General features: G+C 40.7%; 1 protein-coding gene across 1 annotated transcript; it reads left to right on the forward strand.

Annotated features, from left to right (window-relative positions):
• The first annotated feature begins 13,593 nt into the window (after positions 1–13,593).
• On the forward strand, positions 13,594–106,864 carry MET (MET proto-oncogene, receptor tyrosine kinase). The gene is made up of 21 exons (XM_069976386.1): positions 13,594–13,751; positions 33,027–34,229; positions 49,004–49,195; positions 54,375–54,509; positions 56,352–56,525; positions 61,313–61,470; positions 63,095–63,197; positions 63,291–63,427; positions 63,948–64,109; positions 66,047–66,146; positions 76,186–76,398; positions 77,671–77,817; positions 80,041–80,197; positions 80,290–80,430; positions 90,850–91,080; positions 91,227–91,307; positions 93,919–94,100; positions 95,937–96,046; positions 100,673–100,838; positions 101,802–101,938; positions 105,349–106,864. Exons 2-21 carry the CDS (start codon positions 33,042–33,044, stop codon positions 105,557–105,559), a joined length of 4,125 nt encoding a protein of 1,374 aa, XP_069832487.1. The 5' UTR covers positions 13,594–13,751; positions 33,027–33,041; the 3' UTR covers positions 105,560–106,864.
• Positions 106,865–121,896: the final 15,032 nt, after the last annotated feature.

Here is a 121,896-nt window from a genome sequence, read left to right on the forward strand (position 1 = left end):
ACCTTGAGTTAGACTTTGACAAAAAGGGGCCACCTTGTGTTTTCCCTATTTATGTTCGAATTCTCGAAACTGAGTGGGACTTAAGGGGCTACCTCTCAGGGTGGTGGGTGCTCTCCCCATCTTGGAGGCACCCCGTGGCAACAGGCTAGGGATATCTGACTATTTCCGTGTTTTAAGACTCACAATCAAGGCTCCACGGATTCTTTCACTGATCTCCTTGAGTTCAATGATTACTGTGTTTTGTCAAAGGAGTAGAGACAGAGTGGACAAGGAAGTGAGGATTTTCAGAAGTTTCAGGGTGTGAGTCAGGATGTGCTGCAGACAAACGGTCCAATTCATATAATAGAAACCTATTACAAACAAGCTTAGATTATGGGTGGGGATTGAACAGGGAAAAATCTTTCTTAACCAGAGTTTCCCTTTAATTATTCCCTACTGCCATTTCCACTTTAGCAGGCTGTCACAGGTGCCTGTCCGTACCTAATGTGGCATCACCAGGATCACCTTCCTCCTGCCTGTATAGTCGCTGTCTGATGGGTATAGAAAGCTTATCAGCTGCTGTTTTAGTGAAACAGAAGACATATTAATACATAATTCATCATATATCACCTACAGTACTTGTTTGTTATCTATTATTCTAATAGATTAAATAACTTAGACCTGTGTTTCGGTATATATTCTGCAGTCTACCACAATACAGAGCTGGTCTTCTGGTCACTAAAGAGTTAAGTGTCTGTCTATTGGAGGAAGCTGCAAGTCCACTGTTTTTACCAAGAACAATTCACATAAAATTCACAACCTAAGGCAGATTCTTATACAGAGTCGTTTTTATTCCAGTATCCAGGTTTCTCAGGATTATGGTGAACAGTCTAACCTCTGTTGGAAATCACTGACCAGTGAGCAAGGCTGTAATAATCTATACACCCATCACTTATCTGTCCTATCTCTATTTTTTCAGTAGTTTTTTTATATTTTCAAGAAATTATTACTTCATGTCGTATTCCTTTACCAATTTTTTCTCCACCATACAGTGTTGCCAAAGCTGTGCTACCTTATCATCGATAAACTGCAATTCCTAATATAATTTTTTTCTTAAAGGGAAACTGAAAGCACAGAGTGGCATATATATTTGTGCCAGTTTTTTACTGCCGATAACACAAGCCGTGCATACTTACCTTCAGCGCCTCTCTGTGTACCGGTGTATTCATGAAAAACGATCTTTATCCGTGGGCTGACAGTTTCACAGAAATGTGTCTGTGTGTCTGTGTCTGTCCCACACAGCCTCAGCCCATCCTGCTCTCTGGCCAATTCTCTATCTTCAGGCCACCTAACCCTCCAGAATGATTGACAGCTGGAGGAGGCATAGCAGCAGCCTGAAGAGTTGTGTGGGGCAAGCTGAGGTCGTGTGGGGCACATTTATTTTTCATGAGCACGCCACATCACAGAGCAGCACGGAAGATAAGTATTGTAGGCAACCAGCAGGGAAAATAGTGGAAGGTAGATTTGTGCCAAGCAGGTTATTGTGCTCTGTGTGGAACTTCCAGGGAGTTCAGGATTGCCAGTGCGCTAGTACATCCTGGACTACCTGAATTGCATCAGGAGAACTACAATGTATTTGCTGCAGATGTCCTGGGACTTTGAGGGGGAAAGACAGCAGTTTGTGGTCAGTAACGATAGGTTACTGACATTAGCTATTTAGTATAGCTGCTGTGTGGCTAAATTGGGCTGTCTTTCTTGGAACGGCTGTAGCATGGGAAGGAGGCCGTTCTCAGCTGGAGAGAGAAGCCCTGCAACAGAACTGCTACAGACTTGCTGGTCTGAATGAGGACATAACTACACAGTGGTGTATGTATACTTTCTGTTAATGTTCCTGAAAGTCAACCTCTTTGTGTTTGAAGCTTGAATGGCTGCTGTAAAAGCCTCATGATGGACTATTTTTTCTTGTTTGTTACCAATAAACATTTTTTGTTGCATCCAAAGCCTGCTTGTGCCTACCACCTGTGATGTTTATTCCCCTGGTATGCAATGCTCTTGTGATAGGAGCAACAGGAAACTGGCAGCATAGACATATGCATATTGCGAGAGTACAGCACATCGCTGAGTCTGAAGAGGATGGCGACACAACCTGAAGGAAGAGACGCCCATTGCAGCTGACATCATGGCACAGAATGGTCGCACTGGAACTTAAAGCTTTGTCAGAGTATCCCTGTAACTTTCAGAATAAATAGGTCAATTATAGTCTTGGTCTATGTTCACACACTGTAAATTTAAGGTAAAATATGGCTGTAATTCTGAGGTATATACCACACTGTGAGAAGTATGACAGACACTATAGCACACACCGCAAAGAATAACGTACGTAATTGATTATGACCATCCAAATAATGAACAATATCATTATTTACCTACTGCTTTTGCAAAATACTACCATTTTTTTTTTCATCTGTTCACACATTGTTTTATTTTCTTGTTCAATATTTTTATTGAAATTTTTTTTAAAGATTTAACAATGGTGAATACATGACATGAAATATATAGTGTAGGATATTGTTCAAGTCTTTAAAAAAGAACTATGCAAATGTATACATGTCAGAATCTTTTAAAGTATTTGTTCAAAGTAAACAACGTAAGTCAGAGTGTTAATTACGTGTAAACATAACCAAAACTCAAAATACTGGATGCTGGATACTGGTGTTGAACCAGCCGGTGGGCTCTGGTGTTTTGGGGCTACTTGTCACTGAGGCCAGGAGTGGTAATACCCACCTGGGGACACACCGGCAACCAGACCTTTGGAAGAACTATTGTGAGGTGCAGGGTGCAACAACAGAGATGACCCAGTTCAAACAATGCTGAATTTTACTTGAAGTAAAGTGCAATAGAAAAAGTAACAGTGCTTTGGTAATGTTAGCTGTAGCAGGAGATAGGGGCTGAATAGGAGGCCCTTGCCTAATTAGTGTTAGTACTCTGTCGGGATGTGTGTGTGAAGTAAAATCTTGGAGAACTCCTTGTACTCACGTTTAGATAGCTTTTGCTTATCTGACCATCTTCTACCTCTCAGTTTTGGTGACTGCCCTGATAGGTAGTACAAGTCCCAGGCCTCTGTCCCTGGGTGAAGCCAACTAGTAGAATCCTTCCTACTTATTCCAGCATAGTCAGTAGAGAGTGGCTTACTTACATCTGTGCTATACTGCAGATAAGCCTTTTTCTTTTCCTCTCCTTCTTAAGGGGGTGACTGTCCTAAAATGGGAATCCACAGCATAGGCAAGGGGGTTACTCCTGTAACTCCAGTTACCCCAAGGTTAGGTTCAGCAGTGCATGACTGCTGTAGTCTCTAGCACTAGAAAACAGGAACACAACTTGACTGGCCTATAGCTAAGCTAGAACACCTTCTCACTGGCCTAGGCCATGCTCCAACTAACTAACTACAGGAAGGAAGTGTGTAAGAGAGTGTGTGGCAGACTAAACCTTCCTGCATAACTGCAGCTGTGCACAGGGGGAGTGAGACACCTAGTGGTTGGAGTAGGGCACAGCAGCTATCTGCATTAACTGTGACACCTGACAGAAACACTTTTACCTGGGTGTAGGAAGATAAAGAGATTTGTTTTACTGTGTGTGAACAGAATGTAAAAGAGGCGGAATTTGCGAGCAGAGTCCGTTCAGCAGATTCCGCTCGTCGTTTTGCCTGTCCTATTGCACCTCTGTTCTCCGCTCAAAGAATGAACATGTACATTCTTTGAGTGGAGAGCAGATGTGCAAGAGAAATCCCATTGAAGCAATAGGACAGGCAGAATGACAAGGGAAATCCGCCATGTGGACTCTGTCCTAATAGCTTACACATAAGGATAAATGTTTCCATGATGGGCAAAAACACCTATGTCCACTAATACCAGATCATGTTTCACACTGTATAGCCACAGATTTATGCAAGTATATTTTAGTGCGATGAGCTTTAAAAAAGCTTGTTATGCCTGTCCACTCCTAAGATTCAGGGGTTTTACTATGGGCTGGCTAGCAAGGTTGGGACTTCTACGAAAACATTCCCAGGACACCCAATGTACTTTCTAGCCACATCTGGGGCCAAAGGGAAAACTTATTGAGCTGTCTTATTGTAAGATGCCTATGGAGAAAAGGCTCTGCAAATGCCTGTTATCAAGGATCAGCAGTTTGTGAGTGCTGTGTACATTTAGCAATGTCAGGACCTTGCACACATCCTTTCTCAGGCACCCAATGCAGCTATGTTCCAAAACTTAGGGTCAAACAGTTGAGGTGTTTGGATGCCTGTAAAGGACAGAGAGCAATTCAGTTTTATAGATGTGGACATTTTACTGAAGTTCAGACTAGAACTAGAAATATACAGTCTGTGAAGATCATACCTAATGTTGTTTTATATATTTTATTACAACTTACATTTTAACATATATTTTAGGAGCTGGTAATGGCCTTGACATTATTGTTGTTGAGCTTGATGATAAGGATTATAACATTGTTATTACTTTTAATTCCTTGGATTATTAATCTCTTAACTGCATATTCTTATATAATGGATGAACAGAACTGCCTAAAACAATGATTGTTTACAACATTTTTTCTTTATTAAACAGATGTTATATTTTTCATGGTTCACATATGTTAAGTGAGTAGTTACTGATAGTAGCCCTACAGGAACGTTAAAGCCTAGGGCAGCTCTAGTGGTGACAGCTGCTGCATCGCAGCCAGCAGAGGTTTTTATTAACCTGCTATACCTGTATTTAGGAATACAATACAAAGCGACCAGCAGCATAATGCAAGTTTATTGACCTGTGTAGATAGAGTACAGGATTCATATTATTCAACTCCATATACAGTACATGTTTAAGATCATTCCAGCTAATTTTCAGTTTTCCCTTTAAGATTAGCCAGAGAGAAGAACAGCTACAAGGTGATACTGTTTTGCTGTACATCAATGTAATACATTGACAGGCCATTGGTTTTAAAAAGCAACATGCAATACTAAGTTTCTCCTGCAGCAGTGCTGTGTGACAATAGTATACTTGTTTCTGGGTTGCCCTAAGAACACTATTGATAGTCACAGTTAAAGGGGTTATCCAGCACTACAAAAACATGGCCACTTTCCCCCCTACTGTTGTCTTCAGTTTGGGTGGGGTTTTGAAACTCAGTTCCATTGAAGTAAATGGAGCTTAGTTGCAAACCGCACCTAACCTGGAGACAACAGTAGGGGGAAAAGTGGCCATGTTTTTGTAGCACTGGATAGCCCCTTTAATGGTCTAGCAGTGGGACACCAGAAGGAACGCTCAGCTTACTCTATCCTTGTAACCAAAATAAATAGTACATATTGTTTGTATATGTTGATATTTCAATGAATCGTACCAATAGTTTAATTTTAGCTTTCCAGTAAATATGGATTCCATGCTTTTCGTTTATTTTGTGTGTGTTAATTTTTGTAATTTTGTAAGGGCCGTATGTACCAAGTGGGTTATAAAGTTCCCACCACCTGAGCTGAAGTGATACTATAAAGCAGCCCTACTACTTCCATTAGCAAACATGAAATATCCCCCTCCACAAAAACAGATAAATAGCAACACCGTAAGTGCACTGGGTGATTGTTCTGGGTCACACTGTTTACAACTCATGAGGCCATTGGTTGGCTGCAGTGGTCTTGTGGTTATATATAGGCACATCACAACTGCAGCCAAGTAAACCTGTGGGGAGGCCTGGTATGGGGGAGCTGGAGCTGCATGGGTAATGAATATTTGGTGATTTTTTTTCAATTATTTTATTTCACTGAAAAGCCCTTAAAGTAACACAGGGTTGTAAACTTCTAGAGACCCTAGATAGGTTGCATAATCCTCTACAATACCTTCTAATAGTCTTACGGTCCTTTAGTGTCCACTGTCCTCCCCGGTATGCATGCCCTTGATTGTCCACTGACCTCCCACTGTCCAATGCCTTCCACTGTCCTCTGTGCATGTTCCACCTTATGTTATATTACATCTGGTGACTCACATGTGATGTCTTCTCTCACTGTAGACTCTTTGTTTTCACCTCCATCTGGATCACACGACCAAAGTGACTTCTATTGCAGAATACAGACTTTACTAAAACAGCTGTGGTCCCTCAATTCTTCAGCCACCCCTACCCTCTACAGCAGCACAATCCTATTATCCTATAATACTTTTGTCTCCTGCTACCACCAATACTATGCCTGCTGCCATTAATTTACCTACAGCTCTTCCCAATACCCCCAGTACCAGATATAACAAAGTCTGAGGATAAGGACAGAGATCACATGGGGCCAAACTGGAAAATGATGGTCCCTGAGGAAAAATAAAACCAAAAGACCCCTTCCATACATTGCTTCCCATGGACTTCATATAGACACACTCATGGCCCCCTCTTTTACACATAGCCTCAACATATAGCCCCTGTCTTTTATATAGACTATAGTTTATATAGACTAGAGAGTATATCCCAAACTCTATATTTTAACTGGAAAAGATGGGGGGTCATCTTTTACTCCCAATTTTCTTATACGCTGGAAAATACAGTAGTCTTTTGCCATGATTTGTGTAAAATTACATAAAAAACACCATGTTTTTACAAATCATGGCAAAGTACAAAAACAGTCCAGGCTTCATTGTTAATGAGTAATAGTAATCCCCCCAGTGTATATTGTTGTTTTGCTAATTTTGATGACAGAGCCAGGATGGCAGCTATATATTAGGGAACAGCTAATAACTGGATATCTGACCATATGATTCAAAGCTACTTATCATTTTACCACCTTAACCTTAACACAAGCTTACTGTATATCTGACTTTTTTCCACCCTTTGGGACTCCTGAATGGTGCATGATGAGAACACTTCTCGGGGTGAACACATGCTGAATAAAATGGATAAAAGCACAAGTGACAGATTTATGACTATTAATAACTAAACTGTCTTAAGAAATAACTAATGTGAGCAAAAAACTGTCAGGTGAAAATAAATACATTTCCTTGGAGTCCATCAGTTGTTCTTATCTAATGTGAGGGTAAGTATATACCGCTCAACCTCTTGAGGTCACTTGCCCTCCATATGTAAAGAGGTTAATCTTATCTGTTAATGTGCTGCTGACCTTAACCTGTTATACTACAGATGGTGAATGTAATACACAGAAACTCTTTATAATATTCCCATGTAACTCCTGCAAGTGGCAGATGAGCTCAGTAATGCTTGACCACAGAAATTATGGAAATACAAAGTAATGATATATGTACATTAATGGTGATCAAATGGGGAACATTAAGTGAGTCATTCCTCACTGGCCTCGCTTACAGTATACTGTCTCCTGCACAGTCATTTTATCACTTTGTAATAGTGATATTACTACTACTACTACTACTACTACTACTACTACTACTAATAATAATAATAATAATAATTTAACCAAGGTGCATAGTCTTCATACACATATGTGGCTATATACATATAGTATACACCAACCCAGTCCAAGAATGCAAGTGTATACTATATACATATAGTACACACTTGCATTCTTGGACTGGGTTGGGTTATGTAGTATGCCTATATGGGATTGATTGGAGTGGCATCACTGTGTGTTCCAGGCCATTATTGACACTTAATAGTGACAAAAGATGGTGTCATACTGATACCTTAGGTATTGTGGGCATTTCCAGCATGGCACACAAGTAATGCCCAGTACTAGCTCTTGTAATGTGCACAATTCAAGAGAACCAAGTCTGACCATTTCTGACACAATTGCAGTAGCTGACTCCTGGTTTGTCACCTAATAAAAGAAATTCCATCTGGATAGGTATAAGAAGTCGCAACACTGCAGTCAAAAGTGCGTGGATATCCAAGGGGACTGACTATGTGCAACAACTGTGATAATTCTGTGTTCTATCTCATTATTTTGTGGTCAAAGCCAAGGATTTGTGAACACTCCCTAATATACAAAGACATATTACATGTACTTCATTTCAATGTGGCTGATCCTGCACAAGAGTCCAGTGTTACCTATAGTCACATGTTCTGTTTATAGTTTTGCTAAAGTTTCCCTGTAGAATAAATTCCTACATAGTGGTTCCTGAAGACTGTAAATATTGTAATACATCTTCAGTACACTGACACAATTCTCCTGCCAACCAGTTACATTGGAACTTACTAACTTCCTTTAGAGTTACACTAAAGTTATTCATTAACAAAGTGATGTAAGACATATTAACCTGTAACCTATTAAATCATTACCTTCATGTTAACATACCAGAATACTTCTGACTACTTGCTACGAATAGCAGAACTAGGTAAATTTGAGTAACCTATTTATTAATATTTAGTAGTAGTAGTGTAGAGCAGTGTTCCCCTTCTGCTGTCTGCATGATAGGAATTGTAGTTTTGCAACAACTGTTAAGGCACAGATTGTAGGGAGCTTTCAAAGAAGTTCCTAAATCCCTATAAATATGAGATCTGAGACTGCCTGCTTGCTATCCACATCATCATCTAACCTCTTCAGCCAGGCCCAAAAGTCCAGGGACCAGAGTGTAACACAGAATATACTGGACATGCATGCTACAGCCATAATTCTATGAAGGTAGATCCAGGATGTCACATAACATTCCCATGCCTGCACATAGGGTCAGTGTGATTCCACCAGCACTTCTCCATGCACCTCTGTGTGTGTCACTATCACCCCCCTGGAGGAATGGAGCCTGGCATGTAAAGGGTCAGTGTGATTCCACCACCAGCACTTCTCCATGCACCTCTGTGTGTGTCACTATTACCCCTCTGGAGGAGTGAAGCCTGGCATGCAATGGGTCAGTGTGATTACCCCAGCACTTCTCCATGCACCTCTGTGTGTGACTATCACCCCCCTGGAGGAGCAGAGCCTGGCATGTAATGGGTCAGTGTGATTCCCCCAGCAGCACTTCTCCATGCACCTCTGTGTGTGTCACTATCACCCCCCTGGAGGAGTGAAGCCTGGCATGCAATGGGTCAGTGTGATTACCCCAGCACTTCTCCATGCACCTCTGTGTGTGACTATCACCCCCCTGGAGGAGCAGAGCCTGGCATGTAATGGGTCAGTGTGATTCCCCCAGCAGCACTTCTCCATGCACCTCTGTGTGTGTCACTATCACCCCCCTGGAGGAGTGGAGCCTGGCATGTAATGGGTCAGTGTGATTACCCCAGCACTTCTCCATGCACCTCTGTGTGTGTGATTATCACCCCCTGGAGGAGCAGAGCCTGGAATGGAATGGGTCAGTGTGATTCCACCACCAGTACCAGCACCTCTGTGTGTGACTATCACCCCCCTGCAGGAGCAGAGCCTGGCATGTAATGGGTCAGAGTGATTCCCCCAGCACTTCTCCATGCACCTCTGTGTGTGTGACTATCACCCCCCTGGAGGAGCAGAGCCTGGCATGTAATGGGTCAGTGTGATTCCCCCAGCACTTCTCCATGCACCTCTGTGTGTGTAACTATCACCCCCCTGGAGGAGTGGAGCCTGGCATGTAATGGGTCAGTGTGATTACCCCAGCACTTCTCCATGCACCTCTGTGTGTGACTATCACCCCTCTGGAGGAGTGGAGCCTGGCATGTAATGGGTCACTGCGATTCCACCACCAGCACTTCTCCATGCACCTCTGTATGTGTGACTATCACCCCCCTGGAGGAGCAGAGCCTGGCATGTAATGGGTCACTGTGATTCCACCACCAGCACTTCTCCATGCACCTCTGTGTGTAACCATCACCCCCCTGGAGAAGTGGAGCCTGGCATGTAATGGGTCAGTGTGATTCCACCACCAGCGCTTCTCCATGCACCTCTGTGTGTGTCACTATCACCCCTCTGGAGGAGTGAAGCCTGGCATGCAATGGGTCAGTGTGATTACCCCAGCACTTCTCCATGCACCTCTGTGTGTGACTATCACCCCCTGGAGGAGCGGAGCCTGGCATGTAATGGGTCAGTGTGATTACCCCAGCACTTCTCCATGCACCTCTGTATGTGTGACTATCACCCCCCTGGAGGAGTGGAGCCTGGCATGTAATGGGTCAGTGTGATTGCCCCAGCACTTCTCCATGCACCTCTGTGTGTGACTATCACCCCCCTGCAGGAGCAGAGCCTGGCATGTAATGGGTCAGTGTGATTGCCCCAGCACTTCTCCATGCACCTCTGTGTGTGTGACTATCACCCCCCTGGAGGAGCAGAGCCTGGCATGTAATGGGTCAGTGTGATTCCCCCAGCACTTCTCCATGCACCTCTGTGTGTGTAACTATCACCCCCCTGGAGGAGTGGAGCCTGGCATGTAATGGGTCAGTGTGATTACCCCAGCACTTCTCCATGCACCTCTGTGTGTGACTATCACCCCTCTGGAGGAGTGGAGCCTGGCATGTAATGGGTCACTGCGATTCCACCACCAGCACTTCTCCATGCACCTCTGTATGTGTGACTATCACCCCCCTGGAGGAGCAGAGCCTGGCATGTAATGGGTCACTGTGATTCCACCACCAGCACTTCTCCATGCACCTCTGTGTGTAACCATCACCCCCCTGGAGGAGTGGAGCCTGGCATGTAATGGGTCAGTGTGATTCCACCACCAGCGCTTCTCCATGCACCTCTGTGTGTGTCACTATCACCCCTCTGGAGGAGTGAAGCCTGGCATGCAATGGGTCAGTGTGATTACCCCAGCACTTCTCCATGCACCTCTGTGTGTGACTATCCCCCCCCTGGAGGAGTGGAGCCTGGCATGTAATGGGTCAGTGTGATTGCCCCAGCACTTCTCCATGCACCTCTGTGTGTGACTATCACCCCCCTGGAGGAGTGGAGCCTGGCATGTAATGGGTCAGTGTGATTCCACCACCAGCGCTTCTCCATGCACTTCTGTGTGTGTCACTATCACCCCCTGGAGGAGCGGAGCCTGGCATGTAATGGGTCAGTGTGATTACCCCAGCACTTCTCCATGCACCTCTGTATGTGTGACTATCACCCCCCTGGAGGAGTGGAGCCTGGCATGTAATGGGTCAGTGTGATTGCCCCAGCACTTCTCCATGCACCTCTGTGTGTGACTATCACCCCCCTGCAGGAGCAGAGCCTGGCATGTAATGGGTCAGTGTGATTCCCCCAGCACTTCTCCATGCACCTCTGTGTGTGTAACTATCACCCCCCTGGAGGAGTGGAGCCTGGCATGTAATGGGTCAGTGTGATTACCCCAGCACTTCTCCATGCACCTCTGTGTGTGACTATCACCCCTCTGGAGGAGTGGAGCCTGGCATGTAATGGGTCACTGCGATTCCACCACCAGCACTTCTCCATGCACCTCTGTATGTGTGACTATCACCCCCCTGGAGGAGCAGAGCCTGGCATGTAATGGGTCACTGTGATTCCACCACCAGCACTTCTCCATGCACCTCTGTGTGTAACCATCACCCCCCTGGAGGAGTGGAGCCTGGCATGTAATGGGTCAGTGTGATTCCACCACCAGCGCTTCTCCATGCACCTCTGTGTGTGTCACTATCACCCCTCTGGAGGAGTGAAGCCTGGCATGCAATGGGTCAGTGTGATTACCCCAGCACTTCTCCATGCACCTCTGTGTGTGACTATCACCCCCTGGAGGAGCGGAGCCTGGCATGTAATGGGTCAGTGTGATTGCCCCAGCACTTCTCCATGCACCTCTGTGTGTGACTATCACCCCCCTGCAGGAGCAGAGCCTGGCATGTAATGGGTCAGTGTGATTGCCCCAGCACTTCTCCATGCACCTCTGTGTGTGTGACTATCACCCCCCTGGAGGAGCAGAGCCTGGCATGTAATGGGTCAGTGTGATTACCCCAGCACTTCTCCATGCACCTCTGTGTGTGACTATCACCCCCCTGGAGGAGTGGAGCCTGGCATGTAATGGGTCAGTGTGATTCCCCCAGCACTTCTCCATGCACCTCTGTGTGTGACTATCACCCCCCTGGAGGAGCAGAGCCTGGCATGTAATGGGTCAATGTGATTACCCCAGCACTTCTCCATGCACCTCTGTGTGTGACTATCACCCCCCTGGAGGAGTGGAGCCTGGCATGTAAAGGGTCAGTGTGATTCCCCCAGCACTTCTCCATGCACCTCTGTATGTGACTATCACCCCCCTGGAGGAGTGGAGCCTGGCATGTAATGGGTCAGTGTGATTCCCCCAGCACTTCTCCATGCACCTCTGTGTGTGACTATCACCCCCCTGGAGGAGTGGAGCCTGGCATGGAATGGGTCAGTGTGATTCCCCCAGCACTTCTCCATGCACCTCTGTATGTGACCATCACCCCCCTGCAGGAGCAGAGCCTGGCATGTAATGGGTCAGTGTGATTCCCCCAGCACTTCTCCATGCACCTCTGTGTGTGACTATCACCCCCCTGCAGGAGCAGAGCATGGCATGGAATGGGTCAGTGTGATTCCCCCAGCACTTCTCCATGCACCTCTGTGTGTGACTATCACCCCCCTGCAGGAGCAGAGCCTGGCATGTAATGGGTCAGTGTGATTCCCCCAGCACTTCTCCATGCACCTCTGTATGTGACTATCACCCCCCTGGAGGAGTGGAGCCTGGCATGTAATGGGTCAGTGTGATTCCCCCAGCACTTCTCCATGCACCTCTGTGTGTGACTATCACCCCCCTGGAGGAGTGGAGCCTGGCATGGAATGGGTCAGTGTGATTCCCCCAGCACTTCTCCATGCACCTCTGTATGTGACCATCACCCCCCTGCAGGAGCAGAGCCTGGCATGTAATGGGTCAGTGTGATTCCCCCAGCAGCACTTCTCCATGCACCTCTGTGTGTGACTATCACCCCCCTGCAGGAGCAGAGCATGGCATGTAATAGGTCAGTGTGATTCCCCCAGCACTTCTCCATGCACCTCTGTGTGTGACTATCACCCCCCTGCAGGAGCAGAGCCTGGCATGGAATGGGTCAGTGTGATTCCCCCAGCACTTCTCCATGCACCTCTGTGTGTGACTATCACCCCCCTGGAGGAGTGGAGCCTGGCATGTAAAGGGTCAGTGTGATTCCACCACCAGCACTTCTCCATGCACCTCTGTATGTGACTATCACCCCCCTGGAGGAGTGGAGCCTGGCATGTAATGGGTCAGTGTGATTCCCCCAGCACTTCTCCATGCACCTCTGTGTGTGACTATCACCCCCCTGCAGGAGCAGAGCCTGGCATGTAATGGGTCAGTGTGATTCCCCCAGCACTTCTCCATGCACCTCTGTGTGTGACTATAACCCCCCTGGAGGAGCAGAGCCTGGCATGGAATGGGTCAGTGTGATTCCCCCAGTACTTCTCCATGTACCTCTGTGTGTGACTCTCACCCCCCTGGAGGAGCAGAGCCTGGCATGTAATGGGTCAATGTGATTACCCCAGCACTTCTCCATGCACCTCTGTGTGTGACTATCACCCCCCTGCAGGAGCAGAGCCTGGCATGTAATGGGTCAGTGTGATTCCCCCAGCACTTCTCCATGCACCTCTGTGTGTGACCATCACCCCCCTGCAGGAGCAGAGCCTGGCATGTAATGGGTGAGGAGCAGCCCCCTCCCTCTCCTGGCTGGATCCTGCACTACAGATTCCTCAGCAGACTGACTCACAGCACAGGAGCTCATGTGGGAAGAAGCACATTCCGCGGAGTCTCTCTCTCTGGGAAGGACGTGTGGACACAGCACCTTACACATGTGGCTGCTTATGAGGAGGGATCCCGGGACCTGTGACACTCTCCAGTTCTCCCACTAGACAGCTGGTGCAGGTAAGTGAGCACATGGGAAGGGGCTGCAGGGCACCGTTATCTATGCTGGTATAAGGCAATGCCCCCACTGCTGCATTGGCATGGCTGGTGGGACAGGTGGGCAGAGCAGGGCAGTCACAGGAGACTACGGGGTCACTGATAGAAGTGTCTGCGGGTATAACCTGGTGTGTGAGAAAAACTTTCCAGTAAGCTTTATTAGTATGGACAAGTACTATAAGCTGTGATAGCTGATTCTGCGCGGAGAGGCGACCTAGGGGTTAATATCTGATATCATATGACAACAGGGAGACTTATTCGGAGTATTCAAGTAATTACAGTGATTTCCTGGTATTGGAGTGTGACGGTGCTGTGCCGGTGCCAGCAATAGTGGGGGGGACTGGGCACCGATTACTACTACGTGAGATATGGGCTGAGGTGGATTGTCTGAGACATATGTGAGGGCAAAGACTGGCATAGCAGAGAACAAGCTGCTGCCATGGTGCAGGGGGCATTGTGCAAGGTGTGCTCTGCAACATTAGTCAAGGGAAGAAAGTAGGTAGAGATGGTTAGATAGATCCTTGTCAGAGTTACTGTAGGTGATACAGAGTAGATAGATAGATAGATAGATAGATAGATAGATAGATAGATAGATAGATAGATAGATAGATAGGAGATAGATAGATAGATAGATAGATAGATAGACACATAGATAGATAGATAGATAGATAGATAGATAGATAGATAGATAGATAGAAGATAGATAGATAGGAGATAGATAGATAGATGGGAGATAGATAGGAGATAGATAGATAGATAGATAGATAGATAGATAGATAGATAGATAGGAGATAGATAGATAGATAGATAGATAGATAGATAGATAGATAGAAGATAGATAGATAGATAGATAGATAGATAGATACATAGATAGATAGATAGATAGATAGATAGATAGATAGATAGATAGGAGATAAATAGATGTGAGATAGATAGATAGATAGATAGATAGATAGATAGATAGAAAGATAGATAGATAGAAGATAGATAGATAGATAGATAGATAGTTGAAAGATAAATAAATAACAGATAGATAGATAGATAAAAAGATAACAGATAGATAGACAGATAGATAGATAGATAGATAGATAGATAGATAGATAGAAGATAGATAGATCTAGATAATAATGTTAAATGATTGATTTATCTATCTCAATACCTAGTAAATAAAGTATATGTGGCTTATGATCACTTCATACATTCCATCAAGTAATATATTTCCAACTTCCCAACAATCCTGACATACAACTCTAAAGGAAGGCTCCAACATGTTCCATTGTATAATGTGCAATATTTCTTTTGTGTGATGCCTCCCTGTATAGGGAGGTCCATTTTGCTGTACTTTCCTATAAAGTAGAAGGAAAGGTATACCAGCATATACTGACCTGACAGAGGCAGAAAGGACACCCCTTTAGCCTCAGTTGCTTTGATATGACATGTATGCAGGGGATGTTAATAAATGTGATGCATGGACAGAGCCTTTTTATTTGCTGAGCTTAGTGCAATAACCTTTATATTCTGGTTACAATTTGCTGTTATTAATGTAAAACACTGATACATTGTCAGTATCATGCAACACCCCAGGTTTCTGTAGTCCAATAATGTGTATGAGGTAATTCAGCTTACTGCATCCATACCTAGGTCTGTTGTGTGTGTTATTCATCAAGGAATAGTAAAACAATGCATGTTTATTTTTCTTTGTTTTCTTATTTTTTTCTGTTTTCAGTGACTTTTAATATAACGCTGAATACTTGATGAATGCACCTACAGTTATACTAGGGAAACTAGGCACAGGGTAGAAGAATGTACCCTGCTGTTATGTTCTCATAGGGCAGGGGATCCCGACTACAAGTGTACCTGTATTATGTTCATCTGCAGCACTGTCTTGGTTAGATCTCATTTTTATTCATATACCAGTGAGGGTGTTTAGTGCCCTGGAGGCTGTACTTTACCCCTTGGTGCACCAGTTTACACACCTTATTATTAATATTCACCAATGTACCATCAGGGTGGTCATCTCTGTAGAGCACCAGATGAATATTCATGAGGAGGCAGCAGGTAGGCAGATTAGTGCCCCAGGGGGTATATTACTGCCCCAGTGCAGGGAATACCCTACATGTGTATGATAACTAAGAAACCTAACAGTAGGCTAGTTTGTTGGAATCTGTAGTTAATTTACCTTTAATGTTATCTCATCAATACAGTACACTCATGTTATTTCTTTTTGAATTTCCAGCCATTTTAGATCATACTATGCAGGACCACACCTGCAGGTTTGATGAAGAGCTATTTATTTTTTTATTTTTTTTGTTTTATTTTTCGTAGGGGGGTAAAAAATTAAATAGTGCCAAACTGAAGGTGGAGAATGCTCACAAACTATGTATGTGCCAAAATGCTGTATCCTGCTTTCAAACACTTATGGGTCGTGCACCCCGTGCACCCCTACCTATATGTATAATGGATGTAACAGTGATCTTTACTATTCGGTCACAGGTTTTTTTAATGCAATACATCTGTTGGTCAATACTAGAGATGAGCGAACCTGGAGCATGCTCGAGTCGTTCCAAACCCGAACTTTCGGCATTTGATTAGCGGTGGCTGCTGAAGTTGGATAAAGCCCTAAGGCTATGTGGAAAACATGGATATAGTTATTGGCTGTATCCATGTTTTCCAGACCACCTTAGAGCTTTATCCAAGTTCAGCAGCCCCAGCTAATTAAATGCCGATCGTTCGGGTTCGAATCGACCCGAACCCGGTTCGCTCATCTCTACTCAATACCCACATATCACAGGAATCTTTCCAATATACAGTATATACATCAATCAACTGCATATTTTTAGTAATGTAACTTCAAGCTCTTAAGTCCCAAAGCCCCCCAACTATCATGCATCATTTAAAGAACTCATTATAGAGGGGACTAGAGGGGGCTCTGAGGTGTGACTATACACCTTCTTTAATTGTGTCTTTGAAAGTTTACCTGGAAAGAAGGTGGTCTGGAAGCCCCCTCTAACCCTCATGTTACCCTAGAATGACAAAATGGACGATATCAGTCCTTTAAAAGACAAAAACAAAGTGAGTACAATTTCTTAAAATGCCCTAAAGGATATAAGGAGGACATAAAGTGTATCTGACATTATTGTTAAAGAGTAAAGATCCCTTATGGTATAATTGGGTTTGTTTTGTGAAGGATTTCCTCCATTACTCACTTAGGTAATGAAGATAGAAGATCCTGCTGCTCAATGTCATATTACAAATAAATATTAAGGTTTAGATCATTTCATTTAGGGACATAAACCTAATTCCAATATTCCAATGGGAACTACACATTGCTTTTTAGATACATGTTAAATTAGCTCTATTTTGGATTAAATATTAATTTAATTACTTGATGTCATTGACAATATATCGATGCTTGATTCTATTTAATGTTAGAGTTTATTTAACTAGAAAATTTCTATTCCAGATTACCCAAATGAATTGATAACAGAATAGAATAGATGATTCCTAAATTAGTCAATGTAATCCATTTTGCTCTTCTTCTAGTACCCCCTTCACTTCCAAGACCATTGGTCGTAAAACAACACATGTTACAATCACAAACACTTCAGTGTATGAAACCACCCTTATACTCCATAAAGCTTTGATTGAATCTAAGCATAAAAAGGTTATCTGTAATTTATGAAAACCTCTCATGCTGAGGTTCCAGTAATCCCAGTTGAACTTGAAGGACACTGCATGAACAGCCTCTTGACTCCATCTTTCACAAGGGGATTAAGGGAAAAAAACTCAAAGTATGTTTAAAGTACTTTCAGCCTAACTTTTAAGATAACATTGAAATACACAAATTACTGAGTTACACTATTTAAGTGTAAGATGTAGGCACTATTTATCTGGATTCTTTTCTCGACAGTTATGTGAACACTGAGAACTTTGGGAGAGACACAGATAAAGGCTTACACACAGATTTTTGTGTTTTCAGCAGAAAGCAGCAGCTAATAACTGGGGGAAGGAGACTGGATAGATAATAACAAGCATGGAATTAATTGTTAGTCTCACCATGGGCAGCAACATATCAAAAGTTATGTTAGCGTGGAATACCCCTTTGAAGATTGACTAGTCTAATGGTGCATTTACACAGACAGATTTATCTGACAGATCTTTGAAGCCAAAGACAGTAATGGATTTGAAAATAGGAGAAATCTCAGTTTTTCCTTTATGACCTGTTCTCTGTATATAGTCTGTTCCTGGCTTTGGCTTCAAAGATCTGTCAGATAAATCTGTCTATGTAAACGCACCATAAGTTTGCACATAGTAAACGTGGGCCTATTTCTCTAAATACTTTAATACTCTAGATGATGAGTGACCTTATTTATCTGTACAGTTCAGTTCAGCTGGAGGATGTATGAAACTCCATGTTTTGTTACTATAAGGTACATTTTACCTGGATGGTGCAATTGCAGTTGCCTAACAAGAAATTGTGGCTACTCTCGTTACTTTGTAATTGCTTATGACACATTTTTCAAAAAGTCTTGTATAGATTTCAATTTAAGATGTATCATGTTTGAATAAGATAAGTTTTACCTTATAAATGCTGTTTATAGGTCAAATATGGCATCATACTCTTTGAGCCCACTGGTTCTGGAATAGAATGCCAAAGCTACAGCAGTGAAGAACTCTGTTAATGTCAGGAACTTACCTGCCCTTGTTCCCACAGTGCCCACTTCACCTCCAGTACATTGCTGGAGGCAGGATTCTGCTGTCATGGATACCCGGCCATCTCAACCGATGGCAGAGTATCCAATCAGTTCTAGGGGAAGTCTAAGGTGGCTAGGCCAGGAGAGGAGGCGTCCCTGCAGCCTACTAGGAGCTCTAGAACGTCAGGCCAATCACAGGTTGCCTTATGCTCCGGAGTGACGTCTGGTGAGAAAGTTTAACAAGGAAGCTAATGTGCTCATAGCTGCCTGTGATTGCTGGTCCTTGACTACATAACCAGTGTTTTTCCTCCTGAGTGATTCCCTAGTGTTCCTGATCTCTGCCTATTTTTCTGACTATGTATCTGGATCGAGATTTTGTACTTCGATACTGTGTGTGTATGACCCTTGTTATGTTTCCTGCTTTTTTGGCTTCTGACTCTGATTTGTTTTTTGGCATGCTATCCTGGCTTTGACCCCTGGCCTGACTCTGATCTGATCCCTGTTGTCTGAATATGATTGGTCATTCCCTCCTGGCTGTTGACTATTTTCCTTGACAGCCCTGCCTATACTGTAGCTAACGTAGGGACCGCCACCCAGTTGGGGTATGCTATCTAATGTAATACGTCCAAGTAGGTAGAGACAGTGTGCTGCGTAGACTTTAGGACTTGCTGTTCCTCTACTGATGTGTCAGACATAAAAAACAGCCGTAATAAAACTATGTGTAAACAGGTGAAAAAACAGCAGTTTTTTTTGCAAAGACAGGTGGTAAATGATGAGCATGTTCATCATTTTGACATTTATAATCAATATGGCCCTTATGACCACTATGTGAGCACTGATGGCCAATTTTTCATTGACTTCACATTATATGGAAAATCTGACCATATTTGTACCTCAAAATTACAGCTGTATTTTAGCATTATTTTACTTATGGTTCAGACCTTTGTACCCTTCTGTAGTAAGCTGGATGGTATAATATTGCTTACAAAGTGTTGTTTATAAAATGTAAACTACCACTTATGATTTTGTTTCTTTATTTTGAACTGTTCTCACCACCTTTTGAAAAAGTGTCCTGGGTTTAATATGATGAGTGGGGCCACTCACAGCCTGAATGATTTACTATAATGGCACAAACGATACCATACCATATAGGTTGCCTATATTTCTCCTGATGACATTGTTATGGCAATGAAACATGTAGAGAGGGGGCATTTTTTGGTTTTTTAACTAGCATCAGGGCCGTTTCTGCCATGAGGCGGAATGAGTATTCTGCCTCAGGCGGCAGATTCTGCGCCCCTGCAGGGGGCGGCAGACAGCAGCCCTGCAGCCGCTCACCTGTCCTGCCGCAGCTGTCCCGTCGCCAACGCTCACCGCTGTCTTCCCGGCCCTGCAGCCGCTCACCTGTCCTGCCGCAGCTGTCCCGTCGCCAACACTCACCGCTGTCCCGCGCCGTCAGCCAGCAGCTGTCATCGCCCTCCAGCGAGTCATGAGTGCCCGGGGTCAGTGGGGGCATCACGGCCCCTGCTGACCCCGGGCACTCACGACTCGCTGAAGGGCGATGACAGCTGCTGGCTGACGGCGCGGGAGCACGGAAGGGAACAGCGGTGAGCGTTGGAGGCAGGACAACCCATCGGCGGCAGGACAGGTGAGCGGCTGCAGGGCCGGGAAGACAGCGGTGAGCATTGGCGGCGATGACAGGGTTATTTATATGTGCATTATTTTAGTTTGTTATCTAGGGATATAAATGTTGGTCTAGTATCTGAGACAGCTTTTTAATATCTTATTCGTATCAGTATGAATTTATTCCAAACCAGATTTATCATCATGCTGTATAGAATATAAATGCAGGACACCTACTGATTGTTCTTTTCTCATGTGTCTTACAGCAAGTTCTAAGTAAATGGATATATAATACCAAAACTTAAAAAGAAACTATTCTGGCATTATTCTGTAGCTTTTATTTATAGTTTGAGTCATTTATAGATGCAATAATACTAGTATACTTCTTTTATGTTAATTTTAATCATTTCTGTCTTGTACATGAAAGGCCAATGGGTTTATAGAGTAAACCCCAGAACCAGTGTTTCCCAATTCTATCCACCTTGGGGCACCCCTAACAAATAATGTTCTAAAATATACAAAAAACAACATCTTCTCGGATTTGAGTTGTACACTTTTCCTTTTCATACATCCAGCCCAGACCACCATAACTATTTCCTCCAGCTACAATTAATCTCTGCAGACCTGCCAAACATCTTAGGATTTGCACTTTTCCAGCCATTCCTTCCCTTTCTCCATCCTATAGGGTCCCAGTAGTAATTACGCTTTTTGGTGTCAGTAAAGTGAGTAGGTAAATGGGTTGCCCCCTGTAAGTAGGATACCCTGCTGTACCTCACATAGTAATAATGCTCCCTGCTGTGCGCCCCAAAGTAAAATGCCCCCCATATAGTAATAATGTCCCCTGCTGTGCACCCCATATAGTAATAATGCTCCCTGCTGTTCCCTCAAAGTAAAGTGCCCTCTGCTGTACATTACTTTATGGTAATTATGTCCCCTGCCCTGATGTGCCCCATATAATAATACTCACTTAATCCGCTGCTTTAAGCACTTTGTTGCCAAGGTCTCTTGATTGCAGCATCTAAAGAGGTAGATGGTCAGGATCTGAGTTATCTCTGACACCAGCCACTGGAGTGAGAGGCTAGCTGTCAAGCCCTGAACCCATGTGCCCTAATCACCTTGATGTGCATGCACAGTATTTTGCCAGAAGTACCTCCTGGTGATTACATACATTTCAGCTAAAATTATGTCCAGAAATCAAATACACATGGAACACAAGCATACAAAAAAGTCATATTGTAGCTATGGCTACAATAGCAAATGGCAGATTTATCACTACTAAATTACTGACTGCAATTATGGATCTATAATTGCCAACAGTATAGTACCCATTGATTTCTATGGAACCTTTAACAAATTCATAGTTGTTATGGATCTGTAAAAGGGCTATGCAGATGGGAACGGATATGCAACTGAATGCAGGTCCGTAATTACAGACAGGATTACTGATGTGTTAATATGGCCTTACAGAAAGCATATATTTCCTCTTCTGAGTTCAAGACAGTCCAAAAGGCTTCAACTATATTAAGAGGTGAACTTCTGTCTATAAATTTGGCATAACTCACCTCAAAAACAGTTTTAATAAATAGGGCGCTATGTAGCCCACTGCGGCCTGTATTCTGTCGTGTGACTAGTAAGCATGCAGTGGATTACAGCCTTATCATAGAGATCAAAGGTTTGTAAAACAAAAAGGCCAATCCTTCTAATAAGTTTTCCATTGTTGACACAAATCCTGGTACTATTTAACTAGGGTATGTGTTTTGGCTGCTAAAGGCCCTATTACACCAAGCGATTATATCGGTCCTATTCGCTTGGTGTAATAGCTAGCATTTACAATATCTGTTGATCCTTCCCTCTCAACATGTTGAAAAAAATTACGATAACAACGGTCTGCTGGCCGTCACTCCATGTAATAGGAGTGGCGGCTGCCACTATCTCCTATGGGCTTCCTGGATGATCTAAAAATCGTCAAGGGAGCCCCTCGCACAGCTCACCGACCAACACCCCCCACCCCCACGCCTGTTCTTATCCACTTGCTGTTGGCACGTGTAATAGTGATGGCAGCGAGCGGAGAGCAAGGAGCAAGCAAGTGTTGATCTGACAGGTTGGCGCCCGCTTGCTCCTCCAGATTGGCTCGTGTAATAGGGCCTTAAGATTTAATTTATGTATAAATGTTATAATATTTGTCTGGGGTAATAAGTGTTTTTAATATTTAATTGGAAAATATGTAAATGTTTTAGAAAACATTCCAAGTTAGGGGCCATTTATACAGAAAGATTATCTGAAAGATTTGAAGCCAAAGCCAGAAACAGACTATAAACAGAGATCAGGTCATAAAGGAAAGCCTGAGATTTCTCCTCTTTTCGAATCCATTCCTTTGGCTTCAAATCTTTGGCAGATTCGAGAGACTACCGGCCATGGCTGCACCAGTAGCTTTACAGAAAAGGGGGAAAAGGAGTTTTATTTAGGCGCACAAGGCCGAAAGAGGGGCGGCAACTAGTCATTTGGGCGGAGAGTCACCCGTGACTAGACCCATTAGTGGACTAGTCACGGGTGGCTCCCGCCCAGATGACTAGGTCTATACTGTGCAGCTGGGAACCATAAACTCTCTTAACAACACAGGTCTAGTTTCATCTTCATGGACGACAATGCTCCGGCTCATTGAGGTTGCATCATTAGGGAATGGCTGCTGGACACTAGGGGACCTCAAATCGAGTGTCCTGCACTTTCTTCAGAACTGCTGAGGAACGCTAAAGTGCATGTCACATGATCTTTTTCAGAGTTACTGCATGATTTACAGATATAGATGATTTACAGTATACCAAAGTCCTGTACCTGTTATTGTCCACCATGTCCTTTAAAACCCTATTGGCCATTTGCCATAAAAACAGGGAGTACACAAAGTGATTGACATAATTTACTGTGGCTATAGTCAGGCCAGAGCTAGGTTAGCTAGGTTCTTGGACCCCTGACTTCAGGCTTTTGCTATGAATAATATGAAGCAGGACATTATGGCCAAGCTTTTACAGTGTGTATAATTTGTCCTTTCAGCAGCACATAATATCAGCAGAAATGTCTCTTCTTCAGCAGTTTTCTATCTGTTCTAGGCTTGCTCTCTGTGTCATATTAATGTCAACATCATCTAGTTGTGATGCCTGGAAATTCTGCAGATATGTCGTTCCCATCAGTTCTGCCTCAGGTTTCTGACCTGTACTGATACATTTTGAAATCTGGCCACATCTCACAATAGACGACATTTATTAAAATTCATTTTATGCAGCAGAGCCGCTTGTGATTATATGAAAGGAAACAGCAGGGGATTTTCTTATGCAGATATGTTGTGCTGCTGTCTCCTATGAGACATTGTTGCTACCAGCTTGACAAGTCATATTGAATCAGATCCTTTCTAGTTTGAGCTCTGGTAGACATAATGTACCCCCTGTTGCTTTCTCTTACACGCAGACACAATATTATTCTACCCAAATTCAATCTTATTAAATAGATACGTGCTTTATTTGACTGCGATAAAGCTTAACTTGTGCCATCCATTTACATTTCCCAACATGGGCATAATTGAAGCTTTTCCTTTAATCAGAATAACGCCCCTGAATTTCTGAAAGCAAAACTATTTCTGGATTGCTGTGCCCAGGTGTACCAGTTTAGAATATCCTATCTTGTAGAGGATTTGTAATTGTGCATTGGTGTTTTGTAGTTAACTTTTTTTTTTCTGACAGCAAGCTGTATAATGTACATATATATATAGCTGGACTGGTATTTCCCTTTCCAGTGTATTTTTTTACTTTAAAGGGGTACTACCGGCTGTTACGACACACGACCACACATTCGACTTGCATATTCAATCAGCATCTGTTGTGAGAGCTGGAACACATGTTCACTATTCATTCTTTAAGGGGCACTCAATGTTAGTCCCATAGAAACAGTGAAAGTGGCAGCGCCTCCATGCCTCTGTTCACACTGCAGGTTGTACGCTGCGTGTGGCTTAAGACAGACAAAAAAACCTGAAAGTGCAACAGCAACCTACAGGTGAAAGTGCCTACTGTATATACTTCCCCCAGTATACACACAAAGAAAACCTGCTCTAAAGATATTAAAAATGAGGATCTTAGCAAACTATTTGATCAGAGTGTACCATGTCACCTCTGAGGACACCTTAACGTGGTGCAAACCTGTAGGGCTAATTGGTGCACTTAAACTGGTAGTTCCACCCCCAGAGCACCAATCCACCTAATTTACATATTTATTGAGGTCTAGATGCCAGTAATGGCTCTGAGAATAAAGGTAAGAAAGTTTACTTTAAACTCAGCATTCTGTGCAGTATAGGAATATAACGGCAGGTTTGAATCTTCTAACCTGCTGTTAGTTTCCCCTTAAAGAAAATTTAAGTATTGTGCATCAATACCATCTGAATTTTTTTCTGAAGGCAAAAATCCAACCTTAAAAAAAAATTAAAAAGCAGTCTAATCATAAAATAACATGAAAAATCCTATACTGTACTCACCTTTTCATTCCAATCCCACAATGATCCAGCACAGCAGCTCCAGTTAGGACATCCTGTTACAGCTGCACCCAATCAGTGGCATCCGCAGTCCTGCGATGGCTGGCATCATGGCTCCTATCACTCAACGGTGATACCACTAGTTCTTCATGTGAAAGCTGAGGCCACAGATTGGATAAAGTGGCTGTATTTTACATAGCGCCTAAAGAATTTGCATAGTACATGTGCCATTTATTAGCTGGTGCAGTTATTAATATACTGACATTTCAATAACATGAAGAAGAGGGACACTGTATTTCTCTACAGTAACACCTGCATTTTATAAAGGCAATAAAAGAGGGCCACCTGTAAAATTCTGGATAAATGAGCTATGCCTGGCAGCAGGCTGGGCCCGATGAAATTGCTGATGTAAAGTTGTTGTGAGCTATTATTATAAGTAAGCTATTTGCTGAGTCTCTTCTGAGTTTAGACTCTCTGCTAATACATGCAAGCTTCAATTAACCCAAGAAAAGTTGTTTCAATTTCCAAGCCGTTAAAAGTAGATAAAATTTGATATTCATTAGAGTATAAAGCAGCGTATACACTGCTCAGTGTTTTGTAACCTCATAAAACATTTTATCCTAGCTTTACTTTAGATCAATTGAGAAGACTGACTGATGCATACAACACAATGGAGAGGGAGGGAATTGCAATGAGCACATTACAGTGATGAATTACTTTGCCTCTTTCCCGATTATTGAAGATGTTAATTATCTGCCAAGCTTTTATTCTCACTCCTTAACAAGTCGGAAAGATGGTTTTTATTTACTTTGCTCAGTAATTGAAAAAACAGCAAGCCATGTAACTAAATAACTTACCAGGTAAAGCAATGAAGCAATACAGAATTGACATTAAATGCTACAGCTAGGCACTATAGACTACAGGTTGTAAATATGCCCAATCGCCCACACATTAAAGGACTTTTCTGACAGATCTGACAATTGGATTAGTACTAGGGCCATACAGATGTATTCGTTTACCTGTCATGAGACACAAAAATTCCCACAGGCTGGGGAATCTGGCTCTTCTTTCATAGAAACACCTCAATTGAAATACCAGTTAATGAAGTTAACTTAACCTCCAATATAGCTGCATGGAATGGTAGGTTGTAATAAATTTGCACAGTTTCTGTATCCTTCACCCACTCTTGGTTTTGGTTGAAAAAAGATTGACCAAAAGACTGACGGAAATACTATGTGTGGATATAAAGATGTATGGGCTTTACTGCGGGGTATTCCCCTGGTCACAGACCCCAGAATAATTACCAGTTGGCAATCAGAAGCAGTATCAATTTGTCACAGGAATGTGGCCAGAGAATGTAACAGCACCAGAAAGTTTTAATGTAGAGCATGGAACAGGATAAGAAAGACATGACAAGCACAAGAAAGGGACAAAGCTCAAAGTATAAATACCAGGAATAAATCAGAAGCTAAAAGCAAGAGCATTCCTGCAAAGTGGTCACATCAGAGGAGCAAAGTAACATGGTCATAGTACAGGAAAGTGGCCTCAGCACAGGAACATAGCAACAGTGCTAAGGGCCAATACCAAGAAAGCAGTTCAGGAACCACACATGGTACCCAAGGGTCAGGGGTGATGCAGAGTCAGAAGTCAAGATCAGAAAAAGTACTACAAATTCTAGGTGTGGTATCCAAAGGAAAAGTGAGGACCTGCAGTCATTCTAGGCTAGTAGCCAAAAAGCGCAAAGGAGCAATAAAGCAGGAAGAGTCCAGGAGGCAAAGAACAAGGTGGGACATTTACTAAGGAGTATAATTTGTGTGACTCTTCTAATGAAGGTTAGTGTGTATTTTGTTGGAATATCTTGTGACTGATTTATTAAAACGTAGCACTGCGATAGTGAATCCATCTAAGTAAAAAAAAAAAGTAGCAAAAAGTAAAAAATTGCGCAAACAAATTCACTTGGTACTGACCAGATGTAGGCCTGCACTAGTTTTCGTGACTTTTTAAAAAGTTGCAAATGATAAATTGGGTGCCCAGATTATGCATACTTTTGGGTGAATAGTACAAACAGGCAGATTTAAAAAAAAAAAAAGTTGCATCTAAAAAATATAGTAACAATTTTATTATGGAATAGTATGCATGGATTTTTTCTGTTATCACATTTTTTTTAATCACTATTATAAAATTCATTTCTTAAAAAATGATGGCAGTTATGACAACAGGGATGGAATTCACACCATACAACAAAGGAAACATATTCCAATAATAGTGCAGCAGTATCTGTAAACCTGTCCTGAGAAATGCAGGGACATTTATAGGAAAAAAAAATCCTTTGTTGACAAATTCCCTTTAATCTCTAACTTCCCCACAAGCTAACTATTATCCAAACAGTAGTCTGCTAAGTAAACAGGGACATCCAGTTACAGGAACTTTGGATAGCAAATATGGAGCACAACTGACATTAAACCTGGTTAGTGTAAAAGCAATATTGGCACAAAGCTTGGTATATAGCATAGGTAGAAAGACTGCTTTGAAGCTGAGAGCTGAAGGTGAAAGGTATTTAATACACGTACAGTACTATTTGCCAGCTTAGTAATCAAACAAAGATATTTATATAAACTCTAAATATTCAAATAAATCCTGTAAGAAACTACACTAGAGCGTTACTGAGCAGTAATCTCTGGCTGAAGACTACACATTTGAGTTCTTTACATGCTCCATATCTAACAATCTACAATTAGGCCAGTTTCACGCATATAGTATCGCAGTGGATTTCACGCTGCAGGCCCACAGCGATACTGTATGTGTGAAACTGGCCTTAGGCTTAAAACACTTGGCAAATTTAAGGCTTAGAGGCGTACAAGCAGGGGCGTAACTAGAAATGGTTGGGCCCCATAGCAAACTTTTGATTGGGGCCCCCACGCCCCACCCCCTCTCGATCGACCACTATGCCATCAACACACTCAGCTCTACACAGGTTCTGTACACTATATAAATTACAGTACAGTTACATCAGGTGACTTACAGGAGACGTCTTCTCTGATCGGAGTTCTTCCCTTTTCATTTTCTTTTCCATCTGCCCTGGGCCGTTATGAGAACCTTTCCGGGCCACGAATCCACAGAACCTGCCAGACAGACATATTAGGCTCCACACTCTGTCACCATCCTCATCTCTACCAACTGCACATCTGTATTGGCCCCTTTACACCCACATTTAGTGGGTAGGCTGACTCTATGTGATCCCATTTTAGTATATGGCCCTCCTCTCTGTCGCCCCTCCTTATAGATAGCTTCCTTATGTTGCCCCCCCGCTTTCCCCCTTATAGATGCCCCCCCATGTTGTCCCCTTATAGATGGTCCCCTATGTTGCCCCCCCTATAGATGGCCCCCTCTTCCCCTATATTGTCCCCTTATAGATGGCCCCCTTTCCCCCTTTATTGTCCCCTTATAGATGTTCCCCTCTCCCCCAATGTTGTACGTTTATATCCCCCTCTCCCCCTATGTTGTCCCCCTCTCCCCCTATGTTCTCCCCTTATAGATGGCCTGCTCTCCCCCTATGGTGTCCCCCCCTTATAGCTGGCCCTCTCTCTCCCCCCCTTTATAGATGTCCCCCTCCCCCCCTTCCTTATAGATGGTCCCTCTCTCCCCCCCTCCCTTATAGATGCCCCCCTCTCCCCCCCTTCCTTATAGATGTCCCCCTCCCCCCTTCCTTATAGATGCCCCCTTCTCTTCTCCCCCCCTTCCTTATAGATGCCCCCTTCTCTTCCCCCCCCTTCCTTATAGATGCCCCCTTCTCTTGCCCCCCCTTCCTTATAGATGCCCCCTTCTCTCCCCCCCTTCCTTATAGATGCCCCCTTCTCTTCTCCCCCCCTTCCTTATAGATGCCCCCTTCTCTTCCCCCCTTCCATATAGATGCCCCCTTCCTTATAGATGCCCCCCTCTCTTCCCCCCCCTTCCTTATAGATGCCCCCTTCCTTATAGATGCCCCCTTCTCTCCCCCCCCCCTTCCTTATAGATGCCCCCTTCCGAGGAAAGCAAGTTTAAAAAAAAGAAAAAAACTCACCTAACAACACGCTCCCCCGTCGAGCCTTTTTCCTGTCACCCCCTGTCTGATGCGCGGCTGCCGTCTGATGGCGCGTCCTAGCCCCGGCAGCGCGCGTATCATAGAGTTCTGTGTGGGCCTGTGGCCGCGACTTCCGGCACACGTCTCTGTGCCGGAAGTTGAACCGCAGCACAAGCCCACACAGAACTCTATGATACGCGCGCTGCCGGGGCTAGGACGCGGCATCAGACGGCAGCCGCGCATCAGACAGGGGGTGACAGGAGCGCTGTGGACCGGTCCCGTGCTCCTCCTGGCGCAGTGACTCCTTTTCCCTATGGTTGGGGAAAGGAGTCTCCGGGTCGGGAGGAGCACGGGACCGGCCCCCGGCTACAGCACCCGGGAGGCATGCTCAGCCGCCAGGTGCTGCAGGATATGTAAGCTCCAGGGGCCCGCGTCACGGGCTGCTATGGCGGTAGTTCCGCCAGTGCGTACAAGAGTATGTGGACCGCACTAGAGCTCCACAGTACAGACCCATATTGTACTCTGTGTCGAGTTGGGTTCATAAACCCATATTAATGTAATATCATCATCATCATTTTACTGAATTTACAACAATCAATGACACTAAGGGGGGATTTATCATGGTGTCCCTGGGCATATGCCAGGGAAAAGGTGCGGATATGTGTGCAAAAATGTGTAAGCCCTGCTTACCTTATAAAGTAATCATGGCAGACATCTACACCTGCATCTGCACCTACACCAGGGCCTCTTAGTAAATCTGGTGGGGTGTATGAGGGCAGGGTTTTATTTAAGATCGGTGTACAGGTATTCACCCTTATGGCTATGTTCCCAATTTGGGAACATATCGGGTAAAGGCAGCCATCTTGTTAAACAGACGGATTCCAATAATGATCATGATCATTTTCAGCGGCCATCTGTGTTGCGAGACAACTGCCTTCCCCAAATATTTTACCATAGCAATGACATAGCCTTTTGGTACAAATATATCACTATAAGAGTTCAAGGTTTGAAAACACCCACACACATTAGGAGTTTGATACAATGTGAATAATAAACTGTGGCTAAAAATGAGTGCATTGTATGGATCAATAGGATGGCTGTAGTACTCCGTTTCCAAGAGCCTTTGCCTTGAGAACATGTATGTACTAACACAGTTAGGTTATGTTCACACATAGGGCGACATTTATTAAGTCCGACGTTTTTTACGCCGGACTTATAAATGTCCCCGCATCTCTGGCGCTACGGAGATTTATGTAGAGGCGGATTGCCTCTACATAAATCCCGTGCGCGTCGGTGCGCACAGCCAAAAACCTACGCCACCTGAAAGGTGGAGTAGGTTTTCGGCGTATCTTTTAGTTTAAAAAATAAAAATCACGCGGACTCTGAGTCCGCGCCCCCCGTTCCGCCCCCTCCACACCCCCTCCCCGCTCCCCTGGTGTACCAAGCGGAAAGTGGCCATTTGCGAATAAAATAATTTTAAATTGCCCCTTTCCGCAAAAAAGTACGCCTTTTTTTGTTGATACATGTCACCCATAGTATTTCTGTCAGTCAGTATTTTTTCAACCAAAAGCAGGAGTGGGTTATCTGTCCATTATAGTCTTTCTCTGTCATTTCCACCCCTGATTTTGTCTACAAATACTGACCAAAATACAATGTTTGAACATTTTGAACAGCCTTTGGTTGGGACATGCCATCTCTCTTTTCCACCCTGGATGACAGCCATTCTCTACCCCTGATGTATTAGTGACCTGTAACCTTGCTGCTCTTCATCTTTCTCCCTCTTATAAACTATAAGCAGGCTTGAAATGTAATGAGAGGAAATATCTTGCTTTACTGGGACTCTGAAACACCTGTTTAGAATAGATCAGTTTCACAAGGAATCCAATTTTTTGACTTGTCCTGGGAAAGTTCATGAGGACAAAAATGAAGAGAAATTGGTGTAGATCATCAAAGAGACAGATATTCTTTTATATTCTGTGTACTGATTCTGAATGGCCCTGGGAGATAAATGACACTGTTATCTTCTGGTTTAAGTTACAGTGTGTTTAGCTACATCAGAACCACAGACCTTGTAGCCCCAGGACCTGTTTGTTAAGGGGGCAGAAAACATGGCTTATCTTTCAATGCTAGTAACTCAGACTAGCATGGAAATACCATGTCCCATGCAGAATCACTATAATCTTTCAGTTGTTGCCTTTATTAGATGTTTTTTTACTTCTGATGTTTTTAGAATTAATGGTGATAGAAAACTAAACATCTGGTGAGAGCCTGCATACAACTTACACCTGAACTCACAGACTCCACTGCCAACTATTAATGGTAACCAGAATGTGTCATTAGTCACTTGTAGTAAACAGTGATATCATTCATCACTACTGTTAGCTTTATGATGTGGCCACACTGCTGATAAGGTTACAAGAAGGACACAGCTACTACTATACTTTCATGCGCTTTTTATTTGCCGTCACCTTGTGCTACATGCTAACTAAATGCAAATGTACAACTTAAAATATAGTTCTACCACTGTACAAATGACTAGTCAAACCACATAGTAGAGCCTGAGAGAGTTCAAAGGTGGGCCACCAACGTAATAAATAGAATTGGTGGACTACAGAGCCCAGAAAGATCACAATTAACATTATTTAGTTCTGAGAAAGGTCAATCCAGTCACTAATCCCAGTCATACCATAACTTTAACAAGAGAGAATTTTTAACATCCAGGTTTCAACACCAACTTAAAAGGGGAGTCAGAGTACCCCAGTACCCCAGCCAGAGTACCCCTTTAAAGCATTTTTCTATGTTATGGAAGCACATATGGATATATGATAGGTAGCATGTGTCACAACCTAACAGCTATCAAACAATGTCAGCAGTTTGGAACATGAATTTCTACTGACAGATTCCATTTCATTGAAAAAGTTCAAAAGGGACAGTTATGGTTAAGACCTCACACGGTATATAAGGATAGTGGTCTTCACAAGGCTCAATCAATCGTGCAGCCCTTTAATTTCATGCTAGTTGCCAACAGAAAGATATGCAGATGACTACTGATGATTTTAGTGCTTGTACAAAAGATGTGATCACGTCAGCTAATTGCTGGCCCTACTACACAAGTCAATTTTCGGCAGTAAGGGTTCTGCATGGATATGTAAAATGGCCCTAAATCTCACATAGACAACAGTTTGGTATACATCAACTTCTCATGGATTCTTAGAAACAGTTATTTTACTCCTTCGAGATTAGTAGATCTGTTGGCAGAAAAACAAGAGTGTAAATAAACTCAGGGCTTTATCGCCACAGTCCTCTCCATCAGAGATATAGGCCTGTTTGTTATTGTAAACAAATCTCAAAAGCCCGGGGGGTGTTCTCCAGCATGGTAAGACCCAGCCCATGTCTTCTTTATCTACTGGCTGTCAGTCATTTGTGGTAGGCAGATGCAAGAATTTCTCATGTGGGTCCTCCCAGCCGGACCCCTACTAAGTAGTGTATGGTGTATCCTAGCAATATGCCATTATTTATAATCACATCACTTGTAATAAAATATGCTATTACATTAATCTGCTCTACCAGACGCAGCCCATGGACAAGAATGGTGCTGTTTCTGAAGATAACTGGAACACCCTTTTTTCTAATCTTATACAACCAATACAAATCAATATTGCACAAGTATAACAGCATATGAATGTATAAATCATTCTGCAAACATAGAAAAATACTGTATTCATAATTATTACCTATTCTAAAATAAATAATAAAAAAAATGGCTAAAAGACATGCAGTAAATGTATGACCCATTGTGACCTCCACTATTCAGTGCACTGTTCTCTCTAAACAATATACTGTCTGTAGGTTATTTTCAGTAGAAGGGTGGGGGTGGATTATGGAGCTATGAATATGTGTTTTTCTTCACAATTGTCCTTGCAAACAACATCCGACTTTCCTCTTCCATAGTGTGATTAATTTTTACTCAAGGACTGTAATGTAGTATCACTAGAACAACATGATATATGACTCAAACTATGTTTGCGGCACTCACGCTTGTGTGAAGCCACAGCTTAGCTTCTAATAGAGTCTAAAATGTCACATTGGTCATCAGTCTGAGCCACATCAAACCACACTATAGTAATGTAGGATAAAAGAAAAGTGTCAGCTCTGTAAACTTCATCAATGCAGCAGGGATAAAATTAGATCTGAAACCACATAAGACACAGGCTATTATTGTTTAATATTGAGCTATAGCCAAGTATATTACATTTTAGCCAATGTCTTGTGTTCTTTATACCATCTAGACTTGGGTCTTGTTATTTGATGTTGTCTATTTACCTTTTCTTGAACCATTGTCTTTCATGCAGGTACTTTGCTTCAAGATGCTAAGACATGTCCATACTACCTCGGTACTAATAATCATCTTGGGATTAGTGCAAAACAGCTTGGAACAATGTGAGGATGCAGCTCAGATGTCAGAGATGAATATGGATGTAAAATACAACTTTAAGTCCTTCACCGCTGACACACAAATACAAAATTTCTTCCAGCACAAAGGCTATGTATATGTAGGAGCAGTAAATAAAATCTATGTGCTCAATGAAAACCTTACTAAGATATCGGAGTACAAAACCGGTCCGGTGCTAGACCATGGAAACTGTGCGTCACCATGTGAAGGATGCCTGAATGAGATACCTTCATTAAATGGCACCTGGAAAGACAATGTCAATGTAGCACTGCTTTTTGAAGACTTCTATGATGATCAACTTATCAGCTGTGGAAGTGTAAACCAAGGAACATGTCAGCGGCACATGCTGGACCCTGAGAAGCCTTGGGACATATCAAGTGATGTTCATTGCTTATACTCTACTCCAGTTAAAAACATCACAGGCGCCTGTCCGGATTGTGTTGTCAGTGAACTGGGAAGCAAAATCCTTGTTACAGTAAAAGACAGATTTGTAAACTTTTATGTAGGTAATACTTTATCTAGGTCACAATCCAGTCTCCATTCCTTGTCAGTCAGGAGACAAAAAGAGACCCAGGATGGCTTTGAGTTCCTAACAGATCATTCCTACATGGATGTCCTCCCCCAATTCAGAGATTCCTATCCTATCCATTACGTTCACACATTTGAAAGTGGAAATTTTATTTACTTTTTGACAGTACAAAGAGAATCCCTGACCTCTCCAGTCTACCACACTAGAATTGTTAGATTTTGTTCTGCAGATCCAGAGCTGCGCTCTTATATCGAGATGCCCATAGTTTGTATTTATACAGAAAAACGCAGAAAGAGATTGGCTGACCGTGAGTACTTCAATGTTTTACAAGCTGCATATGTAGGTAAGGCTGGTAAGACTCTGGCAAAAGAGTTGAGCTTCAATGAAACTGAAGATATCCTATATGCAGTGTTTGCTCAGAGTAATTTAGACTCTGCCGAAGCATCAAACAGATCTGCCCTGTGTGCTGTGTCCATAAACATGATCAATGACTTTTTTGACAATGGTGCTGAAAAAAACAGCCAATGTCTGGAGCATTTCTATGGAAGAGACAACCAAGCATGCACCCAAAAAGTAAGTTTTATATACAGTATTCCTTCATTCTTTGTGCTGTATTAGATAAAATGCTTTGAATTTGTGCCTTTTGTGAAAAAGATTTAGCTTCCTTATATTTAAGCCTTCTATCTATCCACTCTATCTATCTATCTACTGTATCTTTCTACTGTATCTATCTATCTATCTAGTAATAAGAAAATAAGCAACACTGCGGTATTGGTCCCGACTCGTATTCACATAGTAAGCAGAAAGTCCACGGCACTCAAAAGGTTAACAGTGCAAAAATCATAGATTTATTCAAAACAGCATAGTGCAGTACATCCACACTATAGTGCATCATAGTGCCTTAAGATGTACTGCACTATGCTGTTTTGAATAAATCTACGATATTTGCACCGTTAACCTTTTGAGTGCCGTGAACTATCTGCTTACTACTATCTATCTATCTATTTATTTATCTATCTTTATTATATAATCAGAACCAAGCCACTTCAAACCCATTTATTTTGCTTGTTATTCTAAAGCCAATGCACCACATACTTGACCTGCTCTACATTGTTGTTTCCTTTTTTAGTTTGCAAGACTTCTGTTCTTCGTGGTAGAAATATTATTTTTTCCCTAGAAATTGCTTATTGTAATTGGAGGGTAATTTTTAAATGCTCGTATGGGATTTATTACATTTTTTATTAGATTTAGAAAATCAGATTTATAGTAAAGCTTTAGGAGAGCCAATACTGCAGAATAAATTTAGCTAATAAGAACAAATCATATTATATAACCTTGATTTGTATATCCTAATGAGTCTGTGGTGCAGATTTCCTTCTATCATCAGACTAGCCTGTTGTATATGGTTAAGTAGGTGGCAGTTTCTGTTAGCCATACTTTTTCCTTTCTTTAGCTTGTTTTAATGGTATCCTATTCCTATAATGTAGATACTGAATGAACTAAATGAGACTGAGGGTAAATATTTATGACATGTAAATGATCCACATTATTCGGATTACAAAATAAACTATGGCAGAGTGTTGGTTAGCACTAAGATTGGATTGAGCATTTAGCTTATTTGTATTACTTCAACTTCTAAACGTTGCATTTTGTATGAGAAATGAGACTCTGTAATAAGAGTAATAAGAGTATTTATTGTGTTCTGTGGTGCTCCTGATTCTTATTTTACAAGTTATCTCCCTGGATGTACAGTAGATTGCCCAATAACTTAAAGTGTCACTGTCGTTTGGAAAAACTTTTGACATTTCATAGAGACATGTCAATAGTGTCAAGACCCATATCGATTGTAAGACTGGCGCACAGTCTGCTCTCTGCTCTGTGTCAGTAAGGAATCAGGCTCCTTAGACTTATTAGGAGCCCAACTCATCACATGACACAGAGCCAGTAGAGGACCACACAATCCGTACAGGCCTGAACACTCATACACTGACTGATCAAAACTTATGTCATGTCAAAAGTTTTTTCAAAAGACAAATACACTTTAAAACAATCCAGTATTATAATATTAGCATATTGTCAGTTCATAGTCCATTTAAACTGAATATTCTCCTTCTTCCCTTTTCTGACCTTCTTTGCCAGTGTGTTTACGATGAAAGAAAAAAATACAGTAAAGAGCAGGGAGTGATAGGGACAAGTGTTCACAGTGACAACTCTGTTCTTTGTTATCAATGCATTCCTTGAGAAGAAACCTTGAAATCCAAGCAACAGTAAAGTTTTTTGTTGGGACTTGTAAACTGTTACAGGCAAAGGCTTTCAATTGGATTATAAAACTTTCAGTGATGTTAGCAGCAAGTGTGAGTTGATTTTTACAAAAAAAGGTCCAAAATCATCTAAAAAATTTTCTTGTAAAAATGTTCTTATGATATATATATATATATATATATATATATATATATATATATCATATGCACTTTACTGATCCCTTGCCACTCCCTCTCCAATGTTCCAGGGTCCCATGCCAGTTTATACTGCCTGGTCCTACATGACATGAGACGTTATTGGAGCAGCCAAGGGGCAGTAGGGGATTGGTGAGATATGAAATTAGTGTCCTATTCCACAAAGCAATTTTTCAACAAATATCAATAAAGGATCTGAAACAACTGCTATGGCGAAATCATTCATCCAATCACATGATCGTTACTTATGATCATTCTTGCGGTCATCCTGTCGTCGCTACTGTTTTCGTTTCACTGAACGACGTTTTATTAAACCAAACTTTTGGTTCAACGATTAACACAGGTCCAAATTCTATCAAGCGACCAACAATTTCTCATTGTATGATATTACACAAAACGGTTATTGTTCAATTACGAACGATCTTACGATTTTTTTAACAATAATTGTCCCGTGGAATAGGGCCTTTAGTCTGTTTACCCACCCCTTCCCCCAGATACGTTAGATTGTTGTCTATCTTAGAAATATTGTTTATTACCAGCTTTTGTATTGAAAGAAAATGTGTGTTCCCTGCAGTCATCACAATGTAAAACTATAAAATATTCATAGAATACAAAGTTAAACAATACATGAAATAAAAGATTATAATATATAAAATAAAAAGATCCAGATCTCCGATAAGGATTAGTACATGGGTCAACACTGAAGACATCCTGTGCTTTGATAGAAGTGCTTATGATATCACTCCGATCCTGGGGTCAGCAGCCATGCCAATGATGTCATTATAATTCACACAGATGAATCCACCCAAGCGTGGATCATGGTTATAAAGTGTGTGGCAGATAAAAAGCATTTGTAGAGTACAAGTGAATTATAACAAAATTAGGCTATCACCCTGTGCCCAGTCACCAGCTGCTGCCCCCTAGGAGACTCTTTACATGTTGATAGAACATTTCTTAGAGGAACATAATGAAACTAGGTTTAACCCTTACAGTTTTCTTTCCTTTCTTTAAAGCATGGTGTCACATTAGTTCAGCCTGTACAATGTGGTGTTAAAGCCAACTTTGTGTCTCCTCTTTAGTTACACATTTAATAACCAAGCTTCAGTTCTGTCTATGACAGGCATGTCCAAACTTTTTTCGAAGAGTGCCAAATTTGATGAAGTGAACATGTGCGAGGGCCGACCATTTTACATGCTATATGCTTTATAACACAGGCAGATAATAGCAAGCTGGATACCTGGGGGGCCGTAAAAGTTTGGAACGCGGGCCGCAAATGGCCCTCCGGCCGGACTTTGGACATGCCTGGTCTATGACAACAGTCCAGTAAATAATAACTGGAATGACTAATCTGATGACTAAAACTCTTTGAAGGTATAAAAAATAGTTTATGTTAAAACAAAATGTTCTCTTCAAGTGGATTAGCTAATAATGTATTCAGTGTTAAGCATTTACCTGACAAGGGTCCGCTGCTTAGTTTATTGACGGATCTAACACACGAGTGCACATTCATACACTAATTCATGCAATCTGAACCAGAATAACTTTTTTTATATGTTATTTTGCAATCCCTCTCTTTAGGCTTTAGTTTAGTTTAGTCACCAGTTTTACAATGTTACTTTTGCTGTAATTTTCTTTGCAACAATAAAAAAGTAGCAAGAGAAAACCTTGGCATTACTACTACCAAGTTCTTTTTTTGTTCTGTTGTCCTGGTCCCCCTATATACAGCTTTAATACAGTTATATTACTTTGTAATTTAACTTCATTTTAAAAAAAATGATGTTTTTTTTCATATTTTCACTTTCGTTGACTGGCAGCACTAAGGGGCGACACCACCCCTGTGCAGCCTTGAACTGCTATCTAAGCCCTGAAGTTCCTGATCCCTGCTCTGATGTAGAGCTGCCACAGCGACATACAGAGCAGGGTCCCGCCTCTTTCCCCGACCATGTACTGTATATATGTCTTATAAATCTGCTGCCTCGTGCCTTACTGCTGCCAGTCAATGAAAGTAAGATTCTTAATTAAAAACAATAATATATATATTATTTTAAAGTTATTTTTCAAATACATTTATATTACAAAGTATCCAAATCTCCAGGGTACCCCTTTAAGTTAAAAATCCTTGTCATGATTATCCAAATCTTTTGTTTCTTTATAATGATGTGCACATTGGGTCCAGATTAGTAAAGAGTTAATTCATCACATCAGTGACAATCCATGCAATATTAGGAATGTTTTACCTTACTATATCTACTTCTTGTCAAACATTTTAATGTTCCATGGCAATATATTTTTTAAATAGAGGATTTAATGGTCATTTAGTGAATTAACTATAAGCTATCTATCAAATACTATACTACATGTGCTGTCTCTTTCAATGTGCTGTCTCAAATAACAAATCCTCAATGTCCACATTGTAGTGCATATACATATTGCTACAGATAGTAGTGTGGGATTTAGCTCGGAGTTCATGTATATATATATATATATATATATATATATATATATATACACACACACATACACACACTCTAAAGCACAGACTCAAGGGATTTACATTGGAACCAGCTTGGATTTTAGACTAAATGGAGGATGAATAAATGAATGAGTAAATACGGTTCTAAAAAGGTCAAATCTCATATCCCCGGTGACCTAAGAAATCAAATGTCCCTTTGTTTTAAAGACTTCATTTTTTTAAATTGTCAGATGAAGATAATAAGATTGAAATCTGAAGAAGGAAATGAAATGTAGCGTTGTATCAAGCTTCTCCTATTCTGTCTGCTAGTTCTGAGAGATTCTTCACATAGCATATATTACAGTATGAGCACATTCCTAATCATGTCCAGAGGAAAAAGAATCCTTATTTTATACATGACCTTCCCCATTTCCATTGTGAGTATAGTTTAATTGGTTTCCTGTTAATTCTGAGTGCGTTCAAATAAACCAGGACTGGTAGGGATATTATCCTAGCAGCCATGTTAAATACCCTATGGATGAGATCTGCAGAACATTTGTGTGCTATGTAAATAGGTGTTAAAGGGTGAGTATCAGAGTACAATAAATGTAAGTAAAACTACTAGCCAGACTTTAAACATCATATGATTGGGAACAGTAATTCAAAAAAACTTGACTCTTATAACTCAACCCTCTTAAGATTTGTCATTACATCATAAATGCCTTTGTTAATATTGGAAATAGCCTTTATTGGCTTTTGTATGTTAACCAAGATGTGGCTAGAATGATCACAGATACACAAGGTCACAGTAAGGTTATGTCCCATAGTATCCTGCACTGAAATTACATCAGTGAAAGTAAATGTGTTCTATGTGTTTTAAGGCTGAAAACGATGAGTAAATCAAAATACTGTCAGGCCTGCTAACCTTAAGCCTGTTATACTTTAATACACTGTGTGACATACACAGAGAACATACTTCTTATGCCTTAAGTCAAGCCATTTGGAAATCAATCTTATTATATGATGACATAATTTCTGATATTAGGGGAAAAAAATAATGGACCATCCTATGTTATTTTTACACTTCTTGAATAATATACATAAAATAACATAAAAGAAACAATGAGAATACTCGTTCTTGTCATGAATGAAAGCAGATAAATGGTGTTTTAGTTTTAGTGATCGTTCTAGATTGCCACATTACATGGCAATTCTCACAAGATGGCAGACTGCTAACTACACATGGAACATGAAATGATGCATGCTATGTATCATGGATATAGAAATGTTAAAGTGTCACTGTAACTTAAAAAAAAAAAGTTTTCTTACTTTTAAAACAATGGCCGTTATTTTGCATAAAAAGATTTTGTGGGAAAGTAGGGAGACCTTTACTAAGGAGTCTAATGTGTGCGACTATTCTAATGTGGGTTGGTGTTTATTTTGGTCCAATATAGTGTGTGTGATAAATGGAAAAGTCGCACTGTCAAGTAAAAAGTGGCAAACATATTCACCTGGTACTCACCAGACATAGGCCTGCATCAGCTTTTGCGACTTTTTAAAAAGTCTCAAATGATAAATTGGACACAAATCCCAAATTATGCAAGTCTTTGGGTGAATTCTCAAAACAGGCAGATTAAAGAAGATGTATTTAAAAAATATTTGCCTGTTGGCTGGCGAATACTGGTTCATAAATAGAAAATGGGCGGAAAATCCAATTATTCACCTAAAAATAGGCACAAAGGCCATGATAAATTTCCCTCACAGCCTATAGAGACATTACAGTTTTGACCAGTAAGATTTAGGTGTTAAAGGGGTAGCTTACCAAAAAAAATGTCTTTCATATTAACTTCTATTAAAAAAATCTCGTCTTCCAGTACTTATCAGCTGTTGTATATCCTGCAGGAAGTAGTACTCTTTCCAGGCTTGAGAATAGGAGAGGTTTTCTATGGGGATTTACTACTGCTCTGGACAGTTCCTATCACAGACAGAGGCGACCGATTAGAGAGAATATACCACTACCTGCTGGGCATACAGCAGCTAAGTACTAGAAGGATGGAGATTTTATAATAAAAGTAAATTACAAATCTCTGGCACTTGCTGTGACCAGTTAATTTAAAATATTTTTTTTAAGACCACCACCAGTTACTAGAACAACCGGGGAGACAGACTTGACTAAGCACTTCTCCCCCCTGCTTGCTGCATAGGCATAGTACATTGTACTATGTACTATGTACATAGTACATTGTACATAGTACATAGTCATTGCTACATTTAATTGACCACAATGGAATGCCGGATGGACGTGCAATCCACACAGTGTATTAAATGATGGACATTGTTTGCGCAAAATATCATTATGTCAAAATAATGATCATGATATTTTTGGACATCTTTAGCAAACAATTGACATTATTTTTTAGCTTTTCACACAGTTTTTCTTTTTCCATCGTCCTTTCACCATCTTTACTAATAAATTTAATGGACATTTCAATTACAGACACACCCAGAGGGCAATCAGTCCACCTGAACTAGAATAATGTACTAACAGCTGTCATTGCTCTGATGGGTGGCCAAACTAATGGACCCCATTTTGAACTCAAAATTACAGGCATCATTTAAAAAAATTATAAAGGACAAAATACGTTGTGCACCTAGTATTTTGGCCGGTATTAAGTTCTCATTTTGGACCGACACAGGGAAAAATTATAGCTGAAAGAGTAGCACATTTTTCTGTTTTTTTGCCTACTTTTGGTTTTGGCATAAAATACTGACTAAGGCCATTTTTATACTCTGTAAAACACTGGCCGTTCTGTGATCCGGCCGAGTCACAGAACGGCCGTTGTTTGAGAAGATCGTCCTGGCCAGATGATCTTAATTTCTGATTAATTGGGATGCGGGGGCATCCGTGTGTGCCTACCGCCCAATTCATCGCTGTCCTGGGACCAACAGACTAACACCCAAACTGGAAGTGTAGACAAGGAGGTACTAAAGGTTAGTTTTGCAGTTCAGTTGGGTTTTATGGTACAGACCTTGTTAAAGTACAATATATACAATATAAATTAGATAAAACCAGAAAGATGTCAATTACATAGTAAGCATCAGGAGGATAGAGAATCTATAATTCTAGGCAGTGTCTGGGAGCACACCAATAATGTCATTTTTTCTTTACTAAATTATATGATAATTTTGATGATTTATTATACTGATAGATAATGTCACATTAGCTGCATATTAGATGTTTATATTTAAAAAGGCAGGTATTGAAAAATTAGTATAAACCAAGTATAAACCACTTTATGTTTATTTCTTCCTATAAAGATGATATATGAGAAGCATTAGTGTTGTTGTGCAGTCTAATGAAAGCATACTGCAACTTGAAGCATACTGCAACTGCTATGTTCTATAGCAAAAAAAAAAACCACAATAGCTCACAAAGATTTATCTTCCTCTAAGCCTTTCCAATAAGATAAAATAAACTAAACTAAGACAAATGGTTCCTCAGGGACCTTATCAGCTGAATCCCACACATCATTTGGTCTAGTAATTTTGACTAAATTAAAAGTAATAACACAGCTGCATAATAAAAAGACTTCACACCAATCACGGTGATCTGACAACAGTAATATAAAACTTAGTCAAAATAAAGCGGAGAGTGGAAAACGAGGGGTCTGGATTTCATTGCACATTGCATAATGTTTCATTGTTGTAAATGCATGTAGAAAACTGGTGCTGCCCCCTAATAAACCACATATACCATAATGACGTAAATAACATATGACATTCAATTCATTAACATGTATCATGGGCTGTCATTTGTATTTAGTCAACTCACACAAACTCTACAGTGCTCCTAAAACAATATTATAGAATAGACATAGACCTAATAATCATCATACAGTCACAGGATGCCCTTATCTTGGATGTTTTCTCTATTTTCATAGATTGCTAGATGCTTCTTAAAGGAGAAATCTGGAGAAAAGATAATTTTCTAGTAGACAGGGCAGGGAGGTACATAATAAATATGCTCTGCTTACCCCTCCCTATGCCTCTGCAGCAATGCCTTACTGCTCCAGGACTCCCACCGGGCTCCTGGTTCTGCAGTGACACCACAACCCGGATGATAGCCTGCCTGCTTAGCCAGTCAGTGACTGGGGAAGGACACTGCTGCAGTCACTGATTTGCTGAGCGGACAATCCATCAGCCAGGTCATGTTAACATTGCAAAAATGATTTTTAGTAGGGGTCCTGGAGCCTGTGACGTGGCTCTGTGGAGGCATAGTAAGAGGTAAATAGCACTTGTTTATTATGTTCCCCCATGCCTGCTGGCAAATTATCATTTTCTCCAGACTTCTCTTTAATACTCAGTTACAGCCTGGGTAAGGATATGTGCACACTACGGAATACGTGCGGAAGTGCACCCAGTGTATAGAATAACGTTCATAATTGATCAAAGCTGTCCAAATAATGAACATAATCATTATTTACCATCTGCTTTTGCAAAATACTCCCTTTTTTTTTTAACCTGTTCACACATTGTTTTATTTTTACTCAAATTTACAGCCGTAGTTGCTCTTATTTTAATAGCTGGACAAGCTGGAAAAATGGCCACAAAATCCCTTACTGGGAACATAGCCTTAATGCGTAACTGCCATTTAAATGTCATTTTTCAGAAATCAATAAGTATCAATAGTACAAGTGATTTTAAGAACCTCTGTAATAGGTTTATTAAGCAAAAGAGTTTCCTTCTGTACTCAAAAGGCTGTTTTCCTACCCCCTCTATGGAGACAAATACACTTTGAGGCTATGTTAACACAACATATTTATTCAATTAATAACACCCGTTGTTGCAGTTTGCAGCAGCGGGCGTTATTATAGGAATACATTACATTTACTCCTATGGAATCCTGGCAGGAGTGTATACTCTCTGTATACACTCCGGCCGGGATTCCTTGCGGCCGCAACGAAAACTGACATTTCAGTTTTGTGTGACACACAATGTAAAGTACAGCTTCGGCCGCACTTTACATTGTGAGCTATGGTGAATTGGGATGTGAGCGCACCCAAATGTGCCCGCATCCCAATTAAAAAGAAATGAAGATCATCCAGCCAGTACTGCAGTAGCGGTGGGGATGAAATTCACTGACCCCGTTGCTCTGTGACACGGCTGTGTCACAGAACGTTCAGTGTCATACATAGTGTGAACCTGGCCTTAAGGGGTATTTAATCAGATTAAGTGACCAGGCTGGGAAAAAAATAGATTAAAAAGATGCTCAGTTCCCACCCACTGCCTTTATGATGGTGCAATAGGAAGTGAGCAAGGTCAGTGTCTTAACTTTTTTTTATTTTTTTTACCAGCCTGGCCATTAAAAAAAAAACACCATGTAAGCATCATGGATAGATAGATAGATAGATAGATAGATAGATAGATAGATAGATAGATAGATAGATAGATACCCATTGATATAATGGAAAGAACCAAAAATTGTGCAAATTTTCCAGACAAAAAATATTATGATTATGCAGATAATACACTACCGTTCAAAAGTGTGGGGTCACCCAAACAATTTTGTGTTTTTCATGAAAAGTCACACTTCTTCACCACCATATGTTGTGAAATGAATTGAAAATAGACTCAAGACATTGACAAGGTTAGAAATAATGATTTGTATTTGAAATAACATTGTTTTTACATCAAACTTTCCTTTCGTCAAAGAATCCTTCTTTTGCAGCAATTCCAGCATTGCACACCTTTGGCATTCTAGCTGTTAATCTGTTGAGGTAAGCTGGAGAAATTGCACCCCACGCTTCTAAGAAGCAACTCCCACAAGTTGGATTGGTTGGATGGGCACTTCTGGCGTACCATACGGTCAAGCTGCTCTCACAACAGCTCAATGGGGTTAAGATCTGGTGACTGCGCTGGCCACTCCATTACCCATAGAATACCAGCTGCCTGCTTCTGCTGTAAATAGTTCTTGCACACTTTGGAGGTGTGTTTAGGGTCATTGTCCTGTTGTAGGATGAAATTGGCTCCAATCAAGCGCTGTCCACTGGGTATGGCATGGCGTTGCAAAATTGAGTGATAGCCTTCCTTATTCAGAATCCCTTTTACCCTGTACAAATCTCCCACCATACCAGCACCAAAGCAACCCCAGACCATCACATTACCTCCACCATGCTTAACAGATGGCGTCAGGCATTCTTCCAGCATATTTTCATTTGTTCTGCGTCTCACAAACATTCTTCTTTGTGATCCAAACACCTCAAACTTGGATTCATCCGTCCACAACACTTTTTTCCAGTCTTCCTCTGTCCAATGTCTGTGTTCTTTTGCCCATCTTAATCTTTTTCTTTTATTGGCCAGTCTCAGATATGGCTTTTTCTTTGACACTCTGCCCTGAAGCCCCAAATCCCACAGCCGCCTCTTTACTGTAGATGTTGACACTGGTGTTTTACGGGTACTATTTAATGAAGATGCCAGTTGGGGACCTGTGAGGCATCTGTTTCTCAAACTAGAGACTCTAAAGTGCTTATCTTCTTGCTTAGTTGTAGGAAATCTTCAATTTCTTAGCAATTTCTCGCATGGAATAGCCTTCATTTCTAAGAACAAGAATAGACTGTCGAGTTTCAGATGAAAGTTCTCTTTTTCTGGCCATTTTGAGCGTTTAATTGACCCCACAAATGTGATGTTCCAGAAACACAATCTGCTCAAAGGAAGGTCAGTTTTGTAGCTTCTGTAACGAGCTAGACTGTTTTCAGATGTGTGAACATGATTGCACAAGGGTTTTCTAATCATCAATTAGCCTTCTGAGCCAATAAGCAAACACATTGTACCATTAGAACACTGGAGTGATAGTTGCTGGAAATGGGCCTCTATACACCTATGTAGATATTGCACCAAAAACCAGACATTTGCAGCTAGAATAGTCATTTACCACATTAGCAATGTATAGAGTGTATTTCTTTAAAGTTAGGACTAGTTTAAAGTCATCCTCATTGAAAAGTACAGTGCTTTTCCTTAAAAAATAAGGACATTTCAATGTGACCCCAAACTTTTGAACGGTAGTTTATATGTAACACAGATGGGCATTAGATCGATAGATAGATAGATAGATAGATAGATAGATAGATAGATAGATAGATAGGAGATAGATAGATTTTAAATGAATAATCCCATTGACACTACAAATGTTAACGATTGGAGTATTTCTTTACTCTCTGTCATTTTATTGTTGATATATCTGTACGTGAAGTAAAATCTCCAGCACTGTGAGGCAGTGACACTAGACTGCTCTAGGGCAATGCAGATTAATGCAAAGGAAACCAAATGCCTTCCAATAAGTGAATAAGGAAAGAGATAGACAGTGCTGTCAGAGCATTAGAATGGTAATGTGATCTATTCCACCTTCAGTAAGATGAATGGTACAGGCAGTTATTAGATTAGGGGCTGATTCAGCATTTATTATTTTAAACTGCAGCAGAATTCCCCTTTAATTCATTCTGTGTGCTCCACTAATCCGCCAATCAATTACCTGTAATGTGTTACCAAGTGGTTATGTGATGTAACGGCTATGACAACAGCCCTTTCTGCAGACAGTCCTGTAATGGGCTTAGGCCAGGTTTACACAGGGTGTCTTCAGGTTTGCTTGGTTTTTTTTAGCTACGTTGCCAGTTTATGTCAGTATACATGTCAGTTTTTTTATGGTTTCAGAAAATTTTAGCACATTTATGAGCCTTTTAAGAGCTACAGCTGAGTACCAGAAATATACAATAACATAGGTGAAAGTATGGAGACCCCTGAACATCATAACATCATAAATGTATGTAAGGCCAGTCACTGTGTTTTTATATGCTGTAGCATTAGGAACTCATTATTCTTCTTTCATTAAATGTGTTGTTCACCATTATTTTATTCTAAATCAACTGGTACCAGAAAGAGGCAGAGATTTGTATTTTACTTCTGTTAAAAAAAGCCAAGTCTTCCAGTATTTAGTTATCAATTGCTGTATGTCCTGCAGGAAGTGGTGTTCTTTCCAGTCTGGAGTGCAGAAATGGTTTTCTATGGGGATTTGCTGCTGCTCTAGGCAGTTGCTATCACAGACATAGGTGGCAGGAGAGAGCACTGTGTCAGAATGGAGAGAAAACTTCACTTCCTGTAGGACATACAGCAGCTGATAAGTATGTGAAGACTTAAGACTTTTTAATAAAAGTAAATTAAAATTCTTTGGCACTTGCTGGGACCAGTTGATTTGAAAGGAATTTATTTTGTGAACTACCCCTTTAAACTTTAGTTGACTTTACATTTGGCCACAAAGCGTTCTCCAAACCTACTGCTAAGGAATAGCTTTACTGCTGCTGTATGTCCTGCAGGAACTGGTGTATTCTTTCTGACACAGTGCTCTCTGCTGCCACCTTTGTCCATGTCAGGAACTGACCAGACCAGTACCAAATCCCTATAGAAAACTTCTCCTGCACTCCAGACTGGAAAGAATACCACTTCCTACAGGACATAAAGCAGCTGATAAGTACCAGAAGATTGAGATTTTTTAAATTGAAGTAAATTACAAATCTATAGAACTTTCTTGTACCAGTTGATTTGAAAGAATTTATTTTTGCTGAACTTCCCCTTTAATATTGCACATTGTTAGATAATGAATACGGCCAAAGATTGCCCAAGCATGATGAGAGTTGTAGTTTTGCAACAGCTGAAGAGCCAACCAAAGTTCCCTACCCCTAATATATAGAACTGCAAAAAAATGTACTTATTTACCCCATAAATATTTAACACAATATCTTAGTTGAAGTACTAGAAAGGTCAGAAATCCAGCATCACCAGGTTTTTCTTCTACTGCTGCACAACCTTGCAATCTTTGCAAAATAGGATAACAGAATTTGAGTTAAAGTTGGGGAAAAAATTGCACACCTCAAGCTGCAGACCACTTCATTGATGAGTGTTCTCATGGGGCTTTCTATACGTGGTCAGTATCATCTGTCTGAAATGAAAGACATTCATCAATATTAACCACATTACCAATTAATAGATTCCTATTGAATTCTCAGTGCAGATAACCTGCTCAGCGAGAAGAATCCTGAAGTACAATACACCGCTACAGAATTTAAATGAACTGTCTAGACAACACGAGGATGAAACTTATGATGAATCAGAAGAGACATTAGAGGAGTTTATTTGAGGCGCGTGCATAAAATTATCTTAAACACCTGAAAATAGAACAAAATGTATCACAGGAGACCTAAGCTTAGTGCATAGTTTGACCTATTAGTAGCACTACAGTAACTGGAATAAACTGATAAAAGGAGATACACTAACCTTATAACAATTATATATAATTTTAATAATTAAAACGTATGATCACATTTGAGGAGTTATCAAAAAAAAAAAATGTCCTTACGAAACCCCCCCAAAATCTTAAATTTTAAAGAATAATAGCTTAATACTACATGCTTACATAATGTGACAACATTGTCTAAACCACTGATATTGGAACCTTTGGTGGATAATTTAATGTGTTGAGGGGAAGCCCAACAATTCTTTAGGGAAAGAAGGAAAGGTAAGCCAATGCCAGGGTTGTCTGGAATAGCTTTCTCTCCCCTACACACATTAATGCTCACTCAATACAAGAGTAAATAATATCTTATATTAATAGATAATATAATGCAGACTGGTGTAAAATAAAGCAAAGTAGACTGTGTTTAGTTTATTAAAGCCTATGGTTATGCCTTGTGTGATACGGAATATATTTTTGATGTGATGTGAAGTGAATGGGCCTTACCTTGGAAATTAATTATATTTTCTCAATTTAATACATGTTTGCTTTGATGTTGGTTGACACTAGTGATGAGCGAACATCCCAATGTTCTGTTCGGATCCTAAACACGAACATAAAAAAAAATTATTGTGATCGGTTTGTGTTTCCCCAACCATTTACGAACAAATAATGAACGTACAGTAGAAGCATACAGTTTGGTCGACGCTCATGTGTACAGATTATGAGATTCAAATAGTAAATTAGGCATTTGCGTAGACATTTCATTGGCATTTGTGTACACAGTTGCGAACAGATTGCGTACATTTCGGTCTAGAGTGAACAGGTGAACAGATTATCAGGCACAAAGCATAAATTACACAGTTGCGTACGTTCGCAAGTTTGAATATGTTCGATCAGAGAACACGAACAATTAGCGTTATGTTCATATGTACATACAAACATACAAACATTTACGAACATGTTTGTTCATCACTAGTTGACAAACGTGCAAACATATATACATATTCTATTTGCAGTTCTTAATTTAAAGGTGCCAATAGATGGGCTTATGGTTTAAGGATGAAATGCTGGCATCCCATTGACTACATAGGGATCCCCTGTAAATACAGTCCTGCTGTGTACTTTTATGGTAATTAATTGTATGTTTCTTTTCCAGACATACTTAAAGAATGTCTCCCACTGTTCATCACCAATTGAAGAAAATCGATTTGAAGTCACTTTGCCAATACAGCGCCTTGATTTATTAATGGGACAGTTTAACAATGTGTTACTGACATCTATTTCTGTCTTCATACAAGGTGACCTAACCATAGCCAATCTAGGCACATCGGAGGGGCGTTTTATACAGGTAAATTCAATCAATAGACTTTATAATACTGATTTCCTAATTATACTGGTTGAAATTTGCCTAGTTTTGGATATAAACTAATCAATTATAACATGAAAAACTAACATTGTTTAGGTTCCTCTTTAAGTGGGCAAACCAGCTCTCAGCCATAGAGGCATAGTGTTAGGATAGGGACAGGATGACACAAGGACAGGTGAGCCCTAAAGCTGGCCCCTGCCCTACTGTCCCTGCCTACTTGTCTCAGAAGCCCTAAATGGCAATGGACAACTGGACGGCAAGACCCTGTACTCAGCTAGGTGCAACACAGAACAAAACAAGACAAACACACACAATAAGGCAATGTCAGAGGTCTGGGTCAATAATACACGAACAGCACAGTACAGAATCCGAAAGGGTAGTTAAACAGTCAAGAGACAGAAGTCAGATAATCAGAAAATCAATGCCGGAAACAATGTTAGGTCAAGATACTCTAGTAAACTAGGCACTATCGCAGGCAAGGACTGGGGCAGAGGGGAAGATACTTATGGCACCTGGAGTCCCAGCCCCAGAAGTGATTGGTGCTGACAGCTGACTGGTGTGTCAGCTGTTAGGCAATCAAAACATATTACAAACACCTAATGTCGATCGGCCGGAAGCAGGGAAACCCTGGCCTAAGCCAACTCAAAGAAAAGCGCTGTAGTGCTATATAGAAGCAGGCCGGCTGCTAGGGACACCATTAGCGTACCCCCAGCAACTGGCCTGAGTGGTTACCAGGGACACCGTCGGCGGCTCCACATGCCCGGCCGAGCGCTCCGGCAGAACCAGGAGCCGAGCAAGCGGCTCAAGCTCTAACACATAGACTGTACAAGAACACAGAAGATGTTGTTTGGTGTGTGGCACCAAGATGTGGGCACCAGATCCCGTAAAGTGCCCATGTAATTTGCAAAATCTTTTGACATGTCAGACATGTCAGAATTTTTGATTGTTAAAGAGAACCAATCATGAGCAAAAATTAAAAAAATTTTTTTGCTAATTAGATGTCAATTGTGATTTTATTAATATTTGTAAATATAATTAATTATTTTTATTGCTTCGTTTTGGTACTGTAATCTTTTTCATTTCCTGTCTCGAGTCGGCTCTTTTCAAAAGAGTCGGCTCAAGACAGGAAACTCCCGGCATGCCGAGTGGCGGGAAGGGCTCCCATGAGCCTTTGCCTTCCGCTCTGTGAATACACAGCGATCTCGCGCTATACAGTGTGAGATCGCTGTGTATGTCTGTCCTGACTCACCCTGTTAGTGTAACCATGAAGATACAGACTGCCTTTGGAACGCAAGTAATGTAATCAAGATGGCGGCGACCGGCCTTACTGCCGCGAACAACAGGATCAGGTAAAGTATAAGATACAGACTGCAAAGGCAGTCTGTATATTCATAGATACACAAAATGAAGGTACAGACTGCCTTTGCAGTCTGTATCTTATACTTTACCTGATCCTGTTGTTCGCTGCAGTAAGGCCGGCGCCGCCATCTTGATTACATTAGTTGCGTTCCACCGCTGGAACGCAAGTGACGTAATCAAGATGGCGGTGCCGGCCTTACTGCAGAGAACAACAGGATCAGGTAAAGTATAAGATACAGACTGCAAAGGCAGTCTGTACCTTCATAAATGGACAAAATGAAGATACAGACTGCCTTTGCAGTCTGTATCTTATACTTTACCCAATCCTCTTTTGCGGTGCAGCAAGGCCGGCGCCGCCATCTTCATTACGTCACTTGCGTTCCACCGCTGTGGAACGCAAGTGACGTAATCAAGATGGCGGCGCCCGGCCTTGCTGCACCGAAAACCAGGAATTGGGTAAAGTATAAGATACAGACTGCAAAGGCAGCCTGTATCTTTATAGATAGACTTAGGGAGAGATGTACTTTGATAATAGGGAAAGTGATTTTTAGGTGATAGGTTCTCTTTAAAGATCTTGGTGTTAAGACCAGCATGCCCAGTGTATCCTGGTGCCATATCTTCCCCAGTTAAGTGGTAAAAGGAAACATTTCATAAAGTTCCCATGATAGATAGTATTTACTGTTTTAACTATTTGTGCTACAGTAGCTCTTCTGTGGGATCAGATAGGGACTTGTTGTTGCTATACTAAAAATACTATGTTCTCATAAGTAGCAATTAGACATAAATTATATGTGGAACAGCACAATGATTTTCCACTGTACAGAGATTACATCTCTTTGATTTCACTATGATCATTAGCTCTTTGCACATTTCTTTGAGACACCGTTGACGTACAACATCAGTCAAATTGTAGATAACAGTTTATCTAAGCATCAGTATTCCAATTTCCACTTAGCTGACATTAGTCATCACATTCCAGTGCTTTAGATGTCATTTCAAGTATTACAATTTGCAAAACAAAACTATGAAGTCACAATTTTTCACTTCAAAACATAAGCTGTACGGTTTACATATTATTCTGATGTCTTATATGCAAACATTAGTAACCATAAAGGAACCTCATTTTCTAGCTCAGTAACTGGTACAAATCCTTTATACATTACTTGGCATGTTTTTACCAACCCCAACTCCTTTAAGATTCAGAAATCTTGTAGACATTGATAAACCATGAGGTTCTGATAATTTGTTCCCAATGTATTTTGCAGGGAGACACCAACTTTGCAAGCCATGATCAGAGTAAAAAAAGTCTGTCACTTCACTCATGATATTAGCTAATGTAATAGTTTGTTTTTTTATTTTTTTTAGTTTAGTCGAAGTACTTAGAGGTATATAGGTGTAGTATTTTTAAAGGCCATTTATAAAAAGCTCTTATTGTTCGCATATTGGTTTTTATGAACAGTTGCAGCTATACAATAGCAACCAGAGATGTCCTATAATGAACTTTTTGTGAACTTTTTGCACTAGTTACTACAGCACACACTACAGGCTGACATTTGCTTTTTTCTGGGCGTCATTTGTCAGCTATGCTATGTAGACTGTCATCAAATGATCATTAAAGTGTGGAGATTAATGACATTGTATTTTATTGTATTGTACTGCCAAGGCCTAGATAAGGCAGAACAGCAGTACCATATACTACAGATATACAGTATACAGATAAGGCTTTGTAAGTCCCAATTCATAGAATGGAAACTGTTCAATGGGAAAACAGAACCCATCAAGGCTTTGTCCTAATTTAGGAAACATTGGGCTTGGGGATGATTGAGCTGTAAGGATTTTAACTTTCCTGGATTTCTGTTTAATAGCAAACTTTGCCTGCACAGAGTATCTATATTGAAAACTGTTATCCACCATTGTTCAAAAATCTTGTTCTTCCTATCAGATTCTATCACCCCTATTGAAAACTATAGAAAAATATTTCTTTGTACTTTATTGTAAAATAAATACACAGACAATGCAGGAGTGTGCGCCTACAGGAAAGGTGATTAAAAATAAACAGCTACAACCTATAAGGCTAAGTTTACATTTATCAGTTGCATTTGTTTCAGGGTTTTTTTGTAAGAAACTGACCACAACTGATGTCACTCACAACTGATGTCAAAAAGACATCAATTGTCATCAGGTTTTCAATCCTTTTTTTTTTATATAAAAAACATCAGTTGCCATCAGCATCAACACATGAATATAAACCCGGCCTAACAAAGAACAAACATGTATACTGTATTCTATAGACTTAGCTACCTAGTGAAATTATGGTTAAACTATGAGGTTCTGGCTTTAATATAGTGGATAAAGTGGCTTGAAGTTTCTCTCTAAGTGTTGAACATATTGAGCTCAAATATAATATTGCGTAGTGTGTGGATTGATTTTACGATGGTGACAAAAAATTCATTATTTCTAAACTAGGACAGATGTTTTTAGAGAGAAGCTGGAGTTGTTAATTGCAGCGTATTGAGCGAGATGTTTTGGCTAAACAAGTGTTAGAGCTTGTCTCCTGCTCACTTGCTGCTTTTTATTAGACAGTGTGATTATAACAAAGCAGACGGGTAATATAGTTCTTGAGGCAGCTGCCAAGTAGAAAAAGGAAAAGAGAAACAATTTTACTTCCTTCCTATGCTGGGACTTGGTGAAAAGCTTTCCATGCTAGATTTATTTTTTATTTTTTTTTTTTTTTTTGAAAAGTTGCAGCTGTTTGAGCCACTCACATTGTTAGTTTGCAGGCTGTGGCTGGGAAACAGTGGTAGGAGTACAGCTGTTGGGTGCAAAGTGAATCAGGTATTTTACAATGGATACTGGATTTCTGGAAAGCGTAAAACCAAGTTGCATAGCCAGTTAATATCACTTCTACACTGTTAAAGAATGTCAGCAAGGTAATTAGATATTTCAGCGGAAATGTGAAAGGCATGTCAGTATTTATTTCATGATGAACTTGTTAAACTGAAGATTGGGTCACATAGTGGTTGTGTTCAGTAAGTGCAAGAATCAGAGCATGAAGCATAAGAGGCATCGAAAAATTTTTAGATGGAATGACAGCTCTTTCTTACACAATGAACATTGAAATATTGGAAACATTAAAGCAAAGTCTAACAACCATGGACCATTTCTATATCTTCTGTTCAGTAACTGCAGATTACAATTAGTTTTCATACAGCTCCATATGTTCCTAAAATTACAGAAACAGTGATACACACCATGATCTCACATGTTAACAGAGGCAACATTTTGAAGTGGTATACTGGGAATACAAATTATTGATATATTTTTTCTTTTTCTTTTATAAATTCATATAACTTTATAATATAACTTTATTAAATAAAATGTAACACTTTTTTTTACATATTCACATTGAGTGACAGTAATAAGGGGCGACATGGCCTCTCTACTTCTACCAATGCCTATGTCTGGAACTGCAGAGCTGCACAAGCCCTAGTCCCAGCACAGGTACACATAATTAGCGTTGTTGTATGCAGTGCTAGCGATACTGAGATTTCTCTAATGTCTATTCTAATGCATATTAGCTCAGTTTAGTCGCTAAAAATCACTTTAAAATATTCGGGTCAGTGGTGTTTCGTTCAAAGGAAAGAATGCTTTAGGTCTGGCTTTTTTGTGTTTTTCCAAGATAAAAAAAAGAACAAATGGCAACACTTTTTGATACATGTGAGTACACCACCAGTAGCAGAAGGCGGAACATTAGGTCAAGAGTTTAATGCCATTTTTTCCTTTTTTTTTTTTTTTTTTTTAGGTTGTTGTTTCACGTTCTAGTCATGCTCAACCCCATGTAGATATTCCACTTGATACACATGCTGTTTCTCCAATGGTAGTGATTAATGACACATCAAAGGATAATGGATACATGTTAGTGAGCACTGGATTAAAGGTAAGGCAGATTTAACCTAAGCTAATATCATTGAATGCAAACTATAACATAGGATTCTGTCTATGAGCATCACTAAATATAGAAATGGATATAATAAAATACATTGTGATCACTCTTCCATCTAAGCTGGGCACTCTGGAAATTTCCATCAGCTTGACTGTTGGCTTGTTAACCTTATTAGCATGTTATTTCAACTCTTTCCTTTCTAGAGTTCACAGCTTAGAGGGAACACTGCTTGGGATTGCATCTGTACACATCTGAACAAAATGTTTTATTCTAAGATATGTTCTTTGTTATATTAAATTCATACAGTTTTTATTATTTCATTCAGTAGGTCACCCAGTTTTGTACAATAGCAAAAGTCAGACATAGAACCCAAATTAATTGGCTTACATCATCATCATTAAAAGGCCATTCTAAAGGCAGTACTCTTTATTGTATTCCTATCTGATCAGGACACACATACGAAGTGAAGAACCAGCGCTGGAAGTTATCGCTTAACACTTCATATAATTCTCTTTAATCTGTCACTAGGTTTATTCTGCCTTAAATGAGGGCAGCATGAACTAGTGAGAGAAATGCTGAACAGATTATTGCTGCACCCCTCCCCCCGCCCTCCAGCTGCTAATTGACAGCTGACTGCCAATACACAGCATGGATAGATAACTGCCAATCAGCAGCTGGTGGGCGGAGTTTTCTGCTTCTCATGAATATCCAGGACTACTGGGCTCATGCACATAAGGGAGAGGACTACTTATTGTCTATGTTATTCAACTGCCTAGAACAATGTAAGTGATACATCATTCTGTTCAGCTTCTCTGTCACTAGTTTATGTGACCCTTAGGTAGGACAGCATAAACCTGCTGACAGAGTCTCTTTAGATCCATATTTAAGGGAACTTGTTATCACTTTCATGCTGCCTGAACCACAAGTATTTGGGGTAGTCCCAGGTGGCTTCTGTCTGCCCAGCTGGCCTCCATTAATCCATCAATCAAGGCTGTTGGTGGTGGGGAAAAGGATTGTCCCATGACTCATGACCAGTGATGATAGGCTCCCTTTTAAATACTAAAATAATTCCATGTAGATCTAATGCTAGATGTTTACACATCTAGAGTTAGGTCTTTATGAGATTTTTTTGTTTTTAAGATGGACAAAAATAAATAAAGTTATGAAGTTTTAAGTGACAACTTCTAGCACCTGTGAAAGTGGCAGAATACTTGGAAGGTGAGCTGACTGACTTGCTAAAGATATGTTAAAACTTTACTTTTACTGAGTACAGAAGAATATTGTTCTGCTAAAATCTAACATTTACTGAGTGTCAAATAAAAGAATGACTTCACTTTACCACTTAGAGTACAGAAAAATCTTTTTGTAATTAAATGAAGCATTGGACTAGTTCATCAGCCGTAGATGGTTATTGTGCCATAGTCACTTGACCTCAACATAAACCTGAACTGGTTAATAGTATAAATCAATCTGTCCCTTTCTTTTTTTTTTTTTTTTTGCAATTTTTACAGTCAAATCACAGTTGTAAAAAGGCAAACAACACCAAGTTAAAGACATGAAGATTTTGGCTGCATGACTTGCCATACATGCGATTGCCTTCATGCTAGCCATTACCCTGTGTTGCCCTAGTCTTATTGGAGTTTCAGAATCTCTGTGCAGTTTCTACCTTCTTTACAAGATTTCTAAAATGTAATTATCAATATGATGAAAACCAATGCTTGAATTAACAGGAGTAAGAAATATTCTCTGCTATTCTGTGGCACAGGGATTAGCTGCAGGACAGTGCAGGAAATTGACTGCAGGAGGTAATTGCCCATTTCCACCTATGTATTGCAGATAATGAAGGTTCCATTGATGGGACTTGGGTGTGAACAGCACAGGTCCTGCAGCAACTGCATCTCAACACCTGCATACATGAAGTGTGGCTGGTGCAAAGATCACTGTTCCACAAAAAGAGATTGTTCAAATGAAGAATGGACTCAAGAAATCTGCTCTCCGGTTGTAAGCAAGGTAAAGAATATGATGACTACACTAAAGTTGCTTAAATATGCCAGAGTATTGGTGAATTTTGCTTGCCACTACTATTATCAGGGTTTGAATTGTTTGTTAGTTGTAATAATTTCCTCCCCTGGTGCATATTGTCTAACTTTCCTCTGTGGAAATAATCTCTGTTAGTCACCCAGATAACACTCATAAATCACAGCGCTCTGCAAGCTAAAATCTCACTCCTCTGACAAAGGATCCACACTGGAAATAGGCATGTAGTGAACTCATCATTTTATAATCCTTTAGCTGTTGGAGAAAACAGTCGGGGAAGCGGACCTAAAAAGCATCAGAAGGTTATATTATTAAAACTTTGTCTAGCTTCATGTAGGTTTGGGCATAGCTCATATGAGACAGTTATGTGCCGTCCATTTCTTGTTTGGTAGTTTTAGTATCATTAAACATATTTTGGTTGTATGATAGACCTATGCAGCAGCCTAGAGTGTTACATCAGAACACCTGTGGGATGGCTGGGACCTTAAACCAGTCACAGCTGTTGCCATGCTGGTCACACTGGAATAGGGGCTTCCACAGGGTTATCTCACAATCCATGGGTTAGTGCAGTGATTGGGGAAGCGCAGCACATACTGCTGGTAGTGGGTCTCCCTGGGCACACCATGTAAGATGTCTATGTTTGGAGTGCCCTTGATGTTAAAGTGCAGGAAGTTGGTCTGACACAAGTAACATGTTCAACAAATTTTTCCTTAAAAATGGAGGCAAAGGGGGAGATTTATCAAACATGGTGTAAAAGTGAAACTGGCTCAGTTGCCCCTAGCAACCAATCAGATTCTACCTTTCATTTTCCAAAGAGTCTCTGAGGAATAAAAAGTGGAATCTGATTGGTTGCTAGGGGCAACTGAGCCAGTTTCACTTTATACCATGTTTGAAATCTCCCCCAAAGTGTTTTTAACAGCTGAACCCACTAAGTGAAAGACACCAACTGTTCCCAACAAACCCCATTGATCTATATTGGGGTCTGTTAGGCTCCAAAGTGGTGTCCATAGTTTGGTGGGAGGAATAGAGCAGCACTTGCCGTCTGGTACAGGTTTGTTGTGGATTTTAGTGCAAATAAAATACATTTGAATATTTCATTTTCCATGAGATTTAGAATCCATACTTTCGGATCATGCTATGAATCTGCAGAATTTCCACAACAGAATCTGCAACAGGTCTGCGGATCTAATGCTGATGATGACCTTATTGAAGTCAATGGTGAAATTTGCAATAAATCAGTTGTGTTCTTCACACTAAACTTATTTTGTTGGGCATTTTGCAGTATTTCTGCTACATGTGACCCTAACCTAAAACTAACCTGACAATGAGTAACATAATGAGTGGAACAAAGATTTACATGTGATCTGTATGGTGCACAATTAGTTTGCATCTCATAGTTTTATAAATACTGGACAAATTAAACTGCTGATGTAACTGTGCTGCCTAGGTTTTTCTTACTAATTACATCCAGATATTGAAATATTATTTTCTTTCTAATCTGTTTGTATTTTATGATTGTAATTTTTTTTATATTATTTAGTACATTATTATGGGGGGTGGCCATCTTACCTGAGGTGTTTTTTTACAGCATTTAGTGATATGCTTTACAGCAAGCCCCATATATAGGATTTACAGATCACTTTTCAGCAACCTACTTTTTATCATTAATACTGTCGATCATTTGTTGATGGTACATTCCCTTTAAATAAAGAAATGTGTTTGTAGGATATATTTCAGAGTATTTCACATCAGCAATGGATGGCGCATAATGAGCTAGGTTTTCCACAACCCATCGTCATATTTTAGTCCTTTATCTTATTTACTGTTTCCTACTATTTTTATTCATGTGAAGGTATTTAATTAGATTCATTTTGAGATGGGAATGATTCATGCAGCTAGACAAATCATCTGAAATGCCAATTTATTAGCTGGACTGCTTTTATAAAATGCATCTGTCACCGGAATATTTTACTTGTCTATCTCTCATAGTATTTGTCACTTCAAGCTAAACAGTTCATGATATAATAAAAAGGACTGGGAAACTATTTTACTGCATAAGTGTATCACTTTCACTTCAATTTATTATTATGTAGTCTGTAATAATTATTACAAGGGTTGTCTAGGATTGGAAAAACATAGCAGCTGTCTATCAAACACAGTACCACCACAGGTTAGGTGTGGTATTGTAGCTGAAATTAATAAATTGGTATTAGATATTCTGTTAAATACTGCAATGCTTAAAATAAAAGTATTTCATCCTGCCTGAAAGCATGCACAAGCTCCTTACCTCAGGCCGTACATCACAGATAGTCAGACCATGGGCTGCTATTAGTCCCTGATAAGCGGGAGGCTAGTCCTGATTGGTCTCATCCTATGTGTTATTAAGTGAGGAGGGTGTCTGCAGGATTTCACTCTCCTAAGGACTATGTGGTTGGTGCAAATTATTTTATTATTAAAGCTACATGTTTTTAAATTTAGTGGCCAAAATTATTTGAAAAAAAAAAAATGCCATTTGGCTATTAGGAACACTGAAAAAATAATGCAGATTCATTGTCGTGATTCTGGTGTACTCATGAGTAGTTCTTCCACCTCTCAGAGTGGTGATTGACAGACTTCTATACATCCATGTATACACAGCTGCGTGTCACTGTCCCTGAGGGGCAGGAGAAATGAGTTGCTCATGAATAGATCAGATTAATAACTATGAGTCCACCATATTCTTCCTGTGCCCCTAATAATCAAATGGCACTTTGTATTGCTAGTTTGGCTACTAGGAGTACTAAACTGTAGCTGTATTACTTTGCCCTTGCTCAGGGAAGTATATGAACATGACAGATACATTTCACATACAAAGCTGCATTCAGATCTCCACTAGCAATCGTCAGACAGCCGTGATATGTGTGAATCCACATGGCAGGTGCACAGTTCTAGCTTTGTATGACAGGTCAGATAGGAAAAAAAAGATAAACCTCTAAACTTTTGCAGAATTTCCTTTGAATAGAGAAAGTAATGTCATGCAGCTCAAAGGAATTCATAAGAAGAAAGTATAATTTTTATAGAGAGTGTTGAGTGTAGAGTCTTGTCATGGATGGCAGTCCAACTCCAACTATAGAAAGCAATTCATATATCAGAATTGGATGCATTTCATATTAGTTGTTGTTACCTCCCGTCGCCAACACCCCTGTTTTATATATTCTTGTATAAAGTTGTATTGTAGTATTTAAAAGTCGCATGTGAGGTACTTTAGATTGTTTTGAAATATTTTAGAATAATTAGAGTATTTTTATTTTATTTGAGATTTAGCTGTTAAAGAACAATACCAGTGCCATGCAGATGGCACGTTTTATTGGCACAGCTTTTGTAAAATCATCTACACATGTTTGTATTTTTCCCACCATTGTTGTAATTTTAACACAATTTACAATATAGAAAAAGCCCTTCCTTTAATAATTGTCACAGCACAGCTTGGCGTATTTCACTATTTCTATTACTGAAAGAATAGGAGGTAAACAAAGTTCAGAGGAAGAATGGCCATGTGGGGAGCATGCACAGAAATCAGAATATGTTGTTTTTTTTCTATATATACTTAATTGAGGAGAACAGGTTTCGGACTTCCTTCCATACTATTCATTGTTCTCTAATGTCCTTACAGGTTACAGACATTAATTGTGCAGTATCATTAATGCAAGAACACATGAGGTGTTTGTACAGAAAAATTGAATTTTTTGGACTCTAGCTATTATTTATCTTTATTTTTGTCAGCATTTTGTATCAGTATTTGTAAGGGAAAACCAGAAGGGGATTCAAACAAAGAGGAGATAAACCCCCTTCTAGTAGTTTCTACTACTGTTTTTGGCTAAAAATCCTGACCAAAATACTGCTCTCTAGGGCTATGTTCCCACAATGGGGAAATGCCCACCACAAATAATGATCATGAACATTATAATCATTATGAGCATTAGCATCTTTTGGCGCTAAAATGGTGGCCGCCTTTCCCGTTGTGGGCACATAGTCCAAAAGTGGAATTAGGCCTGTTATACATGAGCATATTTGTAAATGTCTGTAATACTGACGTATTACAGATGAAATATCATCAGTGATACTGATCAGTAATGCTAATGGTCTGTCTGCTTGGCAGGAAATTGAATAGATGAAATACAGATGACATACTAATGACAATTCTGATGTAGTGTGGGTCAAATATGTATCATATACAGATGCATCTGTATTTTCATTGTTCTCCGTAGGGTGTTTGCCTCTGTAAAAAAATATAAATAAAGTGCATGCTCTGTTATTAAAATGCAACCATGAGAATACCCCAGAAGGTTATCATAAGCTCTACATTATGAATAGAAAAAATAATGGAATACTGGAATAAAATACTTGTGATGTAAATATAATTGTGCAAAAGCAGCATGTCTGCAAACTACCCTATGTTGCAACTTTCCTCTTTGAGTTCAGTACAGAGCTGGTGGCTCACTATTAGCTCTAATAGATTTCTCTGTACATATTGGGGGAGATTTATCAAAGGGTGTAAAAGTTAGACTGGTGCAAACTGCCCACAGCTCAGCTTTAGGCAGTGCTGAAAGGAAAGCTGAGCTGTGATTGGTTGCTGTGGGCAGTTTGCACCAGTCTAAATTTTACACCCTTTGATAAATCTCCCCCATTGCCTTAAATGCATAACATGGGGATAACCCTTTACAATCACCTAAGTTCTTCCTTTTATTTATAAGTGATGCCTTATTGTGTTTACCTCCCAGATCTTTCCAGTAGCTGCTCCAGTTGATGGTGGCACTCCTTTGACAATATGTGGATGGGACCTGGTTTTCAGAAAAGATAATTTTGGATTTAAACATGCTTCAGTCCTTATTGGAAAGAGTACTTGCAAAATAGATGGAAAAAACAGCAAGCAAAACAAGTAAGTGTTTTTTGTACATTTCATAGTTACATATGACATGTTTAAAAGTAATGCTGTAAAATAGCTTACGTTTATATCATATATAAAACATTCTATGATATTCAGCCAGCAAAAACATTTTCTCCCTATATGTAATAGTATTTTGTTCAAATATGTAAAAGAGAACTCCTGACAACTCCAAGTTCAACATAATAAAGAAGTTATACTTACCCGCCCCCAGGTCCCTGCAGCTGCAGCACTACCAGCGCGCCAGTCAGCCTCAGTTCTCCAGTTTTCTTCTAGTTCCTGTGTCATAACAAGCCACAGGAACTACCTGCTCGGCCAGTCAATGAATGCAGAGGAGTCCCTCTCAGTCTCTAACTGGCTGGGCAGGCATTTCTGAGCCAGGTCATGACATCACAGGACTGGATGATACAGGAGAACCATGGGTGACCATGAGTAATGGCACTGACAGGTAAGTATAACTTATTTATTATGTTCCCACCACCCCCTCTGCTCCCTGTTTTTTTTACACTTGGCCAGGAGGTGTTCTGGTTCAAAGTATTTCCCGTAGTTCAGGTTCTCCTGTTAAATAATATTATAATGGCTGTCCCTTCATCATAGTGAAGTTATATAGCTTTTTTTTCCCAGCAAGTGTTTATGTTGACTCGTTTCACAGGTGACGTGCCTCACCACCCTGTGCTATTCTCACAATTCACATGTATACAGTAGTATATGTTGGAATTCCACAGTGGCCATTTACTGGCTAGGCACGGTTTTTACTGTTCTCATGCAGTTGATAAAATGTGTGAATAGGTGTTATTGGAAAGAACCATACATCAGATGAAATATTCATTGTCTGACAGTATTCAGTACCAAAAGTTAACCCATGGAGAATATAACAAAATAAATTCAAATAATTAAATTGCAACAAAGGCAGCAGCAAGGCGAATAATATGTAAAATTGGGAAATTTTGAAATATAGGTCTAGATTTTTCAAACTGTGTAAAATAGAAACTGTGGTAAACACCATAGCAACCAATCACACCTCAACTGTGGTAAAATAAAAAGCTGCACTGTGATTGGTTGATATGGGCAGTTTACGCAAGTTTCTATTTTACATGGTTTGATAGAGCTAGGACATAGTTATCTCCTAATATAAAGAGGTAATCATAATGCCAGTCCACAATATAGGTACATTTATGCATTTTATATGGTCTTAAATGGGTATTTCAGTAAATTTTTATATATATTTTGCCTTGGCTGTATAAAAAGAAAAAAAGTTATACTTACCCTGGTCCCACTGTTCATTTCTTCCCCCTGTGTTTGAGACAAGTCAGAGCAGAAACTGTCCACTCAGCCAATTACTGACCAAGACAGGACACCACTGTGGCCAGCGATTGGCTAAGCAGGCAGATCCTACACAGACCTACTGTCTCAGAAGCAGGGAGAAGAGCAGCACCACTGGGGACTGAAAGAAGTCTCAATGGGGTAGGTATAACTTTTTTCCTATTTTACAGCAGCCCCAGAAAAATATCCTTTTCTTTTTTTGCACTGAATATCCCTTTATTTATCAGGTCTTGCTCTACCACAGATCTTTTTTTTCCAATAAGTGCTGAACCTAGGATTGTTTTTTATTTTTAAGGTTGGTCTGCAAATTAGGCCAAGAAGTTACTGCCAGATTTAATATAAGCAGCAGTGTGTCAAATGGAAGGAAAGTGGTCAATTTTAATACTTTCTCTTTTGTGGTAAGTACCACCTAAACTGAAATAGAAAATTTACAGTGCAGTTATCTAGGAGATAACACATATATTTTCTATAATTATTCTTTTTTTTATTAGAATCCTTTGATAGAAAGCATTACACCAAACTATGGACCACAATCAGGAGGAACACTGCTTACCTTGAAAGGGCATTACTTAAACAGTGGACTAGACAGAAATGTGTATATTGGTAATGAAATCTGCACCATCAAGAGGTAAAATATGTATTGAAACAAAAAGCTTATATTATGGCTTTGAAATGTATTTATGTATTCCTAGTACAAATATGAATGTAAAGTAAACCAGCTACAAGACAGCACAACAAAGAGGTAACTGTCAGGGGGTAGGTTCATACCACCATTGTGCCTTCCACAGAATGCATAAGTTTTCAACCTGCTTAAATTGTATGTCCATCTTATCATGTATATCAATGATCATTATAAATCAGGTCTCCTCCCTGCCTTGCCGCAACCCCCTGCCTATCCATCAGAGAAGCAGGTTTGTGAACATTTACTTGTATTGACTAAACAATGGTTTGCTGTACTTTAGGGTCTGATGTTAACATGCCAAGGAAGGCACAATTGTGGTGTGAAAGCACTCTTACATATATTCAGACAGTTGCACTACATGTATCATTCTACATTTACCATTATGATCCATTTCCATTATCCATCTATTATTTAATATTCACGCTTGATTACTTTATCTTCACTTAACTAATCACATCTCTTCTAGTGTATCCAGTACTGCTATTGAGTGCTATACACCAAGAAAAAAAAGTAGCACCTATCGTGTCATGCTAAAAATTGACAATGCCCGTCGGGAGTCAAACATTTTATTTACATATAAAGATGATCCCACCATTTCTAAGATCCACCCAACCAAGTCTTTCCTCAGGTAATGTTTACTTTTAAGGTGGATAGAAACTTTCAATAATTGTCATTTGTTTGGCTGACAGTAGATAAAGCCCCTGTTACACAGGGTGATGTTGAGAGCGGTGTATTAGCACCAGCAGCGGTCCAGGGAACGAGGAGCAAGCAAGCGCTGACCTGACAGGTGGGCGCTCTTTTTCTCCTCTATCCCTGGCCCGCCGCCTGAGCTATTACACGCACCAACAACAAGCGAGGAAGAGCAGGTGAGAGTGGGGGGGGGGGGGCATGGGGAGCTGCCCGCGCGATCGGCAGATTGTCCGTGCAGCCCATAGGAGAAAGCAGCGGTCTGCTCCCAATGTTCGACCGCAGCAAATCATTAACAGGCTGATCATTGCAGTTTCAGCCTGGTGAAAGACAACGATCAGCTGAAATTGTGCATGTTGGCTGATCGTTGTCTTCTATTACACTAAACGATTATCAGCCTTAACGAATGGTATCAGCAAATACGGCCGATAATGGCTTCGTGTAATAGAGCCTTTACTCTCCTGATCTCCCCATACACATAAATGTTTGGCTTTGTCATACATTCATGTGTCCTCTATAGTATGAGGAGGGGCAGGCTGCCGCCAGACAGCTCTGGCAGCAGCTTATTTTGTCCTATTTCAGCACATGTAAGGCTGGGTTCACACTACGTTCTGTGCAATCCGTTTTTTGCAAAAAAAAACGGATGGAAAAAAAGGATGTAACTGTGTGCATCTGCTTTTCCATTGACTTCCATTATAAAAAGAACGGATCAAGACGGACCCTTTTTTTTTACGGACACAAAAAAAACCTGTCAAAAAACAATAAAAAACGGATCCGTTTTGATCTGTTTTTTATAATGGAAGTCAATGGAAAAACGGAAGCACACAGTTGCATCCGTTTTTTTCCATCCGTTTTTCATGCATTTTTTGCAAAAACGGATTGCAAAAACGTAGTGTGAACCCAGCCTTAGTAACCCCAGCAGACTGCATGGGGCATACAAGTTGATAAATCTCCCCCTTTGGCTATGATATTGAGCTTAGCTTGTGTGAGACTGTGAATTTAGATTGAAAACCTCACTAGAGATTACAACAAATGTAAGGGAAGAAAGTGTCTGTGCTCCTTATACAGACAGGTTGTATTATGTGCTGAAAGTTATATTATGAGAAATAAAGAGAAGATATAAAAATGTACAGATATTTGGTATATAGGGAAGTAGAGTGAAATAAAGCAGTATAATCATGTTCACACTCCATTTTCTGCTTGCTTTCTGTTAGATAGGAGCAGCAGCAATGAGCAGGCTACATGCCCAGGAAAAATTGCCCACGGTGCACCATTATATCATCTGTAGTCCGGAATAATTGTATTGACATGAGATCTTGCTTATTTAATTCACTCTGCAGTAGTATATTAAACTAAGTGAATGTATTGCAGCTGTCATTACATCTAGAGATAATCAATAATTCTAGATATGATGGGTGGGCTGCAATTTTGCAGATTGGCAGGAATTTTGGGGGAGGTAATGGGTTTACCATTCCAAACGTGTGAGACTTTTGGTATTAGCAGATTCCTTCCTGAATAGTTTATGTGGTTATCTTGATAGGATTGAGATGAGTGTGTTGCTTAGCTATGTGCGGTGGAAACAAGGTGGATTAGGATATATTCATGTGCAGGACAAGGATGCCTGCCATACCTCACCAAAGCTTTGGTTTTAGATAAGCAATAAATGAGATGTTAGATACAACACATATTTTGTTATCCACGTACTCCTTGCTGGAATGTCCCTATAATCATTTGCATTGAATATAAGCACAAGTTTTTGGTTTTTACATCATAACTTTGCTAATTTTATCTGTATACAACATCTATCCATCTGTTTTAGACCTCTGCATTGTTAAGTTCTGATGTATTTTCTGACATGAGGTTTAATGTTATCAACAGTGGAGGAAGCACAATAACAGCACAAGGAACAAATCTGAATGTAGCAGCTTCTCCCCGAATGGTAATCCAGTTATCTGAACAGCACATACATTACAATATGGTAAGTATTGTGTGATTATATAACAATAATAGATGAATGTCATCAGCATATTAGAAATGTCTGCTTTTACATATTCATGGAAATCAAAGAATTTAATAATAGTATAATACATGAAAGCTTGTGTACAGATTATGCATTTGTTTTCTATGTGCTGTAGAATTATACATAAAGTACAGTTTTAGGTGTGAAAAATAACTGGTGAGACAAGGCTTTTAGTTTATATGTTGTATGTCTTATAGACAGGTTTGGATACTAAACTGAAAAAGCTTGTGCAAGGGGCTCAATGGTTTGTGATTTCAGATGCACATCAGACTACTGATAATAATCCAACCTTATTGTAAGACATGCAAAAGGACGCTGGTTGACCTCAAGGAGATCAACCAAAAACACCACGTGTCTAGACGTCAGTGTATTCTAGGACAATGCCCCCTGGGAAATCAAATATGCAAAAGAACACTGCAGAGACAGCATCAGAGTCTCAACGTAGTGAGCTAGCCAGACCTTCCTCCAGCTCGTTGACCTCAGGGAGATCAACCAAAAACACCACAGAGACACCATCACGTGTCTCAACGTCAGTGTATTCTAGGACATTGCCCCCTGGGAAATCAAATATGCAAAAGAACACTGCAGAGACACCATCAGTCCACACTCATGAGGGGTAAACCCCGAAACAGCACTGTCTGTGGATGGATACCTTGCTTGAGTGGTTTCCTTGACTGGAGACATTCCTTGGCTTGGTTTTTCCTTCCCGGAGGAATGTCTAGCTAGCTCACTACGTTGAGACTCTGATGGTGTCTCTGGCTCTTAGCATCAAATGGAGCTGACAGAGTGGCCAGGTTTATCTAGCTGCCTGAAAACCCATACTTTCTGTTTTTCCCCCAAAGGAACCAATCACAGCTCATGTTCATTATACTAGTGATTTGTGGTAAAATAAAACACTGCTCTGATTGGTTGCTGCAGGAAAGAACTGATGGTGTGAGTGTCAGGCAGTTTAATAAGTCTGGGCCAATCATTAACTGCAATTACTGAATACAAGGCCAGGAACAAATCATGAACGCAGCATACGTATAAGAGAAAGTCTGAGCTTTAACCTGTTTTTAAATCCATTCCTGACATTGTATTAAATAATTGGGATTAAAAGCCTAAACATGTAAAACAGCCTGAGATTAATAGAAAAAATTCAGATGGTACATAAACAGACAATCAGACATTACAGAGATACGCATTAATTATAATAGCAAGAAGAATGAGGGTCCTGCTTGAAAAGGCTTACAATCTATGATAAATGCAACCTTATAAACCTACAAGTAAAAGCTTAACCCTCCTACAGGGACAATAAAAGCAGACTTGTTTACAAGGAATATAAGAAATATCATAGGAATGTAAGTGCCCTAAAAATAATGTGACATGGAAAAAAGGCAGCACTTCTCATGATGCAGAACTAAACAAAACATGGAAAAATCTCAAACCAATCTCAAATCTCAGCCAAGATTCTGCCCCTCATCCCAGTGATTGCGAGACCTGTGTTTCTGTGTTCTTATAGGAACTACACTTTCCATTGAAGACAGTCATGTTGTCCCACCCTTCAGTGTTATCTTTTCCCATGATAAGAGAACTAAACCCAGCATGAAGTTCAATTACTGCTATGACACACCTGCTATGAGTCAGACATTTCTCTTTACAGAGGTTATATTGCAGTGAACCAATCCAAGGTAACAGACTTTAAGCCATAGGCACCTGCTTGAAACTGTACTGAAAAGAAGAAAGGGAATTGATTTTGTCAATATATATAATATTTTACATAAATGAAATATTTAAAGAGGACCTGATGGCTCTTATGGCAGGTCCATTTAGTATTTGCATTTCTAATGCACCATATTATCTCATGACTTTGTGGTGTGCTATTACTTTTTTATTCTTCTTGGCAATGTATGAATAAATTGACAACTTACAGTAACTATTCCCCTTGTCAGAGGGCTGTGTCTTTAAACCATGGGTCTCCAAGCTGCGGCCCTCCAGCTGTTGCGAAACTACAACTCCCATCATGCCTGGACAGCTAAAGCTTTGGATTTGGCTGTCCAGGCATGATAGGAAATGTAGTTTTGCAACAGCTGGAGGGCCGCAGTTTGGAGACCCATGCTGTAAACGGTATGACACTGTCAGCAGCGATTGGACAATGTAATGGTGCATTTACACAGACAGATTATTATTATTGAAGCCAAAGCCAGGAATGGATTTGAAAAGAGGAGAAATCTCAGTCTTTCCTTTTTTGACTTGTTCTCGGTTTATAATCTGTTCCTGGCTTTGGCTTAAAAAATCTGTCAGATAAATCTCTCTGTGTAAATGCACCATAAGGCAGTGTAGGTACACACCCACAATGTATTCAATTTACAATGTATTCAACATTCATCTAGGAGGAATAACAGAGGGACAACACAGAGCTAGAAGAAAAGATGCTCCAGAATTGTTATTTCATTGGGTATACAATACAGACATTGCCCCCCAAAAGTTATACAAATCCCCAATATACACTCATTACAGGAAATACTTATAAAGTGCTTTTTTTCCCTGCACTTACTACTGCATGAAGGCTTTACTTCCCTGATAAAATGGTGATGTCACGTTCCGACTCCCAGAGCTGTGCGGCTGTGGCTGCTGGAGAGGATGATGGCAGAGGGATGCTCAGTGTCTCTCCAGTGCCCTGTGTCCCTCAGTGTCCCCCTGCCATCATACTCTTCAGCAGCCACAGCCCGCACAGCTCTAGGAGTCGGGTCGTGACATCACCATTTTATCCAGGAAGTGACATCACCATTTTATCCAGGAAGTGAAGCCTTGATGCAGTAGTAAGTGCAGGGGGGAAAAAACACTTTATAAGCATTTCCCATAATAAGTGTATATTGGTGATTTGTATAACTTTTGGGGGGCAATACAATACTTTAATAAAAATTTTGACCGGACTTATTCTTATGGGAGCCTCAGAATACATCCTTGTTGTACTGTACATACAGAAGTACTATCTGAGTTAGACAGCTCAGTGCTAGAACTAAAACCCGTATCTTTCTCTCTTGTACTTTTGTCCTTATGATGCCCAGTAAACTCCACCATTCAGTTCACACAGAAAGCAGCCACTTACATATAAATAACATTATTTATTAACTGTCTGCCTCTTAGTACCTTTTGCTTGCCACTGTTAACGTTTCAGAGATTCATGGGAAAATAACTCTACGGACCTTTCTGAGGTCCTCAAGAATTGACAAACCGATAATGTTCAGTTTTCCCCTATAACAAATACACACAGTAGAGGGGAAATTCAGTTTTTCCCATTAAAAGACACTTAATTTAATCATAACCAAAGGTGCTGCTATGTGGGCTGAGTTCTAATTGAGTAGCCAGTAGATTAAATTACAGCATTTCCTCATTGTTCTGCAATCCAATATTTCTTGAAAACTAAAACCATAGTATTCTTCAATTGCTAAAACCAATTTGGAGCTTAAAATGTCATGTCAAATCACATAACAGCAAGGTCATCGCAAATGAGATTTTCCTGCCCCGACCAATCAGTCATATTGCATCACTTCTAAAGAGCGTTATTAGATTGTATCATTCCATAAGAGCATCTTCTCCACTGACCTGCCTGGTAAAATGTGTGGTCTGCACTCATGAACCACTTCTATAGAACAGCCTCAAAGAGACTTACATATACCACCATTATTAATTTAAAGGACATCACTGCTCTTCAAGTTGATAACAAGAGCAATGAATTCACCAATAATACAATAAAAGAAAGGATTACAGAATATTTGAAGCTGCCACAGTTCAAGGAATATGTGATCCTCTTCTTAGAAGAAATGGTTTGGTGTGGGTGTAGAGTTTGAGGCCTCCTAACTATAAGAAAACTGTCTTTCTTTGAGCAATAGGATGTTCTTCAGAAATATTAATCATATTCCTACATTAAGACCACAATTAATTGAGAGACACAGCAAATAATTCCACAATGACAAATAACCCTTCATAGTCATGTTTTTCCTCCAATATGTTAATTTGCAAAATATACATTTACAACCTTATTTTCCCCAACCTCTGCACTGGGGGAAAAAAAATGTTTATTAGAAATAACTAATTCTATGATTTATCGTCATCATTAAGGTAAGGCAGAGTATAGATAATTATATAAGTTGCTAATTTTTATTTAGGAATTTTGTTTAAGGGGTTTGGCCACTTAACAGTAAAATATTACTATTACATAGTACAGTATTAGGCTATGTTCACACACCGTATATTTACGCAAAACCACAGCCTTTGTACAGAGGCCGTGATTTATATGAAAATATATGTCATTTGCTGCCTAGGAATCCTGGCCAGAGCGTATACACATAGTATACGCTCCGGCCAGGATCTCTTGCGGTGCCGCAAACAACTGACATGTCAGTTTTCTGCAGCCACTATTCATCAAATAGCAGAAAACCTGCAGAAAACCATGTCAGTACACACTATGATGCGAGTGGCTCTGGCACGGATGCACCCGCATCAGAACACTGCGGCTGAAAAGATCGTCAGTACCAGACGGGATGATCTTTTCACGGAATGGCCAGTCTCTTACAGCATGTGAACATGGCCTTAGTAAGTGTACTAACTGTATATACTGAGAACAACTCCCTGTATACTACATAAAGCTAAAATCAAACTCCCCTCCTCCAGGCTTTGCTCTCCTAGTCTGTGGTGAGTCTGTCCATAAGATGGCTGACATGGGGGAGCATGTGACCATGCCCCGCCCCCACTGTCCTCCATAGACATATAGAGGCTCAGTGGAAGACACTAGGGGCAGGGCATGGTCACATGCTCCTCCATGTCGGCCATCTTATGGATCAAAACACCACAGAGCAGGGCAGCACAGCCTGGAGGAGGGGAGTCTGATATTAGCTCTATGAGGTACACAGGGAGCTGCTGCAGTATATACAGTGAGTACACTTACTAATACTGTATACTGAACTATTTTATTATAAAGTGGCCAACCCTTTTAATGAACCTTAATGCATATATTTAGAGATGCATCCTCAGATCTGCAACCTACAGAACTGGCAAAAGAATATGACACTTGATTTTTTTATGACTATAAGGTAATGATAAAATGGTTGTTGATCATGTATATAATCACTTGTGTGAACATAAAAATAATTATTGATCAATATGACATTGTGGTGTGTGAACCCATTTTGATAAAAACATCGGTGGCCCCATAGAGAATAACTGGAGCACAAGCTGTAATGGCTGCACAGTCACAGTGAGTGCTCTTTTCATTGCGGGGCCATTGTGCCCCTGTTCTCAAGATCGGTGGGTGTCCTGGTGGTTAGGCACGTAGCAGTCAGCTTGTTAACGGGCTCGTTCGTCAGCTAATCGCTGGTCCTTTATCATGGGTCGGTTATTAACAGGGAGCATTCCTACCTGCGAATTATTGTCCTGACTAAAAGGACTTTAAACCTAAAACGTGTTTTCTTTTTGGAAAATACTGCAAATACTGCAAAACCCATTATATAACCCAATAAAAACGAACCAAACAAATACAAAGAAAGCCATAAGAACTTGTTCTGCATTGAACCCAAGGTCCTACAAGGAAATAAGTCAAGAGGATGAAGGGACAAAGCCATACATATATGTACATAAACCATCTGCTAATTAGCCCGATATATTTGTCATAATGTCTTTGGCGACTAACATAAATAAAACTCCTCACAGAACTGTTTGTCTTTTAAATTATTTCCCATGCAATGAATATTAGACGAGAGACTTGTAATTCACTATAGCCACTAGCAGAATATGAATGAGGTAGCAGCAGGAATATCTTTGTCTGCTAACAGCCAGCAATGTCTCTAAATATTTGAATTGTATAAAGTTGATAGTGAAGATTGATAAAGTTCTACTTTGTCTAGCTTCATCATATTTTATGAGGTTGATATAATTTTCCCTAGAGGCTTGAAATTAATTTGAGTTAATGATGTTTAAAGTGATTCTTTTTTTTTTTTACATTTCTTTAATAAAGGTATATATTGTAGTTCTACATTGAAGGGCAGTAGAGAAAGGCAACACTGCCACCAATGGCTATGTCAGAAACTGCAGGGCTGCTTAAGCCCTGTTCCTGGCAGTGACCTACAGCTAGCGCTGCTGGTGTGGCACAGTGTAGCAGCAGGAAATGCAGCATTACTTAAGATATATTGAATTCCATGGGCTATCACGTAAAACAAAAGTCAATCTTTGCCCCCTCCATAATGTACCTTCTGCTGAGGTATATAGACAGAGACTGTCTTCAAGAATTCTCTGTGTAACAGAGAGGTTGAAGACTTATGCAGGGGCGGTCTTGGCATTTCTAGGGCCCCAAGCGAAGTTATGTCTGGGGCCCCCCCTCGACACGAGTTCCAAAACAATTGACCGCTCTGTGTTGCCCCCAGTAGTATATACCCCTTGTGCGCTACCGCCAGTAATATATACTCCTTGTGTGCTGCCCCCAATAGTATATACCCCTTGTGTCCTGCCCCCAGTAGTATATACCCCTTGTTTGCTTCCCCCAGTAGTATATAGACCCCTGTGTGTTCCCCCAGTTATATATAGCCCCCTATGTGCTCCCCCAGAAGTATATAGACCTCCTGTGTGCTGCCCCAGTTGTATATAGACCCCCTGTGTGCTGCCCCCAATTGTGTATATACCCCCTGTATGCTCCCCCACTAGTATATAAGTCCCCTGTGTGCTCCCTCAGGGGTATTTAGCCCCCCTGTGTGCTCCCCCACTTGGATATAGACCTCCTGTGTGCTCCCCCACTTGGATATAGACCCCTGTGTGCTCCTCCAGTAGTATATAAACCCCCTGTGTGGTTCCCCCAGTAGTATAGACCCCCTGTGTGCCCCACCAGTATTATATAGACCCCTTGTGTGCTGCCCCAGTTGTATACAGACCCCTGTGTGCTCCCCCAGTTATATATAGACCACCTGTGTGCTCACAAGTAGTATATAGACCCCCTGTATGTTCCCCCAGTAGTATATAGACCCCCTGTGTGCCCCACCAGTAGTATATAGAACCCTGTGTGCTCCCCCAGTAGTATATAGCCCCCCTGTGTGCTCCCCCACTTGGATATAGACCTCCTTTGTGCTCTCCAAGTTGTATATACAACCCATTCTGCTGCCCCAAGTAGTATATAGACCCCCTGTGGGTTGCCCCCAGTAGTATATAGACCCCTCTGTGAAGCCCCAGTAGTCTATAGCCCCCCTGTGTGCTCCCCCTGTTATATAGCCCCCCTGTGTGCTCCCCCCATTTATATAGACCCCCGATGTGCGCTCCCCCAGTTAAACAGACCCCTGTGTGCTCCCCCTCCCATATAGTATATAACACAATAAAACAAACACTTATACTCACCTGGGTCCGGGCGTCTCCTCTTCTCTTCACTCTTGTGGCCGCAGGAAGGGTTTTCCTTGCGATCACAAGAGATCGCACTCCCCTTGTGCTGGCACCAATGCTCCAGTGATGTCACTGGAGCGCCAGAACCACAAGGACAAAGCTGCCACTTGTGACCGCAGGGAAAACCCTTCCTGCGGCCACAAGAGCGACTGACAGGAAGGGAGCCAATGTCTCCCGCCCTGTCAGTGCTGCTGCATGTAACTATGAGCGCTCATTACGAGTGCTCATAGTTACAGTTCAGATGGCAGCAGCGAAAGGGGCAGCGGCCCTGTCCAGCGGTCTTGAGCACAAGAGCGGGGCGTGGGGGCCCCCTGGATGTTGGGGGCCCCAAGCGATCGCTTGGGATGCTTGGTGCCAAAGACCGCCACTGGACTTATGAAGCAGTACAAATGTATTTATTTTCCCCTTTGTTTTTTATTCCTTATCTTTTTTTATTTACTTTGTTTTTATAAGAACGTTAGACAGTGAAAGTACAAGGTACAAATAGAAAAAGTCAGCAGACCATAATAATCCGTCATTCAGCGCTCTTGTTGAAGCTTTTGATGTTTAAACAGACACCTCGATTTGGCTATGAGCCTCAAGGTCTTAAGTTATTTCAAAGTAATATACCTCCCATGCTGTACTTCCTTTATGGAGTTGTGGTAATGTGTGTGCAGCTCATGTCTATGACTAAGTCCTTCTTTGAAACCTTGTATGATGAAATGCTACCCTCTTGATGGCAGCTATTGCAGCTTTTTATTGACATTTTACAATCTGTGAGCTACAGTTTTACATTATGTGGATTCATTTTGGCAACTGAAGTGGAAAGTAAACTTATATGCTTATATTAACCCTTTCAAACAGCATAGATGCTAATAATAGGAATGTAAAGGGAACCTTCAGCACAGTTATCCTTTCTGAGGGCAGCATGATATAGTGAGAACATGCTGCATTTTGGGGTATGTTTTTAGAATGGGACTATGTGAAGCTTTTGTGAGACCTATAACTTATTTATTTATGTCATAAGAATCTTTAAAGAGAATGTACCATCAGGTACACTCTCTTTAAAATCACACATGAGTCGAACGTTGCCGACACGGGAAAGCCGGTGCCGCAGTTCTTTTTTTCAATTAATGGTTGACAAGCCGGCCTGCCCCCAGTGGGAGGAAACTTCCGCCCCTCCATGACAAGGCTCCATTGAGTGGGAACATAGCCTTAAAGAGCAAGTATGGTTACACAATGAGCTTAAAGAGGATGTACCACCAGGTACATCCTCTTTAAGCTGAACCCATGGATCGAGCAGCGCCGTCACAGGGAAGCCGCTGCCGTGGTCCATTTTTCGGACCGCGGCCTAGTTCCCATGCACGGTGCCGTTCTATGCACCGAAACCGGCCGGTGCTCAAGCACTGGAGGTAGGCCGGGCCGCCCCCAGTGGGAGGAAATTCCCTCTCCTGTATGAGGCGGCTCCGTTAGAATGTATGGAGCCGCGTCATACAGGGGAGGGAATTCCCTCCCATTGGGGGCGGCCCGGCTGGCCTCCAGTGCTTGAGCACCGGCCGGTTCTGGTGCATAGAACGGCGCCGTGCACGGGAACCGAGCCGCGGTCCGAAAAACGGACCGCGGCACTGGCTTTCCCGTGACAGCGCCGTTCGATCCGTGAGTTCAGCTTAAAGAGGACGTACCTGGTGGTACATCCGCTTTAAGGAGATTTTTTGAAAAAAAAAAAAACTAAAATGACATTGGCTGAGGTAAGATTCAAGGGAAATGAAGAACGTTTATACCAGATTATTAAGCTTACTAATTTTATATTTTATAGAACTATATTATGCTTCAGAATAGTCATGCAAAACAGTGGCCAGTGATATTGGATGTAAGTTATCAGGATCTATTTAAAAAAAATGACAAAATATCAATATATGTATGACTATATATGTGCATGTAATAAAAACAACCCGACCCCCCCACCCGCCAAAAATAAATAAATAAATAAGGAATCTGAAATGTTCAACTGTTTAGATGTACAGAAGAAAAAGACCCCACTGGGTGTGAATTGTTGCTCGGTGTGTGGTTGAGTGATTAGTTATGCATTAACTATGATTTCAGACACTGTGAGGGGTTCCCTGAGAGTAAGCTGCTGTAATCATTGGGACGTAAACTTTGACACTAATAAAGTCATCACACTTACTTATAAAAGCTTCTCTTCTGGTGGGAAGTATCTTTCTATGTCTTTGCAAAGGTTAACAGTGTGCATTACTGTGATTAATGGTTTCTTTGTGGTTAGGGAAGACGTCAGCAATAGTATTAGGTACCATACAAGAATGGGTTATCAATGGCAGCATCATTGTACAATGAGTTTGCTGGAAAACCAAATGGACATGTTTTTATTACAGGTTTCCATGGACATTACCATTAAAAAGTAGGTCAGCAAGACCCTTGCTTATGTGTCTAGATTGCCCACATTGTTCTGTGTTTTATAATGAAGAATGGAGACGTGTCTCTAGTTGTTGATCCAGTTCTTTTGTGTTACATATAGCAATTACAGCAAAGGGTTGTCCAAAGTTCTTTGTATATTGTGCAATCCTTAACTTATATTAAATAAATCCTATTTTTTTTCTAGACCTGTGCTTATAGATCTTCATCTGAGATCATCTGCGCTTCAACTCCATCTCTGAAAGAATTAAATCTGAGGCCACCAATTAGAACCCAAGCTTTTTTCGTTTTCGATGGAGCCATATCTGCTTCTTTTGAATTCATTTTTGTAAATAATCCTGTATTTAAACCATTAGATAAACCCTTGGTGATTTCAATAGGAAATATATTGGAAATAAAGGTAAGCTTTGCAGTTCATCAGAAATAAAATAAACTAAATTGTTTATCTGTGTTACTATTCACTAACCAGCCATAACATTAAAGGGGTATTCCTATCTCAGCTAATATATATATAAACTTATAGGACTTGTCAAGTTAAATATTGTTTTAATGACTAGCGGCCGCACAAAAGTGACATGTCAGTATACTGATATGTGTATACGCTCCGGCCGGGATCCCATTGACTGCAGTACAATGTAAGTTTTGTATTAATCACGGCCGTTGTTGCAAATCGGCAACAACGGCCGTGATTCATATAAAACTTACATTGTGTGAACATAGCCTAACAGAGTGGTGGTCAGTAACCTAGACAACCAGCTGTCAACAATGGGAGGGAAAGAATGGACATATCAGTAAAAAGAAACATGTTTGGTAAAAGAATCTATTTGCAAAAATATTTAACTTAAAGACTTCTTCAAGTTTAACTATGTTAGGTGAGATTGGAATAAAACTTTAAAGCCCCTTTAAGGTGAATAACATGAGTTATCTTCTAGCAATAGGACACATCAAGGTGATGGATATATCAGGTGTTAAGAAAAGTGTTACTGACATGCTTATCTCTGACATGCTTATCCTGCTGTCATAACTGAGCACAGCATCAAATCTGCTGCGGATCCTGTACGTGTGAATGGACCCTAAAAGGACCTGCTGCTAACATCTCGCTACCAGATACTAGGGGACACTTTTACAGGTCTTGTGGATTCCATGTCTTGATCAGTCACAGTTGTTTTGGTGGCAAAAATGGAGCTACACACTGGTGGTCTTATTGTTATGACTGATTGGTATATTTCGTTAGCATTACAATATTTTACCTGGATGTTTTTTAATATCTTTCAGAAAAGTTCTCTACTATTCCCAGAGTAATCTTTCTACATAAATATTCACATCCAGTCACAATACTCATTATGAGGATCACATGATTTAGTATTTTACTGCGAAATTGCAAAAGCCAAAATATTGCTAATTAACTTTAATTTAACTGGCTTTAAATGCTTTGTGTGAACACAGCCTCATATATACAAATCAAACTGAAAATCCTAATAATCTTCCCAGTTAGATTAGCTTTATCTGTAGATGTTCCTTTGTATTCCTAGTGAATGTGTTATTATCACAAGGATCCCCAAAAATTATTTGGTATAGCAGCGACTCTCACTAAATATAGTCAAGAGAACTTTGAAGACAAACTCAAGGACTTGATGTTTTATATAACTGGTGCTGATCCTTTTGATTTCAGGGAGATAATATTGATTCTGATGCCGTAAGAGGAGAAGTGCTGAAAGTTGGTAACAAGAGCTGTGAAATTATTCAATCCAAATCAGATTTTGTCTCTTGTGCTGTTTCCAATGACTTGATCAAAAGCAACAGTGAGCTGAAAATAGAGGTATGCTGTGTATGTGGAGTTCTCAACATCCGAAATATTTGTTGTCTTCATATATATGTGTATATATCTAACTGAAGGTCAGCGTGTTCTCTCCTCGTAATCATTTTGCACTACAGTGTTTGTTCAGCAGCCGTTTGGCCAACGTTGATTGAAATTTGAGAATGTTTTAGGCAAATCATGAATAATTAATGTGCACTCCTGCTGTGAATTACAATCTTCTATCTCTTGTAGCATGTGTAGAGCTCACTTGTAATTATCTGAAGAAGTTACACAAGGCAGGTGCACTTCTGGCTGTTAAGACCCCCTCACTGGGCGTTCAGTGTGGCTAACATGTACAACCTATAACTGCAGTTGTTATTAAGGAAATTGCTAGAACTGTTGTTTAACCCCTTAACGACACATGACGAGTATTACTGTCATGCGGCCGTTAAGGGTAATCAGAGAGGGCTCACGGCATGAGCCCTCTCTGTAGCCCACGGTCCCCAGTTGCTATGTGCAGCCGGGGGCCATGGGTATTAGCCAGCGCGGCCGATTGCCACTCCTGGCTAATAAACCATTTAAATGCATCTGTCAAAGCTGACAGCTGCATTAAAAAAGTCCTTGGCCCCCTGTCTCTGGTGTCTGGTGGGGGATCTCTCTTGGCAATCCATGAATTTGGTCAGTTGTATCAGAGTAATAGAGCACTGATTTCATGGATGGCTGGCTAACTTTAGTAGAAGGTATGGTGGGTATAATAGAAGCAGTTGCATAAAGACCTAATAAAAAAAGTCTATCTATCTATCTATTGAAGTAGAATCAACGGCACACCCAGATGCAGTGAAATCCAAAGGATGATTTATTCCAGTGTTCAAATCATTAACAGCACAGCAATCAAAGAGGCTCCTTCAATATATTAGGAGTTCGTGGTTGGAACTACAACTGGCACCCACTCAACTGATTTTTGTGCTGCTGACATAATCATCTATCTATCTATCTATCTATCTATCTATCTATCTATCTATGTGTAAACTAGGATTGGGAAACTTGGAAAAGCAATTTCATTGTGTTAGTTTTCTCATCAAGAGACTTCTTTAAATCTTTAAAGATAAAGATGAGCAAGCTTTTCAAAGATTTTGGTTCAGCAGGTTCACAAATTTTTGTCGTAAAATTCACAAACTTCCAAACCAAACCTTAACAAGCTGCACTAAAACAGCTAAACAATTGCAGGTGTTTATGTTATGACAGAGACTGCGCTTTTGGCCATGAATTAGTACTTATTCTGTGTTTTATTTGCATTTGTCTGAGCTCCAGCATTTCCACTGTCCTCCTCGTTCTGCTTCACTGATTGATTTATCTGCCACACCCATCTCTCCTCTGCTTAGTTCCTTCTGGCCACTTCACACCTCTGTTTTGCCTATGTGATTGACATTGTCTCTTTCCTCTCACTCTTGCTGGATTCTGTTCTAATCATGTTCTGTACCGGAACCCTGACATCCTGTATATACTTCCTCAGTCTGTTAACGTTTTGCCAGCTATTTGTCTTCCTTGAGGCATGCCAGCATATCTTGTGTGCCTTTCTCTGCTATTTCTGCTTTCCTGACTTTGGCTTATTGTACCTTGACCTCACTACCTTGATTCTAATTTTGTACCTTGCTGTCCATTTAGTTTTCGCCCAGGCCACTTGACTATCTCTTGTTTGTAGTCACCTAGGGCTGTCCGAGGCACATATGCAGGGAAAGTAGACGGGGACAAGTTCAAGGATCACAGTTTGTGTCTACCTTGTCTCGGTCAGTCACGATAGAGATGAGATTGACAGCCAGCTCAGCCAATCACTCGCTTCGGTGCTGTCCCATCCCAATTAGCAATTGGCTTAGCGGGCTGGAGACACCAGAGACAGGGGATTGGGGACAGGTGAGCATACCATTTTTTTTGTTGTTCTTTGTGCAGCTGTCATCTTTATTTTACAAATTTCAAGAAGTTTGCAAAAAAGTAAATGATGCCTAATTTTTGCTAACTTCTTGTGAATCCAGAAGTAAAGTACATAGCCGCACAATTCTCCAAGCTATATCTATTGCTCAGTGGGGGTCATGGCACCAAGGCTCTGACCAATCAAACTTTTTGACTTGTCTGTGTGACATGCCAACTGTTTTTTAAGTGACAGTAATGCTTTAAAATTTTTTGGGGCAGAGTGATTCTTTTGAACTATATGCTGAAATCCTTTTTATGTGCTGTTTTTAATTTTAGCTCCTACAGGAAACCTCCTCCATTGTCATTGGAAAGGTGAAAATCCAACCAAACCACAATTACACTGGAATTTTTATTGGGGTTCTGTCCTGTGTCACGCTGGTTTTGCTATTACTAGGAATTTTCATATGTGTGAGAAAGAGAAAGCAGCGCAAAGGTAAAAAAGAGTTTATGGTTTAGTTAACATGCATTCATCTGCTTGAGCTTGTGAGAGACTACTACCTGCATTCTATTTATATTTCTTTACAGATATAGGCAGCGAGAGGGTCCTATTTGATGGCAGAGTACATACTCCTCATTTGGATAGACTTGTGAGTGCTAGGAGTGTAAGTCCTACAACTGAAATGGTATCCAGTGAATCTGTGGACTATCGCTCTACATTTCCAGAAGGTAAGAGTCCTTTTTATTTATCACAGTTCACTTTGCTGTACAATGATCTGAAAAGACTTGTCCTACATAGTTTTTTTGCAATGATATAATAATAACCTGGTATGTTTTATATAGTAATAACCTGTTAGTGACCTGGGGCCACAGATCTCCTAAAAACAATATAGGGTCAGAGAATTTACTATTGAATATATCTGGCAAACTTAATAAAAAAATATTTTGTGATACACCTATGGAACCTGTCATAGCGTCACAAATCTTATGTTTCTGGTCAGCTTTATGTGTTTTTTTCATGTATGTTGTTCAAGAAAGTGTGTTGGGCCTGCTTACTTATTTACATTATGATATATCTTGTTGCTGGTTTTAACCCAAGATCTAGGCAGTTTTCAGCCAACAAGTACAAGGATAAGGGAATAGGTGGGAGAACTGTTGATTCACAGTATTTGCAGAGGTGGAATTTCTAAAAGATGAAGTTATATTTTACCAGAGGTTTAGAAAATTGTTATTCCACAGTCTAAACATGGATCTATGTCATACCCTATTCAAATAGATTACTTTTCTGCAGTGTCCACCCATTTTATCTATGGTACTTGAATTTACTAATTTAATTAACCCCTTCAAGACAGAGCCCTTTGTTGCACGGATGTCCTGATCAAATTAAAGCAATGTTCCTCCTCGCTGTCACGAGTGGCTGGGGGAAGATAAGACACAAGACAGTGGGCCCTAAATCTGACCCCACCCACTGTCACCTGCCTACTTGCCTCAGTCGACCCTAGGCGGTCGCGGACAACCACGAAGACAATCCCTATACTGAATACGTGCAGAACATAAAACGCAGACAGACAGACAAACAAAATGCGGAGAGTCAACTAGCCGAGTCAGGAACCAAACGAGCAACGCAGTACAAAATCAGAACCGAGCGGAGAGTCAGGGGACAGGCAAAAGGTCAGAATCCAGGCAAGACAAAATGGAGAAGGATAGGACAGAATACAAGGGACTGGGGAGCTGGGATCAGGACAACTAATAGCCAGCGATAACCTGCTGGCCACACTGAAACTTTATACTGGACCAGGAGCCCGGACCAAAGGCTGATTGGTCCGGCCTCCTGAGTCCAGCCTCACTGCAGCTGTTGCACTGCAGGCTGAGCGGCCGGGCGACCTGTCACTCAGCCTGAGTGCAAAACACATCAGCTGCGTGCCGGCCGGCCAGCTGACGGTCACGTGACCCCACGGCGTCCCCGGTTGCTAGGGACGCCGTCGGGTCTCCGTGACGTCACTCGGCTCCGGCGGGCGGAGCCGCGGCGCGCTCCCGAGCCGACAGCCGGAGCCGAGCTGGAAGGAGACGCCGCTGGAGCCGGACAAGGTAAGTTCCTTACATTACCCCCTCCCCTATGAGGGGCCTCAGGACCCTTAGTAACAGGACCTGGTTTAGACGGGTTGTGCAAATGATATTGCCGAATGAGACGTGGTGCATGCATATCCCTACTTGCTACCCAAGTGCGCTCCTCTGGGCCAAATCCTCTCCAATGAACCAGATACTGTAAAGAACTCTGAACTCGGCGAGAATCCAGAATCCTCTCTACCTCATATTCAAGTTCACCCTGAATAATCAAAGGAGCAGGGGGAGCAGACGGTAACACGGGATTAATATATTTCTTTAACAGAGACTTATGGAAGACATCGTGAATTTTTAGACTCTTAGGCAACAGTAACTTAAACGAAACTGAGTTGACAACTTTTACTATGGCATAAGGACCAATATATTTAGGAGAAAGTTTACCAGATGGTGTTTTCAATCTCAAGTTTTTAGTAGAGAGCCATACCTTGTCACCTACCCTGTACTCAGGGCCAGATATACGTCTTTTGTCTGATTGTTTTTTACAATTTTCTTGGGCTTTAACCAGGTTCTGAAGAGCCTGGGCCCAAACTGTGCACAGTTTTCTGTAGATTTTTTCGGCGGATGGATTAATGGACTCGGCCGCATGTACAGAAGAACAACGAGGATTAAACCCAAAATTACAAAAAAATGGTGACATTTTGAGAGACTGACTTTCACGATTATTCAGGGCAAACTCTGCCAAAGACAGGTATTCTCTCCATTTCTCCTGTGACCCTGCAACAAAACATCTCAAGAACTGCTCCAGTGACTGGTTAACCCTTTCCGTCTGACCATTGGACTGCGGATGGAAAGCTGAAGAAAAGGACAAGGATATGCCCAGGCGACCACAAAACTCCCTCCAGAATTTAGACACAAATTGTACTCCCCTGTCAGAAACAATATTCTCTGGTACACCATGTAAACGTAAGATATGATTAATAAAAAGAGAAGCCAAGGTACGAGCGTTAGGAAGCTTGCTGAGAGGAATTAAATGGCACATCTTAGAGAACCTATCAACCACCACCCAAATCACAGTTTTACCCTTAGAGGGTGGTAAATCAGTTATGAAGTCCATTGAGATGTGGGTCCACGGTCTAGCAGGTACCGGTAGGGGTTGGAGAAGTCCCTCGGGTAATCTGCGCGGAACCTTGGACCTGGCGCAAATCTCACAAGCCTCCACAAACAGCTTAGTATCTCTGACCCAAGATGGCCACCAATAATGACGAGATAATAAATACTTAGTACCAGCAATACCTGGATGACCTGCCAAAACTGAACAATGTGTTTCTTCCAGGACTCTCAAACGAAGATTTGGGGGAACAAACAGTTTGTTCTCCGGGGTATTTCTAGGCGCCATAGATTGAGACTGGACGACTTGGGCAGCCAGATCGGGCTGCAGTATAGCCACCACCACCCCCGGAGATAAGATGGTTTCAGACTCCTTTATGGGGACTTCATTGACGTCGAAACTACGAGATAAAGCATCTGCCCTTACATTTTTGGAACCCGGTCTGAAGGTGATTTCAAAGTTAAACCGTGTGAAAAAGAGTGCCCATCTGGCCTGTCGTGGAGTAAGACGCTTAGCTTTATCCAAATAAACAAGGTTTTTGTGGTCGGTTAAAACCTTAACTTTGTGTTTAGCCCCCTCTAGAAAGTGCCTCCATTCATCGAACGCCCACTTAATGGCAAGGAGTTCCCTATTGCCTATATCATAGTTGCATTCTGCTTTGGAGAACTTTCTAGAGAAATAGGCAATGGGTCGGAGATTGGTGAGAGTTTCAGGACCCTGTGAAAGAACAGCCCCCACCCCTACCTCTGAGGCATCCACCTCGACAATAAAAGGTTGCTCAAAGTCAGGTTGAATCAACACCGGAGCTACAGAAAAACATCTTTTAAGTTTGTCAAATGCCAGAATGGTTTCAGGAGTCCAGTTATCCACATCAGCTCCCTTTCTGGTAAGATCTGTTAAGGGCTTAGCAATCACTGAGAACCCCTTAATAAATTTTCTGTAATAGTTAGCAAATCCCAAAAATCTCTGTAAAGCTTTAAGATTCCTTGGGCGCTCCCACTTGGCAATGGCCGTCACCTTAAGGGGATCCATCCCAAAAGAACTAGGGGTGATTTTATATCCCAAAAAAGAGACCTCCTGAACCCCAAACTGGCACTTTGACAATTTAGCAAACAAATGGTTAAGTCTTAGGAGTTCCATAACCTTACGAACATGACCAACATGCGAAGACCAATCTGGAGAGAAAATCAGGATATCATCCAGGTATACCACTAAAAAACGTCCCAGGTAGTCGCGAAAAACATCGTTAACAAAACGTTGAAAAACTGCAGGTGCATTACACAACCCGAAGGGCATGACAAGGTATTCGAAGTGTCCTTCGGGGGTATTGAAGGCAGTTTTCCATTCATCGCCCTCCTTTATACGAATCAAATTATAGGCCCCCCGGAGGTCAATTTTGGAGAACCACCGGGCCCCTACAATCTGATCAAACAAATTAGGAATCAGAGGGAGTGGATGTTGATTTTTAATCGTGATTTTATTTAATTCCCGATAGTCAATGCAAGGGCGTAAGCCACCATCCTTTTTACCCACAAAGAAAAACCCAGCACCAAGGGGAGAACAGGAAGGACGGATGTGACCCTTATGTAAACTCTCTTTAACATAATCACGCATAGCCTCTCTCTCTGGTTTAGACAAGTTAAAAATGCGTCCTTTCGGGTACTTGGATTCAGGAACTACATCAATAGCACAATCGTATGGACGATGAGGGGGTAGCTCGTCCACCGATTTTTCATCAAAGACATCAAGAAAATCAGATAGAAATTCAGGGAGCTCTCCTTCTAACGAAGAACATTCGGTTAAATTCAAAGAAATACAATGGGCGGCACAACCTGGTCCCCATTGGACAAGTTCTCTGTTTACCCAATCAAACACAGGGTTATGCTGGGTCAACCACGGTAAACCTAAAATAACATCAGAGGACAAATTGTCCATAACCAAAAAATCTAGACACTCAGAATGGATCGACCCCACTTTCACTTCGAGAGGAGGAGTAATATATTTTACCCTTCCTTGGGCCAATGGGGTAAAATCCGCCCCCGTGATACTCAGCGGGCATTTAAGCTGAAGCGGGCATACCCCCAGACCGGACCAAAACCCGGAATTAACAAAATTAGCGGATGCCCCTGAGTCAACATGGGCAAACCCCGAGATACATCTCTCGCCCAAGCATAGCGAGATGGGAACCATCAATTTATTCTTATCGAGTGGTACCTGTGCGCCTGAGTGACCCCCTCGATAGTCACTCAGGCGCTGGAGTTTTCCGACGATGTTCCAGGCCTGGAGGTACATTCCCGAACCCGGTGTCCAGCTTTGCCGCAGTATAAGCAAAGATTATGCTGCATCCGATGGGCTCGTCTAGTTCTTGCATCGGTGGCGCCAATTTGCATAGGTTCCTCCGGTGGTGGCAGCAGGGAAGAGGGGTTTTTAGGAAAAGACACAAGAGAGAAAGAGGTACTACAGGGTTCAGAGGTGCCCTTCTCCCTTCGTCTGTCTCGCATCCGGCGGTCTACCCTAATGGCTAACGTCATTGTCTCTTCTAACGTTTCAGGGGGAGGATAAGCTATTAACAGGTCCTTCAACTGGTCAGAGAGACCCACTCGGAACTGGTAGCACAGAGCGGAGTCGTTCCAACCAGATGGGATACACCACTGGCGGAACTCTGCGCAATAATCTTCCACTGGTCTTTTCCCCTGTTTTAGGGACGTCAATTGTCGCTCGGCCACTGCAGTCCTGTCAGGGTCATCGTACAATAGTCCCAATGCCGAAAAGAAAAAGTCCACAGAAGTTAGTTCTATGGCGTTAGGAGGGAGAGAGAATGCCCACTCTTGTGGGGGACCCTGCAGGAGGGACATGATTATTCCCACTCTTTGGGCCTCATCTCCTGACGAACGGGGACGCAGTCGAAAAAACAACCGACACCCTTCTCTGAAGGTTCGAAAACTCTTTCTATCCCCCTTAAATTTTTCCGGGAGTTGTACAGGCGGTTCAGGGGGAGAGGGCGTGGTCATCGTAACCTGTCGAGGAGCAGCCTCCTGCTCCTGAACCCGTTCAGCGAGATTCTGAACCAATGTGTTCAGATTCTGCATCTGTTCCACTAGTGCCTTCATAGGATCCATGATAACAAATCGTTGGCACACGTCACAAAAAAATTTTTCGGCTGGCTATTCTGTCACGAGTGGCTGGGGGAAGATAAGACACAAGACAGTGGGCCCTAAATCTGACCCCACCCACTGTCACCTGCCTACTTGCCTCAGTCGACCCTAGGCGGTCGCGGACAACCACGAAGACAATCCCTATACTGAATACGTGCAGAACATAAAACGCAGACAGACAGACAAACAAAATGCGGAGAGTCAACTAGCCGAGTCAGGAACCAAACGAGCAACGCAGTACAAAATCAGAACCGAGCGGAGAGTCAGGGGACAGGCAAAAGGTCAGAATCCAGGCAAGACAAAATGGAGAAGGATAGGACAGAATACAAGGGACTGGGGAGCTGGGATCAGGACAACTAATAGCCAGCGATAACCTGCTGGCCACACTGAAACTTTATACTGGACCAGGAGCCCGGACCAAAGGCTGATTGGTCCGGCCTCCTGAGTCCAGCCTCACTGCAGCTGTTGCACTGCAGGCTGAGCGGCCGGGCGACCTGTCACTCAGCCTGAGTGCAAAACACATCAGCTGCGTGCCGGCCGGCCAGCTGACGGTCACGTGACCCCACGGCGTCCCCGGTTGCTAGGGACGCCGTCGGGTCTCCGTGACGTCACTCGGCTCCGGCGGGCGGAGCCGCGGCGCGCTCCCGAGCCGACAGCCGGAGCCGAGCTGGAAGGAGACGCCGCTGGAGCCGGACAAGGTAAGTTCCTTACACTCGCCTTCTAAGAGCCATACCGCTTTTATTTTTTCCCCTACAGGGCTGGTTGGGGTGCCTTTTTTTGCGCCATGATCTCTAGTTTTACTAATATCATATTGGTGTAACAGAAAAATTTTGACCGCTCTTTATAATTTTTTTTCTGATATATAATTTGTTAAAATCAGCAATCCTGGTGTGTGTGTTTTTTTTTCATTTATGCCGTTCACCGTGCAGGAACAATAATGTTACATTTTAGTAGATCAGACAATTAAGCACGTTACGATATGTAATATGTTTATTCATTTTTTTATATTTTTATTTTTATAATGGACAAAGGAGTATTTAAAACTTTTATTGAGAGGGGGGTTTATAAGGGGTTTAGCACTTTTTAAAACTTCTTTTTTTCACTGTAAAACATGCAATCAATAGATTGCATGTACTGATCTATGCAATGCCATATCATAGCATAGATCAGTGTTATTGGCAATCTATGCCTAGAGCCTGCCTGAGAGTAGACTCTATACATGGCTCGCCGATCCGACAGGACGGAGGTAAGGAGCTTACCCCCGCCTGTCGGCACATGCGACCCCGCAGCATGGCTAGCTCTGTCACTAAGTACCTTAAACACCGCAATCACTATAGAGGGTTTAATAAGTTATAAGGGTTTAATGAGATGCAGCTGCGGGATCGCAGCTGCCTCTCATTACCTCCGGCCCTGGACACACTGATGTGTGTAAGACCGCTCTCACTGCAGCGGTCCCGCACATATCAGTAAGCCCCTCAGTCAGAAATGTATATACACTACCGTTCAAAAGTTTGGGGTCAACCAAACAATTTTGTGTTTTCCATGAAAATTCACACTTATTCACCACCATACGTTGTGAAATGAATAGAAAATAGAGTCAAGACATTGACAAGGTTAGAAATAATGATTTGTATTTGAAATAACATTGTTTTTACATCAAACTTTGCTTTCGTCAAAGAATCCTCCTTTTGCAGCAATTACAGCATTGCACACCTTTGGCATTCTAGCTATTAATCTGTTGGGGTAAGCTGGAGAAATTGCACCCCACGCTTCTAGAAGCAGCTCCCACAAGTTGGATTGGTTGGATGGGCACTTCTGGTGTACCATACGGTCAAGCTGCTCCCACAACAGCTCAATGGGGTTCAGATCTGGTTGGCCACTCCATTACCGATAGAATACCAGCTGCCTGCTTCTGCTTCTGCTGTAAACAATTTGGAGGTGTGTTTAGGGTCATTGGCCTGTTGTAAGATGAAATTGGCTCCAATCAAGCGCTGTCCACTAGGTATGGCATAGCGTTGCAAAATTGAGTGATAGCCTTCCTTATTCAGAATCCCTTTTACCCTGTACAAATCTCCCACCTTACCAGCACCAAAGCAACCCCAGACCATCACATTACCTTCACCATGCTTAACAGATGGCGTCAGGCATTCTTCCAGCATCTTTTCATTTGTTCTGCGTCTCACAAACGTTCTTCTTTGTGATCCAAACACCTCAAACTTGGATTCATCCATCCACAACACTTTTTTCCAGTCTTCCTCTGTCCAATGTCTGTGTTATTTTGCCCATCTTAATCTTTTTCTTTTATTGGCCAGTCTCAGATATGGCTTTTTCTTTGCCACTCTGCCCTGAAGGCCAAAATCCTGCAGCCGCCTCTTCACTGTAGATGTTGACACTGATGTTCTGCGGGTCCTATTTAATGAAGATGCCAGTTGGGGACCTGTGAGGCGTCTGTTTCTCAAACTAGAGACTCTAATGTGCTTATCTTCTTGCTTAGTTGTGCAACACAGCCTCCCACTTCTTTTTCTACTCTGGTTAGAGCCTGTTTGTGCTGTCCTCTGAAGGGAGTAGTACACACCGTTGTAGGAAATCTTCTATTTCTTAGCAATTTCTCGCATGGAATAGCCTTCATTTCTAAGAACAAGAATAGACTGTCGAGTTTCAGATGAAAGTTCTCTTTTTCTGGCCATTTTGAGCGTTTAATTGACCCCACAAATGTGATGCTCCAGAAACACAATCTGCTCAAAGGAAGGTCAGTTTTGTAGCTTCTGTAACGAGCTAGACTGTTTTCAGATGTGTGAACATGATTGCACAAGGGTTTTCTAATCACCAATTAGCATTCTGAGCCAATGAGCAAACATATTGTATAATTAGAACACTGGAGTGATAGTTGCTGGAAATGAGCCTCTATACACCTATGTAGATATTGCACCAAAAAACAGACATTTGCAGCTAGAATAGTCATTTACCACATTAGCAATGTATAGAGTGTATTTGTTTAAAGTTAGGACTAGTTTAAAGTTATCTTCATTGAAAAGTACAGTGCTTTTCCTTCAAAAATAAGGACATTTCAATGTGACCCCAAACTTTTGAACGGTAGTGTATATACATTCCTACTGAATGTGGTATGTGCAGTAGGAGCGTATATATATATATGTATTACTGACGGGAAGGGTTTATACAGTAACGTTCTTTATATAATGTACACAACGCATAGGATATGCAGAAACGTGCTGTGAATTGCCATAATAGTGACTGACTTTCTGGGGAATAAAGTAAACTACCGACTACATTGAACGTTCTTTTACACTATCAGTTTCTTTGGAATAAAATAAAGGGCTAGCTGAGGGACAAGGCAACAGAGCCAGCTTCCAAGAAACAGTATTGAGGACATGGCTGGATGTGCAAGGTCTTAACAAGTAAAGAAATAGTTCCACTTCTAATATCCACTCATATAGTCAGTGAAAGGGAACACAGTTATCTCTGCTATTGCAGAGCATTGAGGAACTCACCCCTGTCAGGGGGCCCTCAGCCTGTGTGGGTCTGGGAACAGCCCCCCTGTAAAGTACTGACTGGGATTTTTGTTGTGGATTATGCAATAATTTTTTACCTAGGTTGTAGAACCTGAAGACATACAAGTATCCAAAGGACAGATAGATAGCTGAATGCCCTACAGAAAGTGGAGTTTTCTTTCCAGTATGACACGGTGCTCCCTGCTACCACCTCTATTGAGAGCAGTAGTAATTCCTGATAGAAAACCTCTCCTGCTCTGGACAGTAGAGATGAGCGAATCAGCCGGATTTCTGGTTTGTATGAATCAGAAACCTCGTCGGCTGACTCCTGCTGTCTGTTCCCTCCGTGCAGCGGGTGGATACATCGTAAGGTACGCCTGGATAACTGGGATACAGCCATTGGCATTGGCTGTATCCCAGTTTTCCAGGCGTTCCTTACGATGTATCCACTCGCTGCACAGAGGGAGCAGGCAGCTGGAGTCAGACGCCGAGGTTTCTGATTCATACAAACCAGAAATCCAGCTGATTCGCTCATCTCTACTGGATAGTTCCTGTCACTGACAGAGGAGGTAGCAGAGAGCACTGTGTCAGGCTGGAAAGAATAAACCACTTCCTGCAGGACATACAGCTGATAAGGAATTGAAGATTTGAGATATTAAAATAAAAATAATTTTCAAATCGGTATGACTTCCTGGCACCAATTGATTTAAAAATTATGATTTTTTTAGATCATAATTTTTTAGGGCTAAAGTTATAAAAGGCAGTTTAATCCTGTAAAGTCAAATGAGGTTTGCCCAGGTCTCACGTTCAGCAGAACAGAAGGTCTTGCTCAGATTTCCAAATAACTTGTCTATTTCTTCTCCATCTGACCATCTGATAAACAATATTTTTCTTTCTTTCCTTTTCTATCTGCTTCTCTGCATTCCTGATAAGATGAAGATTGCTAACGAAACTCCCATTCCTAAGACTGCAGGATATGAATCACCTCCTGGCATTTCCTTGGTTTCATAGCTACTGAACCTTGATCTTAAAGCTGAACAGACATTATTTCATATAACCTGCAGTTCCTCTTTAATCTAATATATAAACTATATCCCTCTACTGTTACACTAAGTTACATAAAGTTTAAGGGGTTAAACAAAAACTTTTTTTTGCCTCTTACAAAATACACTTTTGATTTTTCATGCAATCCTAATAACTCCTAATAACAGCCTTAAATTTCCCATACCTTATATAGCCTAAGACAAGAATAGAGTGTTTATATGCCAAGTTTGAATCTGTCTCAAATATTTATTTTTTTTCCAAAATATAGATCAGTTCCCAAACTCAACTCATGGTGGATTGTGTCGAACAGCTCAGTATCCTCATAGAGACCTCTCCCCGATACTGTCAAGTGGAGATTCGGACATTGCCAGTCCATTGCTACAGACATATGTCCATATTGATTTAAGTGCCTTAAGTGCAGACCTTGTGAAAGAAATAGAGCACATGGTTATTGGGGTGGACCGACTCCTGGTTCATTTTAATAGAGTAATAGGAAGAGGTAAGATTGTATTTAATGTACTAAATATTAATAGTTTTTGTTATTACTATTTACTATATTCAATTATTTCATGCTATCATGTAAAATATAAAAACTAATACTGGCCCAGTTAAAGAATGAAATAACTAGATGTTTGTTCATTTCAGGACACTTTGGATGTGTGTATCATGGTACCCTCTTAGATACTGATGGGAAGAAATTACATTGTGCCGTGAAATCTCTCAATCGTAAGTGTAAAATAGCACATATGCTTGTTAATTCTATAGTCAATATATACTATAAGCATTGTAAAAAATTTATGAAAAAAGTGTCAATTACTTTTACTTACACTGATCATATGAGTTTGTCTCAATTATTCACTGCTTGATGGTGCATTTACACAGAGAGATTTATCTGACAGATCTTTTAAGCCAAAGCCAGGAATGGATTTGAAAAGAGGAGAAATCTCAGTCTTTCCTTTATGACCCGTTCTGTTTATAGTCTGTTCCTGGCTTTGGCTTAAAAAATCTGTCAGATAAATCTGTCTGTGTAAACGCACCATTGGGCTGCGTTCACACTACGTATATTTCAGTCAGTATATGTATATTTTAGTCAGTATATTTCAGTCAGTATTGCAACCAAAACCAGGAGTGGATTAAAAACACAGAAAGGATCTGTTCACACAATGGTGAAATTGAGTGGATGGCCGTCATTTAATGACAAATATTTGCTGTTATTTTAGAACAACAGCTGTTATATTGAAATATTGGCAGTTATTTACTGTTATATGGCGGCCATCCACTCAGTTTTTAACATTGTGTGAACAGATCCTTTCTGTGTTTTTAATCCACTCCTGGTTTTGGTTGCTATACTGACTGAAATATACGTAGTGTGAATGCAGCCCCAGTCTGTGATATGAACCTATTTGGATCACCAATGAAGGATAGCTCAACCATTTTGCATCATAGTCAGATTGTGGTTTTGTTGTGCCTACTTTTAGGGTAAAGCCACTTCTATAAATAGCCTCAAGAAGAACATCACCCTGAACGTTAAAACTAAGAATAACATATACAACTATCATGTATTACAACCAGAGTGGTGATTTAAATAATATGGATTGTTAAAATCTGCAATTTTGAAACATCAGTATAAGGGTTGACTCAATTGTGTTTTATCACCAAAAACCTGGTCACAGAGCATGCCTACAAACTTCTCCCTTACAATTGATAGGTTCTGCTCCAGACTATTGTACCTATGTCCTTGGGGCTTACTGTAAAGCATATCCCTAAATGCTGTTAAATCAGCTCAAGCAAGATGGCTGCCCCATAATAGTTTTCTAAAATTTATGTAAGAGTTAAAAATCAGAAAATAGTAACAGATTTTTTTTCCAAAAAAGAACTCCGGCAAATACATTTTTCTTTCAGATGAACTGATGTCAGAATGTTATATAGATTTTTTATTTACTTCTATTTAAAAAAAATTATGTTACTTATAAGCTGCTGGGTGTTCTACAGGAAGTGGTGTTTTTTTTACCAATCTGACATGGTGCTCTCCGCCGCCACCTCTGTCTGTGTGACAGGCACTGTCCAGAGATGCAGCAATTCCCCATACAAAACCTTTCCTGCTCTAGACAGTTCCTGACATGGACAGAGGGGGTAGCAGAGAGCACAATGTCAGACTGGAAAGAATTTTCACTTCCTGCAGGACATACAACAGCTAATAAGTACTGGAAGACTTAACATTTTTAAATAGAAGTAAATTACAAATCTATATAATTTTCTGACACCAGTTCATCTGAAAGAAAATAATTTTCTTTGGAGTTCCCCTTTAAGTATCTGTCGCTAATCCTTAAAAAATCTAGGTGATAGATTAATTTTAAACACATATAAAATATACATCTAACATTGAAAAGTAGCTTGGCCCTGAGGGAATTATAACATAGTGGAGGGATGTTTCACAATAGTATTTCCCTGTTTACGCAATAATATATTATTTCTCTCTGTTTTTTTTTTAGATTGCTCAATGTGTAAATGAAACACTCAAAGGGCTCCAAGTGAATCTACTATCCAGTTTATTATTCAGCTTAAGGGTGCCTTCACACCTACCGATTCGCAGCGTTAATAACGCTGCGAGTCGGCTAGGTCCTGGCAGATCACTGTCAGTACATACACGCAGCGGTCTGAACGACCGCTGCGTGTATGTAAATCTGCCGGCTGCTTAACCCCTTCTGATGCTCAGCTCTGTATACATACCTCCTCATTGCACGGGGTCCCGGCATCCTGCTCTCCCTCCCGGCCAATCAGTGGCTGCAGCAGGGCAAAACACTGATTGGCCGGGCGCGAGAGCAGGACGCCGGGACCCCGTGGAGCAAGGAGGTAATGTATACAGAGCTGAGTGGGAGGCGGCCGGCCGGCATCAGAAGGGGTTAAGCGGCTGGCAGATTTACATACACGCAGCGGTACATACACAGTGATCTGCCAGGACCTAGCCGACTCGCAGCGGTCTCGAGTCGGTAGGTGTGAAGGCACCCTAAAGGGGTTTAACAAAACGGTTACAAAGGAAATGGGGACATTTCCTCATAGCATCCAATCAAATTTTAGATCTTGCTTTTCAAAGGCCATTTTGAAAGTAAAAGCATTATCCTGATTGGCTGCTAGGGTTAACTGCTACACTTTTCCCTTGTCATTTTTTTTCTTTACATGTCTCCAATAAGTTATATATTATTACTACTATTAAAATCTGGGAATTGGCCCTAGAATTCCAGTGGTTAGGCAGTTTGATCATACGATTTAACATATTTCATGCTTTACTGTTCATCTATGTGACCCGACTGACTTGTGTCTTAACTTAATGCTTAAGGTATTACAGATATTGAAGAAGTTTCACAGTTTCTCAAAGAAGGCATAATCATGAAAGATTTTAGTCATCCAAATGTTTTGTCCTTGTTGGGCATCTGTCTGCCAACAGAGGGTTCTCCCCTGGTAGTGCTGCCTTTCATGAAGCACGGAGATCTCAGAAACTTTATCCGAAATGAATCCCATGTAAGTATATAAAAAATTGGCAGATAAAGATATAGAGGTCTGATCAATTAGTAGCTCCTCTAAGAATGTAACTCAATAGAACACCTTCCTGCGTGGCCAGCTTGATGTCACCCTGCTATTCTGTACTTGTCTGGAGGTTTGTTAGCATTGGAGGGAAATTGTCAACCTGATTTGTAGAACACCTTTCTTCCACGTGTAAATGTTGTTTTTTGGACCTCATTGGTTGTGCGGAAGAACCCACAGGATAAAATAAGAGTTTGTGTGGAGTTCTTGGCCTCGCTATTTTCATTTTACCTGATATCAATTTCAAACTTTTCTTTCTGCCCTTGCTTTGATACTCTATGGTAATAAGGATAGCATTGTCTCCTACTATAAGTTACAATATTAAAGTTGTCTAGACGCTATATAAATTATATTATAAGATGTATACTTTAGGGGCAACCTAGGTGTATTAGGTCTTATTTTGAGAAGTGCAAAACTTTTTGCCTTTTTGGTTTTTCATGATACATAACCTTCGTATTGTATAGTTTAAATATTGGGAGGGAAAGAAGAGGGGATAGATTCGAGGGGAAGATAGATAAATGTGGATGGGGTCTCTTTTTTTTGTATGTTTGGTAAAATTTTAAAATTTTCAGTAGAAATGGTCTGATGGAAACTAGGAGGTAGCTCCCACTAGATATATTTTTTAGGTGAGAATTAAATAGAATAAATATAAATTACACAACTTTATTTCTATTACCAAACTGTTGTTGTTTAATATCAACAATAATGTATCATAGTGGATGACCTTATATGCCACGTGCATAGAAACAATGAAGCATAATGCATGAGCACATTGATAAAATGATGCATCATGCTCTACCTTGCTGGCCCTGCAGTCACTGTCCAAACCAATTTCTTCTGAAAGCATGAATGAAGGAGATGAAGGAGCTGGAGTCAGGGCCTCCAGGATGGGCAACTATACGCAATATGGAGTTGGTTTAAAGAGTCAGCAATGTAAACTATTCTCTAATACTGTATATCTTTAGCTTTAGAAGCATACCCAGAGAAAATCAAATATCCTGTGGCTTTTCATGGCATCCATGTCTGTATAATGGAGTATAGTGTGATCAGTGTGAGTTTCGTGATTACTGGGACTAGCGACCCAGAATAGGACGGTATTCACACAGTGCATGATATGGCACAGGACTGTTTATTGTAAAGTGTATAGTGTGATCACAAATCTTATTCACTTAGTCTTGGACCTTTCTACACATACATTTTAACAATAGCGTTTCCAATTATAATATATAAAACTGAGCTACATTTTGAGATGTGATGTATATGTGATGTTTTACATATGGCTTGGCTCTATGGGATTGCTTGACAGTTATTCCACCTCTGCTTGATCTTCCTCTGTTTTATGGATATATTGATGACATTCATAAAGATTAGTATTGTAGTTTTCTAACATTGATGTAGCCTCTGTTTTATAATGGAGATCTATTACATCAACTGAATGCAGGTCAGCCTTATTACCCAAACCAGCCCATGGATAAGAGTAATGCTACTAAGGGATAAGACTCAGAAAAAACTATACATATGGAAAAAATCTGAACAACTGTTACATATTTCTATGTTCACTATGTTCACAGGTAGTATTTCCATCAGTCTTTTTTCAACCAAAACCAGGAGTGGGTTTAAAACACAGATGCTGTGCAAATCTTTCCGTTATAATTTTTCTGTCAGTTCCAATCCTGATCTTGGTTGAAAAAAAACTGACGGAAATACTATGTGTGAACAAAGCCTTAAAGTATATCCTATGTTAAATCATGTTCAATTAATGTTTTATTTTAGAATCCAACAGTGAAAGATCTCATAGGATTTGGTCTGCAAGTTGCTAAAGGAATGGAATATTTAGCAAGCAAAAAGTTTGTACACAGAGATCTGGCGGCAAGGAACTGCATGTAAGTAAAATAATAAGGCATGTTTTGCACATAGTATATATGTTACTTTTCTAAGAATGTAAAAATCCATTGTCAAGGTTTTTGTATACTTTTAATAGGTGGCACGCTTTATGATACATTTAGATACATTGTTTTCTAAACCCGCACAGCTCAGAAAATGTAAATATAAGGGAGACATCCACACCTGCCCTTGGGTGGAAGAAGGCTTCAATAGATGGCTTTTATTGTCTTCTAACCTATTGGGGATGCTTTGTGTATGTTATTCTGCAAAATTGATATAGTGCTACAAACACTAGACATTGCACCAGAACTGGTAATCCCACTGGACCAGTCCCACCCCTTTATAGGTCCTTAGATTGTAAATACTACAGACAAAACAACCATGACCAGTACAGAATAAGGCTGGCTTCACACTACGTATATTTCAGTCAGTATTGTAGTCCTCATATTGCAACCAAAACCAGGAGTGGATTAAAAACACAGAAAGGATCTGTTCACACACTGTTAAAATTAAGTGGATGGCCGCCATTTAATGGCAAATATTTGCTGATATTTTAAAACAACGGCTGTTATATTGAAATGGCCGTTATTTACTGTACATTGTGTGAACAGATCCTTTCTGTGTTTTCAATCCACTCCTGGTTTTGGTTGCAATATGAGGACCACAATACTGACTGAAATATACGTAGTGTGAACCCAGCCTAAGGGGAAAATGGATGCTGAAGTGTGCCTGACATGAGGACCTCTGCCAGATAAGCGGGGAATTCCACACTCCAGGTACACTTTAAGACATGTGAAGAAGGGTTGCTGCATCTTTAAAAATGTAAAAATTTGGTAGAGGTCCAGATGCTAAGTTCAATACTGATCCATAAAATGAATCGGCAGTGGCGCTCAGTAGAGTGTTGCGCCTGCTTACAATCATCACTGCTCAGTGATCAGTGTGAGCAGTGTAGAGGATTGTCAGAAAGCCCATAGAAAATCTGTGGGCTTTCTCTCAATTCTTTCACTAGTCAGGCCGCTCACCATGCAGAGCTAAGTGGTGGTGGATCAGAAAGGAACAGGCACTGACCACTCCTCAATGACACCTTACAAAGCAAGTTAAAAGCAATTTTATACGGAATAAAGCCACAGCCAACACAACAAAGGTAACATGTCTATCTGCAAACCTATTTCTATCTAACCACATAAGCAAACTACTACTTACTACTACTTGTATCCTAGCTTCAGAATTGTATATAAGCCGTCATGGATGCAGGTTCTTTCTGGTAGAGTTACATACATACATACATGATTTAAATACTTATAAACCCATGTATACATTTTTGTTGACCTTTTGGGTTAAAGTGTTTGGTTTACTTCTCTCTTTATTAGAGAATAATGAAGCCATCATGACTAGGTTCATACAATAGATGGCATAGTAAACATATAATTCTATAGCACATCTCTGTTTCATTGACTAATACATTTCAGGCTTTAAAATCCAGAAGAACAGGATGGAATAAACATGTTCTATGTAATATAGATTTAGCAAAGGCCACTGACACAGCTCTATATGGCAGTTTTCATCCCAATTTGTTCCAGGAAATGTGTATGTCTCCTAAAAAAGGATATCCAGTCAAACAAAGTAAATTACTTTCAGGGGAAATTTAGGAAGTTGATATGGCATTTAAGATAATTATAGTGTGGTTTGAAATGTTAGTTTTACCAATCTGGCACTAGGAGAGCTTAAACTATGCACTTCCTTTATGAATCATTGGATGTGGTGAATTGCCAGTCAGGATAACATTATAAAACATTACTGACACAAATATTGCAGTTGCGATCACACTCCATGTCATACAAGTCCTGTGGAGATGGATACAGAGAGAGACAGAGGTAGCAGATGGGTAGACAGACAAACAAAAAGACAGACAGACAGACAGACAGACAGATAGATAGATAGATAGATAGGAGATAGATAGGAGATAGATAGATAGATAGATAGATAGATAGATAGATAGATAGATAGATAGAACATAGATAGATAGATAGATAGAACATAGATAGATAGATAGATAGATAGATAGATAGATAGAACATAGATAGATAGATAGATAGATAGATAGATAGATAGATAGAAAATAGATAGATAGATAGATAGATAGATAGATAGATAGAAAATAGATAGACACATAGATAGATAGAATACTTAGCACAGATTCGGTCATTCTGTACTGCCTGTCTCTCCTTGTACAAATGTTTCCTGCACCATCCCAGCTAACCCCTCCTTTAGCACTGTATTTTTAATTCTCAGATGATTGATGCCATGTCTGAGTCATTTCTCATTTCAACTTGTAGCAATAAAATCCACATTTAATTAAAGGCAGGTCATTGTACTTAAAAAGTATTTAAATTTACTATGACATAATGATTTTAACGCCATCGAGCTGTAAATTAAAGTACAAGTGAATAGGTCAAGGGGCAAACCGAAGAAGTCTACACTGCAGCAGTGTAACTTAATCTATATTGTAGAGAACAATACATTAGAAATGTTACATAGTTGGAAGCATGCATTTCTAAACAGACAGTCATTATAACAGCAAAATAGTGTCTACATTGGATTTGGAACAAGGATTTTCTTAAGTATTGTTCTTATATACAGTGGGTTTAATATGCAATGACATTTTTTCTGTTATACTTCATAATGTATTATACTGTGATTTGGTATGCTTTATATTGTTTCTATGTAATCCTATGCATAAGGCTTGTTCTGCATTATTAACCTTTACCAATAGATGGGTCGGTTGTTGTAGGAAAAGGGTGTGTGTAGTGAGGAAGTCATTGTGTAGATAAAGCCACACGAGGGGCAGAGGTCTTTCCCTCTTATTTATCACTATTTATGCCGGCATGCCGGGGTAAATTGTTGGTGATATCTAGTGATGAGCGAATAGTGAAATATTCGAATATTCAATATTCGTACGAATATCTCCCAAATATTCAAATATTCCATCGAATATTCGATCCCATTAAAGTCTATGGGAACAAGTATTCGATTATTAAAAAATATCTATTTGACCACTTGGAGTTTAAAACCGGAAGCTGAGGGATTTGAACGCTTATTGAATATTTATCGAATATTCGCCGAACTATTCGATAATATTCGATAGATCGAATACCTTACTATTCGAGCGAACAGTATTCGCTCATCACTAGTGATATCTAGACTTAGATTTCACTGACAGCACACAGCTAGCTCCAATGCCCCAGGATTAATGTAGTGGTTCTAGCAAAGAGATTTGATAACAATCACCCCTCTGAATTTTAACAGTTGGCATTTACTTGCAAGTGTAGGGGCGTTACGAGAGAAAGGGACAATTGATACTGGGCTTTTGCAGTCCAGGGGGTGCCCTATGAAGCCATATTTTACACTTCCTAAACACTGCTGACAGGTCCATTTGAAATATACAGTTGTGCTCAAAAGTATACTTACCCCTGCATAATTTTTGCTTTGTTGTCCTTTTTTCAGAGAATATAAATGATAACACAAAAACTTTGTTTCCACTCATGGTTAGTGGTTGGGTGAAGGCATTAATTTACTGTGTGTTTTTTTTTTTATCATAATGACAACCAAAAACATCCAAATGACCCAGATCAAATGTATATATACCCCAGTCTATAATACCATGTATTAATACCCTCTAACATCAATGACAGCTTGAAGTCTTTTGTGTTAGTTGTGGATGAGGCTCTTTATTTTCTCAGATGGTAAAGCTGCCCATTATTATTGGCAAAAAGCCTCCAGTTCCTATAAATTCTTGGGCTGTCTTGCATGAACTGTGTGCTTGAGTTTTCCCCAGCGTGACTCAATAATATTGAGATCAGGAGACTGAGATGGCCACTCCAGAACCTTCGCTTTGTTCTGCTGTAGCCAATGACAGGTCGACTTAACCTTGTATTTTGGATTGTTGTCATGTTGAAGCATCCCATGTGCAGCTTCTGGGCTGATAAGTGGAAATTTGCCTCCAGTATTTGCTAATAACTTGCTGCATTCATCTTTCCTTCAACTTTGACCAAGTTTCCTGTGCCCTTGTAGCTCACACATCCCCAAAACATCAGCAATCCACGCCCATGCTTCACAGTAGGAATGGTTTTCCTTTCATCATAGGGCTTATTGACACCTCTCCAACTGTAACATTTATTGTTGTGGCCAAAAAGTTTGATTTTGGTCCCATCACTCCAAATGACCTTGTTCCAGAAGTTTTGAGGCTTGTCTCTGTGCTGTTTGGTGTATTGTAGGTTAGATACTTTGTGGCCCCTGCGCAGTAATGTCTTTCTTCTGGTGTCTTGACCATGCAGATTTTTAGTATTTGCCTTAAAATTATGTTTCACATGCTCTAAAGAATCGTAAAAATTGAGAATGGGGGAAAAAAATCAAACTTGCAGTCCTCTTGATCACATGTACAAAACTTTTTCTCATAAGATCAAGGATGATTACTGTCCCTTTAAAGTTATGAGGAGAATTAAAAAGTTGAACATAGATTCTACAATGACTTTTATACATGCAGAATTCCTCATAAGACAATCTGGTTTGATGTAGAACAAGTTGATGCAAAATTATAAAGTTCTTCATTTAATGTTTTCCTGTAGGCTTGATGAAACATTCACTGTCAAGGTGGCAGACTTTGGTCTTGCTAGAGATGTGTATGATAAGGAGTACTACAGTGTCCACAACAAAACTGGAGCCAAACTACCAGTAAAATGGATGGCCCTGGAAAGCCTGCAGACCCAGAAATTCACCATGAAATCTGATGTGGTAACTGTTTTTGTTTTTTTCATTGCTGTTTTCATCTTTTTAATGTAGTTTTTGTGTTAAGACAAGTTAAAGGAGAAGTCCAGCCAGACCAATCTTTTTAGTAAGAACTGTGGAGGGGGAGGATAAGAGAAATAACATGCTCTTACCTTCCCCACTACAGTGTTGGTGGCTGCATACCGCTGCTTAGATGCTGTGACAGTCAGCTGGAGTCCCTGCTTAATTTTTTATTACTAGTTGCTAGTGCTGCCCCCTGCAGGGTGCTGCCCTGGGCACTCTGCCCCATTCAAGTGAATACAGCCCAGATACAAATCTACTGAGGTCACATTAAACTTCTCAAATGTATGAATCCTAGCAAACAATATGCAAAAAATATATCAAAATATGCTCTATGATAGCATCTCGTTGTATAACATGGGAAACAATATTATTCATCCTGGGAAGCCGTTCTCTATATTCCTCTTGTATGTCAGGGGTTGACATTTATTATTCACATGTGTATATGCTGATATATTCATGTGCAGCTGCTGTAGAAATCACCCAGGTGAAGTGGGCCTTAGTGTTTTAGGACCTCATGAATACTGACAGTTTGTACTCTTGTGTTAGATAATTCCGCAGAATACAGGCATTTATGACGTTTCTATAAATTACATAATGCTAACTTTTAACCGTTGGCATTAGACATCTGGTTACCAGATAAATAAACATGGGACATGTGCAGTCTTATGTTAGCATTATGTTACAGAACTTTGAAATCAATTAGAATTCAGTCAGTAGTCTACATCAGTATTTGGTGGCCAAAACCAGGAGTGGTATTGGCCACCAAACTGGTGTAAAATGCTGACCAAATACTGCCATTTTCTAAGACTGTAAATCATGTTATAAATTGCAACATTTAGAGGTAAAAATCTAGATGTCCACTGAACTCTCTGTAGAACTAATGTCACATTGGTTTTTTTTTTGTAGTGGTCATTTGGCATACTGCTGTGGGAGTTAATGACTAGGGGTGCACCACCCTATGCAGATGTTAACTCGTTTGATATAACTATATATTTACTACAAGGAAGAAGACTTCTACAGCCAGAATACTGCCCTGATGCACTGTAAGTTTCCTATGCAACATGTACTATATTGTTCTTACAGCATTCAATGTGTAATTGTGCACACAATGTTTATATATTCTGTTCATATTGATAGCAAAACCACAGTTACGGTCCTATTACACAGAGCAATTTTTAACGATTTACTACTAACGATAAAAGTTCGCAAACGAGAATGTTTTATCGTTAACCTGAAATCGTTCACCATATTACACAGAACGATGGTCGTTAGTTACGATCGTTACTATGATCGTTATTGTGATCGTTACTATGATCGTTTATTCCCTCTGATGCCAGCAAAACAATGGACAATGTTTTATTACACTGAACGATTAGTCAAAAAATGCGGAACTTGAGCGAACGAATGTGGAATTACAGCAAACAATTGGTGAACGATTAACAATAATTTTAGGTTCAGATCTAAATCAATGATCAACGAAATATGAACGATTTTTCGATCGTTGCCTCCAATTACACAGAACGATTATTGTTTAAATTCGAATGATATGACGATTTTTCACACGATAATCGTCCCGTGTAATAGGCCCCTTATACTGCACCCTTGTACTGTGTCAAAAATATCATGAACAAATTGAATTCATTTGAAATTTTACCAAAATATTGGATGCTAGAATCCTAAATGTTTGTGATTAATTACCCTGGGCAGCTGCAGGGCAATCTGGGCAATTCCGAAGTGGGTTCCTAAATGAGTCTCAAAAGATTTGCTTATCTCTAGTCAGAACTATTGTATTAGTTTATTAAAATGTATAGACTAGAATTACTTACTACTCGCATTTCTTTATATTATGCTAAAAATGTAAATAATAAAAAAAAGACCAACTGATATAGTAGAATGAGAAAGTCAAAATTAAAAAACAAGTGTTATGCAACTCCATGAAGATGTGGACCTTTGCAATGGCAAAAAATTGTGTAGATTATATGGAATCTCCCAATGTCAGGATTGTGCAGTAACCTGGTGTAAAATGGGCCTGTTTTTACTTCTATGTGCCACACCCGCTTGCTACTCAGATTCCTGGCAATGCGGGAGTTAAACTGATTACTGGGAGACTTGATTAATGCAGATGAGTAGGTCTTTAGACTGGTTTCTCTGCCTATCTAAAACCTGGAAGATCAGAGCGCCGGTCCAATGGGGATCCGGACCGGGCTCTTGTTCAGCATATAAGAAAGCTGAGGCACTCTCCCAGCGCTGGCTATTTTAGGTGCATACCCTGATCTTAGCTCCCTTTGTCTATTCCTGCAATACCCGTACCTAATCCCTCTGCTTGCTCGACTTTGTCACCTGACCTCTTGCTTGACTTTTTGACTATCCGATTGTTACCTGATTTTGTACTGTGCTGCCGGTTTGGTTCTGACCTTGCTTGTTTGACTATCCTATATTGTGTTTGTTTGTCTGTCTTGTTCTGTGTGCACGTATCCAGTACAGGGAAGGTCTTTGTGGTTGTCCGCGGGACAGTTGGTAGGTTCAGTATTAGGGCTCACTGTCATGTCTTGTCCCTGCCTCCCAGTCCTGACACCCAATTTTTGATCCTTAAAGGGTTGGCCACTTTATAGTGAAATAGTTTTGTGTGTAGTATACGTAAGTGTATTCACATCACTGACAGAAGCTCCCTGTGTACCTCATAGAGCTAAAATCAGACTCTCCTCCTCCAGGCTGTGCTGTCCTGCTATGTGGTTAGTCTGTCCATCCCTGAGTCCCGCGGCACCTCTGTCACCCGCGAACCTCCGGGGGGGGGGGGGGTTGTGCTGTTTGTATATGACAGGGGTGCCGTGAGTGACGGGGAGAGGTGCACCGGTGCCGCGAATGATACCAGCGGGCGGGGGGCCAGAGGGCAGTTGCCGGTAAGCGCTGCTGCGGGTGATGGGGGTCCGCAAAAGGGCCCAGCTGAGGCCAGGTGCCGCGGGTGAGCCGCTGGTGACCGGGGGGGAGGTTGCCACCGGTAAGCGCCGTCTGTATATGAATATGTATAGGGGTGCCTGTGCCGCGAATGATACCAAACGGGCGGCCGTTTGCCGGTAAGCGCCGCCGCGGGTGACGGGGGTCCGCAAATGAGGCCGGTTGCCGCGGGTGACCGGCGTGAGTGAGCCGCTGGTGACGGGGGGGAGGTTGCCATCGGTAAGCGCCGACACGAGTGAGGGGGCATAGTCAGGGGGTGAGTTCTGGGGCTGGGGCCACACGGTGCGGGTGACAGGGGTGGCTGCTGTTAGAAAGGGAGACAGTGACAGCTGCACTGATCATTGTCTCCCTCTCTTACAAAAGCCATCCCTTGTCAGTGTCCTCCATAACTTCTGTTTGGCTGGGATAGAAGTGCTAACCCGGCCCATTGAAGAGATGGATGACACGTGATGCCGTCTCGGAGGGTCGGGGCCAGGAGCAGGGAGCGTGTCGGAGTGGACTGAGAGCTGATGATTCTATGCAATCTGTGGGGGTGAATGCAACTAGATAACAGCAAAACTGTGCAGAATCCGTTATAACTTTATATTGGAAAGATGGAAAGCTACGGGTGGGCAACGTATTAATGCAAAAATAATTTTGGGGGGAATACTCCTTTAAATAGTCCACCAAATCTGACATCAGCTGCTTTTGACTGCTGAGGAGGCCCTACTTAGATGGTGAAGAGGGGGACAGCGATGGCTAGGTATCTCAGAGCATTAGAGAGATGAGTGTGGTTGTCTAGTAACTGTGCACCAGTAACCAACACCAGGAGCCATTGATGCCAGTGGTGACCTAGCCATGGAATATGGAGAAATGAGTAACCATGAGTTACACTAAATTCTCTGAAAAGGCATCTGAGGGTCGCATATGTACATTAATAGGATGAGCCCTTTTTGGATGCCTATGCTGTAGTTGATAGGGTAACTTAGGGCTACTATAGGAACAACTCCGCTTAAAATAATTTCCTACAATCTACCAGCTAAACCACATTGACATATCTGTGATTTATAATCATAAATATTTATACCACATTCCTGCACACAATGAAAGCCATAGGTGTTGAAAGAAATGTAGTTGTACTTCTGACTTCAGGGGCAATCTTGGATATATTTCCCAGGGGGGAGGATATTTTTATAATTTATAATCTGAGAATATTCCTATTTTTGCAATCTGTAAGTTAGGTCTGTTATATAGTAAGACGAACACCTGTGGTATCTCACTGGTAGAGATGTCAGCTATAGTATTTATCTTGGAGAAAAACGATAATAATTTAACCAGGTATCTGGTCAGGAACCAGTTCATCAGTGTCCTGTGGTAATGTAATGAATAGACAGTTCTGTGTTCCGCATAATTAATCTGGAAATGTATGTTGATTTCATGGTATTTACAGACACAGAAAAGAGCTGACTAAGGAGGCTGTTAGATCCTATAAACAATATCATTTTCTTTTCCAAAACAGGTTTGACGTAATGTTAAAATGTTGGCATCCAAAACCAGAGCTACGTCCAACATTTTCTGAACTGGTCTCAAGAATTTCATCCATCTTCTCAACGTTCATTGGGGAGCATTACGTGCTTATCAACACAACATACGTCAACATAAAATGTTCTGCTCCCTACCCATCTTTATTACCGACAGATGAAAACACAGATTTTAATCTTGATACGTGATTCTTCCATTTTTTTAGAGACTTAGAACTGAATACCTTAGTATAGATTTTCAACTAGAGACTAAGTATTTGTTCATTTACTTCTTCAATGTGTTTGTCAGCGCTGTTGGCGTTGAGTTCAGCTTTGTTTTATTGCACTAGAAGCAGAACTTATCAATAATAACAACTACAGACTGATGTCCAGAGGACGGTACAAGAAAAGCAAGATTTTTTTTTTACATTTTCTCCTTTGTTCAATCTTCAATTGCTTTCAACACAATACAAAGAAATGGCCCAACAAGAAAAAGTGGACAGTATACATGGCTGTTCTTGTTATTGTGAGGACTGTATTTTATCTTATTTGGTGTTGTCTGTATAGCACTTTTATCAAAGCAAAAACTGCTACCTTAATAAGTGGGTCGATATCACATTCACTGAAGAAAAATGTGGACAATAAACGCATATATATGGTAGAAGAAGAATGAAACAGGTTGATACTGTTTCTAGCAAGTATGTGAAAAATGCAACACTGCAAAAGAACATATGAAACACATAGAAATGCAATAGTGGAAAGGTGGAAGGCCAGGAAATAAGGAAAGTGTATAACAACTCAATTGATGGTGGAACAGGACACCAGTTGGAAGTGATCTCAGCAGCACACCAGAAGATGATTAATTTTCGCCTGTCATGAATACCCATACTGGACCAGGATTATATGACAGAGACATAGTAGATACTGAGTTAACACGTTGTAGTGCCATAGTAGCACTTCTGTTTGATTCCAAACTTTTGGTAGTCAATAAAGAAAACTGTTAATGGAAAATGGAGTTAAAATGCTACATCAATCAGGTATAAGTAAATGCTCAGAGATATAAAACAATCTGTCACAGGAAGTCACTGTATTATAGGAGATCTGCTAGAAGACTGCTGGACACATGGGGTATTGTCGTATAACACTGTTTTAATATGTTGCTGAGACGGGTGTAAAAATAAAACAAGTGATATTCATCTACCCAGGTTTCCCTTTCCAGAGCCTTCTGATCCCTGTTCATCTCCTTCCTTCTGATGTTTCAGCAGGACATGTCTGCTCAGCCAGTCAGAGATGGGACACCACTGTGGCTAGTAATTGGCTGGGCAGCCAGCTCCTGCTCTCATGTCTTTTCTTGGAAGCAGTGAGCAGCAAGGAATCGTAAGGTGCTGATCCAGGAGCTGCAGGAGACTAGGTAGGTAGGTAAGAATCACTTGTTTTATTGTTACACCAACCTAAGCAACATTTTGTTATACCTTAAGGGTACAAACCCACTTGACGTATTTGCTGCGTGAATCAGTCTTAAAAATAAGCAGGCAAAACGCAGGTTGGCTTTATACAATTGTTCTGTGCTAAAATACGCAATTGCGTATTTTTGAAGCGTGAAGCTACATGCGTTTTTCGCACAGGTTGTTAACAACTGATGCTTTGCTAACAACAAGCTTCACGCTTCAAAAATACGCAATTGCGTATTTTAACGCAGAACAATCGTATAAAGCCAACCTGCGTTTTGCCTGCTTATTTTTAAGACTGATTCACGCAGCAAATACGTCAAGTGGGTTTGTACCCTAATACCCATTTAAAGTGAATGTAGCAATTTGATTACTAAATTTTCTTACACTACCTTGTTGGGGCCAGTACGGGGGATAATATTACACTGGGCCCACCTCCAGTGCATAGAGCATGCCCAAGTGCACATGAAGAAACCGGCATTTATCACTGGAATGGGCAGCATTTTGAAAAATGGACTGCACCACCGGGATCTCTGCACCTGCACCAACAAGGTAGTGTAAAAAACTACATTCAGAAAGTGAATTGGTACATTCACTTTATTAACTTCTACTCTGAGATAAGATTGCTGAAGATGGTAATCCAGGACCAGAAAAAGTGCAGCAACTTTCTTGCAAAAGCAGCTCCACCCCTGTCCTCAGGTTGTGTGTGGTATTACAATTTAGCCTGAAACTTCAAACTGTCATGTCTCAGTATAGATGATATTGTAATTTGTAATGAACACTAAATAGCTTTACACAATTCTTTTAAAGCCTGTGAAAGGTGTGTTGTGATCTCATGTAAACTGAATAGTGTACTGCACAAACTACTCTCCCCCCCCCTTTTCTAGAGAGTGCTTGCAGGTTCAGTGGGAGGAGTAAATTATGTAACTGATAGATGTACAATAAATATAAGGTTAAATATAAGTTGCTTTTTTTTGCTTCTGTCATATGTCACTAATCACTGGAATTCAGCCGTATAGTTCAAGTTTCTTCTAATAAATGGACTGGCAAGGGCAGTCTGCTGATTCTTTCAACAGGACCAAAAGTTACAGCTACCAAAGTAGCTGTGAGGAAGGAGCCCAGTATGGGCAAGGATACGCCCTGTTATTACCAGTATATAAACATTTCTCAAAAGCTTCCACGGTTGCACCATGTAAGATAGACCCATTACACTAGTATATCATGTAAAGTTTTTAGGATTCTAAAATGTTAGTAATGTAAACACTGGAGCAGCACATTTGTTACATAACGTTACACAGTACCTAGAAGTAAATGCTTGTTCCTGTGGAATTGTTTGATGTTGTACAGATCATTTGGTGTGGGATGTAACTGGATTTATTGATTTCAAGTCTGACATTTAAAGTTTTATATTTTTATAAAAATTTTTTATTTTTAATGCTATGTACAATATGACTTCAATGTGCAATGGTTATAATATTGTGGTATACATGTCATGTTTTCATTTTGAAAGTGCTATTAAAGTTCTTAAATGTAACCTTCTTTCTCACCGTAAATCTAATACACAATTACTGCTTAGTGGAATTGTGATACAAAGTAGAGATGAGAAAACCTGAACTCTCGGCGTCTGATTCCTGCTGTCTGCCCGCTCCACGGAGAGGGTGGATACAGCCTGAGGACCGCCTGGAAAACTGGGATACAGCCATAGCCATACGAACCCAAACCTCAGCAGGTTCGCTCATCTCTAATACAAAGCCGTTGCTTCTGCAAAGTTCTACACAGTGGAGCGGCAGCCATAGAGGCATATCACATTGCCATTATGAGGCCACTGGAGAGACAGGATCCCATGATGAACTGCTTACAGTTCTGCTTTCCATTATGTTAAAGTTTACCTGTTGCTGTATCTAGAGCGGGCATGGCAAACTCAAGCCCATGGTGCCAGGATTTCTGGCCCACCGAGGAAATCAATTGATTTCCTTAAACTGGCCCGCAGGATGTTGCTGTGGATTATAATATGGACCCATATTATAATCTTCTAGGCAGTCGGCACTTTTAAGCCCGCGGCCTAGAAGTGAATGAATCACATCCTGGTGCATCCTGCAGCCCCAGGAGCTGCGTTGTGAGAGCCAGGATAGGGGGGATGTTTGTGGGGGCACTATTGGGGTAATTAACTGTGTGTTAGGGGAACTATTGTGGGAATTCACTGTTTGTAGGGGCATTATTTGGTGTATTAAGATTGTGGGGCACTATAGTGGGAATTTGTGGGAAAGTGCAGTGTCTAAGGTGAATTATAAATATGGCATGTGGGGGCAAGTTCTGTGATTAGCCCGGGGCCCATAGTACAGTTAACCTGCCTCTTGCGTCTACATCATATTAGGAGCCAGCATACTAAGCTGCAGCTCAGCCATCCACTTAGGATGTCGGTATGTGTGTCATGGGCAGTACATGCAGCAGAAGCGTGGATGCTTTCCTCCCTAAACTTTACTATCCTATACTTGCCCTGTACCATCCTATTTTATACTTGTTATGGCATAGCAATTTATAATATAATTTATCAAAGTACACAATGGCAGGAGACACTGCTTTCACAATACAAGGAACGTTGCACACCAATGACAGTGCCAGGAATGCCACACGTACGCTTCAATGGAAATCAAGGTTTATTTTGGTCCGCTGTGTATTTGATTCTGACACAATTTATCTAGAGAGAGCACATTGAATGCAGCTCCCAATATGCTCAATATTGACTGCCTAAAGCCACATGTTCCATTCATATGATCAAGGCATGTGGCAAGACAGTGTGGAGTGAAGCCAGTAATTTGGAATCCTATGTAAAAAGAAAAATGGGAGGATAAGATTAGTTTTGCACACAGTGTTTTGGGAGAGATGCTGCATTTTTGTTAGAAGATTTTTAAGCCAACAGAAGCAAAAGGTCAGGCTGTGGATTAAAACACTGGATGACGATGAGAAGGGGGAGGGGGGGCATATAGGGCCAGTGTGAGTGAAAAATGGGGGGGGGGGGGCATTTATGTGAGGCATGAAGGCAATGTGAGGACCAGGAGAAGGGGAGATGAAGAATATGGGAGTAGAATGTATAAGAAACAGGGGTACATAACAGGCATTTGTGTGAAAATGGGTAAATAGGCGTGTGTATGGGAAATGGAAACATAAAATGCATCTATGTGAAAAATATGGAAACACAGGAGGCATTTGTGTAAGACAAAGGGACATATAAGGTGTGAGCATAAGGGGCTGCAACAGATGATATAGTGCTGAGCTAACTAGGTGCAAAATTGCATTGCACTATATACTGTATATGTCACATGGAAGAGTGGCAATGCTAGCGCCCCTTGTGTACACACCACTCCTTTTCAATAATCTGTTTCAGTAATGCAAATTGCAAGAAAATGACTTCTGACACTGGGATGCCATGAAACAACTATAGACATTATTGAACTGTTATTATACAAAAAAATCGAATAAACGTATAGTACATTTATATAAGAAAAAGAAAATTTGGTCACTTTCCCTTTAAGATCACTGCCAATAGGAGGTTAACTGAAGAATTTAACTTTAAGGTACTTTGGTAGAGATATGTAGCCTGGTTTCCGGTCTACTTAAAGAGATCTCAGTCCAATTAGACTGAATTCTGCTTATGAGGATCTTCACAGTTTGGCTGTCTGTGGCAACTCTGAACAACATAAGAACTCTGCAGATCTGTCACTGGATATCAGGAGGGACACGTGCAGGAACACTATCAACAATATGGAAGCTGATGAGCACTGATGAAACACAGCAATGTAAGGGGAGCCTTGAGCAAATTTTCTAACCCTGGAATAAAGTAGAATGTAGAACATATCCTCGCAATATGGATTGTGAAATGGTGACTTGACATTAAGAGCCTCTTAGTAAATCTGGCTGGGGAAAAGGGGGTGGGGCTTTATTTAAGACTAGCAAACTCGTATGACAGTCTTGATAAATGTACCCCGAAGTACATTTTGTCATGAGAGAAAAATCTCAGAATCACTTGGATAAGTTTAAGTTAGCACATAAAAGACAACTGGTCAGATTTGAAAAATATGGCTCCCTCCTTAATGACAAAAGTGGCAGCGGAGTTAAAGGGTTAAGCCATCACTCTAGGAGTACCAGAAATATAACGAGCCACCCAAACTATATGCCTTGGTTAAAACAAAAAAAAAAAAAAAAACTAGAGTGGCAACTACATTAAAATGTATTAATAAGCCAAGAATGTTTAATATGATGCATTATAAAGGGTGGAAATGCACACATGCAGTGGCGTAGCTACCATGCAGGCAGGAAAGGCGACTGCTATGGGGCCCCTGCAAGAAGGGGGCCCGAGGAAGCCTGCTCTGCCTTCATGGTAGGTACTGCATGCCACTGACAGCCGACCACTGTACCCCGCTCCCCCAGGGGTCCAGAGGGGAAGAGGGACCCGCCACTGCACTGTTCAGCCCCCTCACTGTAGTGCCGGGTAAGCGGGCTGAACATCAAAAGACGAGGAACAGAGGAGCAGGACCTGCCAGCACAGGAGAGGGATGAAGGACCTTATTATCACATGACCCAAAGGTCCTGAATACTTCTATGTGAAGCTCAGCCCGGACTACAGGAGGAGGAGGGGGGAAGCCTGGGAGCTGTAAGTGCTGTGTATGTGTGTCAGTGAGTGTATGTATGTATCTGTGGGTATATATGTATATGCCAGTGTGTGTGTATATATATATATATATATATATATATATATATATATGTGTATATATTTATATGTCAGTATGTGTATGTATCTGTGGTTATATGTGTGTGTGTGTGTGTGTGTGTGTGTGTGTCAGTAGTGTCTGTAACACTGGTGTATATGTGTGTGTTTGTGTATGTCAGTAGTGTGATTGACAGGTTTGCTCCCAAAGATGATCTGCAGCAGCTTCTATTAATGCTGGGCTCTAATAAAAGAACCCACCATTAATATCTGCTGCATTTTCTTTTATTTCTGGTTGAGTATTTCTTATTACACTGAGATGATTTCCCTGTGTACAGTCTACTTGTGTATACATCAGCACTAGTGTAATCACATTACAGCATATATATGTGTGCATGTCAGTGGCATAACTGTATATATGTTAATGGTGCCTCTGTGTGTGTAGATGTGTGTCAATGTCTGTGTTTGGCGTGGGGGGGGGGGGTAGGGGAGCGTAAAAGATTCATGGGGCCCCGTACAGTTTTTTGCTATGGGGTCCCATAAATCCTAGCTACGCCCCTGCACACATGTATAACAGGCAGGCATACCACTATATATAGTAGGTGAATTTACAGACACTTTACATCTCTTTCATCTTACTCAATGGTGACTAAATAACTCACTAGTTCCAAGAGTAAGACCTTGTAAAATAGTTAGTCAATATTTCTGTTTGCATGCCAGTAGCAATGTGGCCTCATCATAATCTCCCTGATAAAAGTGTCTTTTATTTGTTACATTGACCTTTTATCACATTGGCTTCAGTGATTCAGCTCTGTGTTCCGCATGATGGTCTCTAGGTCTGTTTAACAATGTTTGGCAGGAGCAGCTACATTACTCACGTTACGTTAATTATATTGTCAGTATTCTTCAGCTGGATCAAAGTCATCTTAGAGAAAGCTTGGAGTCACAAGTCTTTGGACTAAAGTGCAGCTGTTGTTTAAGGAAATAAAGAATGATCCCAGGCAAGGTCTTATTGAACCCCATCAGTGGGCAGCAAACTTGTTAGAAATCAAGTGGACTACACCACACAAAGCTTCTGTTGTGTGCTCACAAATAAAAGGTTTCAAGAATCTAACATATCATTATAAGCATCATAAGCATTATCAGGATATAACTGTAAGAACAACATAGAAGTGCATCACAAGTGAATGACCAACAGCCTCACCTGTATTCTGAGAGCATCCTATTGTTTATCTCATAATGTCCCCAGGAGAAAACTGCTACAAGGTAAATTATAGATGCAGAATAGAAAGATTTATGCTCATATTATTTTGTTGCATATATACTTAGGTTGGGTTTACAGCAGCGTTAAAGGTGGGCATACCCAGGACTGGTGCTAAACAGAACAAGGATTCCTTTGGTGTGTGTCACTTGGTTTGCTATTTTATCACACTCCCAAATATGGTAGGGAAATTTTCTTAAAGGGGTAGTGCGGCGGTAAAAAATTATTCACAGAATAACACACATTACAAAGTTATACAACTTTGTAATGTATGTTATGTCTGTGAATGGCCCCCTTCCCCGTGTCCCACCACCCCCACCTGTGTACCCGGAAGTGTAGTGCATTATACATACCTGATCCGTGCCGACACGCGTCCGCTATCTTGTGCCAAACGTCATCTTCGGCCGGCCGGCCCGAACACCTACGATCTTCCCGAGTGCCGGCCGTTTCATCAGCTGCTCAGCCGCGATTGTTAATAAACAAGTTAAACAGAAGAGGGCCCAGTACTGACCCTTGGGGTACACCACTTATTACCGGGGACCATTCGGAGTAGGAATCATTGACCACCACTCTCTGGGTACGATTTTTAAGCCAGTTTTCAATCCAGTTACACATTAAATTTTCCAAACCGATAGACTTTAACTTACCCATCAGACGTCCAAGAAGAACTGTGTCAAACGCTTTTGCAAAATCCAGGTACACGATATCCTTAGCCGCGCCGCCATCCAGGCTTCTACTTTCCTCTTCATAGAAACATATTAGGTTGGTTTGACAGCTTCTGTCCTTAGTAAAACCATGCTGGTTATCACTTATAATACTATTAGCCACTACATATTCCTGGATGTAGTCCCTTATAAGACCCTCAAATAGTTTCCCCATAATGGACGTTAAGCTTACAGGTCTATAGTTACCTGGGGAAGTTCGAGAGCCCTTTTTGAAGATCGGCACTACATTTGCCTTACGCCAGTCCCTCGGCACAATACCAGTAAGCAAAGAATCACTGAATATTTCATACAAGGGTAGAGAAATTACAGAACTGAGTTCCCTAAGAACTCTGGGGTGTAATCCATCAGGCCCTGGAGCTTTGGTTACATTGAGTTTATTTACTTTATCTTGGACCATATCTATAGTAAACCAGTTAAGTACATTACATTGGCCCCACCCACCTCAGTACAGGCCACACCCACAACAGCTCCATCCTCTTCTTTTGTATATACAGAACTGAAGAAGCCATTAAGTAACTCAGATTTCTCTTGATCCCCATAAAAAAATAAAAAAAAATAAAAATTGCAGCTCCATGCCCTACAGGCGTATCTGTGCCCTAACTTTGCACCAACCCCTCTGTCCCTCCTCCTCACCCTCTACATCATTAGGAATTCCACTGTAACATTTACTTCTGTTTGAACATTGCACAGGTGTCTTAATGATCCAGCCCATGTGCCGTGGTAACACAGGTGGTGAATAATAGGCAATCTGCCTGGAGCATTCCTAATGATGAGGAGGGCGGGGAGGAGGGATGGAGGGGTGGTGCAAAGTTAGGGCACAGATACTCCCGTAGGGCACAGATACGCCCGTAGGGCACAGAGCTGCAATTTTAAAAGTAATTTTTTAGGACAATAACTGCATCACCTGCCAAACGGACCGCAGGACAGATTAAATTAAATTGGATTAAAAGCAGCTATCCGAAGGTACAAGTGGTTTGGGAGGTCAGATTGTGGGTACAGAGTCGCTTTAATGGAAATGAGTTACAAAACCCCACCCTACTGGAGACAAGAGTGGTGCTGTCTCTGGAAGAAAGTGGCCATATTTTTCTAACGCTGAATAACTCCTTCACATAAAGGATAACCACTAGTCTTTTGTCAGTTCCTTAAATGACCAAATCATGTGCCAGTCCTTTTGACCTTGCATATAATTTAAAATGTTAAAGGGGTTGTCCAGGACTATAAAAAGGTATTATTGACCTCACTCTAGGGACATTACCTTCATACCCACAGTGACATAGCCACCCAGTGAGCTGCGGACAGGTCATGAATTCTAGAACAGTCAGAGTCTATGCTCATCACCTGTTTAAAGAGACCATAGTGGTCATTTGGAAAGAAACCTATAGATGCCTATGAGACATCAATCAATTCACTGACAAGAAGATCTTCTACAAATGGAAGAGATTTCAAACAACTAAAAACTTGTTTGGTCAGTATTTTGCAACCAAAACCAGGAGTGGATTGAAAACACAGAAAGGCTATGGTCACTGGTCACACAATGTTGAAATTGAGTGGATGGCCATCAATGGCAAATAATGGCTGTTGTTTTAAAATAACAACCCAAAGCAGCACATGTGCACTGTTTAGACAAGCAATGAATAGGAGAAATCCTGCAAGGGGCATTCCTAATGATGAGCAGGGTGGGGAGGAGGAAAGGAGAGGCGTCATAGGCCTAGGGTACAGACACTCTAGGCCAGGCCACATTGACTCAGCTGCTGTAGATTAAAAGATCGTTTTTTTACCCTAACCAAGACACGACCAGGAAATACTTAGTGTGCTTACACAGACAGATTATCTGACAGATTAAGGAACAGGTCATAAACAGAGAATAGGTCATAAAGGAAAGACTGAGATTTCTCCTCTTTTTTGAATCCATTCCTGGCTTTGTCTTCAAAAATCTGTCAGATAATCTGTCTGTGTAAACGCACCACTACTGTCATCAAATTGACAGCTGTATTTTGGCCTGTTTGCATGTATGAAATCTGCTATGTATATTTATTTATTTATTAAATAAAACATACCTTTCTGGCTATTGTGTGCAAAAGCAATAGTAAAATATATTACCTTCTTTTGTTATTCGGAACCTCCTGACCCATGTGGCAATGTAAATTTAAAAGTGAATTACAGTAATGCTCTTTGCGCATTCAGTCGCCAGTGCTGTTCAAAAATGTAAGTGAATCAGAAAAATGACATCCTTTGATTGATTTTTTCAGTTTTTCTTAACAAAATATTCTATTTCACAATATGAGTTAAAGAGTATCTCTCAAGCTGTTAGCAAATTGTTATTGAATTTACAAATATATAGCTGAAAGAAGAAACCCCATTGTTTCCCTAAGTCAATAATAGAGTAAAAATAAATAAATAAAGCACAATATGGCAATGCTAATTTGCAGGAAGTGTAGAAAAAATAGGTGGCCCTATTCAGACAAAGACTCTTCCATACCAAGCTTTCCCTAATAACATCTACACTTGATATCACTTTGCACATTGATTCAAAGAATATTGTTCCTAAAGTCTTTTCCAGTTTATTAACGGTATGGAGATTGGAGTGGTTCTAAGATAACCATGAAATAATTGAATCAGATGTACACAATACCCCATATCAATTTCACCAGCAGCTATCCTGTATAACCGTAAAATCGCACCCAGGGGAGTGTACACTCTCAGCATACTCAGTAGGAAGAAGTTCTGAGATCCTTTCCAAACAGCAAATTGTGTAACAATTAAGTGGGGATATGTTTCATCTCCCTCCTTATTCCCTGCAAAGCCGAGGAGGGAACTGTATTCTGCTATTCAGTGCACAATAGTGTAACCTTTTGTGAATAAGTGAAGATTAATTTAAATAGCAAATTTAAATAGTTTATTGTACAGTACTTTAAATGATTGAGGAAAAAAAGAATAAATTTACATTGACTCTGAAAACAGGTGGCTCTAATCAGCGGCAATTCCAGGTGCTGCCAGTGTGGTAGTGGCTAGTTACAACCAATAGCGATTGAAATTCACTCTTAAAATCACCACAGTACTGAATGATATTAATAATACTAAACTGCAACATCCTTCTGCATGTTTTGGCACCTTCTTCTCTAGAATCTTCCATAACTGTACTGTAATTGTAACAACATGCGGCCGTGTCCATTATCCCCTACCTGCTCTGAGTTGTGATCATCTCCCTTTCTCTTTGTCCTCTGGCAGTTTCTCTTGCTCTGAGCTTAGCCTACTGGAGGATTGGGCTCCCTCTAGTGGCAGACATACGCCTGTCCACCTATATTTATAAGCTCTGCCCACAAGCTCTGGAGTCTTCTGGCATATTCTCCTAAGGGTATATATAGTTCCCACCTCCTCACCTCTTGGTTCAGTTGTTGTCAGTCAGCAACCATGTCTGTGCTCCCTGGCTTTCCTCCACTTCCCAGCGATCTTCTTGCTATTTAAATCTCCATCCATTCCTAGTTCCAGCTCAGCTCCAGTCTGAACTACGTCCTAACGCTACTTCCTGCATTTCTACCACAGAGGAAGAGCACCTAGTCCCAGACTCCGGCACTCCTTTAGTTCTTGAGTCAGTGGTCAAGGTCCTTCCCTGAAGGTAGTGACCTGGGAGTTTCCTGCAGTGAAGTCCAACCAACCTTGCGGCGGATGCTGGTGAAAAACGTTCGCTGCTCGGGGAAGAAAATCCTGCCCTGGTTATTTAAGGCATCCACCTGATGCTTGGACCTTCTATTAAAGTAATTAACCCTTTAAGGACGTGGCCCATTTTCGTTTTTACGTTTTCGGTTTTTCCTCCTTGTGTTTAAAAGGTCATAGCACTTGCATTTTTCCACCTAGAAACCCACATGAGCCCTTATTTTTTGCGTCACTAATTGTACTTTGCAATTACAGGCTGAATTTTTGCATAAAGTACACTGCGAAACCAGAAAAAAATTCAAAGTGTGGTGAAATTGAAAAAAAAAACGCATTTCTTTTATTTGGGGGAAATGTGTTTTTACGCCATTCGCCCTGGGGTAAAACTGACTTGTTATGCATGTTCCTCAAGTTGTTACGATTAAAACGATATATAACATGTATAACTTATATTGTATCTGATGGCCTGTAAAAAATTCAAACCGTTGTTAACCAATATACGTTCCTTAAAATCGCTCCATTCCCAGGCTTATAGCGCTTTTATCCTTTGGTCTATGGGGCTGAGTGAGGTGTAATTTTTTGCGCCATGATGTGATCTTTCTATCGGTACCTTGATTGCCCATATACGTCTTTTTGATCGCTTTTTATTACATTTTTTCTGGATTTGATGCGACCAAAAATGCGCAATTTTGCACTTTGGGATTTTTTTGCGCTGACGCCGTTTACCGTACGAGATCAGGAATGTGATTAATTAATAGTTCGGGCGATTACGCACGCGGCGATACCAAACATGTTTATTTATTTGTTTACTTTTATTTAAAACCTGGGAAAAGGGGGGTGATTCAGACTTTTATTAGGGGAGGGGGCTTTTTACTATTAACAACACTTTATTTTATTTTTTTACACATATACTAGAAGCCCCCCTGGGGGACTTCTAGTATATACACTGTGATCTCTCATTGAGATCTCTGCAGCATAGATATGCTGCAGAGATCCATCTTGGACGCGTCCCCGGCCGGCATCAGTAACGGAGATCGCTCCTCCGGGACAAGGTCCCGGAGGAGCGATCTCCCCCACTAGACCCCAGGGAAACGTTGCGTCCGGTAATCGGAGGCAGCTGTCAACTTTGACAGCTGCCTCCGATTAGCTAATTAGCGGGCACGGCGATCAGACCGTGCCCGCTAATAGCAGCGGTCCCGGGCTACTCGCGGCACCCGGGATCGTCATATGTCCTTAAGAGGTTAAAGGAGCAAAAAACACTGCAAATTAAAACATTATTCTTTCTGAATTATATATCAGGGATCAAATTTACTACCTAAAACACTAACAATTTTCATTCATAGGGCCTATAATATTTACAGAGTGCACTCTGAAGCATAATTTTGCAACTTTCTTTCTAATAAATAGCTAGAAATATAGTTTAGATACTGTCATATCAATGTGGACATGAAGGTGGGGCTCACAGCATGCACAGACAGATAACCAACCTCAATCAGAGTTGGCTGAGATACATGCATTGGTGCCAAAGTGATATCACTGGGAGGGGTAGTGCAAGGGAATTGAAAAGCCTCATTTTAAGAATAACCTGTTTCAAAACATTAGTCATATAGATGAATAGTCATATAGATGACATAATAAACGTAAAGGGAAACGCAGGGGTTTCTGTTGTTTCCTGAAAATGTAATGCAATCCTCCTAAAAATGTCTGCCCTGCTGCCTTAAGAAACACTTACTGATGAAAAGCAATTACCATTGTATTCGCTGTAGCTTATCAAAATATACAAATATCTAGTGTCTTCAAAATTGTGAATGTGGCCCAGAAAAAGCCAATTTACTTAAATATCTAGTTTGATTAAATAAAAATTTATTTTTAATTTCCTAAAGTCTAAAGACCCCCATAGACTATATACTAAAGTTGGCGGGGAAATGTTTGGCACTTTTAGGACACTGCATACCTGGTCTGTGTACTGTATGCATGTACTATAGGGAAGTAAATATATAGGTACTGTAGATCACATCACACTACAGTATTCACCAGGCAAATGTACGCACTAGAATGGCACAAATGTATTATAGTTATATAGCTATTTTAGTATGGGGGTCATTATCTATTAAACATTGCTATGTTCTCTGCTTATTACTATCACTCTTTCTTCTTGCAGTTACTTTTTGGGAAGAATTCAAACTACTGCTCCACCTTTTTTTCTGGTAAGTGTATATTCACATTATGCAGCTGAGAACTGCGTCAAAACAGTTTAAAAAACAAGTTTGAAAAGCAGACAATATACCTCAAATTGCATATGCAGGTATTAGCCATGGTGAAACATACATGAGGCCAATAACCATATTCCAAAACCACAGCAATTTGAAGTGGTAACTGATGTTATCCTTATGCAGTCATATTAGTGCTCTTGGCCAGCTCTGTATAAGTGCCTAGATGATGCAGCAAACATTGTATATCAAGGGGTTGGCCTGAAATTACAAAATACATGTGTATATATGGCTAAGGGGGGGGGGGTGTGTTTAAAAATCAACCTATACTCACGTCTTCTAGTTGCCCCCTCCATATAGTGTGGTTTACTGCTGGTGCATAAGGTGTTAAGCCGATAGACACACCTTCTCCCCTCGGCCCCCCTCCTGCACGGGCCCCATAGCAACTGCCTACCCTGCCTCTATAGTAGCTATGCCACTAGGAGGTGAGAATAGGTTGGGGTTTATTTTTAAACCACTTTTAGCAATTTATACATTTTTTAAATGTATTTAAATTCCAGATAAACCCTTTGGCCGTGTTCACACTTGGTAAGAAAGCAGCTGTTCTGTGACATGGCCGTATCACAAAATGGCCGCTGTCAGTGAAGTTTACGCCATACAAGCTAGATGAACTTCTTTTGATTTGGAATGCGGGCACATTCGGGTGTGCCCGCATTCCAAATCACCATAGCAGTGCGGCACTTTACTTTGTCTACACTGTCAGTTTTGCGTGGCTGGTATTCAATGAATAGCGGCCGTGCAAAACCGACATGTCAGTTTTCTATGTGGCCACAAGGAATCCTAGCCAGAGTGTATACACTCCGGCCGGGATTCCATAGGACACAATCTTATTCTAATTTTCAATAAATAGCAGCCGGTGTCGCAACGGCTGTTATTTATTGAAAGTTTAGGTTGTGTGAACTTTGCCTTTAACTGTAAAATATTGGTTTTCTGACTATATAGTATTACAATCAGCACAAGTTGTGCAAAATGTGTAAATGATGCCGTGAAGAAACGTAAGCAGGTATATAACTGCTCACAGGGAATACTATTTCTTTTTATCACGGCAGGTTATAAATTATCAATGCTTCAAGCATGTAAATAGTAAACTAATATTGTCCTTTATTTACATATTTGCAGGAGTGGAATCATGCCAGCTATCGTATATAAGATTAGTTATTTCCTTTATCAATCTCAAAAATGAAAAGATCTAAAATGCTATTACAAGGTAACTCAATAAAGAAGCCACATCTGGAAAACATTAGCTATAATAAGTAATGATTAAAGCCATCCAGTCAAGTACATCTGTGCGCTAGAAGGGCTAGAGCAGGTGCAAAGACATGTTTAATCGCCAGCCTTGATTCATTAGTGACAAGATGGATTTTTTATAGGAAGCAAGCTGACTCTTCCCATTTTTTATTAAAATGACACATTTCAATAGTAAAAAAAACTACATGAAGATGATTTAGTAAAATCTGTATAAAGGAACAGTGGAGTAGTTGTCCATAGCAACCAATCAGATTTCAACATTTATTTTTCACATGCCTTTTAAAAAATTATAGAAGCAATCTAAGTAGTTGTTTTGAGCATCTACTTTACTGTGCCTTTGTGCAAGGTTTCAAAAATCTCCATCATTATCTTTTTATCTGCGTGCTTATAAATAGTGAGTGTACTGATAAGGCATGAACATCTATTTCCTTTAAGTTAGTTTAAATCACTGTGTAGTGGTCCCATCAGGTTACTGTAGCCCAGCTCCCATTCAGCGCCAAACACTGGAGTGTAGGTTAAATGTGACTGATGGCCTATCCTAAAGAGAGGGCATGAATTACATTAGGCTGAAAACCCCATCAAATTCCAAACCTAGAACATGTTATTTTGTGGTATAAAAAAAGCCATTAAAGCACCCAAAAGTTCAGAAAGACATTGGTGTTATATTTGTATATATCCTTATATTTTACTATCTAAATTTTCAAAATATAACATTAAAGACACTGAAAAGTACTGTGTGTGAAACCACCCTAAGGCCCTATTCATCTGATTTGATATAAATCTTCATCAAACTTAATAACAAAATACCTTTTGGATGAAAATAAAACCAAGCAGATTGCATCACAGATTAACCCCACTGAATGGAGGTAATCTTTGGGTGGATGTTCTATGCATCCATGGCAGAAATGTTAGTAATTACTATGTATCTTATAAAACAACTATAAATGCTTTAAAAAACAAAGTCAAAAGCTTCAGTTTTAGTTAGAGATGTATTTTATGAAAATGTAACAATGCTGCCATCTAGTGTTCAACCTTCTGCCGTACAAGATTATTGACAGAAAAGGACCACCTGATCCATCTAGTCTGCTCTTATATTATTTCCTTGTTATTTTATTGTAGGAAAGCTGCAGTATATGTTTATTGATGGCCTACTCTCAGACTGGAAGCAGTTGGTTCTCTTTACTGTGCAGTGGTAATGTACCTCAGTTCCCATGCTGGTGCCAAACAGCACTACACTAG

The sequence above is a fragment of the Dendropsophus ebraccatus genome, chromosome 1 (genome assembly GCF_027789765.1).
Source record: "Dendropsophus ebraccatus isolate aDenEbr1 chromosome 1, aDenEbr1.pat, whole genome shotgun sequence".
NCBI classification, from domain to species: domain Eukaryota; kingdom Metazoa; phylum Chordata; class Amphibia; order Anura; family Hylidae; genus Dendropsophus; species Dendropsophus ebraccatus.

What these genes read in the sequence shown, in the direction of transcription:
- MET (XM_069976386.1), top strand. Translation starts at nt 33,042, where the DNA reads ATGCTAAGACATGTCCATACTACCTCGGTACTAATAATCATCTTGGGA. An exon ending in GAAATATATTGGAAATAAAG is followed by an intron (nt 76,399 to 77,670) that starts GTAAGCTTTGCA and finishes TTTTGATTTCAG; the next exon opens with GGAGATAATATTGATTCTGA. An exon ending in ACAGTGAGCTGAAAATAGAG is followed by an intron (nt 77,818 to 80,040) that starts GTATGCTGTGTA and finishes TTTTAATTTTAG; the next exon opens with CTCCTACAGGAAACCTCCTC.